At 35.6% G+C, this 144,179-nt stretch overlaps 7 protein-coding genes and 1 long non-coding RNA gene across 9 annotated transcripts in view; 2 read left to right on the top strand and 6 right to left on the bottom strand.

The window, feature by feature from the left end:
- LOC129274899 (uncharacterized) overlaps positions 1-8,725 on the bottom strand; it is a 12,014-nt gene extending 3,289 nt beyond the window's left edge. Inside the window, exon 1 of the long non-coding RNA XR_008585953.2 lies at positions 8,479-8,725. This is a non-coding gene — a long non-coding RNA (uncharacterized LOC129274899). The remainder of the gene's footprint in view (positions 1-8,478) is intronic.
- Positions 8,726-51,793: 43,068 nt separating this feature from the next.
- LOC129284237 (coiled-coil domain-containing protein 63-like) lies at positions 51,794-59,171 on the bottom strand. Its single transcript, XM_054919667.2, has 9 exons — positions 58,990-59,171; positions 57,296-57,485; positions 56,543-56,665; positions 55,718-55,899; positions 55,049-55,245; positions 54,015-54,298; positions 53,269-53,520; positions 52,412-52,548; positions 51,794-52,004 (listed from the first exon to the last, which is right to left on the bottom strand). The coding sequence occupies exons 1-9, from the start codon at positions 59,169-59,171 to the stop codon at positions 51,794-51,796; spliced, it is 1,758 nt and encodes a 585-aa protein (XP_054775642.2).
- Positions 59,172-61,336: 2,165 nt separating this feature from the next.
- LOC129274907 (transmembrane protein 17-like) lies at positions 61,337-69,706 on the bottom strand. Its single transcript, XM_054911650.2, has 4 exons — positions 69,510-69,706; positions 66,587-66,690; positions 65,709-65,822; positions 61,337-64,768 (listed from the first exon to the last, which is right to left on the bottom strand). Exons 1-4 carry the CDS (start codon positions 69,607-69,609, stop codon positions 64,466-64,468), a joined length of 621 nt encoding a protein of 206 aa, XP_054767625.2. The 5' UTR covers positions 69,610-69,706; the 3' UTR covers positions 61,337-64,465.
- Positions 69,707-71,831: 2,125 nt separating this feature from the next.
- LOC129274951 (2-Hydroxyacid oxidase 1-like) lies at positions 71,832-87,360 on the bottom strand. The gene is made up of 8 exons (XM_054911706.2): positions 86,812-87,360; positions 83,491-83,642; positions 81,880-82,159; positions 81,293-81,465; positions 77,635-77,726; positions 75,423-75,584; positions 73,686-73,755; positions 71,832-72,978 (listed from the first exon to the last, which is right to left on the bottom strand). Exons 1-8 carry the CDS (start codon positions 86,958-86,960, stop codon positions 72,920-72,922), a joined length of 1,137 nt encoding a protein of 378 aa, XP_054767681.2. The 5' UTR covers positions 86,961-87,360; the 3' UTR covers positions 71,832-72,919.
- Positions 87,361-88,342: 982 nt separating this feature from the next.
- LOC129284238 (2-Hydroxyacid oxidase 1-like) lies at positions 88,343-105,252 on the top strand. Of its 2 annotated transcripts, XR_010295983.1 has the most exons (9): positions 88,343-88,723; positions 89,573-89,724; positions 90,554-90,815; positions 91,550-91,722; positions 98,791-98,882; positions 99,444-99,605; positions 100,046-100,115; positions 100,801-101,964; positions 102,006-103,423. XR_010295983.1 is itself a non-coding variant. In XM_064110863.1 (8 exons), exons 1-8 carry the CDS (start codon positions 88,569-88,571, stop codon positions 100,857-100,859), a joined length of 1,125 nt encoding a protein of 374 aa, XP_063966933.1. In that variant the 5' UTR covers positions 88,392-88,568; the 3' UTR covers positions 100,860-105,252. The 2 variants fall into 2 exon arrangements, 1 of the variants encoding a protein (XP_063966933.1); XM_064110863.1 differs by having other exon boundaries at positions 88,392-88,723; positions 100,801-105,252.
- LOC129284241 (solute carrier family 35 member G1-like) lies at positions 94,963-96,277 on the top strand. Its single transcript, XM_054919671.2, has one exon. The coding sequence runs from the start codon at positions 94,993-94,995 to the stop codon at positions 96,193-96,195; it is 1,203 nt and encodes a 400-aa protein (XP_054775646.2). The 5' UTR covers positions 94,963-94,992; the 3' UTR covers positions 96,196-96,277.
- On the bottom strand, positions 101,486-109,931 carry LOC129284244 (protein CASP-like). The gene is made up of 8 exons (XM_054919673.2): positions 109,919-109,931; positions 108,783-108,919; positions 108,501-108,570; positions 108,124-108,227; positions 107,032-107,151; positions 106,544-106,687; positions 105,717-105,862; positions 101,486-104,113 (listed from the first exon to the last, which is right to left on the bottom strand). The coding sequence occupies exons 1-8, from the start codon at positions 109,929-109,931 to the stop codon at positions 104,032-104,034; spliced, it is 816 nt and encodes a 271-aa protein (XP_054775648.2). The 3' UTR covers positions 101,486-104,031.
- A 380-nt stretch (positions 109,932-110,311) lies between these two features.
- LOC129254720 (homeobox protein cut-like 1) lies at positions 110,312-140,520 on the bottom strand. Its single transcript, XM_054893231.2, has 15 exons — positions 140,422-140,520; positions 137,518-137,628; positions 135,444-135,570; positions 134,687-134,824; positions 128,677-128,800; positions 128,169-128,245; positions 127,484-127,550; positions 124,685-124,838; positions 124,070-124,135; positions 123,215-123,343; positions 121,425-121,653; positions 119,769-120,452; positions 118,723-119,499; positions 117,937-118,497; positions 110,312-117,674 (listed from the first exon to the last, which is right to left on the bottom strand). The coding sequence occupies exons 1-15, from the start codon at positions 140,518-140,520 to the stop codon at positions 116,902-116,904; spliced, it is 4,116 nt and encodes a 1,371-aa protein (XP_054749206.2). The 3' UTR covers positions 110,312-116,901.
- Positions 140,521-144,179: the final 3,659 nt, after the last annotated feature.

Genomic DNA, 144,179 nt, shown 5'->3' with positions numbered 1-144,179 from the left:
ACATAATTTCGCCCATTTACTGAAACGAACCAAATTAAGCCCAATTTATCTCTCTCATAACCCTTCCACTCACTCTTACTCACATTCCAATCTCTTTTCATTGGTCAATTACGAGCTTCAAATCCTTGCGATTGCGTCTTCTGATAGCTCTAAATTAGATAACGGCTGGTGTGAATCAAATCTTTCCTTAAGCGAATATTCCATCACGTGAATATTTCAGTCATTTTTTTTTTCTCGAGGTGGTATAGTTTCAGTTTCAGGGTGCAGTATGCTGTCATTTCCTTCACAAAGATTCACAAGAAGTGTAACATATAAATTCAATTAGGCCTCACTATAGGATCTATCAAAAACGATTTTGCCTCAGGTCTCTTTTATATAATTTTTCCTTTCAAATGGTAGGGCTCAGCAACTGCTCACCCCCAAAATCAGTCAGGAAATTCAAGTAATCCATAATGCAAAGGAAATTCACATAATCGATGTTATATTTTCATGAAAAAATGGACTGGTGAATGATGTCCTTATTACAAGAAATAAGGTAATTTTGAAGTTTCTATAGTAAGTACTCAAGAAAAATTCCTGAAACTTCATGACAAACAGTAACTGAGATGCTACTCTACAGCATTTAGTAATAATTGGATATGTGGATTCAAGGAATTTATCCTGCTGGGAACCTATTCACCTTTGTGCAAGTTGAAAGTTAGTTGCATCATGGAGCTATTAGCTCCATGGTTGCATTTAGGATTGTAGTCTTTAACCTACATGTAGTTCAACTCTAATTGGGATATCCTGAATCTCTACCGAAAGTTGGCAAAACTTTGATTATGATGCAAAATTATTTAATCCAACAAACAATTTCTTGTTTGCATACTTCCTTATCTATCTTCAGCTGTTCATGAAACAATGCAAAAAAATCTCAATAGACATGAATCGCTTTCTTGATCAACTTCCATGCCTTGGGCACACTTTCACAACTCACTCACGCATGCATCCATGCAATGAAGTTCTGTGACAGCAACAGCTCTGACAACACACCTCTCCAAACATCTGCTCCGAATAAACCTGAAAATTAGATTACAGTTCATATCTCAAATTTGTCTACAGAGTGTCGAGATTTTACCCCAAACTGTTGGAAATTATCAGAAACTAATCAAGCAAGCCTATAGGGACTTGTCAGCCTGAGGGTGAGATTTCATACTTTCGATTGTAGTATTATTAGAAAGATGTATGTGAGAGCATCAACCCACTCACCCTGCCACAGGGTTAATAAGTACCCGAGGCTGTGGATGTATACCAATATCATAAAATATAGAAAAGAGAAGGTATTAATAATTTTGACTATACTATTAAATACCTCAAAGACATTTGTACAGATCACTTGATTCAAAATGGTTATTTTAAAAATATCCCATGAGATGATTCGCTTGGGGAATTTCACATTATTGGGATATTCATTTGATATTAGATAGTGGATGTTAGTTGGTCATCGGAAAGTGTTCTTTCCCACTTTCCTGTAATAAAAAACAGGTAACACGCTACGCAGACACCATTGATCAGCATCATCAGCAAACTCTGGAACTACTCCATAATCCTTCGCAAGTTTGTGACATAAACCATTTAAGTAAAGATAGATGATTTTTCACTCAATTGGCATGGTACCTTACATACATGAAACTGTTTTCATTCAGATCTTTAAAAATTTTACTGCAAGAATACACAAATCACACTTCTTATCAAAGATCTGAATGAATTTTAAAATCATTTTACATTTTTACAACCTAAAAGAATGATTGCATACAACAACCTTAACAAAACATTGCAAAAGAGCTGTTAGTATATTTACAGACTCAGAAAATGTAAAATAATTGTAAAGTTATCTGTCATCAATTCTCACAAACATTATGAAATTCCAGTTTTTATCAAAACTAAAATTTCTCTAGGCTGGACTTCCTCTCTATACTGGATATTGTTCATTACCTATTTTCAGATGGCACTTGGAAATAAAATGGGTCAAAGGGATCTTTATAAATACACTTTGATATTGATCAAACAATAATATATCAATCAAAAGACTAATTATATAGGTCACAAGGATATTTGCAAATATTTTACAGTAAACATTTTATTTAAGTAGATAAAACATCATTGTGAAATGATATTTATCAATTTTCTAATTACATGTAGCTTGGCAATATACATGCTTTTATCTTTGAATACATTCTGAGTGCTTGAATGAATAAATTTAAATTCATCTAGAATGCCATTTATATTTTATTTTGACACTTTTTTTACTCTCAAATTTCTACTTAAAATCCAGATCAGCTGAGGAGAGTGACAGAGATAACTCATAATTTACATGTAGATTAAAATCCTTAATATCATTTAAAATGAATTAGAATAGAGTTGACACAATTCCCAGTAAAATATGACTCTGCAGAAATTATAAAGGAGGGAGTCGACTATCAACTTATATTCTACACATCAGTGACAATATATATCGTATTAAAAAAAAATGAGGTGGTACTCAATTGAAATTCTTTAGTCATAAGACCCTTCATTATACTTTAAGTTGTTACGGTACTTCTTTGTATACATATACATATATCAGTTTATATTTCCTTCATATACATGTAGGATTCCTTCTGGAGAAATAATTCTAACTATGAATTTAAACTGCATGCATCGATTTTTCCTTCATTTTATAAGCTCTTGGCTGTCCTTTTAAACAATAAATATCACCTAAACAGGCTTGTTTAAAATAAAATAGGCCCTATAATTTTCTACTCAAGAGGATATTTTACAGCTCAAATTCTCAGGACAAAAACTTGCAAATGAAGTTAACACATTATAGCAGAATACTATTTTTTTTCATAATCCATTTTACAATTTTCTAGCATTTAATTATCAATGCTGTATTACAGCACCAAAAACTTCTTAGATTTCCTAATGAATTATTCTACAGAAGTATACCACGTAAATCATGTGGGACAGTTGTAATCCCTAACACTGATAAAATTGGTATTTAACGAGGCCTTTTCCATTACATGAATAATTCTAATATTTGGGAGAACACTAATGAGAGTGGATTAGTAAAGCTTAACATGCCCTTCCTTCAACATGTTCTTGTTTTAATACATTAATGAGGAGCAGATTGCTAAATATGTTTCTTATTTAGAAGTCATATGTCTTTGATCTTAACCCTTATCAACTTGGAAATCCCAGGGGTACGTTGGACGAAAATCACACTTGACATTAAGATCTAGATCTCAATAAAGATAATTCTAATGAGATGAAATATGATCCATTTCACTGCTTTTCTAATTTGGTTATCTATTGAATAATGTAAGTGTAATAGACAGAAAATTTACAATCAATTAAGATTTTCAAAGGCCATCAGCATAGATATTCACCAACAATGCATATTTTTATGTATCGTAAAAAACCCCATTAATTCGCAAACTTCTGGCGACCCTTTGGAACAATCCAGCAGCATATCATTACCATACTTAGGATGTGTTAATATCATTGATATTCTTGCAAGAAAAAGTTTTTTTTTCTTAAATTATGCATTAATATCAGTACTTTAAAAACATCAATACCTAGACAATTTAATATCCTCTAACCATTAAAATCATATGATTAAGTATACATTACATACAATTCACACAATGAAATACAAGGGAGTTGTGTTTGCAAACCATGATAGTTATCAAATTTAGTTTGAAGTATAAGACAGGGAACCAACCCGCAAATTATCAAAGTAGCAAGGCCTGATTATCTGAATGCACAGAGAATACATCACTGTCAACGGCGTTACCTTCAAGCAATGGTTTCCCTGTACTGCAGGTTTGCCGCCTGCCTGGCTGACATAGGAGGCCTACAGCTAGCCATGCTCTATGCCAGACTTCTGGCTGCCAGAATAGGCTAGACAAGTGTCTACAAGCTAGAATGAAAATTAAGACATCTAGAACTATTTTTGAGTATTTATAAGTTCTTCAGATACCTATGGTTTGCTTCAAAGAACTTGTCATACAGAAAGCTTAGTGATACACAGGGGATGGTAAAAATTGGAGAGAAGTGAAACAACATTGAAAAAAGTGTCAATGCACAATTGCACTATGAATCCAGATTGGAGAACCTTATCTATCAGTTTTTTGCAAATGACATCTACTCTGACAAATAAATTTTGCAACTTCTTCCTCATAATATCGAACAAGGTGTATTTCCTTCCAATGCAACTTTTGAATGAAGTAATATACATCCAGCTATTAAAGCCATTTCAACCATAGACTTCTCTTGATGTGGACCCATAATTTGTTTAAAAACTCCTTTATTTTTACTCTAGAGAGTGCTATGCTATAAGGTGCGTGAAGGTGTTTAGGATACTGTACCGGGACAATAAACTGATTATCATCATTACAGACCTGTAGATCCACAACATAATTTCTGGTTTTTAAATGCACCATTTCTATAACTTTTATATTTCTTGAGTTGAAAATTTCCTCAGGCATGCTTGCATAGCCATAAGTTCCATTAATCCTTAAAGTAGAGTACTGTGTATGGTTTTCAATCTACATATTATTGAACAATGGCATTCTGGCATTGAACACAGTAAAATATCAGTCAACACATATTGGCATAATTACCAAAAGAAGCCAACATGTACTTCAGACTTCATGGACTAATTTCATTTCTGAGAAAATCAAGTTCAGACGATCTTCAAACTATTCTTCAATATTAGAAAATTGTCCAAGGTCCGATCCAGTTACCGACTTGGAGCAGCTGTTTCCTCATCTTGTTATGGGTTTGAGAATTCTATAAATCATCAATTTTTGACAAGTAGCCTAGAGGATTGGATGCAGACAGAAGGCACCGTGCGTGATTCATGGTGATCAGGGGTCTGCGAGTAGTTTGAAACCATCTACCAAACTGAACTATTCAGCAAGATTCTATGCTAGAGCCTCTAGAAAAGGAGGAAAGCTACCGTGGCTTGTTTTGATTATGAAACATGAAATAATTATGATCATTACAATCTTTGCAGCAAAACAGAGCAAATCAAATTGGACTCAATATATAGCAGCAGACCTCTATCTGACACAGAACTTTGTAGGCCTAGATGTAGTTGGCTGCTGGTCTCACCCTGCAAGATAAATGTACTTCATACACGAGAGTCTAGAAAGCAGGACCCTTTCACAACTACAGGCTCAAACTTTCATTAAAATGATCTTAAAATATTTGTTTTCTTCTTCATATGTCCCCATACACCTAAAAAATGTTTCCAGTTTTGGTAAATCCCCTTGAATTTGGCTGTGACAGTCACTATTCCCATCCTTTATTTGTCGTATGGTAAATTATATGAAAGTGTGTGTACTTTATACCCTCTAAAAACAGTTATGTGTAGGGTGTAGGCCCTACAGAATAAAAATAACTTTATTGGACAAAGTGGAAAAATTATTGTGAAAAATTACCTAAAATTCAATTTGGCAAATAAAATATAGGGCCTATAGGAACAGGTTTCCTTTTTAAAATAAAATCACTGCTCAAACATGGAATGGGCTGAACGTTTCAGAATATAATCTTTGTCTGTAGCTTTCAGATTTTATTTCATTTTAATAAACATGTATAAAAAATTGAATATATTCATTTTTTTTACAAATAGGGGGCTATTGGATAATTTTCCAACCATTGCTTCTTTGTGAAAATTTGAATATTACATGTAAATGATACTGCTGTAATTTACATTATTGACCCTTTACCAAATAAAAGCTTTAGAAAGGCTTTAGTACTAAGAGATATATTTTTTTGCATGATATCAACAACTTACACAATTTTTTAATGAAGCCTACAACTCTAAATTGAACGCTCCAACCTACTTCACATCCGCTAGCACGTTCATGTCCTACAACAACCAGCATGCAATGATCAACAATCGGCGTAGCCTAGTTTACAAATTCTGCAGCTCAATCGGCTGTGCAGACCTGCGCTGCGATGACAGACCGTACTACTTGGTAGTAGCTTGGGACGGACCCACTGGCACCAAAGCTAATGCCTCCTAATCTAATTTCCCTAATTCTTGTTTTAGCAGATTTTAATAGCTCATCAAGATACCCTAGACCTTCAATTATGCCGTGATATTGTGCTCCCAGAAGTCAACATGCTCCAAAAACTTCCCCTCTACTTTATTTGATTTTTTTTAATTTTGCATTTTCATGAAAATTGCCAATGAAATGTAGAAGGTGCAAGCATTCAGTGTAATTATTCAATTGTTGATATTTTCCAAATGAACATGTGTTCAATATCTGACAGATATTATTCTGTTTAAGCTTTGACTTGAGCAAGAAGGGTATACATCCCTGTTGGTGTGCCAATTTTTTAAGACAAATCTTTAAATATAACATGAAAACAATTGTCATTATTATCCCCAAAATTAATTCAGCATGCAAAGAGTTAATAAAAAGTGGATTTTCACATGAGTAAAAAAATATACTCATACCACTGTAACTTATAAGATAGCCTTTCATTTGGCATGATACACTGGCTTTTTTTTTTTTAAACCTAGAGATCTTTAGGATTTGGAAATGATAGCACCTGATAAATGAAACAAAACTCTACACAGGATAAACTATGGTATTGAGAGGAACACCAGTCAGTGTATACTGAGGACCAAATCCTCAAAAGTTAGAAATACACCAAAGACTTGTATATATTTTTAAACATAAATAACACCACATAGTGTTAAAATACCAACAGAATAATTTATAATAACACCAATAGATGATGAACAAAACAAATCAACACTGGTGGAAAATGCTTGGTGCAGTAATCTGTAAAACACCGGTGGTTTAGTTTTAACAATAATGGTTTTTCCAGTGTTAGTCATTTACAGCACAATGCTAATTTTTTGTTGATTACAAAGGAAACAAGGAGGAAAATCAATTCAATTTAAGTTCCTTAATATTCTACGAAAAACACTGACAAGCCCCCACCCCCAACACAAACACACTTTCCCATGTTGCACATATTTACTAAAAGTTATCAATTTTTTTCTAATGATTCAGAGAATATTAAAAATAACCCTGAAGGTCATCTGAATATGCTTTACAACAATAAATCTGTATGAATTATACAATACATGTAGTTAATTCTATCTAAAGTATGATTACTTAAGATTTCTTTTGATATTATTTTAACTCGAAGTAATATTAATTCTGTTTAATTATATAATTATACACAACAGATTTACTTTATTTGAATTCAATCACTTGACCTTTGCTTCAACTACACCACTCATTTTCTGCTTTTGTTCATTGTTGTTCATTTAGCCCTATTCATTTGTTTCTGTATTTTGATTTCAAACAAAATAGTAGAAAATCAATTTATTATCATTTCTATCAATTGCATTTGGCATTTTATCAATGTTAATTCAATTTATGTTTTATCTCTCACCATTGTATAATTATACTATCTCTGTTGATTATTTGCTTGTAAATTGAACTTTTTCAGCCTGCGAGCTGCCTGTTTGATATTTTTGTTCAATAAACCATACCAATCCAATTCAATTCAATTCAATTAATGTACCCATATTAAATTTAAATGAATTAAATCACATAATTAATAAAATGTGGCATCTGTGTAATTCTATGATAGTAAATATTTTAACTTTATAGGAAATTATTTTTAGGAAATGATTTTGTACTCTAAAAAACGGAATGATAAATCAACATTTAAAAGTTTGGAGTGACAACCTTTTATATATGTTGTATTTACCACTTAAAGTATTGGATTCAGTCCCATGCAAGGTTGGATATACATTAAGAAAAGGTTGTCACTTCTAAAACCTTTTGAATGTTAATTTAACATTTCAATTTTAGAGTGTGGGATGGAGAAAGAACAGTGCAATAGTGTTCATGTTTGCATGCATTTTTTCTTTCTTTACAATAACTAACGTAGAAGACCTATAGCTTCATAATAATCAATTAAAAATTTACATAACACTCTATCAATAAAGGTGCAGTTGGTTTATGAAAATTAGATAAGTAGCTGGTGCTGTGCTTATAACTACTATGTCGGAGCAAGCTTTAAAAAAATGTAATTAAAAAATATATAAAAGTACAAAACTATCTACGAACAATAATCACATAACATTCAATGTCATACAGATTAAGTTACTACTTTGAATTGAATCATGGGTGCAATAAGTATATTCTAATATACAAAAAAAAAAAACACAGAACTCTGAAGAAATTCAAAATCCCTAATATACCATCTAAATCAAGAATGTGTATGTCAATTTTCAAATGGAAAATAAAGCCCCCATATTCTTCGCCAGGACTGTCTTAAGAAAACAAAACTTAAATGTACATATACTTGGTTATAAATAAACAAAATGATTATGCTGCAATGCAAAAGAATGCTCAGGACTCTGGTAAAGTAAGTGTTAAGTGCTATGGAAGCAAATAAGTATAAAAATTTGGTACTCACCTTCGATGTTATGTCTAGTCCAGTCACAAAATTGGCACTGTTCTTGTTCTCATAACGTTTCACATGCTTCTGCTCCTTCTGTAGTTTGAAAATAGAGAGAGCAAGGATAGAATCAGATTGACACCAACAGTACGAGTCACTGAAGGACTATCAGTGTGAGCGGGATAATCCTGAGAGCCTGTCTTTGAGAGGCGTCACGTTGCCCCCTTCCCCTTGTTGATGTTATCCCCTTCCCGCATGGAGAGTCTTTTGGCTATCACCCTGTGCGTCTTGATACCCCGTAGGCTTGCTTACACTACTTATGAATATTCATGAGGTTTGCTTTATCATGCTGACAGATCCATCAATCTTTGAAATGTTGTTTTATCGTAAATCTAATTTTTCATGTCTACATTATTAATCACTTCATTACCAGTAACTTTGAAATTATGATTTTTTTTTTTTACTTTACCATAAGCTACATTTTATTTTTTGTTCCGTTGGCTATGCGTACAATTCCCACTTTGACACAAGGGTTAGCCCTACTGATCTTGCACAGGTATAATAGAACTAAAACATGTAGTTTTTGTTTTAGTTTATATTAACATTTTAGAGCATTCTGCTCATTAAAATATGGACTCATCTGATGCCTGAGAAAAATACAAAGTTTCAAACTCAATATCAATTTATCTCCTTCTTGCAATTAAAAAGTTCAGATTTGTGATCAACATAATTTAAAGAGCAAAATTGAAAATTAATATAATCAATAAAACAATAATTTTATGCCTCCCCCCCCCCAAAAAAAAAAAAAAACAATTACACAAAAATAGCATCTCTCATCTTTATTTCTGTTATTCAATATTGTACGGATCATTTTCTTTAGAGACAGACAAATATTGGAATGGGAAATAAAATACAAATTGGTTATAAGTGTAAATTGAAAAACCCAAAACAGAAGATGATTAAACCTTACAAGTTAACCAAGTTGGTAACAGGTATTTTCAACTTCTATTCTACTGAATTCTCAATAACATATTTTACTTGCTCTCGCACTCTACCTCTCTCTTTTATTTTGGACTCACTCGCCTAGGCATTCTTTTTTTTTTTATATGAGTATATATATGAGCTGCTGATTTCAATCATGTGAAAATGTTAATTTCATTACTTGTAACGTTATTGGACCTAATTTTTTTTAAATCATCCAAGATACAGATGGCACTCTAGTGTAATCTAATGCTTTCACCAATTTAATAAGTAAAGATGGTTTATCACGTTAAACCAATCAGGTGCCTATGTCAATATGTCATGAATAATCAGTAGGCATGCACTACAGCACTTTTAACCAATCAGAAGTTTCAACTCAATGCTGGTCATACAACAGTGTATTGGTTCTAACCAATCAGCTCTCTCCATGAATATTCATGAAGCAATCAGTCACTAAGCACCAATAGGAAATTAGGCTCAGTTTGTGCTTATGGATAATCATTAAGCAATACACCACTATAACCAATGAGGTTAACTTTATTCATGAATATTCACAAGATAGTAAAGCCATCACATCCCTCAGTGGGTTGGAGCATGCTAAGCTCTGCGTGTTTCCAGCTCTTCCTCTCTTGAATATTAGATCACTTCCCCCAGTAGCTGAAAGCTTGTTCCTCACACTCGTTCAACTGCTCAACGATGGACAAACGCCTGTCAACAACTTATCAATATTCATGATTAATCTGGCCTTCACATACCTCATGGATATTCATAGAATTACTGGTCTCCATATTCTTCTAGTCGGATATCTGGATTATCAGGAGTGTGAATGGAGTAATAACACTGCCATATGGATTGCATAAATGTGTCTGTTTTACATTCTGAAGTGATCATTGTCACTCACACCTCTACATGTAGCTCTCTTTTTCCTTCACTCTGTTGGGTGCTTTAAGTGACAAGCAGTGTGAAACAAACAATTCAACAAATATGTTCGACAAAACATAACAACACTACAACAGAAATGTAAACAAAACCATACTAATCCCAAATTGTAACAGGGAGAAAGTGGTGAAAAATCTATTCAAATGTGAAACATAGATTCAGAAGAGTAACTTAATATTACAAATTTCATAGAGAAAAAAAAGATAAAACTTCATATCTTATACAGATTTCAGTGTGCTATGTGGACTGGTGTGTTCATTTTTAAAAAAAATTCCTATGTCAACAAGTACAAATACAGCTGTAACTTGTGAATAATTCCTGCAACAGTCCACTTGTAATTGTCACCTACTTCATGAACATCATGTTAGTACAGTGGCAGTTATACAGCTGGCTCATACATAATCATGAAAAGTAAAAGTGAGTCATTTGTGATCATGTGTGCCAGCACGTTGAAGAGACCCTGGCTCATGCATATTCATGGTTCATGGTAATGAGTGAGTTGTCGTGCCAGCCGTAATGGGACTAGGAAGCGTGATAATAAGGTCCCAGTGCCTGTCACCTCTCATTCAGGCACTATTCACTGCTCAAGGGAAATCAATAAATAGACTCACATGTGAACATACATTAGGCCTGTCCACACTCCTGTATATGATGATTGGTCTACACCCACTTATTTACTTTCTGTTTGGTTTCATAACTAATGGTCCAATCCTACTTCGTCTACAACCAGTTCATCTACTAGCTACTTAGTCTAAATGCCATCTAGCTCATCTACCATTCTGTCTAATTTTCTGTTAGGCTCTACCCTTTTCACCTAATATCCACTTGGTCTAACACCACTTTTAAAGGCAAAAGAAGTTGACATGAGACCATAAAGATCAACTGGAAATTAGACTACATGAGAAATAGTCCAAGTGTGAGGGCAGGCTAAACAGCAATTAGAACGTATTAATAGTAGACCAAATTAGTCTAGCCTAAGTGATATATTAGACTATCTGAGAAGTTAGACCAACTGCTTGTGTACCAGCACCCCACACCCCACACTCCCTCTACATAATCCTGACGTGCATTTTTAGTGTTAAAGTCTGCATGTGAACATGCCCCATACGTTTTCTACTCACAAGGGGCTAAAGATGTGTCAGCTTAGGATACAACTGATTTCTTCCCAGTTTAAGAAAATGTTTTAAAATAAAACATCAATATCAAGATGCGCACATTGGCCATAATGTGGGGCTGCTAGGGTATGATGGACAATAGAATAAAGAGTGTTGCGAGTAACAGTTTCAAATTCGCTCACTGTCACACACTTGGGGCTTTTAAAAATGTTGCTTATTTGTTATCTTCAATAAACATTTCAAAGCCTGTTACTATTATCAGTTGGGAAGAAAATGATATCTCATTGAGAAAAGGTACAGACAGAATATGAATATATCATATATTTGTACTTTTTAGACCAGACTTCTAAAGTTAAATTTAATTTCTTAATTTAATTGACCACCGTCAAATTCTGCAGCTCTAATACAAGATGAACAGGACTCAATACCCATTCACTTGAAGGGGGGGGGGTAACTCTACCATCACTGCAAGGGGTATCAATTAATCATCTTTTAATTCATAACTTAATTCATAAAGTAATCCCTTCATTCACTCAGTGGTTAATGCAAGTTTTTGTTCATTTATTGTCTTTATTCATCTTTCTACAATTCATTTATTTACCACATTTCATTCACTTATACATGTACCAATCAATAAAATCCTTTTATTACAATTAATAAATTCAGTTATTCATTAAAACATAAATTACTTACATCAATCAATCGATTCATTTATCATATTATAATGAATTAATAATTTCATCCTACTCCATCTATTATCATACTAACGTTATACTTTTATTCCTTAATTTCATTTCAGAATTCCCAATAAATACACCTCTATTCATCAATTCATTCTTTAATTTTGTTGTCCGTTGCCATATTGGGGGTTAGAAAGGGTAGTACAAATCAGTTGTAACATAATTTTTTTTTTTTTTTTTTTTTGTATTTATCATGTGCCAATCGATTCTGAAGGGAAAAAAAAAAATCCTTCGAAAATCAAGTATAATAACTATTTCTTTTGAATGTCCTCAATATAACCTTTATGACCAGGTTACAAGTAAATTTGGCTTCATTCTGTTGTTGCTGCCCTTTTTGGACGGACATGTTTTGACATTTTGAGATGTTTCACCTCTTTTAAAGTCATCTTTAGTTCCACAAGATATTTATGACCTTGCTATAGAAGACTGATGTTTTATTTCACTTAATAGATTTTCCTCTCTTCCCTTTCCAAATGTAGGTGTTCACATTTGACACTTCATGGCTTTGAAAATTAAGTTTTGTTTCTTTATGCATCTATTTTGAACCATACTTATCAGCAGTTTATCTGATTCCTATCAAATTGCTTTTCTATATTTATTCACGCTTGATTTGAAGGATGATGTGATATCAAATATATTTTAAGTGATATTTTTGGAAGGTGGGTGCCTTATTTCAAATCTCCTACTTGAATAGTATCTCTTGGGAATTGTTTGTCTGATCAGATTTGATTTGTGTAGGATTTGGAAAGTGGATACATGAAGTCTTTATTTCTTTCATCTGAAGCTTTAGGGGTATGATGAAAGGTACCTCCAATCATATAGGCTGCAACTCCCTGCATACAATTTTGCAAGGTTCTTCTTTTCAACTGATATAGGCAGTTCTACTCTGTAAAAATTCTCAAAGTAAATGAGTCTGCTTCACTATCTGCTCACTATCAAACTTTTGAGATTTAAATAGTTTTACTATTTTCAAACAGCCATAACTTTCTTATTTCTATGTGATCTCTTTCAAACTTTGATGTTTTTCTGTTTCTTAATTTTCTCCTTTCACACAAATCATGTCATTACCAACGTAAGATTTTCCTGTGAATCAACCAAAGGGTGCATTTTGTATCCCTATGAATAAAGAAATAAATTACAAAAAATAGAAATGATCAGATGTTCTCATTACACTTCAATTAATTCCCCTTGAGAATTCCTTTTTTAAAGGAAAAAATAGATCTGTTAATATCAGTTCCCCAGAGACTGGCACCAGGATAATCAGATGAGAAGGAAGATAGGGATTTGAGCCTGTATGGAATCAATTGAAAACTGTGACCCTTCTCTTTTAGCTTGGCTATCATTCCTTCCCTTTCCTCTAAACCATCGTCTTCAATTGGCTATGTTCACACAACAGTCAGTCCAGAATAACTTTAGGCTTCACATACTTTAGACAATGGAGAATCTTATAGATTTCAATTTTGTGTTAGTCTACAGAGTTAATAATCAGTCTTTACCAGCAGCTTATTTATGTTTAGCCAAATGTCACGAAAATGTATTGATAATCACGCTGTTCCTTTATTTAATTAGCAAAAGGCATAAAAGGTAAATTCTCTGATGAACATAGCTAATATGACATCTTTCCGCCAGCTCAATCTACCCCCATACCCTAGTTTAGTGTCCCAGCAATATCCTACTTCATCTCAGGAATAGTGTGAGTTTCAAGAAATGAAGAATTACCCTTAGGTTACAGACAGATCTCATGAATAACAAGTGGGTTAACCACTTTCAAAACATATTTTGGAGGAACTGGATGAGATGTGTACAAGCAGTCTTAACAGACGACACTCGATGAAATCCTTCCCAGAAAGGTTATATGCAAAGTTTAATTACAGACGAATATTGTGGATTTAAAAAAATAAATAATGCCCATGCAATGGTATGAAAATCAGCTACCTTTTAGTTTAGTCAAGATGAGTGTTGAGCTTGCAGTAAAACCTGCAGCATGCAACAAGCTCGATCGATCGGGTATTTTTTAGGCTAGCCTACAACTTTTTTTAGGAGGGTGTAAAACTAGTATCACAGCACGTTATTGCCAAATATCAATAAAAATATATTCGAAATAGAAATATAAACATTTTATTATTATGAAAATGAAAATTGACGGTTAACATTATCGTAAATAAATATGGTTATACTAACAAAACAGCAACATATTTGTAAACGACCCGATCTCTCTTTTTGACCATGCACTTATAAGGCCCGCGCTTTGTACAAGTCATTGCGCAATATCAAGCTTTTCGGACGGACTGCATCCCGATCACATCGCATCTCCCAGGTATTAGCGGGGTGGAGTTGTTTTTCTACCCTGCTTCCACCCTCGTTGGAGCAGGTTGAAATTTGGAAAAAATCCTTCCCGACACAGTCCTGCTTTTCTCCCAGTGGGAGCGTTTTAATAGGAAGGTTTTTTTTTTTTTGCCCTGCTTTTATCAGGGTAGAGCAGTCAGAAAAGTGTCTGTTAAGACAGGGTATCACTCTAGAACTACATGTATTACATTCTTCTCCAATAATGCAGTATAATTACCCAAGCTCTAGCAGAACAACTGTCATATCGTTGGCGGTCATCTGAACCGGAACCGTTGTATCACACATACGGCGGTGCAAATCCATTTCAGAGAAAATCGACTTCAAAGTTTACTATAATTTTCACACTTAGTCAGGGCCTGACCTTTACTTTTTTCTTAGGGAGCCAGCCGGGTTCCTCAAGCACTTTTTTAGGGAGCCCGCAAGGGTTTTAAGGAGCCCAAGTTTATCACGTTTTTTTTTCGCTTAATACTGGTCATTAACTATTCAAAAATTAAAACACACCATCACAATACTTTTTTTTTAATAATCATCAGCACCAGACATGTGTATTTATTCAGGGTGAATCAGATTTTAAATGTTTAAGTGTATTTTGACACCCCAACACCCTAAGACACAGGTATACAACATCACAAACACACTGACTTTTTTTCATTTTTAATGACCCCCCCAAAAAAAAAAAATTTTTAAATGAAATAAATAAACAAAATGAATATATATAAAAATATTGGGAGAGAGTCTGATCTACCAATAATAAATTATCATAGATCTAGAACTCTAGATTATTTGTTAATTTTTTTTCACGCTTCGAATCATGGGTGTGGGTTGGTGTGTATTTGTGTGGGTGTGGCTCTGCGGTGGACTTAGATATGTATGTATTAGTTAATTATTATTAATTAATTATCTAATTTCTACTCCATAATATCCTGTTTATATCAGTACAAAACCACACAGGCCAAGGATGTCACGTGTAGGCACATGTTACACGTACGTGTACCCTAACTTTTCCTTCAGTTCTTTGAAAATGCAGATCTCCAAGAAAATTGCATTTCTCTATGGGGGAGTCTAAATTCTGTGAAAAAGTATTAATTAATAACTTAAATATACATGACAATGAAGAAATCATCCAACTTTATCCGTAGTTTTCAAAAATAAACCTGAAATGTAAACTCTATCTGAAACAGAAAATCACCATCATTGAGGCCTTTATTGACCGAATTGTCCCCAGAGCTCTTGGCAGAGAGAGAGCTCAGACTTGCACAAGTGTCAGTGCATGTGTAAGTAAAATCCGGCGGCCTCCTAAAATCAGATGGTGCCTTGGTTTGATGATTTACTGTCTGATATTTACCCCCCCCCCCCTTAAAAAATATGAAACAAATGATTTTTCAGTAATAATTCACAACCGAGGTAAGTTATTTTGGATGTTAGGCTCCGTTTTGACAAGCAGATCCAAAGTCTACATGACGATGGACTCACCAATGCGAGGTTATTATAAGACTCTGGAATTTATCTGGTGTGCGATTTGAACTCCTATATCACAGAATCGTGATATCCCTAGGGGAAATGTGTGCATTGGAAATTACACACAGCGGTAATGATAATGGACCCCTGTACATGCAACTGTTTCCAGCACCGGTGTGGCCTGCTTCTTTTTTTCCGTACCATGTGTATGGAAAAACATGGTACAGAAAGAAAGATGCAGCTACGCAACTTTAAACTGTCGCTATTTTCAAGGCCTGTTATGATTTTGAAAACATAAAACAGACTTTTAAGTCTTTTTAGATAGATTTAAGGACGTTCCACAGTTAAAGTGAAATCCATGTCATTTTCACCATACTTTGCACATAGATACTTTAGAACCTTAATATTCGAAATATGCAAAAATCAATATAGGTCCATGTGCTTGATTTTTTGCTACAGAGCTTCAAAGTTCACCCAAATTGATGTTCTTAAGAATTGCGCATTCAAAAGAATTTGGCATTTTTAGACCGCCCAAGATAACTACAATGAGTTTAAACCTCTATTACTCATTCAAAATACACGAAAAAGTCATCAAATTTCGCAAGAGAGTTAATAATTGTGTCGTTAGAATGGAGAATCTATTTATAGTGCTATTTGTTTGCAATTTCAAATTTAACAGCACTGTCAGTTCTTAAAAATGGCGTAAAAAATAACAAACTCCCAATCTAAAAAATGTGAAATTTCAGTAACAAACTAAAGTACAATAAATGCTGCACTTTATTCAAAATCCATGTCATTTTCACCAAAATTTGCAGAGTTGTAGAGGAAGGTATACCTAAGAGGTACAAACATTAAAAAATAGGGGTTCATGTGCTTGTTTTTAAACTATCAGCATTTTTATTAGAGCAAATGTGCTTTTTAAAACACCAAAAATGCGCCGAATGCTTTGCATCTATGTGAAGAAAAAATCAAAACCACTCTACCATTTATTCAAACTCGGGGTAATATTCGTGATTCTTGGCAGCACTGCAAAGTGAAGTATTTCGAAATTGTAGATAATTCTTTTTTGAATGATCCATGAAATATTTCAATTTTTTAGCTTCATAAAATAACGCATCGGATCTGCAGTTAAAGTGCAGAAGATGAGAAAAATCAGCTCATACCCGCAGCTAATTAATCACCTGTTCATCAATTGTGACGTCAGCGCGCAGAGTGTAAACTATGCGCAGATCATAATGCGCACAAACATAACTGTGGAACGTCCTTAAGCATGGATTAGTGTGCTGATACGAAATTGTATCTTTGGTGGCTGGACTAGAAAATCTTAGGGAGCCTGCCGGGCATTTTCAATAACTTTCTAAGGAGCACGCAGAGGTTTTAAGGGAGCCATTTGCCACCAGGCTCCGGCTAAAATCGAGCCCTGTTAGTTCCCCAGCCTTATATCATATTCATTGCTAGAAAAATACATGGTTGGAAAGACCAAGACAATTGCTTGACATTGGTGTCTTTATTTTTACACAAAACCAAGGATCAGAGAAAATATGGCAAAAGAGAATACATGCTTGTAATTTTGGTTTGAGCGGTTTAGATTTCCCCTCCAAAAATGCCATAGGGGATACAACAACCCTGACCGCGATTTCAATGCGCGCGGTCAGTCAAAACGTTGTATCGCCTTTTCACATGCAAAGTCAATGCAGTGCCAATACGACGGTTTGGCTGACTGCTTATTTGCATATTAAGTGCGCGTAGGTGTTGTTTGCTTTGCTACCGTACATATTTCCAATGGGATTTACTTATTTTGTAAAAAATTTGTATGGCATCGCCTTGGAAATCCACTCATATCTCAGAAACTAAAATAAATTGCTGCCTAGAAAGTCAGTTATGAACAGAATAGGACTTGTAGGCTACTTTCATTTTTGCAAAAATCTCAAAATCGACCTTTTTGACCAAAATTGACTGATACAGCGAATTGTATGAACGCCAACGCTATACTCTACATTGATACAATGCCTCGTTTGAGAGCAGGACAATATGGATTAATTTCATGCTTAAGGATTTGAACCCACAACCCTCTGATTAAAAGAAGAGAATCAGAACCATTACACCACATAGATGCAGTGCATACAATACAATGTAATTTGCAGCTTAACCCTTCTGATAACATATTACACCTCGTTCCCACTGCCACAATATCCCTTTGGTACCTGATCGCAGAAATTCTTGAACCTTTCAAAAAATTACAATCAGTATGAATGTCATGACTAATCTGATATATGATACAATCTGATACGATCATTACGATTACTCCATGATTAAGACCACTGTTTCAATCATGCCGCAAACCTTGGCAATGGGAACTAAGTATAAAAGAGTTTTAATTAATCCAAGGCCTTTATTGATTGGCCTAATGCCCCTTACACTGTATAATGGATTTTTTTTTTTAGTTTGTCCAAATCGTACTAAAGAAATATGCCCTATAGAAAAGTTATATATGGCCTGAATATTTCATTTCAAAGTTTAAACAGACTTGGCCTTTTGAATACTTATAGAATTAATAAAGTGATCACAAAGATTCTGAAGAGAACACTTGACCAAGCTTCACTAACAGCTACCCTATATACATGTAGTTGAATATGAAAACACATTTTCAGTAAATTTAAAACTTCCCATTCCTAATCCCAAGATCAATTTCCTCACAATTTCATAACTTAGCAGCTCAAAATACTGTGTCACTCTGCAACACAAAAAATTGAAATAAAATTTCTGTATGAAATACTTCCCATCTTAATACAGGATATGTTTATCAATCATATTCACAAAGGAAATGCATCTGAAATGACCTGAAAAATGATAGACTTTCTGATTGCTGACTAGGCTGGCCAAACCCTTACTAAAGGGGAAAACCCAATTTATCACAACACTTATGAGGAGACATCCCAACAACTACATGTACATTATATCCTTACTGTCTCAAAGGAAAAAAAAGATGAAATATACAGTATGTTCGATTCTAAACCTTTAATCTAACCTTTTTTCATCCTGAGAACTAACTTTAGTGTAAAACAACAGTTGGGAATGGAACCAAAAAAAAAAACCATTCCCAAAGAGGGACATTTATATCAGATTCAGATCTAGTCCAGAGTAGCTCTAATGAAGGAGTTACCAGCACCATGGTCATGAAACTTTGAACAGTTATGACACAATTCAATAAAGTGTACAGATTAGTTGGTTGTAATTCATGCATTGGAGAGAAAGGAGTTCAAATTACCGTAATTGTCTTGGATAAGATGATACAGAACAGGAATCTTTTTTCTATATCATGTGATATTAGAGATGTGCTATCAGAAAGAAGAGGCATTTCACAGATGATCTTTTCTTCATTGATTTTTCACTGATAGATTTTAAGAATAGATTAATCAAGTGCTGCTGAAGAAGCGTTTGCTCAAGTTAAAGCTGGTGTAATGACACTTGTGCTTTATAATATCCTCTGGAAAATGCTCTATAGAAATCCTAGCCGTGACCACCCCCCCCCCCCTCTTTTGAGAGGCATAGTCAATATTCTTAACGTAAATATGGTGTTTTTACACAAGTGTGCCCCCCTTTGCAGGTATTTTGGCAATGTGAAAGCAATTTACGGGAACTTTTAGCCCAGCATGTAGTTGGGCGTGGGCACCTTGGGTGGCTGCTGAGCTAGTTATTTTGAATCTCGCGCCTCGCTTGCTTATCAGACCATACTGCGCATGCTCTTAACTTCAGGAACTTATCCCGAAGGGTATGTTTCGGGGCGGTGTGAATGCAGGAATAATTAATGGGTATTTTTTAGCCTAAAAATGTTCTCGTAATTAAACAGGGATTCTTATGATCGAGGTAGTTTGAAACCACCTATATACACAAGTGAGGACCATTTTTTTTTTCTTGCCAAATTGTAGATGGACGAAATGACCTTCAATTTATATTGAAAACCCCTTTTTCATCTCATTTTTTTTGCTTGTCAAATTTGCTTGGGAAAATGTGCCCCCCCCCCTTTTTGGAAATACCAGGCTCCGCCCCTGATTATCATCATTATCTATAGTTACTGAAATCTGATTGACTGAGAGCTGAAAATCATTATTTGATGATAAACTCTCCTAAAAGTTCAAATCTCATGTAGACTATTCTGATCTAGAGAGACCTACAGGCATGTGATACAGCTTATCTTTGGCTACAAACCTTGCACTTCGTGAGTGATGATAACTTCACGGAGCTCTGAGGTCATCATAGCTCTGTACATACGTAAGGATAATATTAGCTGTTCCCCATCAGCCCAAGTTTGATCAAGCTCAAGATTCTTGCCCAATTAGCATTACTCAAGAAAAAGTTACTGTTTTCATAATCCTTTTTCAATTAGAGCAAGTGGGGTCATTCTCGCTCAAGCACAGAGCATGACCTTGGGCAAAGGAGCATTAACACTTTACTCCAAGTGTTAAACATGAAGTGGACTAATATCATGACAGATATAGCCCACAAATTGCATTCAAGCCTGTACTCTCCTGATCAGGTTTAGTTTCATACTCAGAATTAGACCCTCTTCACTTATTTTCCTAGATTTTAAAACTGATCAGTGAGCTTCAATTAAGAATAGAGCACTGAAGGAAAGAGAATAATAATAGCGCAGTTCTTGTATAGCGCATATATCACATTATGTCGTAACGTCCCTATGGGCTTCCAAAGGACTTTTGGATATTACCCTGGCTTTAGTCCCGCAGCCTTTACAGTGCGGTGGCATTTCAAGGAATCAATTCCTGCCAAGTACCCATTCATCTCACCTGGGTTGAGTGCAGCACAATGTGGATGAAAATCTTGCTGAAGGAAATTACGCCATGGCTGGGATTCGAACCCACGACCCTCTGTTTCAAAGTCAGTAGACTAATCCACTGGGCCACAACGCTTTATAGAGCGATGCTCACTTTAGAGGTAACCAAGGCTATTAAGAAAGAGCATCAATTGTAAAACATACTTTTCAATGGGACAATGCACTGGATTTCCACAGGGCACCAAGGCCTCGGTAAAAAGGACATTTACTTTGGCCTTAAGTGTACAAATATTTGGAAAGGCATCGTGCCATTCTGAGGGCATCTGAGGCAATGGCCTTGGGTGACCTTGAGCCCTGAGTGAGTACTGGTTTAGACTTTGTGAATGCTGATGTGGACTAGCCTACACTAAGTTGGTATGGCTCTGAAAAAAGGTCAGTCCAAGTCAAGTGTATTTGAATTTCGTTTGTTATTCACTACCTGCGACACAAACGATCTCACAAACTTTTAACCTTTTGCCGGTGATTGAAATAAAGATAAACTAATCATGTCTAACAGTCCCATAATCATTTTAAATATTAAACAACTGCTCTTTTCCATGACATCACCAAAGACGAGGAGCGATGGTCATAATGAGAATATGGGAAAACCCTTTCAAACCAATGATATCCCTGACCTTACTTCATCCAACTAGATCTTCTACAAAAATTACAACATGATTCCCACTGATAGGCCAAAGCTTACCAAAAACCATAAACCAAGGCTCCACACTGACATATTTTGTTGGTGGCCCGATTAGTCCATCCAAATCATCGATTTCATAATTTTGGTGGCCCGCAAAGCAAATTTAGTGGCCTGAAACATAAGAAAACATTACAATGTATCAAAATTTTGGTACCCCAACCTGGCCACCAAGTGTTGGCTTTTAAAGAATTTTGGTGGCCCAATGCTCGTTTTTGGTTGCCCTGGGCCACATATACACATGTAGACTAAACATTGTTAAAATCCTAAGCTTGTAATCTTCTTTTCTTCCAAGCAAATCTGTGAGCCAACAACCTCAGAGCCACCTATCGGATCACCACGAGCACGCGGATACTTGAAGGAGGGGACGAGGCTTAGCCTAATCTCCACTGTCTTGTTTCTTCGCACCTCTGAACAAGCCGTCAAATCACAAGCCACTATCATCAACGCACTAATCAAATCACGCAAGACCGCTATGCATCATGGGAGGAAATATCCCACTAATGGTCGTGACTTTTTTACAGCTCTCCCGGGAGAAGCCAATCTCATGGCGAAGCCAAATCTAATTTGCGGTGCCTCGCCACCATCCCTAATGAGTAGAAAGGGAGCCATACACTGGTATTCTAATTCTAAGACAAGTTATTTTTTTCATATTTGTGCTTAATTTGTGATGAAATATTCCCAAGGGAATATTTACAAGCATGTCAGATTGCATTTGACTACCAGAGTAATTCCATACCTATGTTAAACATTAACTTGCACAGTCCAATTAGTAGCATTAAACATAATAGAAAGTTTGAAATTAAATGTAATTTGATTATATGCCTATTGTCATTTCATTATGATCACAATACTTCAATATATTTCTTTGTGCAATTTATTATCACTGATTTGTAAAATCCTTAATAATGAGACACTATTTCTTTTATACCTTCTTGTAAGCCTGAAGTAACAATGTGCTAATCAACATCAGTTGCTTAAACCCTCTGACATGTATTCTGAAGCCTAATTTAAATTGCACTAAAATGGAGGGAAGACAATAAAAATCTTTTCTTTGTTTATATTGCTTTTTTATGTTTGCTGTATTTTTTTTGGAATGCTTCAATGCTGAAGAAAAATATTTTAGTATTATTTCCCGATTATTGATGATTTAAGTGCCAAATGAGCTGATAAATTAAACCTTAATCGTTAGAAATTTGTGTCACTGTCACATTTGGCAATCCATAGTGAAATTACAACTATAAACTAGAGTATTAAATAAATATATTTTCAGAATATTGGCTTCTTTGTATTGATGGTTGATATGACTACCGTAATACATTTGGGTTTCCAAACTTTCTTTCCATCATTTTTTCCCCTCATTAAATGTGTGTTAATGTATTTGAGTAATGCAATATGTCTCACACCCCCATAAAAATAAAAGTAACAAAAAAAAACAACAACTAAATAATGGTCTGATTAATAATCAAATAAAAACAGCTACATTTAGCTATTAAGTTGTAAAAACAAGCAAGAAATTACATGGTTTAATTATATTTTGTTGAATGAAAAAGAATATATTAAATATTCCATAAATACATTTCTTCAGGATAAGCTTAAAAATCCTCATTTCAGCAATATTTCCCTTCTTTATTCTTTCTTCCATTTTTGTTCCTTGCACTCCTTTCCATTCTCCAATTGCTCTATTCTACTTTCTCCCTTGATATCCTACTATTTCATCCCAATTTCATCCTTCTCTCTCTCTTCTTCCCATCTATTCTTTCTTTTCCAATATTTAGTCTCCATCTATCTCTAGCAATTCTCAGCACCTATCCTTTTCATTCTGGGTACATGTACAGAAACCCATTCAGGGATAGCCATCATTAGCTCTCAAGGGCAAGAATCAAGTTTTAAAAAATTAAACCTACCACTTTAGCATTTTCCAAAGAAGCATGTATTTCTTAAACATGCTCAGTTGAACTTGCACGTTTTTACTATCCAAAGATGAACAGTGATTTCAAAGGTTCTGGTGTTAAATCCTCGTTAGTGGCTGATCTTAATTGTTATGCGTACTTTACAAAAACATGATTACCTGTTCTTTAATTTGGCAACACATTTTTCCAGAAATCTACCGCCTCCATTGGATTTCTTTAAAACTAAGGACTTAATGACTATCATCTTTTGAGATCTCTATGTTTTCTATCTAATTGTCTGCTGTAATAAATTTTTCTTAATAAAGTTTGTATTCTTGATAAGGTGATGTATAGGAATGTGCTTTTTAAAAAACAAATCACACCAAGGTTTATATTCTGAAATGAGGGATCAACAATATTACTTGCTTTAATTCTTAGGCTGGTGAAAACACAGCTCTATGGTGAAAGCATAGGTCTCCAGAAGGTGACAAAGATCACTTTTGATTCCTAGACCTACAACAACTTTGACTTGCACGAGCCAAACATATCTTGTCTTCCCTAGATCACTATCTCCATGGTTTAATAAAATCACTCCCGCTTCAGATCAAATCTTTCCATCACTACGCCAAAGAGTAAAAGTAACCAGGGAAACTCCATCTGTAAACGATGAAATAAAATTGCAAACTTGCAAACCCTGTTTCCTATGAAGCTGGTCATGGCTTCCCACTTCAAAGTCTATGCCTACATCGATGAAATTCTGCTCAAAGTCTGCTCCTACTGCACATCCTACACAAAAAAACTTTGGACACAATTATATTCAGTCACCATTAAATAGACTAAAAATTAGTTTCCTTTACCTGACTCGAGCAGTCAGCTGATATATAGGAATACAAGATCAGATGAGATTGCTTAATACTTACAAGATACTTTAAATAATTATTTTTATTAGTACAGAAAGAGACAAGTTAACAAAACAAATGTTACTGCTTGTACCTGTCATACTATAATGCAAACCAAAGTAAAGCTGTGTTTGGGGAGGCATGCAAACATTTTTAGGGATAAAAATGTTTTGAAAAATGCAAAATGAGATATTCACAAAGTCTGCAACACTTGAGCACTGTTAGGCAGAGTCATTAACAGTCTATTTCTAGTTCAGCTAAACATTTTTATTAATCATTTTTGTGTGTGACTGCATTCTGTATCCTCCAGAAGACTCTTTCCTCATGCAACAAAATTTAGCAAAATTTGTGCACAAATTTGGAGATATCACCATATGTTCGCTTTTAATATAAAATTGTTCCTTGGAGAGGACTTTGTAACCTGCAGTGGATGCTGCTAGTACACATATTGTGTGACTTTTCCTTCTGCAAAAAAAGAAGACCATGTTCAAACAAAGAATGGAGGGTTGGGTCTACAATGACTAATGGAAGCGAGTAGCATATCTATCATCATATACCAATAATGACATCTATTTCAGGCCCATATATACAACACTCAAACTAGAACATGGATTGGAAATCTTGGCAAGAACTGGCAGGAAGTTGTACTCACTCTGAAGCTGTCACTACTCGGGATGATCCTTCGACAGGTGGTTCACCATTATACAATTCTTCCTTTCCAACCTCACGCATTGAAATTTGGTTCATTTTTATCCCTTCCCCTTTCCTGTACACAACAATATTCCCTTTCCTGAACCTGAAGTATCCAGTATTTTCAAGGGATGGGAGGAGGGGAGGGGGCAGTTAAGAATAAAGAGGGGATACTGTTCTATGTAATGATTAAAGAATTAAACTCTGTTCAATTAAAAGGAGTTGGGCAGTCCATTTGGCACGACCTGGATATATCACCCCAACTCTTTCTTCTGAGCAATCTCCATCCTAGCGATCTTCATTGAGAGTGCATCAATGAGTGGTGGATGAGGGGTACTGAAATAATCCTTTAATAAATAGGACTCAAATCAAACTAAAAATATCTCCCAATCTATCTTCCGAGCAAATACCAACCTACAACTCTTTATTGAGAGTGCACCAACGAAAAGTAGGTGAGTGAGCAACAAATCAACATCTAAACTTGACTAAAATCATACTCAAATCTCTTCCATTCTATCTTTCAAGCAATTATCAACCTAACAATCTTCATTTGAGAGTGCATCAGTGAGTGTTGGATGAGGGTATATTTTTTATGTTGACTTTGAATAGGACTGAGCAAACCAAATCAAATTAAATCAAATTGAATTAAATCAATCCAAACCAAACCAATTGAATTTGAATAACGATGAATTAAATCAAATCAACCCAAAGTAATGACCAAACACACAAGAGTAATAGTTACAATGTTGAAAACATGTGTCTTGAAGGTGATCTAATTTACACCACATACAAGCCTGGTTTAAGTTCAAAACACATCTTGCATCTATCTAAGCACTGTCGCTTCATCGCTGTATTAATCTTCACCAGAAAGAGCAGGGTTTCGTACAAAGAGTCAAGTGAGACTACCGGGTAAAAGCCATGCTCAATCTCTAACACACACATACTTGTTGCTTACAGGTAATATTTGAACCATGGAGACAAAGAAGGAAGGTGAAGTTTCAATGATGACCATGCAGTAGCAGGCCCACTTAGTACACTTAGAATTACAGAAATATCTCTGATTATCTCATCAATGTGATATATATGCAACTACTGTAGGAATATCACGTCTTTAAGTGATACAAGGACTTGAGACTTTGTGAAGCATCTCTGGTAGAGGATTTCATGAAATAAATAGTGATTTTCCCCAGGTCTGTAACAATGAAGGAAGGTAAGGTGTGAAGAAAAGATATAAAGTTTTAGATTCTAAGTACTTTCATCATTTTTCATCTATGACAAGTTGCTGCAATGTTGGGTTAATCTACACATCAACTCTTGAATGGCAGTGTGCAATTTTGCATTTTATTTCTATTGTCTGTAGTTAAGTTAAAGGGTACGTTCACCCTGACAAAAAAAATTATTGTAAAAATAGCAGAAAAAATAATTTAAAAAAAATTGGTGAAAGTTTGGGAAAAATCCATTGAAGACTAAAAAAAAGTTATTAGAATTTCAATTATTTGATTTGTGATGTCATATGCAAGCAGCTTTCCTACATATCTAATAGTAAGGAATCAATGTATAAAAGGGCATTTTCTCAGAAAATGGAAAATGTTTTTTTTAATTGTATTTTCAGTAAAATAGACAAATCATTTCACACCTGTTCCTAAAAAAAGGTCATCGTGAACTATTAAAAATTGAACTTTAAGCATTTTATATTTCACAACAAAGGGGGCAGCTGCTCGTTTATGACGTCACAAATCCAAAACCTAAAATTCTAATAACTATCTTCATCTTTAATGGATTTTCCTCAAACCTTCACTTATATCTTTTATTATTTTTCTGCTATTTTTACAACAAAATTTTGTTCAGGGTGAACTTCCCCATTAATTTTGTTTTGGAATAATTCACAGATGTGGTGCAATTATATACCCCCCCAAAAAAAACCAACTAAACCTTGAACAAATTCACTAGCTTACACTGCAATTAGCATGGAGGACCTTTTTCATCCAGCCTAATCCTTTTAATCTCCACCTTCCTCTGTTTATGCCACCAAGATCCAATACTTTTAGGGTGCATTTATTTTCTTGAATCTATGATTGCGAGAGGAATTCCTGCATAGTGTCAAGGTAAGTCTCAAATTGCGGTTGCAACAAAATAAAGCCAGCTGTCCACTCTCTACAACAAAAGCTAGGTTTAAAAAAAGTGACCAGAGTATCTGAATTCGAAGACAGTCTGAATCTTTAGAATGCCTATATCATCAAAATCTTGCATTCAAGATCGAGATAACTAGTGATCATAGCTGGATTTGCTAAATGGCTATGTGGTACGTGATTATAGTAATATGGAAACATTCAGTTGTGTCCATGACTCCACACGCTGTTAGGTTCCCTGAGAGACTGTAAAAAAAAATGTTATTACCATATTCTGCAAAATCTTCAAGAAAATAGGATGCTTTAAACCTTACCTAATTGTTTTTGGAATATAAAAATAAAGCACACAGAATCTAGAAAAATGTTATATTCTCATTTCAGACCAATTTCTTTGACTTAATGACATTTAATAAGATTGTCCCATCATTTTCAAATTTCTTTCATTGTATTGTAAATTACAAATCCAGCATCCAGCACTGTATTAAAAAGAAAAAGAAAAAATATTCTTCTAGAAGGAATGGGTTCTGAGTACTTCGCATGTCCTTATCTACATAAATATTTTCAGCTTTTGAATTTAATACAATCCTTAATACATGTACATGTAAATGAAGATCAACAAAATGAGGTACAATGTAGGAAGCAATTTTGAACTTTTAAAATTTTCTTCTTGTATAGAGACCTTTGGATCAAGATGACAGTTTGGGGGAGCATTTCTTCAGCATTTATTATCTGACAAGTTGTCAGATCTGACAACATTCCTCGAATTTGATTGACTGAGAAGCACTGTTACTATGGAGACTGTAGGATAAAACAGGATTTGTCAGATAAAACATTTGAAAAGTCCTTTCATGGAATGCTCCCCTGTTCAATCATAAAAAAATCCAACAATTTAAGTCAAAACCATAGGGACGGACTGGGCCCTTCCCTCAGAAATAACTGAAAGTCATACATGTAAGTCCTCTTTGAAACTACAAGCATTTCTTGCTTGATTAACAATTCTGGTAGCAAGCCCTGTAATTGTCAATCACATCAGTTGATATCACTTAAGTTACAATGACCCCGTGTGAACACAACCAGTACTTGGTGCCAGCGGCTCTTGGCCATTGTGGGTGCGTGTGCGTGTGACAACCCATCGTGCCAATTGCTTCCTGTCACAACCCTTGAGAATCTAACACCTTCATTTCCCCTCTAACATCCACTCAGCTTTTGTCATGATGGTTGCACCCATTCATGATCAAGAGGGTGACAAGATGCACATCATACAATCAATTACCTAAGGTCAGATCTCTTGAGGAATCATTGTTTTGTGAAAGTTGAACAGCAAACATGGATGCTAATTAAAACCATCTACATGTCCTATAACACAGTAAAGATGGTTTATCTGTATTGGTGGTTTATCTATCTAGATCATAAACATTTTTTTAAGATTTAAAAAAAAAACATGAGAAAATGAAAACATTCCAGGAGTAAAATTAACAATGAGATGTGAGAAATATGAAAGTAAGGCCATAAATGAAGTTTGGCAATCTTTTACATTGATATGCATACACTGTACAATCAGCTGCATTAAAATCAGAGAACTGATGATGTCATATGCTCATCTTTCTTAAAATTGTCTTCTGTGTGAGAAATGTCACAGTCTCATAGATAAACTTTTTCAGTTTCTCGGGACAGTCTCCCTCAAGTTACTACATGTACATGGATTGATTTAGTAATGATTTAAGAATTCTTCTCAAATATGGGTCACCGGTAAACAGCTGACTTTCCTTCAAATTATGTATATGCATGCCCTGAGGCCCTAAAGATTGTTCGTATATCCATATATTGTTAAATTGACTTTGATAACTTGTTCAGATTACTCGTTACGTCTGATTAACTCTACATTCTAATACTGATTCATTTTACATCCGCCGCACATAGCTGCGATTATATCAGTATCTCTCATTTTACCATCTCTCAACTGGAAAAAGCTCGTATTTTCACGTTTTCTGAGTGTGTACTTGGCCTCTCTTCTTCAAATACATTATTTTTGAGTCTGTATATTGTTCAACATGGCGCCATCTATTACCCGGAATACCGTGGAGCAAATATCTGATGAGGCAATTAAGCGCTTCATAAAGGGAGAGCAATTTCTTGAAACCGTTCGCCAAGCGGTACGAGATGTGGTTCAGGATGAGCTGAATAAGATCTTAAGTCGGATCGAAGTGAATGAAGGAAAAATCTTCGAATTGGAGGCCCGACTTTGTTATCAGGATAAAGAGATCGAAGGATTAAAATCAACCATCAAGAAACAACAATCAGCGATGGATAAAGTTGAGCGAGCTGCAAACGGTCAGGAACAATACTCGCGCCGAAACTGTTTGCGATTTTACGGAATTGGCGAGTCTGATGGTGAGAACACTGACGACTTAATCTGCCGTTTAGCAAATGAAAAGCTTAAAGTTGCTTTGTCAAAAGATGACATTGAAAGGTCTCATCGTCTTTCATCAAAGAAACAAGATAGCAATTCAACTGCTGGTGGAAAAGCAGCGCGAAACAGCAAGCAATCGGAAAGACCGCGAACTATAATAGTAAAGTTCCTCTCTTACCGCATGCGCAGTCTGATCCTTTCGAAGAGGCGTGTCCTCAAGGGGTCAAAGTTGGGCATTGAGGAGGATCTAACCAGGCCCAACGCACAACTTCTATACAAAGTGAAAAACTGTCAAAAGGTTCGTGCATCGTGGTCCGCTGACGGAAGGATTTTCGCGTTGCTCCCAGCCAGTGGCGGAAAAACAATAAAACGTCTCATCACGCATGAAGGAGACTTGGACAATATTTGATCAGTTTGAAAATAAACTCAGTTGTACTTTGCTATGTATGCAATATTGTACTCTTTGAACTTTGGTGCATCCTGCTATTTTAGCTCTTGCCTGTTTGAACTTTGATTTTAATTTCATTCAGTAATTTATTTATTTGTTTGTTTATCTATTTTTTTTTTCCGTTTCAATGGTCAGGGTTTTTTCTTGTGTTAGTTGTTCTAAACCTGTAAAACACAACCAAAAGGGAATACGTTGTACAATATGTCATAAATGGGTTCACATCGCATGTGTTGGAATTAGTATTGTTGATTATGATGATCCATTATGTGAATTTTTAGACTGGAAATGTCCCAAATGTTTGTTTCAATATTTGCCTAACTACATATCTGATGAAGATAATGACAAGACTTGCTCATTCGTAGCATCCACACAATCTTCGTTCATTCAGTCTCATCCTGATAAACAGGGAGATAAAAATCTGAAATTCAAAGAACTAAATCACCCAAAAGGTCTCATAGTGCTACATTTGAATGTTCGCAGTTTACTCCGCAATTTTTCAGAAATCAAGACTATATTGATAGAAAATAATGTGCATATTCTATCGTTAAATGAAACTTGGCTTGATGGCTCTGTTTTAGATAATGAAGTCCATGTAGATGGCTACCAATTAATACGGAAAGATAGAAATAGAAAAGGTGGAGGTGTAGCAATTTTTGTAAAAAACAACCTACAATTTCAGCTGTTAAATCATAGTAGCTTAGAACATATCGAAGCCATTCCATTGTTGGTGGGTACCAACCACTCGAGATCTTTTATTCTAACAACATGGTACCGTCCTCCAAATAGTTCCATCGGAATTTTTAATTATTATGAAGAATTACTCTCTTTCCTTGATTCATTTGGTAAAAACATTGTTATTGTTGGTGATTTAAATTGTGACATTAAGAAACAAAATTCAAGTAATGAGACTAAACACTTAAACCAAATTCATAATATTTATTCTTTATCCCAGATTAACACCGAAGAATATACAAGGATATCAAAAGACTCATGCAGTCTTATTGATCATATGTTGACTAATTGTTTTGATATGGTTGCATCTCATGGTATTATACACTCTGGTATTTCTGACCATTCTATTTGTTTTCTAGTTTGGAAGCACCATATTACTAATTATGCACCTCTCACCATAACGTATAGAAAAATGAAAAACTTTGATCCTAACGCATATATTGAGGAATTAAAATTACAACCCTGGCAACTTGTCTCTGATAAAGATGATATTGACGAAGCTGTGGAGGTATGGGAGAATCTCTTTTTTGAAGTTATTAACAAACACATGCCAATCCGTAAAAGACGTGTTAAAAACAATTCCTCTCCCTGGATGTGTCCTGATATTGTAAAGTTGATAAATGAGAGAGACAGATGTAAAGCAAAAGCTATGAAACTTAAATATAATTTGTTGAACGAAACAGTGGAATCTCAAAGAAAACTTTTGGAGAGGAAGTACGGTGAACTGTGGACCCGATATAAGAAATTGCGGAACTTGGTCACAAGTAGGATTAGAAAACGTAAACGATCTTTCTTTTTGAATAAAATATCGTCGACAAATACACAAAATGATGTGTGGACTATTCTTAAATCAGTGATGCCTAAAGACGTATCGAAATCCACTGATACAACCAGAAAAGATAAACCCAGAGCTAATATATTCAATAGCTATTTTGCAAACATTGGTGCTGACCTTGCTGCTAATATACCTCCAACATTTCCCCATAATTCCTCTCATTGTGATTCTACCGATTCTTTTTTTTCGCTTCATACTGTAACTGAAGACGAGGTATTCAATATCATATGTGGTTTGAAAAACAAGAAATCTGTTGGAATCGATGGTATCTCAATGAATATGCTCAAATTGTCTGCCCCCATCGTTGTCCGTTCTCTTACTTACCTTATAAACAAATCATTGTCAGATGGTGTCGTACCAATAAGATGGAAACAAGCTAAATTAATTCCCTTACATAAATCGGGTGACAAATCATCCCCTTCAAATTATCGTCCAATCGCTATACTCTCTCCTGTTTCCAAAATTATGGAGAAAGTAGTTCAAAAACAGTTAACCAAGTATTTACAAACTAATAATATACTTTCTATGGAACAGTCTGGTTTTAGGAAAAAACATTCGACCATAACGTCTCTTATTCGAGTTACGGATGATTGGCTACGCGCCACTGACTCTGGGTTATATACTGGAGCCGTTTTTATCGATATGAAAAAGGCTTTCGATACGGTCGAACATCATACTTTGTTGAAGAAACTTAAATCAATTGGAATATCTAATGATAGTCTCATATGGTTCGAAAGTTATCTGAGTAATCGTCAAATCAGTACATTCATTAGCTCTACGCTATCTGATCCTTTGCTTGTGAGTTATGGAGTACCACAGGGCTCAATATTGGGCCCTATTTTATTTACTATATATATAGATGACATAGTTAAACAAGTTGAGCACTGTCAAATCCATCTATACGCTGATGATTCTATTTTGTATTTTTCTGATAATGACGTAAATCTCATTGAAAGCAATTTAAATGCTGACCTAAAATGTATATACGAATGGATGTGTTTAAGTAAATTAAGTCTTAATATCGACAAAACTGAAAGTATGTTATTTGGGTCACGTCATATGTTGTCTGTGCACAAGTCTCTTAATGTCAGAATTTCAGGAAAATGTATTCAGTCTAAAGAATTTGTGAAATATTTGGGGGTCTTTATTGATCCAGAGTTAAAATGGAATTGCCACATTGATAAACTTTGTGCTAAAACCAGTAAATTAGTAAATTTCCTTGGTCGGCTTCGTTCATTTTTAAATGAGGATAGTCTGAAATTAATTTACCGTTCAGTAATTTTGCCATTGTTTGATTATGCTGATGTAGTCTTTGATTCATCAAATTTGAAATGTACCCAACAATTGCAAAAGATACAAAATAGAGCTTGCAGAATAATACTCAAAATTAATCCGTATAAATATATATCAAACCATACTGTTCATCAACTCTTAAACTGGGAGTCATTAAAATCAAGGCGTATAAAGCATACTCTTTTAATGGTGTATAAGAGTCTGAATGGTCTTAGTGCGCCTTACTTGAATAATATATTTCAGTTTTCTACTCATAAATATTCTCTCCGTTCTGATAAAAATATTTCTCTCCCTAAACCACGGACTGAATACTGTAGAAGAATGTTTTCATACAGGGGTACGACATATTTTAATGAATTGCCACGTGATGCTAAATGTTCTGTTTCTTATAATTCATTTAATAATGTAGTTAATAACCACATCTTAAATTGGGTCTGACTGTACATTATTCTCTGTTGCTTAATTCATATGCATTGAAATGTAGGGTGTGTTAACGTAGGGGAGGGGTGGGGGGCTAGATGTTATGACCGATTAGTTTTATTTCTTATTGTTTTGGTATGTTATTCTTATATTATGTATAATTTATATTAATATGTGTAATTTTGTTTTATGCTATATGAGGACCCCTCGGTAGACCAGCAGCACCATGATTGATGCTGCTGAGTAGGGCCATCCTCCCGTTTTTCTATTTACCAATTCATATGTATAATTTTATATGTATTGTTATCTGTTTTTTTTTAACGGAAATAAATTCAATTCAATTCAATTCAATGTTGGACCAAAAATAAATATCATCAAGGAATTAGTATCCTACAGCTTGAATTATGCTTTGGGCGATTGATAGCATAAATGTAACTTAAAAAAAAAACGAACTTCACATGAAGATATGATGGAATTTCAACACTTTCATGTTGCAGTCTTTTGTTTCAACTGAGCCATTCCCTTTTTTTTGGGGGGGGGGGTGGGATTTGGCCGTTTCTTTAGAACTTGCAATATTTCAGCAGTACAAATAATCCCTTCTTAGCATGTCCCACTAACTGCCAGCTCTTATTGAGGCATAATAGACAATTTGAGTGGTTTTAATCAAATGCAAACATCCTTTCTAATCACATTCAATAGATTCACTTCTCAGTCCCACATGTGAAAGTTTATGTCATCCTCTTTCCTTTCATTATCTGTCTCGCCCCACAAGTAATTGGATGTTGCTGACATTTCCAAGCCATTTCTATCACTAAAGTGACTCATATATCCTCAATGAAATAGGATACATTCGCCCAGGGGGTATAAAATGAACAAAAAAAAATCAAATTCACATAAAAACTGAATTTGTAGAAAGCAAACCTTAACAATGAATAACATGTTGAGAATCTTTAACTTGATTACGTGATATGCTTCATGGAAAAACTAGAGTGCATTATTTGTTAAATTGTACAAGTACATACAGTGGTTCGTGTAGGTTGGAGGTAGGGGGACTCAACCATATTTGTTTCTTTTCTTACTTGCTTTTATTTCTCAATTCAAATAATAGAACAAAATTCATGCATAGAATTTGGCTAAGATGCAATATACATGTACACAACGGAATGTAACACAACAATTCATAAAGAATATAAACAAGAATTGTAAAACAAAAATACTTGCATGTACAATTCTTTCTTTGATTGAGCAAAATTCCAAATGATTGTTTCCTATTTGTTTGTCCCAACTGTTTTTTTCTTCTTTCTTTTTGGCCAAGAGGACCGTATTTCCTCTTCATTCCCAATGATGACACACTGGCTTTGCCCTCGATTTTTGTAGTATGATGATTGCTCTACTAAAAAATAGACAGCCCCCCCCCCCTCTCTGAAAGTCATGGGTCTGATGCTGGTAAAAAGATGCAGCAACCAACTTTCAAATTATTTTTATTACAGGATATTATTCAAATGAAATAAAATAATTTATATTCACAACAATATAATTTATTCATTCACTTACTTCCTAGATTTGGCAAAATAATATATCCATAAATAAAACACAAAATGAATATTGAGAACATCACCACCGAATGGTCAGGGATAGCATATTGGCAAATTTCATAGCCACATTTAAGCAAAACTATAAATAAATTAATTATACTTCATAAGGAAGTTTTCAGTAAGCACAAGATCCAGGTATTACCACTGTCCAGACAATCTTGTTATTATTAGATTATCAATTACATTAAGAGCAATCAAACATCACCCTCAGAATCTTCTGTAAGACCTGAAACCAGCCAGCAAAAGGGGATTCCAAAGTATGTATTCTTATTCTTGGGGTAACAAACTAAAAACTAAACTCCATTGGTTACAATTCTGAGAAGAACAGCCGGTCTTACTTTATTCTGCTGCGTTACAGAAAGGATCTAATGGGATACAGCTCTCACAAATCAGTCGCTTTGAACACCGCAAGTCCCTTTAGAGAATTTACTTGTCTTTGACAATTTATTTTGATTCTTTGGCATTGCAGTTCAAACAGAAGAGGGCAGCAAAGCATCAACCTATTATCCCATTAACAAGATACTCTCCAAATCTCAATCAAAGATGATGACTATACTGGGAAGTTTTAAAGAAGATAACTGAATAACTTTCTTTCTAAAAGTGTAATGGGTTACAAGGCCTTTTTGGGTACATTACATTTGAGGACTGCTATGTGGAAAATACACTAAACATGCACTAAAGAGAATTGCAAATGACACAATGAAGTTGAAATGAAAATATCGCATAATGCCATCTCTAGTGAATTACTGATCATCTTAACTCTTTCAGCATTCATCTTTGTTTAAAATAAATGTTGGAAAAAGCCTTTATCAAAGTTGGTTCTTATTTCACTCATGCAATTTCATCAGGTTTTCAGTGGTTGACACCTTAATAATGACAATATTTAATAATAGTAAATAGTTCTTGTACAGCGCATATCACGTTATGATTATAACGCTGTATGCGCTTCCAAAGGACCTGGATATTATTACCCCGGCTTTAGCTTGGCAGCAATAATTACTTTTAATTCCTACCAATGGCCCACTTACCTCACCTGGCTCAAGTGCAGCACAATGTGGATACATTTCTTGCTGAGGGAAAATATGCCATGGCTGGGATTTTGACCCTCAGCTTCAAAGTCCAAAAACTAATCCACTGGGCCAGACCGCTCCATCCTTTTCACCTTTTGACTGACCATTTCAAACCCCTCATCTCTCATATGGCTTCATTTTATCAAACATGGAATTATCATTTTCTAATCAATCCATCTACATTTCAAAACTTCTCTGCTACTTTCACTTAAAAAACTTTAAAAAATAATAAATTTATGATTACAAAATAAAATGCATAATAAAATATTCACTAAATATGAGTAAAGGGTCAAGCCTATTGTATTACGCAGCATGGAAAGATTTTCCAGTAGGCACCAGTAGATTGTCCTGGTAAGAAACCTCTCATTTGTCCTATTTGAGATTAAAATAAATAAAAAAATTTATAGGCAGGTCTAGTAATGTCAAAGAACAGGATAAATTCCTTGTTTTTTTTTAAACATGTGTTTGATATAATGGATTTTCTGGGAAATCCATGTTTTGAATGTTCGCTATACAGCCATACACCCAGCATGTCAAGGCTCCGTGATGTAAGACAATGATAAAATATTAATAAAATATCATCACGGAGTCCTCAAGGCTAGGGGGTGGCAGCACCAATGGGAATGAGAGAGGGTCATTTATCAATTATTTTAGTGTGATCTGCTAGGATCAGTTGGGTGAAATTAGCGACCACTTTTGAGTGCAAATAATTCAGTACCCTAAAACCCAGGATTACCGAGTTCCCTTTTACGGTGTTAATTAGACTGATATTAAAAAACATTTCTTCTCTTATGGGGAATGTTGCGTGTGCAATGTTCGAGTTTGACTATATCACAAATCAGTAACTTAACAAGTGGAACGCCTCTGGCAGTCTCGCCTGCATTACACGATTCAATATAGCTACAGTGCTGACTTTGAAAACAGCTACGGAATACTTATTCACAAAAGAAAACACTCATATGAGGATAAAATACTATGTCCATTGACCCAACATGACCTTTGACCATAATCAGGTGATCTAGACATGTGCAAAACATACTTGATAACCCTTATGTCTAGTTTTGATGAACTACATGTGTAAATCCACAAACTTTCTAAGTTATGATGCCAATCAACAAATACCCCCAACACGGCAAAAGTTCATTGACCTTAAATACCTTTGATCTTGGTAATGTGACCTAAATTGCACACAGGATATTTAGGGATACACGGTTACTCTTACGTACAAGTCTCATGAACCAGATCCATCAACTTTTAAAGTTATGACAATTCCACAAATACCCCCAACATGGTCAGAGTTTGATGACCCTATGTGACCTTTGACCTTGATCATGTGACATGAAACTCAGGCAGGAAGTTCAGTAATACTTGATAACTCTTATATCTAAGTTTCATGACCTAGGTCCAAATACTTCTTAAGTTATGACAACATTTCAAAAACTTAACCTTGGTTGAGATTTCAATATTGATTCTCCAACATGGTCTAAGTTCATTGACCCTCAGACCTTTGACCTTGGTCATGTGACCTGAAACTCAGGCAGGATGTTCAGTAATACTTGATTATCCTTATGTCCAAGCTTCATAATCTAGGTCCATATACTTTCCAAGTTATGATGACATTTAAAAAACTTAACCTTGTTGACGACACCGCCTCCGACAAAAAGCGGTGCCTATAGACTGCTCTGCTATGCAGGTGAGACAAAAATAAAATTAATAGATCTTGATATCTAACTTTCTTAATCCATAAATAATACTTCACCAATATTTTTCATCATTATTTTCCTGGGGTGGTATTCTGATGTCATATTATCTTTAAAATATTTTAGTTTTTCTCTTAAAATGAAATTGGTATTCTGAGATGACATTTTATCTCTGAGATCTTTGAAACTTTATCTGCAACAAATTTAATCTTGCGTATATAAAGATGATACACGACAGAGAAGTGCCTGCATAGACATATCCATCACGTACATCTAACCATTGCATCACGGATGATGTGCTTGCGCTCATGTTTACTTTGACGAAAAATTAAAATAAACTTAAGATAGGGTGGGGATTATTGTATCTCCAGGACGTTCATTTCAGCAATATTGCTAGGTGAATAAGCTCCAAATGTTGAAAAGAAAATGAAGAAAATTTATATAGTTATTGAGAGACTGAGAATTATTCCTGTAGAAATAGGAATTATTTCATGAGCTTTTTCTTGACTAATATTGTCTTTGAAATGATGCTTTTATATGATGCAATATTGATATAGAAAAAAGATTGGAGTATTCGTATTGTCATTTGTTTAAAATAAATCTATGTTAAGATGCGCTAGCGTATAGTGCAAGCACATTTGAATTCAATTAATTGTCAATTGACGCAATCTTGCTCCTTTGCCACACCTCCTGGCAGAACTGATTTTCAATGCTTGAATGAGATGAGAGAGCTATAAAACCGCATTTCTCACTGGATATTGCTTCAAAAATAGGTGTGTCTTTAGAGATAAAATGACCCGGTATTCTTAATATCAGAATACCAATTCGGAGTCGAGATTTAACTATATAGGGTACTATATTATTTCTATTTCTAATTCTATCTCACTGATTTTATAAATATAGTCATAGATAATAGATATTATTAAAATAATTTATTTTATCTGATAAAAATGGATCTCAGAATACCACCCCTGGTATTTTTTAAAACAAACTTTTCTTCTGGGTAACTTCCCTAAGCCTAGTCATGCTAGTGTATGCCCTTCCTCTTTTTATTTTATGAAACATTATTGCGATGTGAACAAACGCAAAAAGTAACGTGTGGGGCCAGCTAAAAACAATACCCACCACAATGTCCGACAATGACAGGTCGATTCTCGAATGTGTAACAGGAATTTTCCTCTCTTCTTTCTCCGCCTGCACCAAGTCCACTGGTTTCCTTCCACTGTCTGAATCATCGTCGGAATCGCTCTCTAAGAGCAGTATTTCCTCCTTCTCATCTTCGCTCTCGACGTCGCTGTCGTCGTGCACAGAGGAAACAGCATCGTCTCGGGATTTCGTGTCGTCGTCCGCCATGTTTAGATTTTTTTTCGGAAATAAAGCTAGTCTTGTCGTCTCAACGCAATCGGCCAAACGTCAAAAATGGCTCGTGATATGATTGATAGATAAGGATTCGACGGCAAAATGCTTGGCATCCCAGCTAAAAGTCTTGCTAAATTTAAAAATACCCAAGAATAGCGTACGGCCGGATTCCAAGCGCACTTTTGCGTGAAAGTGTCATTTTAGCGTGAAATCTGAAAGTATGTCGAAAATCACGCATTTTGATATTTTGACGGAATAGGTTTAAATTTTTGATTACCTTTGATATGCGATCCTTTTTATTTGAATTTTCAAATTATAAGTCTGATAAATATACATTTCAAATTTGAATATTACACACACATATATGGCGCAGTGAAACATAAAACCTCGATTTCCTCAAAATAAAAGTTTGTGAAAACTATCAATAGTTTTACGTTTTTTACACAACTTTAATTCTTCGATTTAAATTATTTTATCCATCGAATGTATAGTAAATGTCTTAATGCCACAAATATTAAAATAATTTTCAAATAAGATGGAAGATATCTCATTTCATGTTATCCGAAAGGAGACAATGTGTATTTTACAATGTGCGCATTTTGAATGAAAACTTGAACATACCGTACATTATCTTACATACTAATAAGAGTTTTTATACTTTTGGAAGTTTGGATAGCAAAATTGTCATTTCTTGGTATCCCAGCTTAAAGTCTTGCGGAAATACTGAGGAATAACGTACGTGCGGATGCCAAGTGCACTTTTGTGTGAAAGTATCATTTTCGCGTAAAATCTGAAAGAATGTCGAAAATCACGTATTTTGATATTTTGACGGAATATGTTAGATTTTTTATTACATTTTTTTTTCATAGGCCTATGCGATCATTCTTATTTGGGGTTAATTAAAATTAAAAGTCTAATAAATATGCATTTCAAATTGGAATATTACACACACATATATGGCTATATGGTACACAAAATCGTGATTTACTCAAAATATAAAGTTTGTGAAAACTATCAATAGTATAGAATGTTTGTGTTCCGCATCTCAAATTCGTCAATTTTAACGTTCATCGAATAAACACATAATAATTGTTGTCATGTCACATATAGCGACAAAAATTGAAATAAGATGTAAGATATATCGTTTTATGTGATATGATCCGAAAGAAAACAATGTACATTTGCCGGAAGCACATGTTTTATAAAAACAAACGGCGCATAATGCATCTATATTGCACATGATTATATACTATTTATAAATACATAGATCAGTGCGATACCCGTCATGATTTGAGGGTTATTACGTTTGTAGAGCTGGTATGTTTATTGAAGAAATAATATCTTTTTGTGAAAATATGAATAAGTATAATCATAAATGTTTCTTGGTCTCTTGCATTGCAAGTTAAGATTTTTACTCAGTCCATTTTACTTGATTATAACAAATCTATGTTTACCTTCAATTTTCGCATTTGCTGTTATCATAACATATAGGTGAATAGGTCCATGCTCATATATCGTAGTCTGAGGCAGATATACTGTACGTGCACAGGTAAAATTATACATTCAATCTATATTACAATATCTGCGCTGGACTCTAGTCATTAGCCTTTAGATTTGTTTGTCATGATGGTCATACGACTGCATTTCCCAACATGACAATGCATGTGATGAAGTGAGATTTGAAGAAAAAAAAATTAAAATGTGAAGAGCCTACTCTTTGGGTATTTCAAACATCTTTCTCCACATATGAAAACTTTTAGCTCATTCAAATGGTTATAGACCGATCTATTTATTATTTCTGGTCTAATGTACTCACTCTAAAAAAAAATATTGGGTAAAAGTGCCCCATGGGGGTAATTATGTGTCCAACCAACATTGGGCATTTCTTTGGGGGCATTTTTATTTATCCAGTGCGATGAAAATTTTGTCCGTTCTAAAGTAATTGCAATATTCCCGTATTGGGTAGAATACTGCCCCAAATTGGTTGGACACATAATTATCCTCGTGGTTAAAATTTTACCCAATATTTTTTACAGTGCTGATCAATTAAAAGAGACCGTAGTTGCTTGAAACAATGCCTTCTAGATTCTAAAATCAGAAAATTGGGCTATGGATACTGACGTAGGCCTTTTGATAAATATGCATGAAAGTGAGGGGGAGGGAGGAACTTACCCCAAAAAAGTTTCAAGAAAAAGCATAGAACAACAGAAGGAAAATAATGGAGAGAGTTGGTGAGGGGGTCAGCGGATTGTCTCGCTTGTCGATTTTGCTTCTCCAGCCCTCTGTTGTTTATCTCGCTTAATGTCGACGACTCGCTTATTTTCTAAAATTTTCTATTCCCAGGACCAAAATCCAATTGAAACCAGTTGGATTTCCAACTGGTTTCAATTGGTTTCAATTGGTTTTAACTGGTTTCAATTGGTTTTAACTGGTTTCAATTGGTTTTAACTGGAATTTAACAATTTCCAGTTGAAACCAATTGAAACCAGTTGGGCAACTGGAAATCCTAACTGGAACCAGTTGGGCAACTGGAAATCATAACTGGAACCAGTTGGCCCGGTAACTGGAAATGACTTCCAACTGGAAATGATTTCTAACTGGAACCAGTTGGGCAACTGGAAATCCTAACTGGAACCAGTTGGGCAACTGGAAATCCTAACTGGAACCAGTTGGGTAACTGGAAATGACTTCCAACTGGAAATGATTTCTAACTGGAACCAGTTGGGTAACTGGAAATCCTAACTGGAACCAGTTGGGTAACTGGAAATGACTTCCAATTGGAAATGATTTCTAACTGGAACCAGTTGAGTAACTGGAAATCCTAACTGGAACCAGTTGAGTAACTGGAAATCCCAACTGGAACCAGTTGGGCAACTGGAAATCCTAACTGGAACCAGTTGGGTAACTGGAAATGACTTCCAACTGGAAATGATTTCTAACTGGAACCAGTTGGGTAACTGGAAATCCTAACTTGAACCATGCAGTTGTGTAACTGGAAATCCTAACTGGTACCAATTGGGTAACTGGAGATGACTTCTAACTGGAAAGATGGGTAATTTGAAATGAATTCTAATTGGAACCAGTTGGGTAACTGGAAATAAAACTGGAACCAGTTGGGTAACTGGAAATGATTTCCAATTGGTTTCCAATTGGAAATTTTCCAGTTACCCAACTGGATCCAATTGAAACCAGTTAATTTGCATATTATCTGCCAGTGTGCACAGATTAATGTTTTATGAGATTCATCATCATTAACAATGTATCTATTTAATTCTTTTCAATTTCAAGTGCCACACTTTTTAAAGATAAGTATTTAGAATACTTAGCAGTGAAAACCATGTTCATAAATGTTATAGATTATAATTAAAACAGATTAAAGGATAATTAGTACACCACTAACTGTTACCAAATTACATCAAATAAAAATACATACATTTGAAGATCTTCCATATAATATATACATATGAAAGTCTGTATTTTATCAATGCCCTTTACATTGGTATCAATAGACATATAATACTGCTTCTGTGTTGGCATATGAGCAATAGTTAGTGCAAATGCTAATTAATTTGTAGCTAATTAAGTTCATTCCAATTAGTTCCAATTGGATCCAGTTGGAAACCAATTGGTTTCAACTGGTTCCAGTTGAAACCAGTTGCCTCCAATTGGTTTCAACTGGAACCAATTGAAACCAGTTGCCTCCAATTGGATTCAATTGGTGTTAATAGGGAAGTTGGAACAACTGGAACCAATTGACACCGATTGCCAACTTAACTGGTTCCAGTTGCCCAATTGGTTTTAACTGGAACCAATTGGCAACTGGATTTCAATTGGAACCAGTTGGTTTTAACTGGAACCAATTGGCAACTGGTTTTCAATTGGAACCAGTTGTTCCAATTTCCCTATTGAAACCAGTTGGCCAACTGGTTTCAATTGGTTTTGCCCTAATTGGTTTTAACTGGATTTTGGTCCTGGGTTAGCCCTTTCCTTGATTACTTCTTATATCTGAATTCCAATATGAGGGTCTTGCTCATATAACATGTGTATTTTTTGTTTACAAATTTATTGATTTATTCATTTATCCAAAAAATGACCTCAATATTGAGCGTAATATTGTAATTTAAAACATTGATTTCTTATTAAACACAAATTCTGCCCTATATTAAGGCTTTTGTTTAAAAGACTTGGTCACTCAGTACGCTCACCAGCAGTGCAGCTAGGATTTTGTCAGCAGAGGAGCACGGGGGGGCTTGATATTTTGCAGGGGGTACCAAAATAGATTTATTTATCAAGTATTTATTATCAAGTACATATTAGCTTTATTCTCAAGTACATATTAGCTTTATTCTCACAAACATGATTCAGGTATCTGACAAGGCCTAATTACATGAGAGCGCGAAGAGCAAACAGATTTTTGTTGTATATGCCATAAAATTTAGAGCTTAAAATTAAACATTACGTAGGTGTAATTATGAACATGATTCGTATCTAATTATCATATTAAAAACATTCAGAAATTTGTAATATTCTGACATGAAAACGGGGTATATTTAATACATATTTTTTCAATAAGCGCAATCTGATTTTTTTTATATTCCAATCTGTAAACTGGACAATTTAATTACGTTTTGAAATAAAGAACACTATACATCTATTTTAAAAAAACAGTACAAGCGCGAGCTGCTTTTTTTTTTTTTTTTTATCAGAAAGGAAACATTCTAAGGCGCGATAGCTCAATCGGTAGAGAGGGGATTCCGGTGACCTGGCTTCGATTCCCAATTGGTGCGCTTGTGCCCTTTGGTAAGGCATTTAAATCCACATTAAAGAACACTCGAAGAGGACCTTAAGCCGTCGGTCCTCTGGTTGCTTGCTTACAAGCATTCATGCTTAAATGAGGTAAAAAAAATCACCACCAAATTCTGAACATTATCAGTATCTAATCAAACGATTGATGCGAGCCCGAACCGTGAGTTGAAAATTTCGAATTAAAAACGGAGCATTTAAACATGTCTTTCATGGCAGAAAAGGATTGTATCTCACTAAACAAAAATGCCAACGTGAAGCGCGAGCTAAAATTGGGAGAGACTGAGAGCTAAAAATTGGATATGTTAACATATCACATTAATTTTTGTTTAATAATTAACTTGATGCATATTTACCTAAACAATGCGAGCGCGAGGGGCAAGCAAAAAACTTTGCATTTTTTAACCTGACAATAGCATGTCTTTTAACAGATAGCAAGCTGTTTATCTCATTTGTAAAAGAAAAAATGCCAGAGCAAAGCTCGGGTTGAAAATTTATTCGGCATCTTTTTGTAATCCTGAGTAGGCTGCCTATCTCGCTGAACTAAAATAGAAAAAAAATCTAATATAGTACAAAATATCTTTCGAACCGATTATTTTGAAAACGGGATATTTTCAGCCCCATGTAATCCTTTCGGGCACTACACATGACCTTAGTCAGCGAAGGGGAGGGGGGCATGGTCCTGAGAAGCGGGGGTGCTGAAGCACCCCCAAGATTTGACAGGGGGTGCTGACTGCTGCGTGTATCATTCTTCATTTGCAGCACCCCTGGGATTCTAATATAAATTAATACATGTAACACAAAAGTGCCCCCCTTTCTCGGGACCAAAGTGACCTTCACTTTTTAGTAAAAGTTTTTTTTTTGCTTGTCAAATTTACATCAGCACCACTAGCGTACCTACGGGGGGCAGAGGGGGCAGACTGCCCCCCTGACGAGTCACAACCCATGCAAGGGACATATCCCTGCCCCCTGACGAGTCTTGAAGACCTTTTTTTTTTTTTTTTTTTTTTGCTTGGCAAATTTTTTGGCGGACGAGATCCTTTATTTGTGGTTGAAGACCTTTTTTTTTTTGCTTGTCAATTTTTTTGGCGGACGAATTTGCCCCCTCCCCTGTGGAAAAAAAACTGACCAGCACCCCCAGTTAAAATATCGTTCCCAGGGCCCTGCCCAACCCCCATGTATTTTTTTTTCTCTTGTTCTCTAATCCTATATAGGGACTCTGAGGGCACAATCAGCATAATAGGCACCATCAGCTCAATGAAAGATTCTGAGCTCAAGAACCAGTGACTTAATAAATATTTCTTTATTCGGATCGAATATTTTAACAGAATGTTCTCGATTGCATAATGCTAGTCCAAGGGCCTATTGCAGAAAGTGTTCGCTTTAATAACAACTAAAAATCAACCACAGGTCACTAACCGTGCATCCCATTGGTTTAAAGTCAATTTCATATTTGATTAATCACGTTTGATTAAAGATGTCATGCCAATCTTCTTAAACCTTCATTTTCCTTTTAAATTTAAGTATCGGCCCGCAAGTTGTGGGCCGAAAATCTAAAAAAAGGAAATAGATAAATAGTGAATGAAGACGTGATTGGGTGCGTACTTTATTCAACGCAATAACGAAACTTAGACTGAGAGGTTTTCTCATGAAATCTGAAAGAAGGCCCATCTCTCTTTGTTTAATGAATAATATCGCATGAAATTCAAGCCAGTTGTATGAAAAAAATGCTAATTTATGATTACATAAATTACATACAATAGGATTTAGTAATTTCACATTATACTCAGTTAAAGTGCCATTAACATGTTTGTGGGACACGCTGTATATAGTGTACTTGCTTGGTATGATCATGGAGCTACTCCATGTTATGATCATCCTCTTTAAAACCGGCGGTGTAGTTTTAACATTACTGTTTTTGAAAAAAAAAACACAAACAAATAATTCTTGTTGTGGCCGTATATATGCTCATGATTGACAACACTCAGAATCTGAAGAACAGAAAGTGGTTGTAAACAAAGTCCTAGATCATTGTGAAACCAATTCAATTAAAATCCACGTTTTATAAATATTAACAGTACAATGCACCCAAAATTCAAATGTTCATAGCGAAACATTATATCATCATTGGTGTCTGAGCTTACAATCAGAGCAAAGAGTCCTGCAATTGTTCAGTTTTCCCTAGATTGACAATTGCAATTAAATAATTGCAGTATACATATACACGGTAGAGCAAGGCATTGATATTGCAATAAGTAAAGTCCAAGAAGCAATTCGGTATAGTGTGCCTGTGACAAGAGAAATCTCTTGTCACATGCACACTGGTATCATTTTAGAGCAATATCGAGTAATGTATATTGACAATATACATGGTATTTTGTTAAAAAGTTATTTTTTCCATAAAAATGCAAAGATGGCCGTCATAATAGCAAATTCTTAATGGTCATCTGCAATGAAAACGTATAAATTAATTCGCTAGACACTTTAGGTTATATATTTTTTAATGGTTAAAATGTACTGATACACCGGAAACCGGCTATTTCTGACTATTTTGGTAACGTCTGTAAAAAAAATATGTGAAGGTGATTATAATCCACTTTGTCCGTTTATGCTTATATGAACTTCTCTCTCGCAGTGGGTTGAAAATTTTACTTACACGACTAGGCCAATTTATTTGGTGTAGCAGCTAGGTTTTGTCAACCATTGAAACAATTCCTTTTCAGGTCTAATTGTCAAAACTCATAGCTCTGCGTGCTTGCATTTTATGTATACTTTTATATTCATTCTAAAAACTACTTAAATTCTCCTTTTCATTTTAGTTTATAACAAATTTCGACTCGCGTTTCGCGCGTGCATTAACAGTTAAAAATATTCATTAACACGCGCACCCTGTTCAGGATTACAAAAGGTGCTTAAAACATGTAAAATGTCCCATTTTCACGCCTGAACATATATTTAAAGATCGCACTCTCATTAGGCCAATTAATTAATGAGATATATATCTTTTTCATGAATTCCTACGAAGAGTCCTAGGTCGGAATATCAATGATAGTTTCAGATAGCAGGCACTTCGAGCTCGCATCATTGAAAAGGTGTGATCTTTTTTCCTGTTAAATTTTTCCCTTTTCTAATCGGAATATCAAAATTTCTCAGCCCGCGCTCACATAATTTATCCTTTATCATGATTACGGAGGAAAATGTAGAGAAAGTTATTTTCCGCTACTCCCTATTGGCGATCAGTGAAAACTTTAAATAAATTCAATTTCATGTGACAGAAAAAGAGGGTAGGAACATGACATCATGAGCCCACCTATATGACGGCGTACGCATAACTGTTTTCACAATGCTGAAATTAAAAAAAAAAATAACTTTGTTATTATCAGATTATGCCACATTTTTGCGCAGTGAAATTTTATTTTTTACTCTTTTATTTACATGCGTGATTTTCGACATTCTTTCAGATTTTACGCTAAAAATGACACTTTCACGCAAAAGTGCGCTTGGCATTCGGCCGTACGCTATTTCTGGGTATTTTTGCAAGACCTTTAGCTGGGATGCCAAGCATTAACAAGTTATGCCATCCAAAGTATAAAAAATCGTTTTGGCCGGTCTACTAAATATGGTCAAAGACTTTGACCTCCATAGGTTTGTTTTTACAAAGAGCTAAAAAAGTAAAGTATAGCTAAAGCAAAGACGTTTCACAGCAATCAAAATCAGTCAAACACCATTGACCAACAGTGACATTTTTTTCCAGCGATATTTTCTACACGATCATGCTTCATTTCATTTTATTTTTCAAATAAGTATTTTCGGGCCCGGGTAATTCGGGGGTAAAGACGCAAAAAGGAGAAAACTTTCGACCAATCACAACAAGCGAGATTAGGGCTGTAGAGAAATGTGTGCTTTTTTTTTTTTTTTTTGCTTTTTAAAATTTTCTTTTCTTTTCTTTTCCTATTTAGACGATGTCCTACGGGGGGGGGGGGGGCAGGGGGGAACTAGCGTACCTAAGGGCGGGCAGGGGGGTCACAACTCATGCAGGGGACGTATCCCTGCCCCCCAGACGAGTGACAACTGATACAGGGGACGTGCCCCCCCCTTTTTTGAGGAGCCAAATTAATAATTTGTAATGTAAAATGCAAATTTGCCCCCCTTCTGGAAAATCCTAGGTACGCCAGTGACTTGGGGGCTTAAAAATCAAGCCCACCTCAGAAAAATGTTGATTTGAATAAATAGAGAAAAATCAGACGAGCATAATGCTGAAAATTTCATCAAAATCGGATGTAAAATAAGAAAGTTATGAAATTCTGAAGGTTCGCTCATTTTTTACAAAATAGTTATATGCACAATTTAGGCACGTGCAAATGAGAGAATCGATGATGTCCCTCACTCACAAAAAAAAAAAAACTCACTATTTCTTTTGTTTTTTATTGTTTGAATCATACAATATTACAATTTTTACACATTTGACAATAAGGACAAACTTGACTGTAATTCCACGTGTTCAGGGAAAAATAAAACTTTGTTTCACAGAACAAAGAGGAGAAAATTAGAATATTTCATATATTAAAATACAAGAAAAAAGGTAAGTGAGTGATGTTATCAGTTCCCTCATTTGCATACCAACCGGTATGTGCATATAACATATTGTGAAATGAAGCGAAACTTTAAAAAGTCCTAACTTTCTTATTTTAATCCTATTTTGATGAAATTTTCAGCGTTATGCTCGTTGGATTTTTCTCTTTTTATTCAAATCAATTTTTTGTTGGGGTGGACTTGTCCTTTAAGCCCTCGCCCCCCCCAAAAAAAAAAAAAAAATCGCTCAAGCCCGCCCAACAGCGTTTATAAACAATTAAATTTAAAGGTAACAACAAAGGTCCCCTTAATGATTGCCAGTTATCGTGATACGAAATACCATGCCCCGAATTCTACTGCAATTTTGATATTAGGTTGGGCTTTTTCGCTCGGTTGTTACGCTCCTACGCATTACAATTGGAAATCATTTTTAGCGGGAGGGGGGGGACACAGGCTAGTATCATAGATACCGATTCCCAGCCATAGTCTCCCAATCCCATCATGCCTATGACGGATTGTATTAAAAATTTCTCTAGCCCCCAGAAGCCCCTCCAAAATGTTCGTCTATAACCACGCCCCCTTTCTTCCTTTCCCTTTTCTCCTTTTTTGGGGGGGAGGGGAGTGATTGGTTTGACTGTTCAATTCATTGTTTCATTTGATACAATGAGCATAAAATTGATATTTAGTTTTCGTATTTTCCCTTGTTATGTACTGTACTTTGTATGAATAAGTTTTTACACGTATTATGTGTTTATTGTCTATATGTCACGGTGCACTCGTCACACGCTTTACTTACTGAGTTGCTTCCTCCATTGTATTGCAACTTTTTAGAAATGTATTAATGCTTTTACCTTTGAAAATAAATGTTGAATTGAGTATTCTTCTTAAAAGTAGACCAGAGAAAGTGTACATGTAGAACTATTGCAAGGAAAGGCTTGGTTGTTCAGGTCAAAAGACATGTCTCTCCCGCTCCCGTTTTTAGCTTCTTTGACACCAAGCAAAAGCATATGCCATTGGTTGTTGTGTATGATGTTTTAAGAAAAGAACAAAATATCAGATGAAAATCGATACACTTCTTCCATTTTGTTTCAATTACTTTTATTCATGTTCTACATACTGAGGGCAGGCCATCATAACATGAAAATGACTTCTTAACAATTATACAAATTTCAGAATCAACATGAGGCCTATTTATTTTATTTTTATTAGGCCTATTTATTATTCCATAATAATACCGAAACAATGCTTCTTTTTATTCTTTTTTTTTTTTGGGGGGGGGGGGTTGGCTTCACTCTCAAAAGGTTATGACTTAACGAAGCTGACATTTTGTGGGGACATTAATTTACACAACTATATATTTCAACTCGACATCTTATAGCAAACCATAAAGGAAAACTTAGAGACATTAGAGTTGATCGTAAAATGGAATCATCATGGCGATTGTATAATTGTTACAGGGCACAGAACTCGAACTTGGCTTTCAGAAGTGCAACATGCGTCGAAATCATGCGCGCATGGTGCGTTTCATCAATATTCCTCTGAAAGTTATTGAATCTAACAACTTTTTTTTACTTGATTTAGATTGACCGAGAACCTCTGTTCCTATGGTAACTGTCGGACAAAACGATCGACAAGACCTTTCTTGAAACGCTCCTCTTTAGTCTTCCAAATTCAAACACATATGGGCATGTTGGGTGATTTCAAGTTTTGTGCTGATATTTGTTGTTGGTGCTGGATCAATTCTGACATCAGCACCAAAAAAAAAAAAAAACATTGTATCATGCTATCAATATTATCTAATTTGAATCATTTTTTGTAAACTCGATAAGGACTGGTGCTGGAGCTATAAATGGAAAGCAGTGAAAATTGTGCTTCCAGCATCAACACCTGCACCAACACCGAACTCGAAATCACCTAATAAGTTAAACTAGAACCCCAGGATGTTTCATCAAACTTGAAATTGACGGCTTCTGCTGGCATCAGCTTCTGAGATTCTGCCATTCAATTATGGCTGAGAGCTAAAATACCCTCGTATCACCAAAAACATTATTATTCAGAAAAGTGAAGAACAAAAATACCATGGCTGACATAACAGGATAACAGTATGCGCTCGTTATAATCTGAAGGTTCCTAGTCCGAAAAGGAAAAAGGGTTCTTTAAAGGGATGGTCCGGGCTGAAAATATTTATATCTTAATACATAGAATAGAATTCACTGAGCAAAATGCCGAAAATTTCATCAAAATCGGTTAACAAATAATTAAGTTATTGAAGTTTAAAGTTTAGCAATATTTTGTGAAAACAGTCGTCATGAATATTCATTAGGTGGGCTGATGATGTCACATCTCCACTTTCCGTTTTCTTATGTTATTACATAAAATCATATTTTTTTCATTATTTCATACTTGTGTGAATAATATACCTCTCTTATAATGAAATAAGTTGCAGCAATAAATATCTAATGCACTAAATCAACTGTCAATCCATTTTTTCTAGTTCTTGGAGGAAAAATTTGAATAAACCTAATTTCATATAATAAAATACAAAAGAACAAGTGGAGATGTGACATCATCAGCCCACCTAATGAATATTCATGACGACTGTTTTCACAAAATATTGCTAAACTTTAAAATTCAATAACTTTGTTATTTGTTATCTGATTTTGATGAAATTTTCGGTATTTTGCTCAGTGAATTCTACTCTATTTGCCAAGTTAAAAATACTTTCAGCCCGGACCATCCCTTTAATCCCCCCAAAATTGTAACAGTGTCTCCAAGGTTCGTTAATCTAGAAACATGATATACTATATAGAACAAAAGGGTTAGCTATTCGGAAGGTTAAGTTCGTTATTCAGAAGTTTTGTCTTAGGATAACTATCGGAATATCAAACTTTTTAATTTTTTTTTTATTTCAGAATAACCTTTGGATAAACGAAAGTTCGGACTAATGACCAATTCGCTATAACGCATTTTTGAAATAATGTGAGGCTCTGTCCATTTTGGCATGTTATATGGACTAAAGACTGGTTGGAAAATAAAAAGGAAAAACACATTTTGACGAGGTATTGTTGGGTACTTGCTCAAAACAAGTTTTGTGAAACATGGCCTTGAATATGTACTAGTAAAATAAAGAAAAATTCCAACTTTCTTTTCCTCCTATCCTATTTTACAACCAAAAGGAAAAAAAAGAGTCCAGTTTTCGTTTTGACCACTGACCAACAACATTCCTTGTTTATTATGGTCCTATACCCCTCACTCAAGCCATTGCCATCCCATTTTTGTACCCCCCCCTCAACCGCCCTCATCCCTCCCATTCTGCACTGCATGAATAATTTAGAACCATGGCGTCTTTGACATGTTTGGTAGTTCCCCCGGTCCATTACGCTGATGCTCCATTCTGCGGCGACTCGGTTGTCGACTTCTGTGTGGGCTTTGGTTGTATTGGTTTGCCACCGCTCTTGATCCTCTGAGCTTCAAGACGCTGCAGTCTTCGAGTAACCTTCCCTTTAACCTGTTCGAGGGTCAGAGGTTGGTCACTTGTGTTTAGAACCTCGGCGGATGAGGAATACTCGCTGACATCCATTTCATCTCTGCAGAGCCAACAAAATAATATTCGCATTATATTCGAAGTTTTAAAATTAGCTAATTCATTCGACCACTCATCCACCATTGAGCATCAAGGCACCCACAAATAACTTAAGAATCAAGGCAACCTTCAAAGTCAACAAATCAGAAAAACCTCATCAAACAATCAGTATAAAGGTTTACAACCAGTCATCCAATGACCTACCAAGGAATCTCTATTTATGAATCTATCAATTTAAAATAAAAAATAAAGTAATTAGATAGTTTCAACTTTTTCACATTATAATCAACCAACCTCTATGATTATTCATCTATCTGATACCAACAGGATCAACCTACCACTCTATCCCTTCTTGATTTCTTGCAAGAATTTGTGATCGATCATTTAATGAGGAACATGTTTCATGATTACCTGATTGTTGGAGGGTTGATAGTGACCTCGACAGTCGGAACGGGTATGCGTCTTGGCATGATCACACTTCCTGCTGCCTTTGGACCTTCTTGTTGGTTGCCACCTGGTTTATCTTCAGCTTTAGGTACAATCGATCTCTGTAAAGCATGAATTTAACGTCAATAATGATACGATTAAAAGGAAAACAAAATCTGATTTAACTGGGCGTTCTGGCTTGCACCTGTAATCCAAGGTACGTGAGGGAAGTTAGAAAATAGCAGTTCGCGGTTCGAGCCCTGGGTACGTTTCTTTATAAAAGGACTTGTTGGACGTTTTGTCTGACCAACTGACCAAGGAGATATCTCCTTGATCTGACAAGTCCTGTTTTATCCGACAGTTAGGAACTGTGCTTCTCACCAATCAAAATCAAGGATCTGACAACTTCTGACAAAGATCTAACAAGGATCAAACCCGGGATCAAACGAAAAATTGTCACTCTCAAAGGTCAGTCTCATACGTACACGTACAGAATCTGATTGATATACGTCACGGGCGCACGGGAGCTGTTGAAAGGTTATGTAAAATAAATTTGTACATGAGCTGTCAAGATAATGTTTCCTTTTTGCCAAAGAAATGATAATGAAGATGCTATACATTCATTGTCGAATGAAAAAGAATGGAAGTAACTCAGTAATACAAATTTATAAAACTTTGAGATACAATTCATTTTGATAACTTGTGAGTGTTGTTCCATCTAGATAGACAAGAGAAAAATTAAAGATCAACTCTTGCGAAGGTTTTACAGGAGGCTAGATGTTTTTTCGTTCCTGATACTTTTTTTTATTTCGTAGTAAAGAGTAAGAACAAATGATGCACACCTTGTGTTCTCTGCATTTGTCGATTAGCAACAGATCATTCATGGTTTGTTCAATGAGTCCTAGGTAGGCCATGGCATCGAACTCAGTAATACCATCCCTAGCTCCTAGACGCTTCATGACTCCCGTTTGGTCGCAGCCCAGTTTTCGGACAGTGCTCGCCACTGCAGACATTAAGCGATGGAGTCGCTTTGAAACCTTCTTCACGTTTCCTTCGAAACGGTTAGCTGACTTGCTGACAGAATTAGCATTCGCCTGACCAAAAGATAATTAATACGAAAAATCACAAATTCATAATGAATTACTTATTCATGTAGTTTGAAATGATATTAATTAAACATATTATATAAACTCGTTGTAGCCTTAGATACCGACAAACTGGAGTAATCTATGTGCCCGATTTCTATAACTTTTTTTTCCCCGGCCACTCTTATTGGGTTTGGAGGGAATTGGCGGTAATGCCCGCAGAAGAATTTGCAGTGTTCATCTATCAATTATTGTCTGGTGTCGCGCCAATGAAACTTACTCCCTTGGCCTTTGTATACAATTGTTGTTACGTTACCATTATAGCAACTACCATCTCAGCAGCCAATCACAATTAAGCTTCCACAGCAGTTACCATAATGGCAATATTAAAGTCTTTATGAAACGCCGGCCGCGGACCGAGCAAAATCTATTGCGTTATCGGTCGGCTTGGAATCAGTTTTGTCGGTATGACTGCGACGTAGATATAGGGATTGATTCTTCACCTCCAATTGTTTCATTATGTTCAGCCTCTCTCCTTCCAATGCCATCCCTTGACTCTTGAAACCCTTCATATCATTCTCGATTTTCTTTATCTCTTCTTGGAGAAGTTCGATGTCATCGTTGATCTCGTTGACATAGTTGAAGAGAGCGAAATTGAGTCCTTCTCGGTAGATGAAACGGCGGACGAGTTTATCGAGGTCGGCTTCACCCGTTGCTGATCGGAGCCGAATGAAAGACAGCTCCAAGGTATGGAGGTTTGTCTCCTCTGAATCTACCTGTCCATGCTCTGGGAGAGGGAGTAAGAATGTCGTATAATCGGAGGTTTCATTTTATTCATTCATTCATTCATTCGTTTATTCGTTTGTTCGTTAAGTATATTTTGTTTGTTCATTCATTATTCAATAATTCATGCATTAATAATTTGATTAATTCATTTATTCACTAAATCAATTAGTTAATTCTTTCATTCGTCAATTCATCTTTTATCTCTTCTTTCGTTGAAATAAATCTTGCGGATTAAAGTTAAAGTGCATCAGAAATAGAAAGCAAAGCATGTGCTACATCTCGTCCAAGCCTCTAGAACAAGCCAGTTCGGCGTAGGCTGGGATGCACGTGCACCCTCCCGCTGAGGCAGAGGAGTTCCGACACTTGCAAGCAAACGAAATTTGTACCCCTTCTTCTGCTTTCAACAGCAGATTTTCCAAACTTTAGTTCCACCTCCCTAAGTTGTGCAGTGGACCCCATACCACTTTAATAGTTCCACCTCCCCATGATGTGCACCGGCCTCCCCATGCTTAAACCAGCCCACGCCTTTGCAAGACCATAGTCCAAACCTTGTGCCGTATCCACATATGTATAACATTTATAACACATAATCTCCCCTGAGTCCCCTGTCTCAAATTCAAAAGGATGCCACTCATCATTTTTTGTATGAATTTATTTATACCTAAATATTATTTTTTTCACTACGAATCATAATTATTTAATTATGATCATAATAACCCGGGAACCCGGCAATGATGATAATATATCTCACTTAGTTTTCTTCTTTGAACCTCTTCATTAGTGGCCTTGAGTTGTTCAGTCCTATCCTGAGCCTTGACATTCATGAAGGCTTTCAGCTTCTCTTCATGGTCCACGATTCGCTGAAGACCTTTGACCTCGATGTTGAACATATTCTGATCCTTTTCGAGCCTCTCACGAAGAGCTGCCATTTTGTTGTGGGCTTCATCTCTACAAAGTCAATTACAATTCCAGTGATCTAGAATAAGTACTGCAAATTGACTCAGTAAAGTTAAAAGTGTTGAATATTTTTTAGTGGTAACTTATAACTTTTTAGTGGTAACTTAAGAATTGAATTGAAAAGCCATCAAAAATATAGTTATGTTGATAAAATTAATTATGTCGTCATTATATCTCAACCTAAGCTTTAAACCAATCAGATCTTGACACGATTGGCCTGCCAACCAATCAGATTCTAACATGATGGTGCGATTTGTCATTGTTTGATGTTCGAACTCCGAAGAGGCATCCTACAAGATTTTTAATCTGAAAAGACAACCAGTCCAATACAAAACGACAGTTTACATGCCTTTCTACAGATCCATAGGTCCTAATTTCATGTTTCAAAAAAGTATTTCTGATTTTTTTTCTTCAATGCGTTTCAAAATCTTGATAGAACAATTATGCACGAAGTGATTTTCACCTTGAATCGTACGCTGATGTAGATTGTTGGATGATTTCATTCATCTCGACCTTGAGGTCATTTTGGTCAGAGCACATCTTTCGGTAGAGAGCATCGTACAATCTCCGTTCCCGTCTCAGTTCTTCGATTCTCTCTCGTAGGTCACTGTTCTTTCGGAGTGCCTTGTTGAAAGTCACTGTGGACTAATCAGACAGTTTGTAGCCTTTATTTTTATGTAAGCCAATTGATTATAATAAGCGATATATAAACTGTTATATAAATCAATTTTAAGTCAACAGTAGCCTTTTTTAACTTGATGCATTTACAAAAAATCAAAAACATATAGGTCCTCCAGTGAAAGTTATATGAATACCCCCCCTCCATTATTCGCTCTCTCTCTCTCTCTCTCCCTCTCTGTAAAAAAGGGGGTCATGTACTTTGTACATTGACCGAGTGCCACACTAGGGCACATTAAAATGTGTCACTTTGTACCTCTGTGGTCTATGTGTACCTTTGAAAGTACAAATATGCACTTTTCAGACCAGTCGGATATTTTCACTACCCGAGGATTTTAGACAATCACATGCGCTTGTGATTTGTGAGTGTTATGATGCTTACAATAATTGGAAATGATTCTGAAACCATTGAAACCATGCTGAAATAGTACGATTCGGTAGCGGATATAACATTTTTAAGTTGGGGGGGGGGGAAAATTCTTGACCCCCAAAAAGTTGAAAATAGAAAAGTTTTCGAAGGTACCAAAATGATCCATCGACCGTGTTCGTGGAATGAGGGGTGCAGGGATGCTGATTAGATACCCTTATGATCTCACTTTCCTGAACTTACTCGGTATAGTCTGTTTTCCATGACTCTGGTTCGCTTGGTGGTAATAAGTTGGTAGCGATTCATCTCCGATCGGCCTTTAGTCTCCATACGATACTTTCTCATGGCTTCTCCTATCACTCGTGTCTACAATAATTATCAAAATCAAAATAATCAAATTTGATTATGGAGGCCCACTTAAATTTTTTCTTCGCTTTTTGTTTTGTTTTATTTTAATTATTTAGTTATTTATCTATTTATTGGGGGTCGTTCTGGTTTTTTTAAATGACATAATTTTTCTTATTTAATGTCAATTCATTGCATTTTCACTTTTTGTAAGAATTATATTGTAAATTTTAACGAATGACATTTAAGTTTACCTGTTCACTTACAAAATACAGTAATATCATGCATACGCAAGTAAAGACCTTTTTTTTTGCTTGGCAAGTTTTTAATGGAACAAAATAATCTCAATTTCGTAGTTAAAACCTTTTTTCCTTGTCAAAACTTTCCTCTACAAAATATACCCCCCCCCCCGTGTTTGGAAAATTCTGGATTCGCCCTATGGCACTACAGGGGCCGCTGAAAGGGGGGGGGGGGGCTGCGGGGGATTCAGATCCGCGACCCCTGCAGTATTCCTAAACTCTTGAACTAGGTCCTTAGTAATGATGAAAGAATGAACGAATGAAGAAAACAGATCGAAAAATAAATAAAACAAAGATGTAGAAAGACATGCAGAAAGAAAGAAAGAGAAACGGTGACTTATCATATGTTTACCTGTTTATCCAATACACGGATCTCCTCCTTCTCATTGACGCAGAGTGTTTTATACTCGATGTAATTCTGCAGGAGTGTTTTCATTAGCCCTTCATCAATGACATCCTTTCCACAAACCCTGGTACTCTTAGCAAGACGCAGGTCCGTATCCATCTCCGAACGCTCATTTTTCAAGGATTCGATATGACCACTTTAGTTGGCACATAAAAAAAAGGTTAACAATATAAGTGTTTTACAGGGAATACACTCAGTGACTTAATTCTCTAGCCCCCATCCATGACACGGCGCGCTTTGGCCCTGCAGGGTGGATAATTGCATGCAGGTTTCTACAGGAGTAGGCATAATGACTTAGTAATCTATCATGGAATCAAAGCAGATGGGGTGTTGTGGTTTAGAGTCGTTTTTACAACTTCAACTTGAAGACGTTTATAAGCATTATTATTCTTTTAAAAACTGAAAATAGTCATGATGACAAATAGGTCTATGGCAGACCACACTCTATATATAGTTTTTGAACCGACATAAACGACATTAAATTATTAATTAATTGCTCTACTCTCCAATATCCACCTGCATCCCCCTTCATCAAAAATAATTAACGATTGACTTAGTCTACGTTAATTCTATTCCTCTCACCCTCCCTCTTCTCCTATAAATCACTCCAAAATTGTCTTTATATATTCTTCTTTTTCTTCTCCTCCTCCTTCTTCTGCTCCTCATCCTCATCCTCCTCCTTCTCTTCCTCTTCTTCTACTTTATTTACTGTCACTAGCTGTTATCTACTTGTAAATGAGCTGATATTGTTTTGACTGAGGACAAGGAGAATTTGAGGACCCCACTGGAAATAAGCTTTTCGAGCTTGCAGGGTATCCTGTGTTTTGTTTTTGTTTTTTAAGTAGGATGGGGGGGGGGGTCGGGTGTCCGGACACTTTATATTTTTGAAGCCTTCTTTTTTTGTATTTGGATTACACTAAAAATATGAATTCAATACTTGTAATCATCTTCTATTTTGTTCTTTACAATATTTCCTAACATGTTGTACTAAAAATTTATAAAACTTCGCTTGTAAATTTTTCCAAATGACTTTCTAAAATTGATCGTCCGGACACACAACCTGTCCGGACACACAACAACTGGGTATACAGTCCCTACAGATAAATGTTTTGGTGACTTGCCAAATAAAATCAATCAATCAGTAAAACAATGCAGCCAATCAAAAATAAAATCACATATTTTCATCTTAACTTTGACTTTGGTGGGTGGTTCTCCATCTCGACCTCTGTCAGTGTTGTTCAGTTTTATAGCTCAACCTAGGCTATCATCATCATAAAATATTCTCACCCTCACCTTCTCGCTTCAAAGGGGGGGGGGGGGGGCTTTGCAGAAAATATGGCGAATTGAAAATTTAGGGGTCTAATTTGAAATAGAAGGGATTAAATCTAATGAAAATATGTTTAAAGAAAAGTCAGTCAGGATGAATTTGGTTTCATATTTTTAGTCTGATCTAGACCTCTAAATAAACAGTGTGTGCATTACTTTTTCGCACTGTGAGTGTGACAAGCAAAATATGGGGGGCCTCACAAGGCTACGTCACGACATTAACAAAAATACATCTGCTTATAAAATCTGCAAATAGTAGACACTAAAACTGAAAGGAATGCAATTATTTGGTAGGCATAAATCAAATCACTAACTTCTGTTTACGGATGATGTTTTGCGACTCTTCAAGATAAGCCCTTCTTTGGTTCTTGAGGATGCGATATTCCCGATGGAGTTTACCCAGTTCCTGCTCTGCTAACACATAGTCCGCCTCAGCATCCCCGTTCATACTAGGGGTTTCCGATCGACGACGGTTCATTGATGCAGTTACCGCCATCTTTGTCAAATTTAATGTTGTCAATCCTAGGCCTAATAATTTGCACATTCATTTGCTAAACATGATTTTTAGTTTGTGCTCCATTTTGCGCTATAAAATAACAATGATCAATCCGAAAACGAGCGCGGTGAATTTAGGGCATTGTTTATATGCGCGCAGTCAAAACAATGAAAGACGCGCTTTGCTGTAGACTCCGCGTTAATATCCACAATAATAGCCATATAGGCCTATATTTGAATTGAAAATGTATGATTAGTGGTTTATCAAATAGTTATCGAAATAAAATTAATTGAAGACATCTCCTTAATTTAACAAAAAGTTGAGAATTTTATGTCCTCAAGGCCTAATCTTAACTTCAGATAAGGGCCAATGAGAAAACAACGTGAGAGGCATGCAGGGATCTCGTGAAATGAAAACGTGAGAGACGAGTAAGGAGAAGCATAAGAGAAAACAAAAAGAGAGAGAGAAAAGGATAAAAAAAGAAAATTAAGGATAAGAAAAAGAATAATAAATGGGAAGATAAAAAGGAGAATAAGAATAGAAAATGAAAAAAAGAAAATGAGATAAAGAACAAGATAAGGAAGAAGAAGAAAGAAGAAGGAAAAGAAAAAGAAGGAAAATACAAAGAAGAGGAGGGAGAAGAAAAAGAAGGAGAATGAAGAGTTTTCAATCTGATAGGCCTATAGATGTATTTTACAGGACAGTGGCATAATAGGGAAACAGTTCAGGGGGCCTAAGTGTGAATATGATGCAAAACTTCCAAATATTTGCTAGTCAGCTTGAAGCAAGTGATCAACAAAATAATGTAAGTATTACGTGTCATACAAAACCGGACAATACATTTATTTCAAAACCTATACAGTATTCCATAAGAGTAATATCAACATGGACGACGATCTCGGGGCATAGGAGCCACTCGAATTTAGTACAGCAAAATATCAGACGATATCACAAAGCTCAAGTGCTCAACCCTTCGCAATATTACCGAAGTTATTTGATGCCGGAATATTGAGAAAACCGACATAGAAATGTTGTTATAAGGTTGCTAAAGGGACCGGCCATCGGACTACCATCCTAAAAAATTATTTATTAAATATATTAGTATAGATATAGTGATAATAAAACAAATCCGAAAGTTAATGCTTTTTGCCAATTAAATTCTCAATTTTCGACGTTCCCTACCTCTTCATCAGGAGTAAATGACAATGATTTATATATAAATATATATCAATTCCTATGCATATGTGCTTTGTGGCATTCGGACGCCACTTTTCATAGTTTATTGTGAACTATGGTTCAAGCATTTTTAAGTGCATTTGGTATGATGATTGCTTCTACTCTTTTTGGTCTATTTAACCTCGCTCTTCTTTCACATAAAGTCCGTCTCACACTATGCGATTCGTTGCGATCCGAATTTCAAATTAATTGTGAAAACATTTGATATGGATATTTTAACTAATAAAATATTACGGATCAGAGTTCAGAATAGTGGTAGGACTACTGAAATCGAAATTCAGTCCATTTAGAGCCTCCCTGAATGAATAAAAACAAATTAAATTCCAAATCGTAATGACGTTTTAGCCGTTTTGGACTTCACTCCGACCATAGCGGCTTGCCGCAAAGTAAAAATATGATTTTAGTTTTCCTTACAATATGCCAAACTTTAAATTAAATAATTTACTTCTTGGAACTTTCATATTTAATGCAAAATGCAATTTCTGGAAAAATCGCGTCGCCTTGGATCGCATAGTGTGAGACGGGCTTAAGATTGAGTAAATCACGGTTACTTTGCTATCAATTGTAGTTCACATGGGTAAATACCACGGTGTAGTAGTGATTTAATAACCAGCATAAGAAATTTTCAATTTTTCTACTGATCCAAAGTTACCATGATGTCTGAAATATGCATTTTAATTGACACGTCACGATTTATTTTTCCAATGCCCACCCACTTTTAATACACCCCCTCTCTCTCTCACCCCACCGGGTATACACACACACACACAATAATTCTCTCCCAGTCTTCCCCTTTCTGATTCATTACAATTTGATGAATCATTTATATTTTTCAGGGGGTACAATACTAGTTTTTATCAAAATATAATTCATTTCAGTGAAAAAGTATACCAGGTATTGGGTAAAAGAAACAACAAAAATCTCATTTTGAATTTTAAAGTCATCATTGTGATATAAGACATTTATTCAAAACACTAATTCCTCATTTCAAATTTTACAAAATGGGGGATCAAATATATGTTATAAATTACACATATTTACACAAATATATTTACAATGATTAGTGAAAATCGACTGGAATGTATGAATCCAAGGCATAAATAAATAATTTCATGAAACCCCAGATAAAACTAGGAAATATCAGTCATATTACATCATTTCAATGTATAATGAGAACATTCATTGATATAATTTAAGATAAGATAAAATAAGGTGATAATAGCATGTTATTCCTATTGTTCAAATACTGCAAATGGTCCATATTCAGAATACTATATAATTTCTCAAAGCCTGGTGAATTTGTATATTATACACTTGGCAAAAAAAGTTCTTGGACACTTAGAAAACTTAAAATATTTCATATAGATATTTGATTAAAGGAAAATTATTGTATGTCAACATGACCAGACAATATTCCTCTTCCAGTATGACATGACATTTTCATGTTAACAGTCATGCATGGGCGGTTAAATGCTTTAAACAATAGAAATGTCAGTAAAAGAAAATTGCAAGAAATGGACCATTCAAAATGATCATGGCCATCCTGTAGGCATACAATCAACAATTTCAACAGGGGGTTGTCCCCATCGAGCGAACATTGTCCAAAGATTTCTGGATGACCACAATGTTCAGCGCTTGGATCCATGGCCCGCTTGTTCACCAGACATGAACCCGATTGAACACTTGTGGGATTAGCTAGGAAAATCGGTCAATCAAAGAATTCAACCAGGAGACACTCTTCAAGATGTCCGGCGTTATCTCCTGGAAGAATGGGACAACATCACCCCAGAGCGAATTCGCCGACTTGTGACAAGCATGTGACGTCGATGTGCTGCACTCATTCAGAGCCAGGGTGGACAAACGAGATATTTAATTTTCTTTTGCTTATGCCAAGATACTGAAATTTGACATTTTTTTGACTAACTTTGACTTAAAATTCCAGTGGAATAGTGATGCATCCAAGGTGAATAACTTTCTCTTCTCTTTTAGAGTGGTATTTGACTTTAAGTTTGCTTTTATCATTTAATGGATATTTATGCCACATAAACTTTCACAACTGAAAGAATGACTGATCGTTTTATTGCAATTTTCTTTTACTGACATTGCTATTGTTTAATGCCTGTAAATAGCCATGCACTGACTGATCCATTTCTTGCAATTTTCTTTTACTGACATTGCTATTGTTTAAAGCATTTAACCGCCCATGCATGACTTTTAACATGAAAATGTCTGGTCATGTTGACATACCATAATTTGCCTTTAATCAAATATCTATATGAAATATTTTAAGTTTTTTAAGTGTCCAAGAACTTTTTTGCCGAGTGTATAATATTCTTATTCTTGGTCAAAACTATATCCTGTGATACGGTGTACTTCTGTTTATCATCATCTCAGGGTTTTGACTTGCTTCACCCCAAACCCTGTGATAGAACACATAACCTTTGAAGACTAGGCCAAGAGTTGTGTTATGTGCGCGTGCACTAGCTGGCTGCTGCTTCTCGGTCATATGCAAACATTGGTTGCATTGACCAGCAGCAGGGCAGTTTGTTTAAATTACAAAGTGCTTTAGTGAATTGTCCTAAAGTAGATACCAGTTCGCCCCTGGGTCTAGAGTTATGAGATGAGGTATATCAAACAAATATGGACTGTAAGAATATGGACAATGACAAATACAAAACAAATATGGACTACTTTGTATTCGGCTGACACTGGAAATCATCACTTTCTCTCTCTGTGCTTTTCATACCTGCCCTTCTATCACCCCGAGGCCTTGGGGTGATAGAAGGGTCAGCATGAAAGCACCTAGAGAATAATAATTTACAGAGTCATCCTCATAATGATTGCCAGAAGGTAATGTGACCATCTCTGCCATTGCCTTGAATGTATGCATGCAAAATTTTTAGCAACTCTCACGACAGAGTAAAGACCATCAATATCACACACATGCTCATGTGCAAAGTGACCTTAAGACTACTGCTGTAAAATAAGGTAAATTTAATCAAAATTGAAACAAATCATTTCTCTGGATGGTTATAAAATTACCTCAATTGTTATTGTGAGATTCAATTTTCTGACAATGCAGTCATTTTGTGATGTATATGGACTTCTTGAACCAAGGCTGTCATGAACTAATTGCCTTATTACACCAAGGGCAGGTCACCAAAGAGGTTTTTAAAGGAGGGGTTGCTATGTTGGGCAATACCACTTATCTCAATGGAATACCTTACATCACCTTTATATTGACAAACTTTCATCTTTGACCTAACTTCAAATTCACCTCATTAAATCTAGGTCACATCAACTTTTAGTGGTTTGTATCTCTATGTTGTTATGTTGGGCAAATTCCATAGCCTACGTAGAGTAACTTCCACCAACCCATTATCATTAAAATCTCATCTTTGAATTTGAGACTTTAGTTCGCTTCAGTCCGCCCGGGTCAAGTAACCTTAGAGGTTGGTATCTTTGTGTCATTATCTTGAGAGAGTTCATTAACCTTCCTGGGAGTATCTGAAATCAGCTGGATGTCATCAACTCCAAGGCTGTCATGAACTAACCACTAATTGCTTTACTACACCAAGGTCAGGTCACCAAAGAGGTTTTTAAAAGGGGGTTGATATATTGGGCAATACCACTTATCTCAATGGAATACCTTACATCACCTTTATATTGACAAACTTTCATCTTTGACCTAACTTCAAATTCACTTCATCAAATCTAGGTCACATCAATTTTTAGTGGTTTGTATCTCTATGTTGTTATGTTGGGCAAATTCCATAGCCTCCCTAGAGTATCTTCCACCATCCCAATATCATTTAAATCTCACCTTTGAATTTGAGACTTTAGTTCTCTTCAGTCCGCCCAGGTCAAGTAACCTTAGAGGTTGGTATCTTTGTGTCGTTATCTTGAGAGTTCATTAACCTTCCTGGGAGTATCTGAAATCAGCTGGATGTCATCAAATCTCATCTTTTACTTCTTAAGATGGTCGAGTCACCTCAGAGAACTCTCATTGACATCTTGACCCCTAATATTTCAGTTTATTACATCGCTCCTACTTCATGTCACCTAAGAGGTTTGTATCTTTGGGTTGTTATGTTGGGTGAGTTCATAAACCTTCCTGGAGTATCTTCCATCAATTCGATATCATCAAACTGCTGCAGATGGAACTTCATTACCTGATGCTGGGTCATGCGCTTCAGAGCAAAGAAACCCGCAATGATATCGAATGCAAGGAAGAGTATGAAGATGACGTGGACAGCTCGCTCAATGGGGAATGGCATTGCTCTTGAGTCGACGAGCAGGTAGAGGACAAGCGGGAACTGGAGAATAAGAGTCAAAAGCCAAAAGCCTGCAAGCTCTGGTACCTGTGGCAAGAAAGAATACAAGTCTGGTGTGATTATTGATTTTTAGTGAGGAATTTATCTTGCACGTTAAACTCCGGTGAGCTAAGTAGTGTCTGATAAGGATGTCTTAGTAAATCTGATTATACAATAAAAGAGTGTGATAAACATTTTGGACTATTTTCATGTTCATGATTGAAGATATCACTCTGTATGAACTTGATCCAATCTTTAAGAGCTGTGAATTCTCCTCAACTAAAAGTTTGACTTACAAAATAATATATATACATGTTGGCAAACAGGCAAGTTTTTCTGACACCTGATACATGTACAAACATTTACACATTCCTTTCACTGATTTAATATTCTGAAAACCTGAGTAATGTGAGATTGTGTGCTGAAAAATGTCAATCTCAGTTTGGTCATGTGTGTTATACCAGATATTGAAGCAGCACACTCTTCTGTATGGCCAGAGAAATCCAGAAACCTCATCAGCCCAGGAAGCTGGAAGTCTCCCTTGAACCTTTCCAATTTGCTCACAAACAAAATCAGACACAAACGCCACAACACCTTGAAAGGCACCATTGATTCAAATTGTTGAAGTCATATACACTGCCATGCAAATTACAACCCAAATTTCCTACTAGGTCGATCAGTGGCATCTTTAGCTACATACATGTACATATTAGGTGGTCAATCTTCATAATGAAAATAGGCAATATCACACCTGTAATTTGACTGGCAAGAAGTTCAATATTGTAATCAGGTTCTCCAGATACAGTAACTTTAATACTTCATTCATTACCTCGATGTAATTTTTAAGCCGAGAATATTGTAAAGCAATGATCATTGTACATATTCCTTAATACATAAATCCTGGTTTACATCCAGGTATCTTTGTAAAATGCGTCAGTCTCTAAGGGGTTAAAAGCAAATATGCTGGACTGACCAATCACCATCTTACCCTTTCCTGTAAGTTACCAAGGTAGCCAAGGTAAAGCCTGATGATCTCTACACCGGTCAGTACTACATACATGGTGATGCTGATAAACTGATAGATCTGATTCAGATGGGCAAACTGAAATAGAGAGATAGGGAAATTAGTGAGGCAGGCAGAGACAGAGAGTGGAAAAATGATACATGAGTACATTTTTCTTTTGAAGTTTATATGATATCTGAAATATTTCACTTTATCTTAGATGTGCTCATAGGATATCTAAATGGCAATTATTGAAAAATGGAGCTACAGACGTTACACAATGTATATTCTACGGTAAAGCCAGGTTTTATTTTATTTTTTATTTTTCTAAATGAAAGATATTTTCAATACACTATGACAAACAACAAAATAAAATGTGGGTTTGTGACATCATCATGCCCCCCAGTAGGACTTGGCTTTATTCACTTAAGAATTAAACAACAATGAAAATACTGTTATATTCATTTGATTTTTAGAAATCATTTATTCAGTTTAACCAAATCAATTATTGTTTGAAGCAAATATGACCCCTAAAGTATGTTTCCTATCAATAAGTGTTTGGAAAGAGTTTATGAAGCCCTACAGATATTTAGAAAATACTAGTAATATTACTGCATGTATAGTACATGTGGTCACATACCCCCCCCCCCCCTCCCTTACTCTTGAAATCTGAAACAATCCTGAACTTCTCATTAGTTAAGTTCAGGATTAATTTTGAGCAAATAGCTATATCCCCACCCCCCATAACAATGGAAATGATTCTAAATTTCTCATATTTATTTTCAAGTAGGTTTATGTAAATAGATGTGGTATTGGTAAGAGGGGTTAATGATTAATTAATGATGAATTGAATTGATGGATACCTTTAATTGCAGCATAATCACACAGGTTACAACCCAGATTGGGAAGAAGAAGGCATTGAAGTAGAGAGAAACCTGAAGCGGTAAGCTGGAAACTAGCTCATTGCCTGCAAGAAACACAGAAATTATCGATATTTAGGGCAAAAATTATAAATTACTTTTTAAATCTATCTCTAAGCATGCCCACAATTTCATTTCATTTATTTATGTGTCCATAAACATGTACAGGGGCAGATCTATCTTTTTCCAAGGATGGTTTTACTGAGAAACTTGACAAGAATACAAGCCCCCCAAAAAGGGTTTCACTACAACTTACTACAAAATGAAAGTCATTTTGATCCCAAAAAATTTGAAAAGCACAAAAAAGTAGTTGGCTTAAAAAGTAGGTCATTCCTTTTTTTTTATTTGCAGCCTGCCTATGGGGGGGGGGGCATTTAACCCCCCATACCCTGTAGATTCGCCACTGCATGTCACAAAGATTAGCAAATTATTTTTACTCTCCAGAAGCACACAGAATTACAGTTATCGCCGTATGCTATTCTTTCAGTCTTAATACAGGAATAATCACTTTTCTTACTCTTAAAAATTATTTTAATATTTCAGACATTTTTTCTACCATCCAAGAGCAAATGAACATATGTAGAACCTAGTTCAGCAAAACAACTTTTGATGTAGTCTTGTAGATCTACAGAAACTCTACTAAGCACAAGAGGTTATCAGTTATCACAATTCTGTGATAGACATTCCGCATTCAAATTACACAGATGCTAGCTCGGTAATGGTACAGGGCCTAGCGCATTTGATGTATGATTATGAGGATGATCTCGTAGCATGTGCATGCACCATGAACCTACAACATGACTGGGCGAAATTTTAGTAGATTTGAAACTGAAATTTGACTTGAGTCGGACTTCTGTCGAACGTTAGAGTAGAGACTAGAGTGTTAGTTCATGACAGTGACAGTGTCTCCTGGATCAGGGGCGGATCCAGCCTTTGCCAATGGGGGGGGGCAGATTTTTTTTCAGCCACATTTTCCCCGATCGGCTGCTCAAAATTATGTATTTTGTACTAAAATTTATACATTCTGGGCAATGTTTGTGATCCTAAATGAGATGTGTATCTAACTAAATTACTGCGAGCACAAAGCGCGAGCAGAATTTTTTAATATCCTTTTTGATCTGATAAAATATCATGTTTTTAATAACAGCTGCTTGCAGTTACCCATGAAGATGTTACATATTTCAACAATTAAATAATGTGAGCTGAAAATAAGCGTGAGCTGGAAATTTTGACATTTCTACCTGAAGAATGGAAATTCTAAGCACACTTTTTGTAATCGTGAAAAGGATAAGTATATAATTAAATAATTGATGCGAGCTTGAAGCACGAGCGGAAAAATTCGAGATTTACACCTAAAAATGGGACACTCTATTCAAGTTTTTTAAATTATGAAAAGGATGAGTAATTGGAAATCTTCCTATAATGCGAGCGTAAAGCGCGAGCAGAAAATTTTTGATATTGTGATCTGAAACTGGATAATGATTCAAATAGAGAAGAAGATTTTGGCCTAAAATCTGGGCATTCTAAATACCCTTTTTTGTCATGAAAATCAATAAGGCGATATTCCAATCTGAAAAAGAGTCAATTTAAGCTCTGTATTTCAAGCACTTTATAGGAAAATTGTGAGGTGGATATGGATCACAGTTAAAAAAGAGCTGATAAGTTTCATTATTATCACTTTGAGTTTTGATATAGGACATTCTAAGGACATTATGTCATATGAAAATGATCACTATCTTCCTATTTCTTTTCCTAAGCACAAGATGAAACTTGTCGATATTCCATTCTGAAAAAAAGGGACAATTTGATTACTCAATCAATATCTTATTCATTAATCTAATAAGCCTAATGAGAGTGAGAAATCTGTTGATATTATGGCCTGAAAACTGGACATTTAATGCACTTTTGTAATTATGAATAAGATGCATGAGTTAATATATTTCAACAATCAATGCGAGCGCAAATCACGAGCCAAAATTTTTGATAAACTGTCATGAAATGGGAATTATATGTTATAGAATTAATATTGAGAAATACATAACTCACCAATCAAAATGTGAGCGTGCAGCGCTAGCTGATACGTTATGGCTATCTGACCTGAATAGGGATAGTTTGAGAACTTTATGGAATACAGGAAAATAATAGGTACACCTGACGAATTTGCAAGCACGCAACGCGAGCAGAAAATTTTAATATTCAGACCATAAAACATACATTTTTACAGAGCACTTTATAAAAATCAATTTGTAAATCAAATAAAAACAATGAAAGTTCATTTTCCAAGCTGAAATGTGATTTGTATATTGACTTCAAAATTTGATATTTTAAGCTCCATATTAAGCAAGATATGTCAATCACCTAAAAAACAATGCGAGCACGAGCACGAAGCGCCAGCAAAAAATTTAGGCCTATAATAGGAAAACATGAAATATTTTTAAAAATTATTTTTCAAGTCTTCACCTCATCTTATTTTATTTACTCGTCTTCCTCCTCTTATGTTTCCCCTTCTTTATTCTCCTCTCTTCCCTTTTTTTTCTTTCTTTCCCCCTTTTTTTGCTCCGCCAATAGGGGGGGGGGCCCGGGCCCCCTGGATCCCCCTAAAAAAATTGCGCAGATACACGTATGCACAGACTGGGGGGACCAAACCTTATGTTAGCATAGACAAGACAGATATATAGCCTAGATTATTGATATACACTAAAAGTAAAATGTGATGCGAGGTTCGTTACATACAGACGAACTGATCATTGTTCATGATATTGATAAATTAATAAACCGTCCGCAGATCTATCACTAGACCTACAGCAAATCGAATGTATGGGGCTACATAAACGAATTCGCTCTAAAAATTATTTCTTGTGCTCACCAGGTTTTAGCATATGATGCTGGCGCTTTACAGCATTTCGAGTTGGAAATACAGCTTCTGTAAACGACGTCAATTTCTGCCTCATATAATCACCAGCCATGTTTATTATGGGAATTTTAATTTTTCTTCGAATTCGCGACGCTAACCCGACCGGACACCTTTTCGTTGTTGTTGGTATTTTGTTTCGTTTTTAAAGCGTAAGGTGTCTCTTAATTGAATAAATACCGAATCGCAAATTGTTTCGGTTTCTCCATTTTTACTTATTTTTATTTGGCCTATATATACAATCAGTTAATTTAATCGTTATCTTTAGCTAAATGCTAGCGCTGGCAACTTCTATTTAAATTAATATCGAAAAAATACAGGAAAAATAGACCAGTTTAGAGAATATTAAGGCAGGAATGAGGACCACAGAAAAGTCAATAATTTAAACTTTTGAAAGTAGGCCTATATCCTATAAGATACTGAGAGAAAAGCTGCAACGAAAATAATTCATTTTATCTCTTCTATTTTTTCGTCTTTCGCCTTTTATTTTCATTTTTTTTCTTTTCCTCTATATTTTCATCTGTTACTTCGATTCTGCCACCTTTCTCCATTTCATCAACTCTTTTTCTTTTTTCTTTGTTGGCAGCATTTTAGAAAAAAAATGTGTCACACACCCCACTCGTATACCGACGCCACTTAGGCCTACTGTGTATAAATGATTCACATTGAGACGCTTGTTGGATTTTCAAAACTGACCGTTTTTATGCATGTTTACAGAATTCATCACAAAAAAAGATATATCAGAAATCGCAAAAATTGATTATTGTAGCGCAGCAACAGATTAAAAATATGTTTAAAAAAAATATAGGACCGTATTACGTTATGTACATTAATAGAGGCAATTCGTTTTTTAAAAGACTGAAATTCTGCTCTATTTGGCAAGTAATGTTGTTTTCACCTATTTATTTCAAGAAGGAAAGAGTACTTATAATTTTGAAGTATTCAAATACCTTTTTCTTCAAGTTTCCTTTATTTCATTTCGACTCAACAAATTACACAAATATGAAATAATATCCATACAAATCAATACAAGGGAATACTATGTATAAGCAATATATCAATACAAGGGAAATAGATAAATGTTTTCGGTAAGCCATAAACAATAATCATAATATGATATATACCATGATGGTAAAACGAAATGTAGAACAATCTCGATTTAACATCTGCAAGGCTATTTTAATATAACTTTTTAATAGAATAAAAGTTGAGGAATTGGAGGTATCAACTGAAAAGCAGGGCTTGTTAAATGTGGATCCCTTAAAGAATTGGATAAAAGATCAGTACGAGTATCATACGAGAAGGAGGGGTGGGAATAAATAAAGTTGATGTGATGATTGGTAAATGGAATATGGAGTTGATGGAAGGAGAATGAAAGAAAGAAAAGAAACCGAAAGGATAGGGTGGTGCTTAGGTTGTCGGTAAAAGAGGAAGAGGGGAAAGGGAGAAAAAGGGAGAGAGAAAGAGAGAGAAAAAAAAGAGGGGAGGAAGGAAGACAAAGCTGGCTACCGATCGCTTTTTCTTTTTTTAGCTTCATTTAAAACAATTCAAACTAGCGGCATTTATAATGTCATTGCTGAGAGAATTCCGGTATTTAGGACCGTAAAAAGTCATTAGAAACAATTTGCAGATTAGAACTATAAAAGCACTTCAGTACTCAGATTAGCCAACATTAAAAAATTGATAAATAGAGCATAGGCCTACATATTGATTAAAAGTGTACAGGATTGCAGGCCAAATAATTTTGATTCACTCTTACAAACCAATTTCTATTAAACACATATACAATACAATGCAGTTATATAAATGATGCATTATCATATAAACATTTATATATATATATATATAAATGTATATATATATGTGTATATAACTATATATATGTATAACTATATATATATATAAAACTATAACTATAACTATATATATATATATATATACAAACATATATATATATATATATATATATATATATATATATATATATATATATGCAAACATATATATATGTACAGTATGATCAAACTTGTTACATCACATGAAGGGGTATAATATTATTAACAGAAAACAGTCATTCAAAAAATTCATTGCTTTTCCGTCTACCTTTACATTTATATATTTACCTTTATATATATACATATATATATATATATATATATATATATATATATATATATATATATATATATATATATATATATCAGTATCATTAAAAAATAATCCAAATCTAAGGGTATATTCTTATTCCTTTGCCAAATGAAGCGGCGCGATGGCGGACACTGTAGTGTCAGAGTGCACTCTACTTTTTATTGACTTTTTACTCGACTTCAAACGATAGGTGGAGGTGTGTGTTTGAGCGTTTCCTTTCAGCCTGTATAATCGTCACGGCTGTATATCACATTTTAAAGGTTGATCAATCAATCAGTCAATTTTTACCACAGTCAATAATCTAGGCCCACTTACTTAGCCGAATCACACTTAAATAAAGAGAATATCTTCTCAGAAACATAGACCGACAAACTGTATTAAGTTACCGTCATTTTCGCTTTTATTCATTTTGAATTTGACATTAATTTGTATACTATTTCGTTTCTTTAACTTTTCAATTTTGTTTACTTCAATTTTTCTATTGTTAATATTATTTTTGCATTATTTTTTTTCTTTGATCAATTTTGTAAAGTCAATTTCATTTTTGTTTTATTTGCATTCAGTTGTTCACGGCCTTGTTGAAAAAGCAGCTTTTAGCTGGAAGCAGGCTTTTTAACCGTGATTAAATGAATAAAATACAAATTTAAATAATTTGTGTGTGTGTGTGTGTGTGCGGTGTGTATATGAGTGTGTGCGTTTTTGTGTGGGTGAGTGTTGGCGAGACGATGATGTTGGAATGTGGGTGTATTTGCCTGAGAATGTGCCTATATTGTGTGAGGAGTAAGGATATATATTGCAAATAATCTTGACTAAATGATTCCGATTCTGCGGATGGGTAATTAAAGGGCTTTGTATCATTCATTCTTCCAGGATATTCTTGATGGTGGTCGGGATCTTAAGCCGTGGAAGGCCGAGTTCGGCAGACATTCAGAGGCACTAGCGTACCTAAGGGGGGGGGGGGCAGGGGGAGACTGCCCCCTGACGAGTCACAACTCATGCAGGGGACGTATCCCTGCCCCCCTGACGAGTCACAACTGATACAGGTTGTGGTTGAAGACTTTTTTTTTTTTTTTGCTTGTCAAATTTTTTTTCTGGTAAGAAATCCTTTATTTTTGGTTGAAGACCTTTTTTTTTTGCTTGTCAAATTTTTTCGCAGACAAAATATCCTCCAGAAAATTTGCCCCTCCCCTTCTGGAAAATCCTAGGTACGCCAGTGTTCAGAGGTAAGATTTTCGAGCTATCAATGATGACGGAATGTCTTGGACATTGGTGCAACCTGTGAAATATAAAATAAATACAATATGTGAAACACAGACATCTGATTAGTACCGCACAAGCTTTGGTTTTAAACCCACACAACTTGAGGACCTCACTAAGCATTTTACATCAATGGTTAATATGGTGTTAGTTTGACACCCACTATGATACTGTAATTACCGGTTGTCATTTAAAAAACTGTTTTTAGCTCAAACTTCGTATTTGAAAATCTTGTACCTCTTATACATCGTACAGCTTTTACAGTGTAGGCCCGGAGTGTAGGCTGACCAGCCGAGCTGCAACTCTGTGATTTCGGAATGGCATGCATACTAGACCTACTCTGAAATCGTATCAATACTGCACTTTTTTTTTTTTTTTTTTTTTTGGGGGGGGGGTAAGGGGGCTGCGCCCACTGTTCTCAGTGTGTGCAAAAATTCTCATCACCTCCACACATACACACACTACACACACACACACACACATACCGATTCACTTGGATCGATTTCCATTTGGACCTCATGGAAGATAATAGAGTGGTGGGCCTTCCAACCAAATCTGTTTTCCTTTTACCTTTTTTCCTGAAACATTTTTGTATATTTTTATATACAAAAATATAATTGTATATATTCTTTAATGACACAAATTAATGAATAAATATATAAAAACAATACCCCCATGAACCTGCATCATACTAAATGACTTAACAATGCGAAATGTAAAACTGACCTGAAATGCCCAGAGCAGAGTCCAATTCAAACCGTAAGATCGATAATACCTTATTGACTCCATCTGCACCCTGCGTATAAAGTAACGAATTGCAAAATTATATGAATGGAATTATACCAAGTCGTAATAATTATGTTATAGATTTAACATGAAATTAGAGCAGTATTTCATGACTTCTACATGTGTAGTAACTTTAATCAGATGTTCCTCTGTATATCTCAGTTTAAGGTATAAAGCAGGGGCGGATCCAGGATTATCCAAAAGGGGGGCACATTTTCCCGAGAAAAAATTGAAGAGCAACATAATAATAAAAAAATATATAAAAATAAATGTCTTCACTTCGGTCCGTATGAACGGCGTATTTCCATTAAAGATATACCTTTCAAAGGGGGGGGGGGCACACTTGTGTAAGAACATTTACTTTAAAAATGTTGATTATGGCTCTCAATGGGCCATGGCCCTGGGAAGCGGGGGTGCCGCGAAGCGGGGGTCTCGGGACCAATTTGACTTCCATTTAGTAGTGATTTTTTTTTTTTTGCTTTTCAAATTCACATCAGCACCCTTAACAACCCCCACTAAAATAATCGTTCCCAGGGCCCTGCCAATGGGGGGGGGGGGCACACCCGGATCCGCCACTGGAATAAAGTACTTATCGTCGGAATAGAATACAGTACCTAGCGAGTCCAAGTATAAGTGGCTACATCTAGCAACACGTATGGTATGAATGATTCGAGAGATTTGATTCGTAATAATGCTGCGTTACTCTTTGGACATAAACTACACGAGAACGAATGAGATTTTAGACGTTCTCTGTTTATAAGTGACTAAGTGACATGTATGTGATCGATAAATGAATAATACTATAGACTATAGACAGAATAACAGAAATGAATAGACAGAAATGAATAATACTATAGACAGAATAACTGTTGTCAATATTCTAAACAGGATGACATGTAGGCATCCATAGACTTTGTCGGTAGTATCAAAATCAAACATTTTAACCTCATATCAATTCACACGCCAATTTGCAAATTAATATACGGACGAAAATACTAAAGATTAATCGACAGACATTTTCGTGATGACATTTGCAATCGTTAAGTTTGCGCTTCAATTAAAATAATCAGCTGCCTTGGCTGGGTCCAGCTCAAGGTCAAGTCTGTAATTATGTTTAAAACTGATCTGTATTATTTTGTTGTACCCATCCCCATAGGCAGAAATCCCAGGGGGGACATACATCAGGGGCGGATCCAGCTTTTTATAAAGGGGGGGTTGGGGTGGTATGCGAGGGAGCGTAGCGACCGAGTCCAAGCGAGCGGAGCGAGCGAGGGGGGAGGGTGTGGGAGGGGGGTGTCCCCCCTCCCACCCCCTCCCACAGTAGGGAAATTTTTTGAAAATCTGTGTGTGAAAATGGAATAAATACATGAAAATAGAATAAAATAAAATTACAAGTTTAAAAAAAAAGATAAGATTTAAAAAAATGGTCCCCGGATTTTTTTTTTTGGGGGGTTGCAACCCCCCCAACCCCCCCTCTAGATCCGCTTCTGTACATCATTAAAAAATGACAAATGACCTTACATTTTTTGTGATAACCTTTTTTTTTGGCTTGTCAATTTTTTTTAACGAAATGACGTTACATTTTGGGTGATAAACTTTTTTGTGCTTGTCAAATCCGCCCCTGGTTCCCCCCTATATTTTGGGAGAGATTTCCGCCCATGCCCATCCCCCACTTACATCACAAGCTAGTCCCCAGAGTGCTGGTCTACCGATCAGTACAGCCCTTGCTCCCAATCCTAGAGCTTTGAGGACATCGGTTCCTGATCGAATCCCTCCATCCATGTAAACCTCAACATCACGACCTTTGACAGCTGATACAACTTCTGGTAAGACGTCTAACTGCAAAGATATAATTATATTAGAAATGTACGTTTAATTTTAAACCAATTAAGAGACGGTTTCTGGAAAATCGTTGCAGAGAATTTAATGAAATATATGTGTATTTCATTATTGTTATATCCTTCCATCTGCCATGTCTGCTGGCCAAACGCCTTTTCAAGTGTTACAGTATCACATGAGTGAAGAAAATTATATTCACCCTAGAGAGGCTACTTAACCTTTCATCATCGTGGTATATAAATAGTTGTTTGAAGTAAATACACGACTTATATGTGTAATTCCTATGAATATCAACAGCGTACAAGTTGAATAAAAATGGAGAGAAGATAACATCTGTCTTAGCATTCTCTTTTTTTTTCGTGTACGGCTTTTTGTGATGGCAGTTGTCTGCCCCCAGTTAGAGACGGGATCTTTTATACCATCAATATTGATATTTCATGACAGAATCATGAGTTTTCCAAGTGGAAATCAATTATTCGAACTTTGTATGAACAATAATGAAAAATAAAAGATAGAATAAATCTTACAACATATTTTATTTTTACTGAGATGGAGTTTGTCTTTCGCTCACCCGATAAAACAGCCCAAGAGGTTTTAAACTTAAAGGTCGAGTCCACCCGCAAAAAATGTTGATTTGAATCAATAGAGTAAAATCAAACAAGCATAATGCTGAAAAGTTCATCAAAATCGGCGGCGGAGCGAAGTTGAAAGTGGGGGGAGGGGGCAGAAGGAAAAAAAAGTACTATCTTAAAACAAACAAAGATTACTTATCTACAGTGGCGTAAATGGGCGCAAAATTTTCAGGGGGCTAGATATGTCGCATCACGTAAAATTTATAAGAATGCGAGCGAGCAAATATTTTGACACTTTTGTAATGAAAATCCAATTTTGTGATAGATTAGGATTACTCTTACAATTTTTTCATTCATAAGCAGTAACATAAAGAAATGGGAATATTATTTTCTTGTTTCAAGGGGCACTCATTAACACATAAACGGGCCCTTCTCAGGTAAAAGAGGCACAGAGCACGTTTGTGAGGGGTAATTTTCTCAGGTATAAGGGGCAATGAATTTAGAAAGTTCACTTACTAGAAGGCAAGGGGCACTTGCTCACACATAAAACGAGTCCTTCTCAGGTGAAAAGGCACTGAACACGTTCGTGGGGGGGGGGGGGCATTTTTGTAAAAAATGGCCATGATATACGAAAAATGGCACTTGTTATCACATAAAGCAGGCCCTCATGTGAAAGGGGCACATAATACTTTCGAGAGGGGGCATTTTTTGGGTAAAATATTGGCACTTATCCGAGAAAGGGCACTTGGTAACACCTAAAACGGGTCCTCCTCAGGTGAAAGGAGCACATTTTTCTTGCATAAAAAGGGCACCTTTTCAGGGCTTCAAAAAGTGGAGGGGGCATTGTGCCCCCGGCTCCCCAGGATCGCCGCCCCTGAGTTATATGCACAACTCAGTCGTATGCAAATGAAAGACTTGATGTTATCCCTCACTCACTATTTCTTTTGTTTTTTATTGTTTGAATTTCACAATATTTTAATTTTTACAGAATTGACAATAGGGACCATTGTAACTGATCCATAAAATGTTAAAACAATGGGGATTCCACATTTTCAATAAAATAAAACTTTGTTTACAGGAATGTGGAGAAAATTAAGAATATTTCATATTTCATGAAAATATAAAAGCAATAGTGAGTGTGTGATATTGTCAGTCCCCTCACTGCCTATCAAGGGATGTGCAAAAAAATTAGAATGTCAAAACATTCTTATTTTACATCCAATTTTGATGAATTTTTCAGTGTTATGCTTGTTGGATTTTTCTTGTTTTATTAAAATCACCTTTTCGTTGGGGTTGACTGAAAGATAGAGACGGTGAGCAAGAAGATGGAATAAAATAACCATTTTGTTTTAGGAATGGAAAATCGAGTGTTCTCATTGATTTACAGAACCAACCAAATCATAACGGGCGATATAAACTCGATGATGAAAATTTCTTTGTAAAGGTGGTCAGATGGGGGGGGGGGGGCGCTAACATACCGGAGCAGGGACCCCATCCATATGCCTTCCACCATGAGCTGATACGATGATTCCAGAAACACCAGCATCAGCTGCTTCTCTAGCAGCATCACCTGTAACAATAATCAATGTGGGAGGGCAATCAAGATACGAATGGATAATTCGTTTTTCCGTTCCAATCATCGAAAAGCAAAAACGGAATTCAGCCCAGTAGTTCGGTTTTTGAAAAGCTACACTATACTTCGTCACAAGATAAATCAGGAGCGGAATCGTATACCGTATGTCAGTTAGAACATGACTGACACAGCAGCCGTAAGTTTTTTTTTCTCCTAAAGGGTCTTATTAAATGTTTGTCTCTGTTAAACTAGCCTTGGTTAGGTGATGATATGACACTGTTGTTTAAGTTTTAAATGCAATGGCTTTAAATGTGAAATTAAATGTTGTCTTCCAGTGGCGTAGCTAGGATTTTTTTCCTGGGGGGCACTGGGGGGTCCTTATTTTCTGGTGTGTGTGAATGTGTCACAAGGGCGGATCCGACTTTCGCCAATAGGGGACGGGGCCCGGAATTATCTTCACCTTTATTTTCCCTAATCAGTCACTTCTTATAGTTTTATTCTTATAAAACAACATAAACATGAAATAATCTCATAAGCCATGTATTTTGTCCTGAAAATTTAATATTCTGTGCAATGTAATGTGTGATCCTGAACAAGATGTGTATGTAACTAGATGATTACTGCGAACAGAATATTTTAATAACTGTTCTAGCATTATCGAACAGGGACCTGTTAAAGACTGCTTACAGTTACCAACGAAGACGGTATATATTTCAATAATGGGAGCGCGAAGCGCGAGCAAATTTTTTTGACATTCCGACCTAAAAATTGTCATTCTAAGCACTTTTTGTATTAATAAATGGGATAGGTATGTAACTAAACGATTGATGCGAGTGTGAAGCGCGAGAGGAAGAAAATTGATATTTTAAACCTAAAAGCGGGACACTCTATTCATATTTTGTAAATCATGAATAGGATATAGTTAATTGGGTATCGTTAATAATGCGATCGTGAACGTGAGCAAACAATTATTGATATTCTGATCTGAAACTGGATAATTTAAGTACATTTTAAATAAAGAACATGCAGGCTATCGCGCATGTTTTAGACTTAGACCTAGAATCTGGGCATTCTGAATACATTTGTTTAATGTAACTTTATGAAATACACGAAGACAATAGGAACTTGGCAAATCAAACAATGTGACCACGCAGCGTGAGCTTAAAATGTTGATATGTAGACCATAAAACGGACATTTTACAAAGCACTTAAATTTGTAAATGAAAAAATAATAATGAAAGCTCGATGTCCGAGCTAAAATATGTTTTGTATATTGACTTCAAAACTTGCTCCATATCAGCCTATTGAGCAAGATATGAATCTCATTGAACAGGCAATTCTGGCGCGAAGCGCAAGCAAAAATTTTATATATACACAACAAAAAAAGTAAGTCCCCCCTTAATCGAATTGCTGTAACTTTTGAACGGAATTATTTTGAGATATGATATTTCGTAAGTGGTTTTCTACACTCATTAAGCAACTCCTTGGGAAAAATGAAATTGATCGGTTTAGTCATGCATGAGTAATTAAAGATTGAATTAAAAATGACAATTTTTGAAAGTCACAAGAGTCGTTTTTCAGACTGTGTAAATACAAAGTTGGGCAAAAATTGTTTTTAGGTGAATTTTATGGTGTTAATGCTGTTTAACTATCCATCATTTAGCCACTCCACACACAATAATTGTGATATCGTATGTTTATGGTTGAGTGAACACAATGTATTGTGACGATAGGGGTTTATGGTAGTATCCTCTACAACTTGTAAAACATGTTAAAATTTGACAATGTTGGTGGCTCCCCCGATTATAGGCCCCTCCCCCATTCTAAAATTCTGGATCCACCACTGATTTGTCCATAAATTCAACTGATCCCGATAAATTGTTCGGAAAATAATACATTTATGCAGTATAAAGAGTCTTCATTCCCAAGTTTTCGAATGTGCTCGCTCAACCATGAAAATGTCAAAATTTCGGAAAGTGTGTGGTGATAGAAATGATGGATGATAAAAACAACAGCGATTAAGTCACATTTGAAACCGAATTTGCCCCCAATATTTACTTTATTACCCTTTAAAATGAGTCTGTGACATTGAAAATACCCCTTTTCCCACTTTGATGCGTGCTCACTCATCCATAAATAAACATATCGATTTCATTTTTGCACATGATTCTGCCCATAGGTTGATAAACATTACTGCCAAATGACATCGCTAAAGACAGCCTTTAAAAAAAAAGTTCCACCATATTGAATAAGGGGTTCCTTATTCTTAAACATATGCACCCATAATGTACACAATGTCTATGAGAGAGGAAGTCAAAATTTTAACAAAAATTAATGTGATATGAGGGTTTGTTTCATGGACGGTTTTTGTTACTTCTGCCTACAGTTATTTCATAAAACTTCGCACATGGCTTCAGAGTAACACTATCCAAAAGGCGCGCACACAAAAATAACCATTCGATACGGCACAGAGTGGGGCCAAGGCCTTGAACTTTCTTCTCATTTGCATAATTTTCGAATATTGTGTGCTTACTTATGCATTAGACATCGGGAATTTCATAAAAATCAAATCAAATGAACTATGCAAGGAGGTTTGTGACAGATATCCATAGTTAGCTATTGCATTTTTTTCCAATAACGTAAAAAAGAGCTAATCACATTCCACATGTTCATGCAAGCATGAATATTTAATTAAACGCGTTTGAATCATTGAAGCATGTTAACTGGTCATGAACATCACGAAAAAGTTTTTAAAAAAATCATTTTCAGTTACCAAAATTAAACAATACTTGCCTATGATATTTGAAAATCGTATTTTTGTTTTCAATAAATGTTCATTGAACAGTGAAATGATGAATATTGTTGAAGATACTCTTCCCAAAAATAATTGTCATCATATTCGATCATTTTTATCGATAGAAATGTGTAAAAAATCCATTTATAGCAAATTTGGACTTGTGTTTTATTCAACCGTGAAATTTAGCCAAATAAGTTGTAGCGTCTTTTAGAAAGTACCTTTTACAAGCCTTCTGACTATTTTTCATGATGAGAATTTGGAATTCGTTCCAAAGAAGTGGAATCAAAGTCATGATATTTGGCTTGTGACTTTTGAAAAGTGACATTTTTGCCTTCTGGCGGTGCTCACTGAAGCATGACGTAAAATACGTCCATAACATTTACTCAGAGGGTAGCTTATAAAATTACCTACACGCTCATGTAAAAATATATTAAAAACTTGCATTGGCTCGATAATTATTGATGTTTGTTTAAGGGGGGACTTACTTTTTTTGTTGTGTATAGTTACATGAAAGATTTGTTTTTGTTTATTTTTTGCAAGTCTTCCCCTCACATTATTTCATTCACTCGTCTTCCTCCTCTTATTTTCCTCTTCTTTTTTCTTCTGTCTTTCTCCTTCTTTTCCTTTTTTCTTTTCTTCTTTCTCTCTCTCTCTCTCTCTCTCTCTCTCTTTTTGCTCTGCCAATTTTTTCAGGGGGACACCTGGGGGGGGGGGCACGTGCCCCCCGCCCCCCCCCCCCCCCCGTAGCTACGCCACTGTTGCCTACCTGTCAGGATACCCTTAAGTACAATCGGGAGTGATGTGATTGTCTTGAGCCACTTGATGTCATCCCATGTTTTAGGTGATTCGTAATTTGTAGCCATGTAACGACGTAAGTTGACATCACCTGAACGGATAGCTTCACGCAATTCTGGTATATCCAAACGTAAATTTGCTGGTCTACATGAAATAATGAGAGAGTTGAATAAAACCAATGCCTGCTGTTTTAATTTGGGGGACAAGTCTCATCAACAGTAAAGCCCGGTGCATAGCTTATTTTCCTTCTCTTTCTTCTATCATTGTTTTCCTGCATTTCTGAATTAAATGAGCCTATTAGCTAGAACTGCATGAGCTGCCGGATGGATTGATGATAAGTATGAATTTGTGCCTATGTAGCACGTCTCCAATACATCTAAACTATAAAAAAAAGAAACAAAAAACAAACCTCTCCCTGATAGACAACAATAAAGAGTGTCAAACTTCCCCCTTCCCCGATCGAAACCAATGTGAATCTTTTGTTTTGATATTGATTCGTAATGTTATGCACATGCAGTTTTATACATGAATACTTTTCAAATTTCAATATCATCATACCTCAGACTTGGATCTCCATAGTATCTCGATGTTGAAGAAGATGTTGCATGCGAAGATTTATAGAATGAATAGTCTCCCCAAAGAGGTAAATCAACTGTGAGAACGATAGCTTTGAATCCTTGTTTCTCAGCCTCCTTGACCATGTGTTCAGAGATCTGAAGATCCTTGAAGAGATATAACTGCAACCATCGTAACCCATTCGGTGCTGCCTGTGAAACCTCAGCGATGGATGCATTAGATAGACATGATAAAATGTACATGGTGTCAGCTTCGGCCGCTCCTGGTATACGATTGACAAGTTAAAATATGAGCTTATCAAAACATTGGTAATTTAATAGTGTGAATCAAATTTGACACTTTATGGTAGAGATTAGCAAGCCAACTTCATAACAAGAAATTTCCCTGAAAATCCCTGTTTTCCTTACGCGGCCAACTTGGGACTAATGCATGAACAATGAAACATACACATTTGTATTCGGGGCATTATATTCTAATGTGCAGTCTTAGATTTATTTTAAATCCTTGCAAGTTAGAGTGTGTAGGATCACGATTTTGAGTGATTATAACTGAAGGAAAATCCCGCACTGGTAAGCAGTGAAAATGCATGAAACTTTCATTGTATTGTCATTCTCCACATCTTTCCAATAATGTATAGTTATTTTGGCTTCCAGTATGGTCTTCAATTATTTTTCAAGTGTCAGTCTACTTCCTACATGGTAATCATCTCTTATAGTATGTGTAAATAACATTTTCATGTGACATACATTATATTTTGACGAAGAATAAAGGAAAAATGACTCCTTAGGGGGATAAACGAGATTTTACAGTATAATTACGCCTTGGTTCACAAAAGCCTGTAAATTAATTAAAAAGATCACCATTTTAGTTAACTTATTTATATATTTATACAAACAAAAAATCAGAATGACATATTAAATGAAAGCAGTTGCCCAGAACATTTTTTTAAGGGACTTCTTAAATGACTCAATTGTTGGGGATTGTCTTTATTGTGAGAGGGAGTTTGTTCCATTCCATTGAGGATACAACGGTAAATGTTCTATCTCCGGTCTGTTTTCTTTTAGTTAGATATGTTAATTTAAGTGGGTCTTCAGAGGATCTATTTCTTCTACCTGGTGGGTGTTTCATAAAGCTGTTCGTAGGTTAAGAGCGACTTTAAGAACGACTGGTGATCCTTTCTTGTGGTAAATGGTATATTCATTGGCGATGGTTTAGCGCGTAAGAAAGGTTCACCAGTCGTTCTTAAAGTCGCTCTTATCTTACGAACAGCTTTATGAAGCGGCCCCTGGGACATATAGATTTCTAAACAATCAGAAAAGTTTTTTAGGGCTAGGTTATAGAGTGATTTGTATAAAAAAAGAAGTAACTTAAAAACTTGGTTTAAACCAACTGGTCAACCCCCTAGCAAAAAGCTATATCCGCCACGGACATGAGGACAGGGTGTGTGAGTGTGCGTGAATGGTTGTGGGGATGTGACATCGTGTAAGTGTGTGTGCGTGAGCTTGTGCAAAGGGATGTGACTTGGATGTTGCGTGTATGTGTGGGTGTGGTGTGTGTGGGTGGAGATGTCTGTCCCAAATGATTTCAACCAACCTTTTGCAGATTCTGCTTCGGCAGATGGATGGGCGAACCGTTGGGCTTCTGCCGGTGCTACACATATAGGCATGCTGATTGGTTGACCCAATACTGTGGTGGACAATGAACGTTGCGTGACGTCACGAAGGATACGAGGACGAATCACGTAACTAAAATAAAAAATAATATATTTTGATCCATTCAGATTATACGATCCATCTAAAAATTAGATATCCTTATACACTCCATAAAGGCCAAGAATCCCCAAAATTAATTTTTGTGTATCAAAAATATAATCAATCAATTTTGAATGTAAAAAGTTATGACAATTCAAGGTTTGGCTTAATGTCACTAAATAGATGTCATTGTCGGTATGCAAATAAGGGAACCAATGACATCGCTCGATCGTTATTTACTTTGTATTTTAATAAACAAACATTAAATATTAATTTTTCCTCATAATGTGAAACAATGTGTAATTCCTCCCTGAACTATTGAATTCCCATTCTTGCAGCATATTGCGGTTGAATGAAAAGCTTCCTCAAGGTTGAATCTGCAAAAATTTGAATGTTTATTATATTTAATAGGATGAAATACAAATAAAATATTGAAATATCACAAATCTGTGATTTATAAGATTTTTCTTTAGATTTTCAGCGTTACACTCTTAAAATAGTTGGGGCAAAAAATGCCCAACATTAAACTAACCCTGGACAACATACTGTCCACAGTCCACACAACTATTGGTTAAAATCTGCCCGAATTGGGTAATAAAAACTAATAATTGGGTAATAATTTGCTCAATTGGATAATAATTGCGGAGAATATATATATATATATATATTGTTTTTTTAACTTACAAACATTACCCAACACAGTGGACGGTATGTTGCCCAACATTTTAAGTGTGTATGGTTCTTTCATATTTCTCTATTCATTCAAATCAACTTTAAGGTGGAGTGGACTTGACCTTTTTATAAAAATATTTTATTCATTTATTTTATTTATTCATTTATGTATTTGTTTCTGCATGTCATGACAATATACACAGTGTAACCATCACAAAGGGAAATGTATAAATTTTACAAGAGGCAGCCATGTAGCGGTATGACAATATAAGCAAATGCTTGAGACGATGTTGCACCTTTGAAAATATAAAATCCACATAAGAAAATACTAAGTCAGTCAAACAAGCTGACTTATGATTACAAACAGAAAAAAAATCATGTTCCACAATTATAAATACAAATATTTACAAAATAAGCGTGCTCTAGGCCGATATTTTAAGTGTGCATAGTTGCAGTGAAAACACCTTACGGATTTCACACGAATTACTTTCGCGAAGAATTCCTGCATGTGCATTCCAGGGGCCGCGGAACGGTTTTCAAAGTGGGGGGGGGGGGGGGCTGAGCCAAAAGTGGGGGGCTGACCATGCAAAAAATCACAATCATAATGGTAATTTTTACGTTTTTGTACACGGTTTTGGAAAAAAAGTGGGCCCCACGGTTCCGCGGCCCGTGTATTCAGGAGTTGTTGCTAGAAGAAAATGTTCTATTAACTTTGTTCATCTTTTTTTTGTTGCAGTCCTAGATTTACGAAAGTTTGATTGTTGAGAACACCAATGCAGTTCAATAGTCCATGCACTCACACCAACCATACCCACACGAATCAGCCTGCATATACTCAGAATTTTTCGATAGCATATAGGCCAACAGTTCAGCTACAAACATGACAAATGGGTGAATAGATTAAAGTTTTTACTCCGAAAGGGGTCAAATAAAGTTCATACCTAGAAAGGGTCAGATAGAATGAAGTCAAAATCAATGTCATGGAGGAAGCAGTGAGATCAAACAAGAAACAAACAAAACAAAAAAGAAAAAAAGAAATCGCGCGTCCGGCCGCCGTGACCAACGTCATGTGGCTGTGGATGTGTGTTGCTCGGGTCAAGGTTAAGTAGGTGATTAATGTTCCAGAGCTATCAGAGTCGTTTGTTGTGCTGTGTGACAAATAGAGGTGTGTCACAAAAGGCTTACCTGCGTATATTGGCGACACCATGATATTTTGACAGTGGGGCAAGATTACCTCAGTCACATTTGCTCTACGGCGGACGTAAGGCGAGTCGAAAACAGTCGTTTACACATTTTTTTTTGTAAGAATGAATAAAACGGATGTTTTCGACTCGCCGTACGGTTACATGAGACAGAAATAAAGAAGATCATGGGTATAAATGTTTTCCAAACAGTCTCCATGCTTATATATATGGGGGTGCAAAGATACCCCCCTTCCGACGACGACGACATCATGGCATTTGCTGATAATGGAATTACGAACTTTGGAAGAGGCAATGTTTGTTTTTTATTGACACTGTTTTTCAGTTCTAAGTGTACTAAAAGAATCGCCATTTATATGTCACTAAACTAATATTGTAAATGGTGATCTACCGTGTGAGTAAAACAAAAATTGACACCCCACGAATCCCCAATTTAGAGGGAGGGGGTATGCCAAGAAGACATTATACATGGTCTGAAAGAGCATCTTCTCCCAGATAACGCTCCACTGCGATAATCAGAAGGTATTTTTCCCTATTAATAATGTAAAATTCGATTTGCGCCAAAGTAATGACAGCAATGAATTAATCCAAATGTCAATGATGTCCTACATGAGTTAATAAAGATATTTACAAATTCCTTTTCAATTAAATTAACTTAAGAAAAGTGTTTATTAAACAATTCTAATGTTAAGTACTGAAAAGGTGTTTTGCAATGGATTGTAATGCAACTCTCGTAGGATGTTGACATCATTGACGTCTGGATTCAGTATTTGCAGTCATGCCTTACTTTGGAGCAAATCAAACTTTACATCACTGCAAAGAATACATACACTAATTATCCAAGCGTGAATCATACCACATAAGTGGTATCAAATTATTTGGGAGAAGATATTTTTTCCGGCCATATAATGATTATCGTATTCATGACATATTTTCCCCATAAATTGGGATTTGTGAGGTGTCAATGTTTACCCACTCGGTATAGCTAGAGATCTACATGTATATAGCCATACATTGTAAGGGATTGTTAGTTGGGCAAAATTTTCTTTAGAACAAGATAATTTAGGGGATTAAGTGGTGTATGATTGTTTATTAACTGGTGAAATGAGTAGACCAAAATCACTTACTGTATTTTGTTTGTTTAACAAGGACAATGGGCTGATAAAAACGGCAACAGAGTATTGAATTATAAATATTTTTTACAAGCCTCTGGCAAACAATAAGCTATAAGAACAGAAAAGTATGCTGAAAATGTTATTTGATTATACACGTTGTATATGAATACATACCGATCAAAGGCAGATATGCTATCATTGTACGTCGTCCTCCGTCCCGACGCATCGTCATAAAACGACCAACCTTCCGGTGATAACAGCTCCTTAGCTCGACATCGAAACTCTTCGATGGTAGTCAATGATGTCCCTGATGATGTGGTCATGATGGGTTTATCTTAACTGCTCAAAGGGAACTAAATTCACTGGGATTTTCTTTTCCATCCGCTCAGTGGGCATCGCTGTCAAAGGTCTGTTGGGTATTGAGGTCACAGAGGTAAAGAGTGCTGACAGGAAACATACCGGGGCACATAAAAGTTGAATATAGAAGAAACATTGCAGGTCTGCTGATTTTCAATACACAGGGATGAACAAAAAATTACAGGAAAGTTGATTGTAAAACTACTGTACATCAGCTAAAATGCTTATTTGTATACAATTTTTGAATGATGATCGAGAACTTGGTACAAGTCAATTCAGTCGTAAAAGGTGTCGTATGACGGCTGAGTCAGCATATCTACTACACAAAGGTGACTGAAATCTATTTACATTCTTATTATGTCCCCCCCCCCCCGATCTCGGTAGAGGGTTGCGCGATCGCGACGAAAATTTGCACACGATGATAGAAAATGACATCTACTACGCGATTGCATATATAAATATTATTTTGGTAATAAACAGCATCAAAGCAAAATAATGACTGGTATCACTTAAATGATAAATAATCACTCATATATGAATTATTAGTCATATTAAATGTGGCGTAGTATTGACAATGTACATGAAATCACCTTTTTTGGTGCAATGAATTCTGGGTCTGACATACACTTACATAACTTTGCGTTATTTAACCGCGAACCCGGGCATCGCAAATCTGGTCTCCAAAGTTGCTCGAGACATGAAAAAAAAATATTCAGGAGACGACACGGTGCGCCCCTAAAGGTTTTTACAAATTATTTGCCCCCCCCCCCCCTTCGGAATATTGGGGTGAAGAATGATATGCATGTGTTTGTCACTATATAGGCATATTTGGATATTTAAATAAACATATATATGCAGTGACGTTACCCCACTGGGGGCATTACGCACATGCCCCCTTCCCAAATCGTAGAAGGAAAGGAGTAGAAAGGGAAAAAAGGGAAAATCTATTAAGGGAATGCTAGTGAAATAAATGAATTTACATTTCACGTATTTAATCTGGGGTATTTTTTTCCACTCGTATTACAGCAACAGCTATTTGTTTTTAACTCCAAGGGTTTTGTTAAGGAAAAAATACATTTTCATTACATAATTATTGATGTAAGAAAAACAGAGTCGGATCAAAATTAAAGATCTTGATGATCTTAATAGTTGCTTCGCTCCCTTACTTCCGGTTTTGAGAAGGGGAAAACTTTAGTACCCGCTTTGTCCACCCCCACCTCCAAAATTCGTAAGTAGGGCCTACAGATACGCCTTTATATTTTAATATCACTAAATCAAAACTATTTTTTCACATCCTTGTGTGGGGCTATGATAATTCACATCTTTTCCGTTCTTTTTACAGAGGTTCACACGTGATTAAATCACGCTTGTGTCTATACATGCAGATTGACGTAAGAAGCTTGCAATTGATAAATAATTTTCCAACAGCTGCAGCAATGCCTGAGTCCTTTAATCATTATCAAGATCTTCAATGCATGTATAATTACGCGGACACATAGTCTGTACATATAAATGTTAAGACGGTCAGTTAACCGGACACATACCAGGGCTGTAATTGACTTTGAGCTCGAAACATGATCACCTCATCGGGGAAAGGGACTTCATTGACCACCATTGAGGAGTTTCGACGTCGGGCTAAAGAGTTGCTTACAGAAGAAGGCTGGTTGTTTTATAATGCTGCAGCGGGACAAAGGTCTACATTTCAAGAGAGTGTGGCTGCATTTGATCGGTTGGTTTTGATTTATTTTAAACAAACACATTGTGTTAGTGAGCGTTTGTAACTAACACCCGGCCGTACATAGTATCAATTTGCCTAAAATAACGTCAGGCTATAGCTAGCGGGGGGTGGGGGGTACCTATTATTTCAGAATCGATATATTAGGAGAAAAGAATCGATTAATTATAAAGAGAATAAACGGGAAAAGGTGAAGACCGGGGCCGTTTCATAAAACTTTTCGTAAGTTAAGAGAGACTTTAAGAGCGATTAGTGGGACTGGTGATCCTTTCTTGTGGTATTAAATGGTATATATACCAAATGTTCATTGGCGATGGTTTACCGGTCGTTCTTTAAGTCGCTTAACTTACGAACAGTTTTATGAAACACCCCAGTCATGATTTTCAAATTGAATAGTCTATGTGCGAAAAAGATTGTCTTACGATGAAAATGAAACCATCAAGTAGCATAAAAACTTACTGCATATGAACATTTGGCATATTAGTTCAGAAATTGAATCTACATTACTTTGAATGTATTTTGTAGTATAACCTATATGGTTTATAACGAAAATGTATCCAAAAAGCATTTCAGTTGGAACACTAGAGAAATTGTAGAATAATTTGGTTAGATCTGTTCCTAGAGTTACTGCAATCATGTGGTCTGTATACTAAGTAGGATAGTCCGTAAAGATAATAATAAACTCGCAAATCTAATACTGATAGAGGCAAGTGAAATTTAAAGACCTATATATGAAGGAAATTGTGACAATTTAATATCTACACCTGATTAGAAAAAATGCACTCTCCCACTCCTGCTCCGACGCAATACACTCTCTTTCCCTCACTTTCCGACACTTTCCAGTTACGTGATTCGTCCTCGTATTCTTCGTGACGTCACACATCGTTCATTGTCTACCACTGTGTTAGGTCAACCAATCAGCATGCCTATCTGCGTAGCTCCATCGGCAGCGCAACGCTTCGCCCATCCTGATGCGGAAGCAGCATCGGCCAAAGGTATATTATGTCCACAGAATTACCCACGTCATAAGAGAGCATTACTGGATTTTGTGTATAAAGGGATACTCAAGGCTAAAAAAACAATATGATTGAACAAAATTAAGAAAAATCAGACAAACAAAACACTGAAAATTTGATCAATAACAAAGTTATGGCATTTTTAAAGATTTGCATTATTCCGGTGAAACACTTCTAGGCATGTCTTCATGAATATTCAATGAGCAAACTGATGATGTCGTATCCTCACTTGTTCTTTTGTATTTTATTATATGAAATTAGGTTTATATCCATTTTTTTTCTTCAAGAACCAACAAGTTTTGGAATAACAACTGATTAAGTGCATTAGATATTCATTGCTGCAACTTATTTCATTACAAAGGAGACATATCATTCACACATGTATGAAAATATGAAACAATTTATTATTTCATGTAATAACTTAAGAAAAGGTAATGTGTGGTCCATGCGACATCATCGGTCCATCTAATAAATATTCGTGACAGCGTGCAGATAACTGTTTTCACAATATATTTCAAATAAAACTTTATAATTCAATAACTTGGCTATTTGTTTCGCACGATTGCAAACATTATTCGAGGCATCATGTATACCAAGCAACAGGCCACTAATGCAAGTTTCCCCTTGGTTATAAAAACATTTTAAAAAGCCCACAACACAGTCATATCGTGCTTTCTTTAAAATCATATTCTCAGACTTTGTTTTACTTAAATCTCTCTCCTTTAAGATTTCTTTCTTACGTGATTTGATATTGTAAACCTATTATTTTGATTCATCATGATCATTGCTTAATAAATCGCCCATATAGGAACCGCAGATGCAGACACTCTGTATATCATGTCGTCCTTTGCTAGTTCATCTATCGCAGAGGTTTCTCAGATAGCCCCTGGTGGATTGAGGTGGATGCAGCTGTATCTCTTCAGAGATCGGCGTTTTGCAGAAAACGTGGTGAGGGAGGCTGAGAAAGAAGGATTTAAAGCGATCGTGCTTACGGTCGATCTACCTCTGTGGCCAGACTTTTCATCAAATGAATCTTCAACATCGAGATATCATTACGATCCAAACCTAAGGTATTAATATACAACTTTGGGATGTCTTGAATCCATGACTCTGTAACACCAAGGTATGCAATTTAAAAAATGGCCAATCAGAAACAACTTAGAATTGTGCTGTCATGTTTGTATTTCCGATCCACTGCAGACCTTTGTGTTGCGAGTCCCGTGATAGAAACCGTGTATTCTACTTACAGTGTATTATTAAAAAAATGTCCAGTATTAATGAAATAAATTATTCAAGATAAGATAGACATATCAACAATATGCATCAAGCATTGAGCCTACAGTCACCACAGTGGAAGCAAAGTTCTTATCTCTTTTAGACCTATGACAAACGACGAATGCTTCCATGGAAAATTTACTTCTTATTTTAATAATGAATGTTTAAAAATAAATCGATCCGAAAACCTCTCACACTTTTTATGTATTTGTACAGGTTAGTTTGAAAATGTAGCCGTATATCTCCTCGGCTGTCATTCACGGTAGTCATGGCAGTATTCGCATTGCAATGGTTTCATATTACGGACTTTCCAAAATCACTACGCAGACGTTTTCTGGAACGTAGATAATCTATTGTCAATTTAAATGGTGTATGACATATAGGCCTACGAAGCACCCCCATAAAAAGCACTCCATCATCCCCGCGTCCCGGGCCATGATACATGGCAGGAACGGATGTTCGCCATCAAGATCTAGTCATTGCCCCCTTCTTTTTTTCCTTACAATTTCGAAAAAAATCCACTGTGTAGGCCAACAAATTTAGCTCTGGATATACCAGAGGTAAATGAAGCTATCCGTTCAGGTGACGTCAACTTACGTCATTACTTTGCTGAGCAGTACAAATCACCTAAGACATGGGATGACATCACTTGGCTCAAGTCAATCACATCACTTCCAATCGTGCTGAAGGGTATCTTAACGGGTAAGGAGTACTTGATTTTCACTGAATGTCAAATATAAATGCTAGATATGTCGTACTTCATTTTAACATAAAAGAAGCACATCATTATTACCCCGGATTATTACCTCCCTGTCAGTTTCATCAAGGCAAAGAGTGGCATAATCTCCAACCATGTAAGTTTTTAATTTGATTATTCAGTATTTATTAATTTGTTTATTTATTCATTCATTTCATTTCATTTATTTATTTCACCACGGTTAAAAGCCCATTCAGCATAGCTGTTTTTCAAAGGGGCTGTGATACAATATACAATATTCAATACACAAAAATGATCATAGTTTAATGATCATCATTTATTATTGATTTATTTTTCATTAATCTTTTTATTTTTTTATCTATTGCAATATTCTTTCATTGATCTATAAATATTTTGTGCATTTAGTCATTTATGGAATGGTGTGGTCCAGCAGATTTTCTGTATATCAAGAAACAGGTTCGAATCCCAGCCATGTTGGCGTATTTTCCTTTAGCAAGAAAATTATCCAAATTGTGCTGCACTCGACCCATGTAGGTGAGATGAATAGGTACCCGGTAGGATTTAAATCTAAATAGTGCCTATAAGGCAATTAATGCAATTAAGTATGAAGTGCAGGATATTGCATAATTATAGTAACCGTGCTATGTAAATTGACATATCATTGATCCATTCATTTATTAATTTTCTTTTATTTCATTTTTGTAATTGTTTGTCTTATATCTATTTATCTATATCTTTAGAGGGTTAAATGAAACAATTGGGGGGAAAAAACTTAAGACCCGGTTTTATGATTTGTTACTGCTAACGAGGACATTAATTCCAGTGAATTCCTCGTCCGTTTCTATCGGAATATCAGTTTTACTGCGACTGGGTTGAGAACGATTCCGATTCTACCCCATAATAAAAATGAAGCAGATGAAATTAAAAAAAGAAGAATCGTCAATATTAGAAAAATGCCGTAAATATCAAATTTAACCAAAAAGCTATTTCTGACCCCTCAGTTATCTCATTTTAAATTTCACTTCATGAATTTCTCACGACTAGAGTAATAACTCGAGAGCTTCAAAACAGTTCATATGACTATGACATATGAACAAGAAAACAGAAACAATTCGTATCAGTGATGTCTGATTTTTGATGGCTGGACGTAAAACTTAATGGAATCGTCCAATGGTCACAACGCATATCACATGAAAGAAGAAATTATTAATCTTTTACATTGCATTCCTGAAAGAGCCAGTAGAGTCAGCACCCCATCCCCCAGAAAAAAAATGACCGTAATGAAACAATATGTCTATATTAATCATTATTTTATTCATGTGAAGTGCTGTGAGATTCTAGTATTATAATTCGCTAATTATCTCACTCGGTCACTTTTATACACGATTCCTCGTAAATTGATTTACAAATTTAAAATACATTAATGGTCTATCAAATTGTGAGTATACTAAGCCAAATTTCAATGGACGAGCAATACTGTAACAGAAGACTGTCGTGCACAAATCATCTTGGACTTGGTTATAATTGATGATTTGCAATATTTTATGAAAGATTAAAAAAAATTCAAGTAGGGCTTATCCTTCCCCTCAACCGCACCCGAAAATCAAAATAAAAATGTATAAAAAAGAGGCATAAACCATGAATTTGTTTGTATGAAAATCACCATGAATCTTTGTCGTGCTTGAGTAGCTGTCCTGTTGTTAAATAAAAAAAATTATCACGACTAGTCGCTTTATTTTCTTACCTGTATTAATATTATATTGTAATAAAAATATATATTTGAGTGATTTCAACAATATTTTCTTCTATATACCTTTTTGTGTAGGCTTGTGTGGAATGAAGGGTGGAGATCCCGGGGTCATTGGTGTCTTTCAAACTGATGAGTACCCATTCAGGAATTTGAAAATATTAGGCCGACATTTTAGTTCCATCAATGATCATAACAAACTGCTACAAATGCTAAGTTTATGGTATGTAAATAATGTGATTGTGTTTTGATTGTAAAACTAATAACACTTTATGTTATTTTATAAGGGAGGTCGGTTGGGATTGATATTAGAAACCCCATTCCCAACAATTTCCTGTTTGCTCTATAACATGTTGATTACAAGCTCTCTAAAATGTTATGCTTCACTCTTAAAAATAAGAAATTTCTAGCTCGTTTACGATCGAGGCTCTCGTTTGCATGCCTCTCTTCCGTGAATCGAAATTGCAGGCGCTGGTGGTTATATACAGTATAAACTTCTAAAATAACATTTTAAACAATTTGGTATGTGAATATATTTGTTTGGTCACCGTCACTCCCCAAAATAATCATCGCTAAGCCGGTGGGGGTGGGGCTTATATATTAGACACAAATTTTCATCTTCCGAGTAGTCTCCCGTCTTATGCTCATACTTTTGTATTGCTTGTAATAACCCACGTCATACATGTTAGTAAATCCCTCATTACCCCCTACCCCCCAATTCTACAACCGCTCCTGACTTCCAATGAAGGGACCCTATATATTCCGACTATATCCACAGGTAATAATTCACATTTTACGAAGCGATGTACATCAAATTTATAGGGAATATAAATCAACCATTGAGATTTAAAGGGCGTATACAAGACACAGATACAAGAGCGGTCAAGACGGAAAGGGTAGGCTACTAAGTAAAGTGACAATTAAAATACGATATGACTCTATACAACTTTACAAGTCAACGGTAGGCAAGTGTATGAGGACACTGAAGACATTAATTGACGAGATAGAGAGAAGACTGATAGTATCTGGATAATATTACAGTTGAACAAACAACCCTTTGAGCTTTTTGCAACTGTGACATTTATATTGTGGAAACTTCGAAAATATCATCCTCAGTACAAAGCTATAGCACAGCCGATCTGAGTCTAAACAAATGTACACCTGAGAGTCAACTACGGAAGTCCAAAGGCAGCCTACCGCTAGTCTGCCGTGCAAACCCTTCACTCGAGTTAAGGGTCTTAATGTGCAGCCTACTCACGCCTTGTGTACTGAAGGCCCTCTCGAATTGAAACAGCAAGTTTTGTATGTGCTAGTCTTTATGTGGAGACACACTTGTTGATCAAAGTTTCAATCAGGGCCTGTGCCTGCAGACTAGCCTACCGCCGGCCACATGACATCTAGACTCATTTGACCTTTGCAATATGGCTATGAACGTGTAGCTAATATAATTCTATAGTACAACATACTGGAAAACAAGATCGGTCTGCTCTATTTATCATGTAGCTGCATGGTGACTGAGCAGTTTTTTTTTCTTGGTAAAGGATCTAAACGTTTTGTATGCAAAATGGAACTGCGTGAAAGAGTAATTTTTGATGAAGCCAGTAGTTTGTCCAACAGTAGATGCCTGACAGATACTACAATGACAAAAGAAGAGAGAGATCCCACTGGGGATGACGAGCAGAAAAACGTTGATAACGATTCTCTTCACACTGAAAGTGAAGCACTATCTGAGGGTTACAATGATAATATACAGACAGAGAAACGTATTTGGACTAGAATCTTTGAGGTGATGATCCAACGAAGAGGGATCTTCTGGGCGCTGTCATACGCAATCCTAACTTCATTTGCCGCCCTGACAATCAAACTTTTATCTGGCAAAGTATCTCCTAATCAGATTATGCTCTACCGATCATTGACTATCGTGCTCTTCACGGCGCCAAATCTCCAACGCCAGCGAGTGTCGTTTTCCCTGCCCCTTAAAGCTTGGAGTCTTGTAATTTTCAGGGGAATAGCCGGCATGGCAATGGCCATCAGCTATTACTACGCTATCCAACATCTTGATATCTCAACCGCCAAATGTATCAGACAAGGTTCAACCTTCATTACATGTATCTTGGCATGCGTCTGTTTAAAGGAAAATTGCTCCATCGCAATTTCTTTATCGTGTTGCATTAGCGTTGTCGGCGTGTTTCTTGTCGTTCAGCCAGCGCCTATCTTTGAGGGTCTTCTTGAAAGCACCAGTGACAATTCGCCACTTGGCTTACTCGCAGCATTTTCTGCTGCACTTTTTATGTCTCTCATATACATCTCTCTGCGCTTTCTCGCTCCCTTCAAGGTAAATGCACAACTCATTAATCTTGCTTACGGTTGCATCGGATTTTTGGGATCAGCATTACTGGAAACCGCCCTAAACGAATGGTCCATCCCTCGTTGTGGTTATGATCGTCAGATACTCCTAGCTACCTGTATCATCGGCTACTTTCAGGTCATAACCATCACTATAGCACTCCAGACGGAAAATGCTGCAGTTGTTGCTGTTATTTCGACCACAGCCGTTTTTGGCACCTTTGTCCTAGACTATGCCTTCTATGACGTTACCCCAAATGCTTTTAAGATCATTGGAGGTCTTTGTGTAACAGGTAGCTCAGTGGGTGCAACAATGTCTTCTTACTATGCTGCTAAGAGAAGACTTTCTGAAAATAGGAGTTGATCTCGTGATTCGTTGAAATCATATTACATAGTTACTGAATACTGTTTTGAACATTTTACAGTGAGTTTGCCGATCGGTACGACCCCATATTTACCTTCAATGTCGACTGTAGACCGCGCTCTTCAAGCATGCACAAACTCTGTTCTCCCCCTTTGCCATGTTTGCTTGTGATATTACTGCATGTGATCTGAGTTGTTACATTAAACGATGGCAGAGCGGGATATGAAGGGAGTTAACATCACGAACGGATGCCACACAAGGGTAATTAATTAACAATCAGGGTAACCCCTCCTCTATCTATCTTTCTTACTGCAGGTAAAATAAAGTTACTTGATTTTTTTAAACTGAAGTTTGCTATGGTTTTTTTTATGAGTTACGAGTAAAATTTTCTAAAATTTCAAGGCTACGATATAATGATATTCTTTTTTGCACAAAAACACATTTTCTGAAGAAAGTATACTACAGCGTGAGGCATGTACAGCTCTACGCGCGAGGGAGGGGGATTTGGGACCCAAAAAAAGTGACCACAAAAGACACAATACATACATAATTACTTCGATTCCATCTTATCTGAATGAATTCCAGATTTTCGACATGATCTGTAACAATAATTGGAATAATATTCAACATTTAATCTTTCAATAAGTTAAACACCTAATGGAAACAAAAATGTCATTTTCAAAGTTCGTAGATAAATATTGTTATATTTTGTGCACTAAATAATCTTATCAACATTTTGTTCGCTATGTGTACATTAGTAATTAACACGCTCCAATGATTTCATGGGGATGAATAAATATTAAACGTTCATGCTTTAATGAACACGAGGAATGTAAAAAGTTCCTTTTTCGTTTTGACGATAATTAAATTGTTTTCTATAGATAGCTGTCACAGATATTCTTGTATCGTTCATTTGATTTGATTTTTATGAAAATCCCGATGTCTCGTACTTCAGTGAGCACACAATATTCCAAAATCATGTAAATGAGAAGAAAGTTTAAGACTTTGGCCGTCGTATTTTGGCGTTGTTTTTGTTAGTGTCGCCCTGAAGCCATGTGCAGTGGCGTACCGTGGGTCACGGCTTTGGGGGGCACCAACAAATATTTTGTGTCACTTAGTTCGCGCGCTCAGTTGCCAGGTACAGGCCTACTGACCTAATAGAGACATTTTAAGGACAGTGCTATTAAATGGCTATGTATCTCACTGATTAAATAATGCGAGCGCGAAGCGCGAGCTGAAATTTTTTATATTCAGATCAGAAAAGGGGACATTTTAAGGACTGATTTTAGGAATTCATGATGAGCAGACATATCTCACCAATCCACTAATGCGAACGTAAGCACAGAACGGAAATGTTTTATATTAAGACCTTAAAATGGGGCAATCGCTTTAAGTAGTGATGAAAAAGAAGCCCGAAGCACATGTCACTACATAAAACAATAACTCGAAGTGCGAGGAAATATATTTGGTGTATATTAACTTGAAAACGGGAGATTTTGTACAACAGGATCATATATCTCGTTAAACAGACTATGCGAGCACCAGGAACAATTAAGACATATAGGCCCTGAGCAAATTATGTTTCATAAAGTTATGAAAAAGATGTTTCTAATGTAATATAATATTACATAATTATAATGTGACATTATAATGAACAAATAATTTCTTCTTTCCCACTACGTTTCTCTTCCTTTCTCCCTCTTTTTCTCCTTTTCCCCGTTTTTTTTTTTTTTGGCCAGCCGATGGGGGGGGGGGCAGTGCCCCCCCCCCCCCCCGTAGTTACGCCACTGGCCATGTGCCAAGTTTCATAAAACAAAATCACTGCAAAAATAACAATGTTGTCCATGAAAAGAAGCCACAATTAACTTTTGTTTTCTTTCTCATTTACATTGTGTAAACCCTTATTGAATATGTTTTTTTTTCAAATATGTCTTGAGCAATATAATTTGAGGGTAATGTTTATCAACCTATGATTAGAATTCTGAACGAAAAATAAAATTGATCCGTTTATTTATGGATGATGGATGAGTGAGCACACCTAAAAGGAAAAATAAGAAAATTTTTCAAATTCACCTGAATCATATTGAGGAGTTCTAAAAAGAAAATTGGGGGCGAATTCCATTTGAAATTTTTCGTCAGCCTCGAACTTAGGACAAACTGCTGTTCCGATTCACTAGATTTCGACAAAGATCTTCCAGCTGTTTTCTTTTATCATGATTTGACAGGCATTTTCAATACATTTATTGTGTTTTGAATCCGTCTCTGTTGCAGTTGCGAAGACTCACACGTGGGCCGCGGAACGGTTTTGAAATGGAGGGTGGTGGTGGGGGGGGGGATGCTGACCATACATTCTCAGCTCATTCTTTTTGTACACATTTATTTAAAATAAAGTGGTTCCATTGCCCCTGATTTAGAATGGAACGATGGGGATAAAGCGCCCTATTTCTCAGAAAATGTGTGCCATACTGGACCCCTCAGAAGAACAGCATGTGGCTGAAGAGGGCCATCCAGCCCACGAGTGGAGAAGAAATAAATGAAATAAATTATGTTGTTTAGAACACCTCTCCCATCATGCCTTCCTGATTCTTGTTACAGGTGAGGCTGCTCAAGAAGCGGCCGATGCAGGTGTCTCTGGAATTATTGTATCGGCTCATGGTGGAAGATACATGGATGGCATTCCTGCTCCGGTAAATGCATTCATATTTTATGTCTCTGGATACCTCATCTCAATCAGATGCAGAACAATATATTTAACAAGAGATCCTGATGAGACGTTGTAGGCCTTATTCACGTTAAATGATAAAAAAAAATTATACTCGATGTTTTTTCTCCATCTCATAATGGAAAGGACTAAATCACCCCCTTATAAAGGGCCGAGAAGGGACAGCACTTTTTAAAAGGTCGGGAAACGCCGTCGGTCGTTTTCCACCGTTTTTAGAGTGGGGAAGTTTAAAAAAAACATTTATAACAAACCCAGACTTCCTCTCTGATTATTGTACTTATGATTCCAACACCATATAACTCACAAATTCACCTCATTTATATTCTAGGCTTTTCTTTAATCATGCTTTCCTTTTACATCTTTCGAAATTCTATTGCCATCAAAAAGTGCATTGTGATATCAGGAATTTCATTTCACCATAGTCATGAAAGCAAATTATATTCTTTTATTATCATGTAGGTATGACTGACTTGACATTATCCGCAGAGTTTAAGCGATTAAAAACAGTCTGATTACTTTGCTACAGTTAGACGTCCTATCAGAAGTTGTATCAGCTGTCAAAGGTCGTGATGTTGAGGTTTACATGGATGGAGGGATTCGATCTGGAACCGATGTCCTCAAAGCTCTAGGATTGGGAGCAAGGGCTGTACTGATCGGTAGACCAGCACTCTGGGGACTAGCTTGTGATGTAAGTCAAAGTTAGTTACTCTTGACAGAGTGTATGTGTGGTTGTGATGGGGTGGAGGACGTGTGGATGGTGTGTTATTTCCAAGAAAAACAAAGATATTTATTGCTTTTGCTGCCCTCAACCCCTCAACCAAGGTGTAAAAATACGAAGTGTTGCATATCATATCATCATATATGCTCTTAGCTTTGTAATACCTATCACGCTTTAAAACTCATGTCATCCAAATCAATGTTCAAGACCTACATAACTCTATAAAATATCAAATTTCTGCCCCTTTTTGTTTTCAATATGCTTCATAATAACCTAGTGAGTATATGGGATATTGGTTTATATGAAATAAAAGGGGAACATACACAAAGGAATTGTACCTTTCAGACTTTGTTTTTGACAGAGTGATCTTGCATGGTTAGCATATTATCAAAATTCCACTTTTTTCACAGGGACCTGCTGGAGTTAACAAGGTATTATCAATATTACGGAACGAACTGGACTTGGCCCTGGGTATTTCAGGTTAGTCTAATGTGCCTCCCTACTGGAAACAACAGTGATGATGTTAACAGTCACTATTAAGTGAAAATGCTCCAATTTATTTGTATTCACTATTTGGATTTTTTTTTTACCTAGCAACTATGTGTTGATATTATGTCACACCGTTTACTTTCCAGTAGGGTTATATCACAGTCCCATTTTAATCTGCATAGTCTAGTTATGAATATTTCTGTTATTATAATGATTATTTAAATAAAAGGAAGTATCTCTCCCCTTTTTCATGATCCTCCCCTTTTACCTCTCCATGTAATTTTGTAATATTAATGCATTCCCAAATTGTTCATTACTTTAAAAAAAAAAAAATTCGTTAGGTTTTGCCAATATAGGCCATATGGGCTAAAATATATATTTCTATCTATATCTTTATCTCTTTTTGGTTTTTATATCAATTTAACTTTCGATTAATATACTTTTATCTCTAATTTGTGTAACCATTTGAATTTATCTGTCTATTTATCTAACCCTCATGAATGCCTGTAATTTATATAGTTGGATCCTAGGTTTAATCTAAATACTACAGCATAAGAAAAGCAAAATATACCCTGTCAAACGATCACATTCCATGTAAATATACATGATCTTGTGATAATAAACCACTCTCTAGCTATACCTGACAGAATTATTCTGTTAATGTTGTATTTGACAGGTTGCACCAATGTCCAGGACATTCCATCTTCATTGATAGCTCGGAAATCTTACCTCTGAATTCAACACCATCAATCAAACACCACTCAGCTTAATGAAGAATGTTCCTTTCTCTGTGTTGGAGTAACAAGGAGGCACAAGATTGCCACGCCCATTTTACCGATTCAGGACAAAGCGCCATGTTGGTTAGCCAAATAACTTTTTATGCAGAGCCCTTGACATCATGCAAATACACCAAAAGAGAGAAACACCCCATTCATTTAGTAGAATAATCCTTAAAATCCTCAGATTGGCAGTGCCTCTGATACTTCAAAATAGCCCCTTTTCAATGCAAAGTTACAACTACTAAAGATGTTCTATGTAAATCTTTATTTATTTTGGATACATAAGCTTAATTATCCTTGTTGCCAATTTGAAGAAGACAGGATACAAACAATTAATTGTCCCAAAATGTAAATTTTCTTTGGAATCATTATGGTTGTAGAAGGGAGAGATATATTTCAAACATTTGGACAGGATTATTGAAGTGTCAACTAATTTTTTTCTTTTTTTATTATCACATTAAACCTTAAATTGAAAATTTCCACCTAGTATTCTGCACTTTAATTTTTGCGATGTTAACAATGTTTGTGAATGTGTAGTTCAGTAAATATCATTTACAACATATTGTACAAAATACAACCAAATTCTTTGTAAATAGTTTATTTTATATACAAATCTAGATTAATCATTACAGCTACAAAGTACAATTCATAAAGACTTACTTTATATTAATAATGTTGGGTTTTTTTAAGACTACAACACAGCTTAAGTTTATGATGTGTACTCACACATGTATGCTGTGTGAATCTTGAAATTCAAAAAAAATATTAATCACAAGTTGAAATAACAATAGAAATGGCACAGGACATCTCACTAACAAACTAGAAAGTAGATCGATTAACAGCATATTAAACATATCTGGAACTATATAAATCTTTTATAATTAAAGCACACTAATAATAACAAAAGACAAAATGGTGAAAAATAAAAATGAAATGAAAAGTATTCAATTTATACACCATGTAAAAATGAAATCAAAGTATTCCATGTTTGTACATAAGATATATAATAGCAAGAAAGTTGTTAATCTTAGCATGGTATCAGGCATTAGCATGTTTCGCCGGTGATACTCTTAAAAAAAGACCCCTAATTATAGTGACTCAGTAAAAATGAACAAGGGTACACTAATGTTAAGTTAATATATTTCACTATATTCTGGTCAGAAATAACAGTCTTCTTGTCAAATACTAGAAAACAGTAAGCATATGTGACAAAAACAATTGTTTCACCAGGCTTACTCCTTCATCTTGTAATATTGATTTTTAATTTCAAAGAGTGTAAAGAAAATGCCTTGAATACCCATGACTAACATATTTTACTTCACGACCAAATTATTCTGAGTGAAATAATTATTCTTTTGCAAGAAAAGTAAGGTGATTATCAATACTCTGTTCTTATTTCAGAGGAATATGGCAAATCAAAAAAACAAAAACAAAAACAAATAACAATTAATGTTTAAAAATAAATCAATGCTTGGATAACATGACTTTGGTGTGATTCTAAATATAAGGAAATAATCATATGAAAAGCGTGAATAAATTCAGCCGAGGATTTAACATTCAAGATATCCTTTTATTTCATTTCAGTAAAAGGGAAAATAAATTTGTATTTATGTGGAAATGTTTTTATTACTTTTTTTTATTTCTACAGAGATGACATCACACCAATTCCAGTTAGAAAAAAAGTGAATGTTCCAAAATGAACATTACAAACTTAACAAACTAGCAATCAAAGTAGGCTCATACATTACACACAAACTTAATTTGGAAAATACAAGCATCTATACAAGCATTGATCAGTATACAATGCCATCATAATATTCCAATGACCAAATGTATCTAACAATGGAATTTATGACAGACACCTTTGTCACAATAATTTATGTGATACTAGCCCTACAAGTCATAAAGAATGTTTGTAGAAGGAGAGAAGGCTGAAAGCATTATCTATCATAGTATCATTACAATTTTTGCAGATGAAACATAGGAATCATTTTAACATTCTATGAAATTTCCCTCTGTAGCACAAGAGCAATTTTAAGAAAATCATTTGAAAAAACCCCACCAATTTTATCTCAAACAAAACACAGGGATTATTAAGAACAAATCAAAAAGGAAGTAAAATATCCAAGAAGAATGAGCATGATATTCATAATGATTATCATCATCACAATGCTCACTTTAAATAACACAATTCATAATGCAGTTCAAGGGATTTGTTTTGTATTGTATCACATAATGCTCTCTGGTTCCAATTTCACATAATTCAGGAGAATAATGATTCTCAAATATAATTAGCTTCTTATATCAGCAGGTAAAAGTATATAGCACTGAAAATGTACATTGCTATGGAGATGGTCAGACCAGCAAACACTCACCTTATTGCTAAACAGAGAAAGAAATACAATCAAATGCAACTATAAAAATAAACTCCTTAAAAATAAATCAGAATCTCATTTTCAACAAATTAGAACCAAATAATCATTAATTGTGTTTGATTTTGTTTTAAATTCATGTTCTAATGGCGCTGGTGCCATGAGCATCTATGGACGGTGTGTGCACTCAATAAGACATCTCATTATTATTGTTATTAATATTAATCCAACTCTTTCAACAATGGATCCATATTTGAATTCTAGAGACTTATTTTACTCTAAACATACAGCTGTCACAAAATTGGCACCAAATACTTCACATAAATCCCATAGAGTTGCAATTCATTAGACATGTAAAGAATTAATATGGACAAAGAAATCATTGCAGTAGAATTATCAAAGATTAACAAACAAAAATTAAGGCAATGGAATAGTAAATATTTTTCTGCTTTTATACTAGTATTGTGCTTATACATTTGAACAATGTCTCTAAGCAGCCAACAGATATTTGAATGTATACATGCTGCGCACCATTTGGTTCTCAAAATATTATTTTGACCTGAATATCAGGTCATGGTATCTGTGTTTATCATTCATAATATAAAGCTCCAATCGAAAAAAAAAAGCCCAACAATCTGTTCAGCATGTATACAAAAAAAGCATAATTATTACCAAATAAATTCTCCTCATCGTCAGTTGCTTGGAATATATTCTTGAAAGTGTCCAATTTGAGATGATGCAAACTGGACGAAAGTGTCAGCCGCCTACGTTTTGACCGTGAACAGCGCCCCCTTCGGCACCACCATCAGGGTGGAAGATATGCATATGATCAGCAAACCTGTATTTACGAAATAAATTAAGCATTAAAAATTGGATGGCAAATTTATGCTGTTTTATCTATAATTTAAAAAAATAATGATTCCCCAAGTCTAATTGTCTCAGTGTAAGTATACTTTGTTGCTGAAGAGCCTACCTGCTCAAATGATAGATGGATATTGCTAACATACAGAAATTAATATGAAGGGTATAATAAAAGAATTAATGTCAAGGATACTATGAAATAAATATACCGGTACTGATAATAGTAATAACAATGTCAGACATGATACTCATATCAAACATTTTAACTGCACATGGCATGGTGCTTGGTTTCATTAATACCTATAATAGTATACTGGTTACTTCATTGCTCAGAATTACTCCAACTAATCATAGGTAGTCTTATTTTGTACATTATATTGTTAACCAGAAATTATCGCCATTTACCATTCATTCTTACAATATCTGTGTTATTACATGGAGATGTACATGTATACAAATATAACTACAAACATGCTTTTCATTGCTAATATGTAGTAAATGTGGAATTAAAAAGTACATATTTTTCCCTGTGTATTTGAGTTTTGTCAGACGTGTATCAATCAGATACGATTATTTACGTCTGGGACCGACCTTTAACGTCACCATCCGAAAGACGTGACCGGGGCTCGAACCTCGAACCTCTGCATCAATTTGTAACTTCCCCACATGGCTTGGATTACAGGCGCACGCCACAACGCCCACAACATATTTTTCCCTATACTACTATAATAATAATAATAATAATCCGCTTTTTTATATAGCGCTTAATACATCGGAACGACGTGTCTAAGCGCTTTACAGATATATTATTACCCCGGTCGTCGGATTCAATCAGTCATTCCCGCACACAATGTGTGCACATCCTCCACTCCCTGGGGAGTATTCCAGTCAGTCGCCGGTGAGGCGCACACAGTACTGGACAAGCTACAATGACTTTCACATCCTACTATATGTAATCAAGTTAATATTGTTTGTAGAATATGATAGCTTCAATTGGAGAAAGTGCCATCTACTATTCATTTTCCATAGAATTGTATTGTCTATATATGAATAATATACATGGAAGTGTATTATATGTGGAAATAAAAGTCATAAGTACAAGGTAAAAATACAAAATTTCATTTGTAAAATGCATTTGTAATTCATATTGAAACCTGTGTTTAAAGATAATTAATTGGAGACAAGAAGAGAGGCCTTTTGTATGCAGGTGATGTGTAATGGATAGTAAACAAAATATATGTAGTGGCCAGGTTGGAACCATGATTCCCAAGTGATGCAAATGCGACTGTTTTCCTGAGGGGTGCAGCTCTGATGGAAAAGAGTAACATTTGCATCACTGAGGGGATCATAGTTTCACTATAGCTCTAAAGGCCATACATATATGGTTTATATCCATCATTGGTATCAAAAGCAACATATAGGAAATGAGATAGAATGAATAAATAAAATGGGTGTTTATTAAACAAAATCTGATAAAGTTGATCGATGATCACACCCATGTGCACCGCTTCATAAACAAACCCCATGTCATGTCGCTGCATCACGCACATAAAGATGGTTGGAAAATGGATTATACTTACTTCTGAACACATTCTGAAGCTAGATCTCTCTTGCAGGACTCGGTATGGGCCATCTTGTAGAGGACAAGGAAGACTAGAAGATGTAGTACGATGGTATAAGTGAGGGTGATCATACGGGCTATCTTATTGGACAGGATTAAGCGACCCTGAAAAACAAACAGATTGGCGAGAGCATTAAACAACACAAGCATGGCAGTATAGTCTCAGATTATATGAATGGTTAGGTAATTCATAGATAATGTCCAATCAGTGAATTATTAAAGTAACAATATTAAATGGTTGGGATTAATTTTAAAATACTGTTAATGTTAATGAATTTGAAGCATTTGATTTTGACAGCAAACGTGTCATAGGTATTTAACATTATGGGCACTGATGTGGCTGAAAACTACGTATACATTCATACTTCAACTGGGGAAGATAAGATTGGGGTAAACTAAAAAGCTATATGGAATAAGTGAGCCTTAATAGCTGGTCCTGATAGAAAATTGCTGGGCTTGATGAAAGAACGAAAAAAAGAAGATTAACAAAAATCATTATGGTGTAACTGTAAATGAGAACATCTGGGCATTAGACTTAAAATGAGTATTGGACCTAATGCTCATTGTACCAAATGGTAATTAGATTACATTGATATAAGAACAGTTGGATATAATAACCATTATGGTGTTAGATTATCTCAGAACTAGACCATCTGCTCTTAGACAAGGTGGATAGAAACCAGTTATTTATAAGTGTTGACTTACTCTCATTCCTTGAACTTGTCTCTCCACATAACATACATTACAGCTAGACAACTCATCCCTAGCTCTGCTACACATGCTTACCATATTGAGAGTAGCCTTATCAAATGGACTGAGTCCCATGTATTTCCTCTGCCTCTCTTTCCTACTAAATGAGTTGAATGGATCAAGTCTTTCTTCATACTGGCTCTGGTATCGACTCTCTGTATCGTCAAGTCTGTTGGTGCCCTGCAGAGAAATATCAAGAAATTGAGTTCAGTTGAACAAATTGATATTCAGTTCATCAAGACAAATTCATATATATGATTGATTAAATGTGGCTGTTTCAAATGCACACAGATACACACCATGTTCAGATTATCCCCGATTACCGGCACATTCCTTAGGGGATCTGTGTGTGGCTGTGTGATTGTTCCAGTCAAAATTTTGTTATTAACTTCCTGTAGCTTCTTTGTGATTGAGCCAATCACTTGAACATGCCCATAAAGAACATGTGTAATGTTTGATCAGTTTGAACCCAGTTTATATAGTCATTGCTGTCAATGTTTAAGGGAATGGTAACAAGGACCTACCCTTGATGACGGATAGCTCTGTAAGAATCTGATTTTCTCATATAGCTTCACATTGTCCTGTCTCAGTTTATCTACTTCATTCTGGAGGACTATATTCTGCTGCTGGTGCTGACGACTTTCCTGGAAGAAAAACAAATATTTTTCACAATCATCAGGACTACATGTGAATGTTTGGTATTACCAAGTGAAAATGAAACTGAAAATGTTACCTCTTAAAAAGTGAATTCTAAAAACAGCATGCAAACAAACTCTACAGCAAGTTGTGATTGAAATATTGTTAATTTCAGGACAAAAAATACTACAAGTACCCCAGACAGTATTTTGCAGGTCCTCTGTACAACATTAGATATCAAAATAAGGATAGACCATTTTTAACTTCCCATATCAGTAAGTACCAGACAAAGTTCTGTTAAAGAATCATTTAGGGTAGCAAGGCCTTGTATCTCATTTTTTCTATGGGGGGGATCATTTTTGTTTCCTAGATGTCCTGTCCACAACACAATTATGTATCTTGAAAACTAAAGCCACTATGTCGAATGGAAAACTATCTTACTGGACAGTGTTATGGTAGCCATGTATTTTCATTTCCCTGAATATCTAGATTATTTTGTTTATATGAAGTTTTGTCACCTAGTAACATTGTATTATTGAAAACTGAATTAATGTAAAAATATTTCATCTTGAATAAATCCCATTCTTTATTTTCATTTTTTTTTATTTCTGGCTTTTCAAATCACTGACAGACTCTCAGCAACAGAGATACATTTCCTCCACACCATTTAGACATTAGAAAAAAAAAAGAAGAAGCCTCATCATTCAGATATATTGCAACAACCACAAGTCATCATTTCAAGACATCTTACTCATTTCATCATGACCTTGTCAATGTCATATTATCGGACATCATAATGATTTCATGATAAGGTCAGTCCCCACATTGGTTTGCAGTTTGTTGGTAGAAAAGTGATAAAAAAAGACTCCTGCCAATGTGAAAGTTTTTTTATTTTGTCTCATATCCAATTGACATTTTATATTAAATGTTGCTGAAGTTTGATGCTGAGCTCTATCATGTTATCCCGTAGGGTTACTAACCACTTCTAGTTCTTGATTCCTAAGTCGAAATCTTTCCCTCTGACTGGAAACAATAGGAAGCAACGACTCAGCAGCTCCTCCCTTAGAAGATGTTTCCTTGGCAACTAGCAATGATAAACAGAAAAAAGGTATAATTTTAATGGATTGAGTAACTTTGCTGAAAATTGTCAAATGAAATGAAGGTATACTTTGAGTTTATTCATACTTATATTTTAACTAAAGCAAATCGTTGTCTCAAGGAAATAAACTGCGTTGCATTGTGATCAGAAATGCAGAAATAACATCAAACAAGTATTCATCCATTAAGAGAAAGGAAAACATATATTTTATGTATTATGAACTTGTTTTATTACCAAAAGGTATAAAGGGTTACTTACGAGTCATGTTTTGTTCTCCTACAGCCTTTGCTACCAGTTCTGCTTCTGTGTTTGAAGGAGTGGCTTGACCCTGTATCGTATCAGCAAGAAAACAGAAAATAAAATACTAATGAAATCTCAAAATCTAACGAAATAACAGAAATTTGATTAAATAACATCCCAATGTTAGATATGTGGCTAAAAACATGATCACAATTCTTTACATGCTATTTGAGAGGTTTAGACTTATACCCCTGCCATTGTGTGAACACAAATCAGTTACTGTTCACACTAACAGCTTACCTCTCCTTCTCCCCTGTACTTTGTAGAGAGTGCATTCACACTAAGAAGGTCCTTCTCAAGTTGACCAATGAGATCCTTCTGTTCCGTCACCGTTTGGTTGAGATGAGCGTACTGAGTCTGTAGCTCCAAGCATCGTCCTGGAGAATGAGAACATTGAGAAATACATGTACAGTATATCAACTAGGAATGGATGCCTTTAGGATGCAACATTTACAGTACTGTACTTGAAAAGCTCTGTCCACAATACCCGCTATACAGGAATCAGAAGACATTGCCCAGCATTGACCGTGGTACTCAGGACAACGTAATATCCGCTTCAGCTTTCATGTAATTAATATTTGTAGAATGAACTGCCAGTCTTCTGTCTGAGAGAGATCCTTCATGAATGGGTATTGTACAGATAACCCACCCTATTAAAGATTACAGGGCAGACTCTCAAATTCATGATCATCCCATTTCCGCTTAAGAGTAATTTGATAAGAGTAATTTGATCAGATGGTGAACTCCAGCCTGATCAACCCAGTCCACTTGGTGACTGTGATGGTTTTGCTCATGCAGCATATACAGAAGACATTGTTAAGATTTTGAAATCTGACAAGTCTAATTGTGTAATATTGAAAGTATCAATTTTATTGGGTATGAAAGATACCACATCCACATTAGATAATTGATTTATTGATGTCAAATAAAATTCAGTTAGGTCTTTGAATAAAAAGTATAACTTCAAATTTGAATGCTACTTCATATCACTTTTCTGCAAACATCTGTATACATAAATATTTAAAAAAATGAGTTTTCTCTCATGCAACAAAGATGGTTCTGAATAAGATCTTCAATTATTCTAGGAGCTGAACTTGGCAGGCTCTGATGAAATAAATACACAACTTTTACTTCTGTAGTCAATATAAGTACTGCAACAACTTATACTGTTGGCACCCGAGAAAGGCCCTATTGTTATGGTTACTGTGCCATCCAACCGTAACTTTCAAGGAATCCTTGATTTTTTGCAGTTTAACATTGTTGGATTGCAAAGTTACCATTATTTCAATTTTAATGCAACAGTTCCATGGTTTTCAACTTAAAGATCCAAAGTACTGTGACCAAATATCAGAGATCATGGTCTCAACTCTCTTTACCTTCCACCATCATCGTTATTGAATTGAAAATGCAGCGAAAGATGAATACTTCATCATCATTCTTCAAGCCTTCCCCCCTCAATCTCTTTCACCCCCTCCTTCAGCTCTGTCTCCCCTCCCTCCCTTCTACACGTGTCTCTCTAGTCTGCCTCACTTTCTTTCCAATCATTTCCATGTTTGCCATGGTCCAATCCTTTCACAAAAATCCACCCCACCCACCCTCTCTCTCTATCTCCCTCAACCCCACCTAAAAGAACCCCACTCGATCATTTCCCTAAAAAAGCAAGCAAATAAATTTCCAGACAAAATGACTGCTCTGACTCTTAACAGCACACACACACACTCCACCACAAACCATAAAAAACACAATGAATACCAGTGAGACCTCACTAATTAGAAATAATTAAAGACAATGTCTTTTATTCATGTATTTCTTAATGGAAAAATTATCCTTTTTTTACCAAGGATTTCATTCTAGACACCACTGAAATCCTCCAGTTCAATTAAAATTCTCCCTAATTTTACAATCTGTAGAAAAGAGAAAACGGACATGATTCTTTTGCTCAATATTTGTGACGTTTGGAAGTCAATTGTGTATCACCCTAGAGAGCAAGAAAGACGTTACCTCTCAGTGCAAAAGGGGAGTTGGCAAACGTCCTTGTCCTCGGGGGCGATAGTGGAATGGCCCATATTGATGAAGACTAGAAAATGCTTGCTAGTAAAAACACTTTCATCACTCATCAACCAAAAAAAATTGAATTCATATAAAACAAAATGATTGAAAGAATTTACCCCAAAACCAAAGTAAGTGCTGAAATATTTCACTTTGTAAATGATTGTAGGGCACAATAGAAGCTTGTTGCTTTAGATACAAATACATGTATTACAATTGTTGCTTCCTTTATGAAGTATGGTACGCAAACAAGTATTTCTTTGCTAGACATGAAAAAGGGGTTTACTTGATGTTAAGAATGGGTTTTAGAGAAAAAGCTTGGGAAAAGCTCACAGAGTTGAGGTCACACCAGCCTTAGTCTAGGCCGTGGACTAGTGACATTATGTCTATGGGAGAAACTGTTATCAAACTGCCTCATGGGCAACTCAAGATCTTACTCCATTCCTGAAATAGCATTTACTAGTTTTCGTCAACATGGGTCATTACTTAGTAAGTAGCAACTTTACCTGCGTATCATAGAACATGAATTGTATACAAAGTAATAACATAGTAATAATGGCAAGATAAATAGTAAACGTACATACGATGCAGCACAAAACACATACTACTACAGACTATGCTGGTTCTAGGCTGGATAATGCAAAATGGTCAGAAGGTAAAATGCTCCAAAAAAAAAAAAAATTGACACATTGTAATTTGTTAAAGTCATCAATTTATGGTATGGATGCCATGATTGTGATTGGCTGTTTAGAACTGTTAAAATGGTAAATACCATAGCAAAGTTACCATAATCATACATGTAGATATTTCTGTTCAATGTTTCAATTTATTTGAAAAGGCAAGTTATTATTTTCATATTGAACAATACTTTAAATAACAAACTCCTGGAGAGCCATGTCATCAATATTTCTCATCTGACAGTGTCTGACTGCTACTATGGTTATTGTTGGCGAAAACATCCGACAAATCCTTCCATGAAAAGCTCCCATTTTCTCCCAATTTCCCAATTCTCACATCTGATTTCATTTTGGCAGCAATATGCGAGATGTATTTAAATAGAATAATATTGTAATCAAAATATAATTGATACTTTTGGGAATTTCATTTATTTTTGTTTTTCCTTACCATTACCGGCAAATTTCAATACAATATTTTTTCATGTATTTATGAGAAACTTAAATTAATTTCATCCTCTGCATATTTCTGGGATAAATACATGTAAGGTTTCAGAAATATAAATCCGAACAAGTACACCATCGTAATGATGATCAATAATATTCTTCGGTTTGAAATTCTATTTAAGAAAATAAAAAGATGGCGTTTTTTTTATCTGCTACATTTTGCTCCACAGAGCCTGCTCTAGTACAAAGCAAATGAAACATCTATTACAACATGATGAATACACATACCTTCAGCCGTTTGTTTGAATAAATATGGATTTGCCTCTACGCCCAAAATGATTGAAATATAATACAATGAAATAAGTACACATCGGATTGCTTAATGCACTGGATGAATGATAATGACTTTGGCTGTGTTAGGTCTGACCAAGAACACTTCATGGTCTGACACGACAATGGGTTTTATACAAAAGAGAGATTATCATAAGAAAATTCAGTCACAGTTAAAACTTAAATATACTGAAGACCTTTTCAAGCTAATAGATACCCACTAGACGAGGCTTATGTTATACATAAGACTTGATAAGTGCCATTGACCAAGAAAAAACTACAGCTATGATTGTTTGTTTGTATGGAGAGAGTGAAAAATGACTTATACTACATTGAAAGGGGGATGGTCAGAACAGCTAGAATAAGTCATAATGCCCAAACAAATCAAATTCATGTAAGAAACTATCATAGCACTATCATAAATGCAAACGTGTAGAAATGTGTGGACTTCATTTCATTCAGACTACTGATTTTATTTTCTTTAGTTTCAATTAGGAGAAGTCTTTTTTTACCTGCGTGACAAAAACAATCATTGATGGCTGGCTGGTTCAATCCCGAACAAAATATTATTTTGTTAGCAGCACTTCGTTGAATTTCATACAGTATTGGACAACCATTATTAATATGAGAATTTTGAAATGCAACTGACAGATACTTCAAAGTGTAACCCTTTTTTGCAGTTACAAATACAAACATATTTAGAAAGAACATGAGCACCAATTCCCTTGAAATTTTCAGTATTGAATAACAATCTGCCTTCCATAACAATAGGCAGTCCTACATAATGAAGTAAATAGATGCTCGTCTGCTGACTGAATACTGATATCTGGGTCTTACAAAGAGTTACGATTGATCCAATCAATCACAACTATGGAAAGCCAGCAACGTCAACATCTAATATACATGTTTCTTCAAAAATATTTATCTAGATATTATGTATATTCATACATTCATTGTTTTCTTGACAATTTAGTATGCTTCTCTGCAAATTTCCTAAAGAAAACATTATGACATTGATGGATTTCAGTATACTTGAGGTTGATCCGATCAATCATAACTCTTTGTAAGACAGGGCCCAGGAGTGCAAGAAGACTCGATAAATAAGTCTACTAAAGCACTGCTCTGTTGAAAATCATGTTTAGATATGCAAAATGATAATCTATCACAGATAAAATGTTGCATTTTATCTGGGAGATATATGATCTTAGAATACAAATTCGATTTTAAAGATACAATGAAATATTTTCACAGATAAAATGGCTTTAGAATACTACCCCAGATAACTTAGCCGTCTTCAAAATTAGTTCAAACATTTTTTTGGGGTCAAATTATATACATGTCAAAACCTCTTTATTTATTTCCCTTTAAGTGAACAATAAATATGTTGCTGGCTTGCATCTGGTAAGAATATAATTGTTCATGAATACATTATTCTATATGGCATCGTTTAATATGGCACAAATAATTTTCCTTCGTCTTGACAAGGCAAATACTGGTCTTTATCTTTCTCATCCTTCCCCCCCTTTCACACTCTCTCTCCCTCTCTCTCTCTTCTTCTTCTTCTTCCAGAGTAAGTGCTGAGCACTTCAAGAAGATGAGGATAAATGCACTGGTTGTGTGTGTGTGTATGAGTGGAACTTTTCACATACTATTATTTCATATAAAAGGCTCTTTTGTCCTCTATTTCTCTAATAATTTATTGTACCATGTTGTTCTGAATAACGTAAGAAAAACATTACGTATGAAAATCGTATGAAAATCATTACGTCTTTAGTAAAAAAAAACGTGTTCCACCATTTTCCATTACTCCCCCAATGCCCCCTTCTTCCCCTTAAGCTCTTAAAAAAATTTAACTCCTGATTTTCAATGTTTTGCTTCAAAATAACACATAACATGTACATCATAGATGCAGAATGTAATGGTTAATCTGAATAATGAAGCAGTGTTATGACAAAAATGTAAAATTAATGCATTCTCTATGAAAGCAAAGGAAGGCGTTTGACAATTGAATTTCCTGATGGTTTGTGCTCAAATCTTTGGTGGTATACCTTCACTTTTCATATCCCTGCAAACATTTCTCACACATCATAAACTAACATCAACTTTTCAAATCTGGAGAGTATTTTCCCCATTCCTCTTTAAATCAAGATCTACTATTCTGTTTATCGAAGTCAGATCTCTTTAAACACCTAAAATAGCTTGTAACGAAACCCAACTATTTACCCATACAGAAATAAACAAATCTATGAATTATCTCCAAGGTTTAAAGAACTGTATGGCTGGCTAGCGCTAGTTACTGTTTGTTTCATGACAGTTACATGTACACTCATGGCCGTACGCAGTGGGGGGACCCAGAAATTTCGAAAACTTACATTTTATTACGCTCCCTCACTTTTTTCGAAAAAGTTTATGCATTCTGCCCCCCCCCCCCGGATAAAATTTCTGCGTACGGCCTTTTCTACACGTGTGCCTCTAATCCTTTTCAGGATACCATCATTAAGTTTTAATTCAATACATGCATATCTCATCTTTTACTCACGTTTTGATCACATATCATCATGTGCCAGCATACCTAAATATCAAGTCAGTGCACATGTCCTTGTCGATGCTACTTTCAAAGAGTTGGCTCATAATTGCGTATTTGTTCCTGTATCTCATGTGGTAACATAATCTAAATTTTGTGAACAGTATAAAAAAAAAGTTGTCATAAAGCTGTTTGGAAGTCACCCCCCCCCCCCATTATGACTGCCATAAATGACAGTTACAGTGCTCTGCAGTCAAATCTATCTATAACAAGAAGGTCATCTTCCATTCCATTATCCTTTGAAATCATTCTGAACAAGCTCCCGTAAGTTCTAACACTAAAATACTATCGCCAAATATGCATGGAAAATTCTGATATGAATTTGAAAGTTTACAGATGAGTTTGCAAAGCAATTAATGAGACAATTACTAGTTCATGTGAGCTTTGCTTTGCTCAAATGTACTCCATCTTGAAGCAAAGAAGTTAAACCCTTTTGTAAAACTAAATACAATATGAATGCATAATTATGACTGAATACTCCCCTAGCATATTTCATGATCCTTTTTCTTTTTCTCACTAATACATGTCATGATACAATGAGTGTGTATATATCGCCAAGCTAACAAATAAATATTGAAGACATGGTAATGAATAAATGAATAATATCGAGAATGAATACCTAAGTACTTTGAATGGAGAACAGAATACAGCAAGATAAAATAAATAGAACACATAAGGCAAGTACGACTGACTACATTTGCTATCTTCTACACACTTTGTGTACTGTGCTAACACTGAAACAAGAAAATAGATTACAAGATTAAGTAAAAAGAAAATTATGTACAAATTTACACAAAAGAGAACGAAGAATACTTATTTGAACCCATGTTAGAATAAGATTTTTTTCAAAAGAATATACTTTCCATATCAATGAAATTAAGATTTCAATAAGTGTTTGATACCAAAGCTCTTGATCATAGAGGATCCACATTTAACATTGGAAAGAATTAACGTACATGGCACATAAAATATGAATATATTTATAATATTGTTTGAGTTTGGTAAATAGCCAAGAACGAGCACCAATTAAAGCAGTTTTTTGTTTCAATTTCAAATTAATCAACTAAACATGTTTACATAAAGTACTTTGTAGTTCATTTTCATATAATGTTAGCTTTGAGAGATAACAGATTAAAATAGAATAACATCAATGGAAGTACATATAGTTGTTTGTTTACCCAGGTCCAATCCCACACATACCCCCATTTTGCCTCCTTCCACTCTAAGAGTAGGCAAGAAGGGAGGGCGTCGGTGTCAAAAGGACGACAATTAATTAAAGTTGGACATGTTTTTTTAGATTCAAATGTTTGAAGAAATTTTCCAATAAATCAGATGCATGCAGTCAATACATGAAAGTAAACTATGTATTTATCACCATTTTCATACGCTTACCAGCAATTGTGATTCATAAAAATAGAAAATTTACGGTAGTTTTACACATGATTCATTGAAATAAATAGCTTATTACTAAGATAGTAATAACTGGCAAGTAGGAAAATAAAGTTAATATTTTCTGTTTCCATATCATCATTCCATTTAATATCAAAATTCAAGTTGGGATTCACAGTGATTTCATACGAAAATTGGTTCACTTTGGTATCTACCATTTATGCTCACAAGTAGTGTAAAAGTGCAACATAATTCACTTTGAAGATTCTGCTCCCAAGTTGCTTTAATCTTGTGATATCGAGAATTTAAACGTCATCAGGCAAGCACCACAAATTATATCCTTTTTTCACTTCACTGCCTTCTTTCCAATAATAATTTAGGATGATGCCTATGAAAAACAGGGTGTACTAAAATGAAATTGTGCTTGTATGCACTGTTTGCAACAGTATGCTTTTGGGAATGTTATCAAATTAAATTAAAAAAAAAGAGGGTTCATTAGAAAATAAACGGAGACGTGGAATGATACAATGGACAAATCAATTGGTTTACATTTTAATCAATTTTGATAAATGACTATTATCAAATTCATCAATCAACACCGACATCTTTAACTCTTTATTTGATCATCGTTAAATAGGAAAGCTCATTTTGTTCAATAAATACCACAAAAATAGAAAAATCACTTTAAAATTTAATGAAGACATGGTCTAGACTGCCATTGGAAGAAGCCACCTGGCTGCATGTCTATTACAGGCAGTGAATACATGTGAATCACAGTGAAAAATACGAGGCCCCAGACTTTATAATCCCTGCCAAACAGTTGTTTATTGCATTCACAGGACAATCTAGAAATGTAAGTGGATGGGGGATTTGTCTCCAAAAAGTCTTAAAAATCCCATTCCCCTTTCTCCTCCTTTACGCCATTCTGCAACCTTTGGACAGTGTCGTCTGCACCATGCTTGGGCCTCTTACTTCCATTCTCTATTTTGTCCACAGCACGCACATTTTGCTCTTCTTCCATGGCATTGTCATGAATGGCATCTTTAATATCCTCCTCCTCTTCCTCCTCTACCTCCTCCTCATCATCATATTCCACATCCTCCATCTCCTCCTGGCCTTCCATCCAATCCTCTGGCTGTCTCACTTGGTACCTTGCTCTTTCCTGGTTTGGAACATCCTCCTCTCTGCTCGCATTCTCCAGCGCAACGATGGCCTGCTTCAAATCGTTCACCCTCTCTTCATCCATCCGTTCACGTGGCGAATCTTCCCGAACATCCCCATTTTCCCTTTCCTGTCGCAACCTCTCGTCCAGCACAGCCCTGCGGGACACCTCCTCTTGCATCAAGGCATGCCTGGCGGACATATCACTCTCTGTGTGGGTGTGGAACACCAAACGGTTCTCCGGATCCACGTTGGCTGCTCCACGCTTGAGTCTCGAGCGGTGGTTATGGAACCAGTTAATGACAGTGGATGTTGGTAGATTCAGCTGTTCAGCTAAGGCATCTATGGTGGCCTGTGTGGGATAAGGTTCCTTGTCATAAGAAGCTTTTAGACAATCTTTTTCTTCAGGTGTGAGCAAGACACGGGCACGCTTTGAAGGAGGACTTCCAACACCTTGAGAATTACCAGGAGGCATGTTCACCATTACATATCTTCTTGCTGAAACAACAAAAAGAAAAGAAAGATGCATAACTATTTTAAGTAATCATACAATCACTTTTCCTCAAACAATGCTAGGCAATATTAAAGTATTATCCTATTCTATCTGAGGTAGGGACTATGAGGCATAAAACATAACTCTATATTTTCATGACAGGATTGTTTGGATTACTTCCCAAATATCTATTTAAATCCCTATCTTTAGATCAAACCATCATTACTGATAAATGTTACACCAACTCTAGTAAAAGACATCACTAACCTTTTCTCTTTGGCTTGTAATTCTTGACTTTGGCAATGCCTTCCAGGTCCTGTAACCAGAGGTACATTCTGACATAAGGCTCTCTTCCTTTCATGCTCAATTTGAGCCACATCTTTGGCTTTGATAGAAGGTCACTAACTGACCCCTGAGTCAGTCCAAGAACTGCTTCACCAAAGGCCTTCTGACCTAGGCCATGCTGCTGAAGAAGGTTCTTAACCTGCTGCGTTACAGCAAAGGTGTCTAGGTACTCTATCATTGCTGCCTGCTCATGGACAGGAGGAAGCTCAGGCATGGCGTTTGGAGAGGAAGGACTCTGAAGGTATGCTCTTGGTGACGGCGTGGGACGAGGGGACGATGGGGGCTGAGACAATGGGGCAGGAGAGGTTGTTTTGGGAGTTGGGGTGGAGTTGGAAGAGTGAGGGGAAGAAGTAGAACTTTGGTGGTGTGAGGATTTTGTGATATGCGTAGCTGGAAGCAATGGAAGCGGTTGATCTTCTACACTCGGACAAGGACTTGAACAATTGGAGTTCGGTGTTGTAGTGTCAGCTTGGAAAGAATTCGCTGTATAAAATACAAAACGAGTAAGTATTAATCTTAATATACTGTGAAATAATTGAACTGAACATCATAAATCAGACATTTATTGAAAACTAATGAAAAACAACCTTAATAGTCAACATAAGTACCTAAAACATTAAGAATGTACTAGGACGTAATAATTTTGAAAGAGCTTACAAACTGAACATGGCAATGATGAACTTATAATGCAGAATTGATTGTACTTACACATATCAGTGAAGGAATAGTTTCCTCTGCGTACTAGCTCCTTGAGTTTGTCCATCCTTCCTCCACGATCAAGCCAGATTTTCATTCTAATAAAAGGCTCTTTCCCTTTGATAGTAAGCTTGTCCCATGTTTTTGGCTTGGACAGGATATCACTGACACTCCCCTGGGACATGCCGATGATGTGCTCTCCAAAGACCCTTTGGGGTATGTTTCCCTTGACGAGCAGTTCTCGCACCTGCCTTGCAATATCAACTGTATCAAGTTCTTTACTGTTTTCATACTGATCACAGGACAGAGGTGGCAAGATCCTCTTGGGAGCTCTTCCAGGACCATAACCTGCTGTCATGGCACTATTGTCATGCATCATAGCATGAGTTTTGTTGATATTTTCTAGAGTTTCTTCAACCTTTCTGGCAATGTCTCCATTTAGGTTCGGTGTTGGAGGCTCTCTCCCATCGCCCGATATAGATCCGAGAGACCGCCGCCGAAGGTCACGTAGATGTCTCATATCAGAGCCCATAGACATATCTAAGGCTTCACTCTCATTTCTTAGAGGAGTCTTTGGGGAAAACGAGTGTGTACTGTCAGGACTTGAGCGCAGAGAGTGTCTGTCATACTCCTCTCTTTCATGGGCTATACGCCTAGCATGTTCATGAGCCATGGCTTTCTGGGCTTCCATTTCTTGTTTGGCAAGAGCTAAGATGTTGTTGATGGCTTCATCTGAGGAAGCCTTGACAGGAGACGCTATGGCAGTGGGTCCTGGAGGAGATTCTTTACCTAAAACATGAAAAGATAATATAGTTGAACATGATATCTATAATTTTGTTTTTCTGTTGTCAAACAGGATTAAGTATTTTGTTACTAAAGATATTTCACATTTTAAATTCCAAGACTGCATTCTAGATTAAATATCAATAAAGCTATAACAAAGAATGTTCTACCAATCTACCGTAAAGTATTTTGAGCGTTAATAATTCCACTACAGAATACATTTCATCAATGAGATATTAATTATTTAACAGCTAAAGCAAGCTTGAATTATTTACCTTTTTTCTGAAGATTAAAAATCTTGAGCCTCTCGAGATGGTGATGACTGGATAAGAACTGAAGCATCTTGATGAATGGTTCTCTTCCTTTGGCTGTCATCTTGTCCCATGGTTTAGGTCTTGAGAGCAAGTCACTCACTGAGCCTTGGCTCATGTTCAAAACCACCTCCCCAAACAGTCTCTGACCTATGTTATTATCAGCAAGAATGTCTTTGATTCTCCTTGCAACCTGTACTGTATCCACCCACTGGTGTGACATGGCCAGTTCCCTGAGGGCTGCTTGCTGCAGGGCAGCCTCTCTGGCTGCCAGTTCTCTGGCCGCTGCTTCCCGCACAGCAGCAATTGTGTTGGGTGGTGTCTTCGAAGGCTGAGGTGGCTCTGGCGTATGGGAGTGGCTGGTGCTTGGAACAGGAGACTGGGACATTGGTGTAGGCGGTTGATGAAGGTGCGACGGGGCCATGGGGTGGATGAAACCCATGTGAGGGGCAGAGGCCGCAGCAGCAGCAGCATGGGGGTTCAATGTCGGTGGCATCACAATAATAGGTTGGATGATCGGGGAACCCGGGACTTGGGTGTTCATGGCTGTTCGTTGGTGGTAAGCCGCTGCAACTTCCTGGCCAATGAGTGATGCAAAGGCTTGAGCTTGGGCCAGCCCTCCAGGTCCTACCCTACTCCCTCCTCCTCCTGCAAGAGAGATGAGGCAAAATGCACTAAGAGACCTAAGACTGTCAAGACTGAGTGGAATGGTCACGCTCACAATAGGAAGTACAGCAGTCTGTCTGCACATATCCTTTTTCAGTTTATACGAGAGCTCTTTTCGGTTTTAACTCGTTTCAAAAAGTAAGAACTGCTCTTGGTGAGAATATCTCTTTGTAAAATCTTTCTATTTGAAAATTTAATAAAAATAACTCTAGACATTTATCTCAAGATAAGAGAAATATCTTATCTTTGGTTTTTTTTTTTCAGTCTTGAAATTCGTAATCAAGACAGTTTTGGTGGCAATGCCTCTACAAGTATTCTTGATAGAGGCAACAATAAATAAAAGAGAAAAAGAAATGAAAGAAAGAGGACAATGAGAAAGAAAATGCATTTTGCCTCTAGTTATTTGCTAGGAGTTGGTTAGGATTTGGAGAGCTGTTCCATGCTGCACCTCTATTGCTAACAGCACCATTCCAGTATCACTGTCTCAAGCAATCTGTGAACCATTTGAATGCTGTACAAGCATTACAGCATCTTGGTTTCTCATTTCATTTCTTCCACAAGGATTCTTCCCCCTCTCTTTTCCACCTTCATCTCCATAAAACTAACCAAACTACATTCATACAATCATGCATAACCTCAAAAGTGTTAAGTAAGTGTGTGCATAACAAAATAGTACATGTAATTGGTTAAAAACAGCTCCATTACAAAAGTTAAATAAAATGAAGACAATAATATGAATTAAAAAGTTACAATTATGGTAACTTGCATGGAATCCTTGAGTTTCATTGGCTGTTGAGTGTTGTTACCATGGTAGTTACCATTGGATACCAAAGTTGCCATAATGGTAACTTTTATACAACAGGGGCCAGAAAGTTTTATGCAAAAGGCCTCAGTTTGCAAGCACTGAACCTCTGTACTGAATAAAGATGTGCATAAGATCAAATGAAGACTTACCATTGAGATCAGTATTGTTGACTTTGAGTGTGGTATTCTCCGTCTGAAGAGCCCTGTTCTTCTCTAGCAACAGCATCTCTAGGGACTTGGGAGGTAGGGCATTGCTTCCCTCGCCTTCATCCCTCTCACTGACTGATCCTCCGTCAGAACTGCTGAACTCAATTGACTTGAGGACACTCAACTCTCGTTTGATCTCCTCATAGTCACTCTGTCCCTTCAGTCTCTCCTCCTGTCAGGGAAAATGAAAATGATATAGATTTCAAATCATTTATATTCACTTTTTTCAGTCTTTTCCAAGTCAAGTGGTGCTTTGAAAAGGCAAGAGTTATTCTTCAAAGGCGATTTTCAATTAAATTTTGTTTATACAGATTTTAATGAGAAATGATATACATCAAAGACAGCAAATCTTGTGTTTTACCAAAAGGCAGTCTTTCTATTCAAATGAGCTCTAAAAAAGTTTTTTCAGTCTTTTCCAAGTCAAGTGGTGCTTTGAAAAGGCAAGAGTTATTCTTCAAAGGCGATTTTCAATTAAATTTTGTTTATACAGATTTTAATGAGAAATGATATACATCAAAGACAGCAAATCTTGTGTTTTACCAAAAGGCAGTCTTTCTATTCAAATGAGCTCTAAAAAAGTTTGACTCTACAAAGCTGTAACAGTGAGTATACCAGATGTAAACTAAGTCACCAAGCAACACTTAACAATTTGTCAATATACTGAAGCTTTAATATGTGCACTCATCATAGGATGACTAATAGAGATGACCAAAAGCTGGACTTAGAAAAACAGGGTGTTTCACACAGAGCGAAGTCTGACTACAAGTCATGTTAAAATGCCAACATGCACACAATATTGAAGGCACAAATGTGGTGATGCATTATATACATGTACCTAATGCAACTGGGAATTTCATGAGAACTTTTATTAGTCAGGATTAAATCTTTTTGGAGCACCCCAAGAAGTAGCTACAGGTCAAGGAATTTCACTTTCTCTCTCAGGATTTCAATCTTGCAATACATGTATGCCTCAAACTAATATCACCAAGATGCCAGATGAAGAAGGGAATGATATCAAGTTATTTGGGGGAGCTAGGTTCCCACTGCTTTTGAACTGAACAACAATATATCATTTGCTTTGGAGGACTGTAAAAATGCTGCTGATCAGGAACATGAACAAATCCAAAGATTGAAATAGCATAAATTCAAGATAGGAGGGTGGGAAAACTCAATGACAAATGAACATTCTCTTTCTTTATATCCTTAACGAATGACAGGAAATGGTGGATTTCAACGAAGCATGTGACACTCGGGGTACAATTCCCTTTCATGTTCAGTTTCGACTCTGTAATGAAATTTACTTTTTGTGTGAAAATGACATTACTACAGTTTTTTCACTGTCAATTCAACTTTTCTTTGGTAGATTCAGGTTTCAAAGCAGATCTTTTTTTAAGCTTACATTGAAATGAATTAACATGCATACAATCATGGTTGGTCCATCTTTGTTCAATTGGAAGATATTTAACTTCCTTAGGTGAAAGAGTAATGCTTGTAAATTACAAACCATGTTAACATCTTCAGCAAAAGGTAACAAAAGTCATGGTCAGGAGCACAGCTTCACAGCAAGCAAGATTTGACAGCAGCTTCTCCGATCCCCTATTATTTTATTCATGCAGAAATTGCAGGATAAGCCTATTATTTTATTCATGCAAAAATTGCAGGATAAGAAGGCAGTGTGACTCTGACTTTTCAAGTATCTAAAATTGTATTTTTGTATGCTTGAACTATCGTACCAGTTTCTTTAAAGCAGCATTTCTTGCCGTCAGCTCCTCTTCAAGTTTCTGGATTCGTGCTGCCGTGGTCTCTCTGAGTTTGTTGCTTGAAGCTTGGAGACGTTGAACATCGTCAACCAGTTGGGAGATCTACATGGACAAATTGGGACAGGGTCTTGTTTCATAAATTTATATGCTACCATTACAAACAATTATTGAAGTCTTGCAATTTGAGTGGCAAAGAAGAAAGTAACCATAGGTTCTTGGCATTTGTAATTGATTGAAAAATCCACAATCCATGCGGCCATTTCCATGAAATAATCAACCTTATAGTATGTCTGACTCCAGTTTTCTTCACCTTTTCTTTACTTCTAAGCTGCTCCAGCCAAAATAATTTCTGGGCAATGAAGCTTCTCATGTGAACTAGAAAACAAAGAAAATAATTTCAGAAAATCTCATATTTAGGGGAGTGTGAGTACTAACTTCACAGAATTGCCCACATAATCATCAAATTTCCTTATTTTTATTTATTTTCATTCCTGCTGTGGTCCTTAATTCCCGACGACCGAGTCACAAAGAGGGTTTAACAGCCATGGGGTGTGAAATACAAAAATAAAATCAATATCCATTTCCTTGTATTTATAGTTACAAGCACAGGTCGTACCAGCACCATGTCACTTTTAAATGAACAGAAACAAGTAAAATAATCAATAGAATGAAACTTGCATCAAACCAGATATAAAGCACAAAAGTTGCACCATTTTACATTTCTAGATAAGGTCTCTGTAATATGATGGTTAGTAATTGATCAATAGTAAAAAAATCCTATAATCTCATGTTATGGGAACCTGTAAAGTCTTTAATACTGTTTCTTACCTCTTTCTCTTTAGCTGTAAGTTCAACTTCCAGACTAGACCTTGTTAGTATATCGATAGCCTGTTCCTACGACAACAAATAAAAAAAAGATTGAGTGAAGGTAAGAGTACAATAAAGAACTTCAGGTCTATGTACCATCTGCTGTACCAGATGTGAATTACAGTATTGCCAGAAAGAGGAGCTAAATATCACCAAGAACAGGCAAATCTATAGCCCAAAATACAAACTAAATGATGGGAATTGATTTGGTAATCAATTTTTCATGTCCAAGTTTCATGTCAGTGCTGATTTGAGTATGTCTAGAAAATGTTATTATTTATTGCAACACAGTTATACTATGCATCGTCTCCTGAATCACTGTTTCTTCTTAACCACCACTCCCCCCCCTACTTCCCCTGACTATCATTCAAGTAACTTCAAGTAATGGCAGACTGCACATCAATTTTAATAAATTGCTGCATATCCTGAAAATAACTGTTAGGGACGAGATTTAGCAACACTTCCCTAAATTACTGAATTCTTCCATCTACTGGAAATTACCATTTTAAATACAAAAACCTTGACAAAAGTAATTGCTCTATGTATAAGTTCTACCACTAGCGTTTTCCTACTTACAACATTGGGGGCGCTCTGCATCTGTTCAGCCTGATGTAGACTCTGGTTAGCAGACTGTAACTGGCCTTTCATGCCCTCAATGAGCTTCTCACTGGCTGCTACTCTCTGATTGGATCGCTCTAGGTCAGTCATCAGTAGTTCCATCTCATCCGACCTGAAAAGAAATAAGTCATTTTCATCTAATCAAGTAGAGTACAATTTTTTGTTTTTACAGAAGGGGAAGGTGGGGTAAGTTGAGCATAGGGGCAAGTTGTGCCACCACCCCCAGGCCAATAATGAATGAGTCAGACATTGTGGTGGTGTCATGCATTGATGACCCATTACCTAACCCTTAACCCCACCACATTGTTTTCAACTTTGAAACAAAAAGTACTTTTTTGTAGAGAGAAAAATACACATTTCAGCCAAAAAAGTAAACAAGTGGAACGCCTCTGGCAGTCTCGCCTGCATTACGCGATTTAATATAGCAGCAGTGCTAACTTTGAAAACTACTATAAAATAATCATTCACAAAAACACCATTCATATAATGACATAATACCACGTTCATTGACCATGAATGACATTTGAACGGTGACTTAAGACTTGTCAACTACACCCATGTCCACATTTCATTCACTCTATCCATAAACTTTCAAAGTTATGACGGCAATTCAACAATTACCCCAACATGGCCTAAGTTTATTTACCTTAACTGACCTTTGACCTTGGTTTTGTGACCTGAAACTCACAGGGGATGTTCAGTGATACTTGATTACTCTTATATCCCAAGTTTTATGAACTAGATCCATAAACTTTCAGAGTTAGGATGGTAATTCAACAAATACCCCTAACACGGCCAAAGTTCATTGACCTTTAATGACCTTTGACCATGGTCATGTGACCTGAAACTCGTACAGGATGCTCAGTAATACTTGATTACTCTTATGTCCAAGTTTTATGAACTAGATCCATAAATTTTCAAAGTTATGATAGTAATTCAACAAATACCCCCAACTTGACCAAAGTTCATTGACCCTAAATGACCTTTGACCTTGGTCACGTGACCTGAAACTCGAGCAGGATGTTCACTAATACTTGATTAACCTTATGCCCAAGTTTCATGATCTAGGTCCATATACTTTCTAAGTTATGATGTCATTTCAAAAACTTAACCTTCGGTTAATATTTGGAAAATAATTCTCCTAACATGGTCTAAGTTCACTGACCCTGAATGACCTTTGACCTTGGTCATGTGACCTGAAACTCAGGCAGGATATTAAGTAATACTTGATTAATCTTATGTTCAAGTTTCATGAACTAGGTCCGTATACTTTCTAAGTTATGATGTAATTTCAAAAACTTAACCTTAGGTTAAGATTTGATGTTGACGCCGCCGCCGTCGGAAAAGCGGCGCCTATAGTCTCGCTCTGCTATGCAGGCGAGACAAAAAAGGGTGTGAAATAGATCAGTGCTTTTTATCCACACACATCTTTAAAAATAATAAAGAAATAAGAACAATATTGTTAGTCCAGGTATGGATGCTCATTCTTATCATCTTTTACATGATGGATGCATAAGAAATGTGTGGATGTGAAAATATTGCATTAAGTTCGGACTAGGGTAATTTGTGCCAGCCAACATAGGGCAAGTTGAGCAATGGTAATTCTTATGGTAATGTATAATAAAAAAATAAAAAAACCTTGAAAAGCCATTGATATGCAGCCAGAACGGAGCAAATTCACATGACAGTTCTTTTACTCTTAGAGGATGTATTTATAGAGAATTAGCAAGTGAAAAGACTTTAAAGTTTAAATTAAAAATTGACATGCCGGTACTTCCCGTATACACTTTGTACATAGTTTTTGTGGCTCAACTTACCCCAGAAGGTGGCACAACTTACCCCTCAGATGGGGCAAGTTGAGCCATTTGACATCGTTTTTTTCAAAGGTCACAATGACTTTCAGTGTGGGAGTACAAAATTATATAAAGGTGAAAAATATTTCCCAAGAATCAAATTTAAAGGCAAGGTACTTAATACTACAATATTATTAGTCATATCAATTCTAACATGCAAAATGCAAAAAGTGTCACAACTTACCCCGCCTTCCCCTACTTATTCATAAGCAACAGTCAGTTAAAGAGAAATGTCAAGTGTGTTAACCATTTCAAAATGAGTTTGTACAGAATTCTATAAAATGACCACCCACGTATCTGACTGTATACATTTTTATAAAAATGTGACGAAGGAGTCAGGAAGAAATTGTGACATTGCTGAGAAATGTAATAGCAAAACAAGTATGAAATTGTCCAGTCTTTTTCCAGGCAATAATAATATAATGTCCCACATGTGCTTATCTGTGGTGATGATCCTTTGAATATGATATGATAATTTTCTTTTTTTCAGCTTAGATTTCAAGATTTCAGTTAATGCAACTGTTCAAGGTCTAGATTTACACTCATACAGTGACAAATAACCTTGGTTTTACCAACTTACCAATATGAAATCAGTGTTCAATGCGACTACTTTCATTCATTTTTAAGACATTTGATAGTTTGAGAAAAAGACATATATTCAATGACGGTATGTTATGATTTGATTTATTTCTGGCTCCAAAAGTTATAAATCATGCCATCAGAAATTAAGAATGTTTAAATTCTGTTGCCGGGGAATGTTTCATGAAGTGATTTGTGAGTTATTTTCACTGACAAATTTACTCTGAACCAATCAGATGCACAAATTTCAGTACCTTGTAATTGTCAGTGAAAAATCAGTGTTTCATGAAATACTCCCCATATTTAGATATAAAATTTGTCTTACTTTGCAGCTCCCTGCTCATCATATTTGGCCTTGATATCAAACAGCTCTGACTGTGTGTTATCCAATGCTGTTTAGAAAGAAGATTATATATATGCATTTTATAATCAACATACACACTACTATAAACATAAACAGCAGCAACTAAATCAATTGTTTTAATATTATCCTTATTATCCTTAGATTTTCCTTACCAAACCCCTACACTTATATACGTACGTATTCTTGAGTACTGAAAAGTACCCAACTCCGAATTTTACTCAATCATTTGACAATGAGTGAATCATCAAAATAGATTAAAAAGTCGGCAACAGATAAGACCTTTCTAATTTCTAATGGAGAGCACAGTCTATCTAAATTATTTTGTGCGCAGAAGCTTCAAATGCAGTATTTCTTGTGTTCTTTGAAATTATTTGCACTAGGATGATTAGAGAATTATAAATGATGTCAAAGAAATTCTGAACACCATTTAACAAATATGTTTTGGCCAATCAATATAATGATCTACAGTCTAGGAAAAGGAGAAAAAAGAGTCAACCCTAAATGTATAAAACAAGTCTTTCTAATTTGCAATGGAGTCCCCAAAATTGATATTTGTTTCAATAAAATACAAAGTGGAAATGTGCTTAAATAGAATTATGAATGAATACTTTCTCCTTATACGGAACAGAAGTAAATAAAGACATACTATTCTGAAGCGTTGTAATCTTCAGTTCAGCTTCCCCAAGCTTCTTGGCAACTGACATCTGCTTCTCTTGCAGTTGCCTAAACATTGAAAAAGACAAAAATAAGAATAATTGTAGTTCCTTTTAATCCTCTGACTTTAAAAAAGGTTTTAGATAAAATTTGTTTTATTTTAATGAAAACAAAGACTTGGAGTCTGGGACAATTCTTGAAAATAAACACAGGTAGATCTAAAAAATTATATAAATGTAGTAGCTATAAAAAAAAAAGAACAAGATCTATACAAGTATATAAGTGACATAAGAAGTGACAATTTTATTCAAATTTGTTTAATTCCAATCACATCGCTTTAAAATCCTCCTCAACTTCTTTAGTTATAAGTTTGCTTTTTTTTATTCCATCTTAATGTAAATAAACAATTTTATTTTTTAGTACAAGGAGGAGCTATGAGAGACCAAATCAATGTATTACAGGCAAAATATGCATGCAGTTTTATGTCCAGATTGGCTTACTTTTCTTTTTCAGCAAAATCTCTGTGAAGCTCTTTCTCCTTCTCATCGGCTCGAGCCTGAGCCACTGACTCTGATCTCTCCTCATACTCTTTTAATTTTGTCTGCAAATTCTTTATTGTTACCTCTGCAACATGGAGATAAAAAGGGCAATAAAAATAATAATCAACACAAATACACATGATGAGAACAAAAGGAGAATATTCAAAAAATAATCTGGGGATTGAAATAGAGTTACAATTTATCTCTATAGATGATAACTGACTTAAATCCCTCAATTTGTGGCCAATAGTGAAATTGTCACCAGGTTTCTATCACTTGATATCAATAAAAAGTTTTAAGAAACCATATCCTAGGACTAACATTACAAAGCCACTGAAGCAATGGCTCCTTACTAATATCTTTCAAACTAAAATGGTCATAAATTGTAATTCAAATTTTATGTAACAGGGATCTGATGTAATATGGCTAAGGCCAGGGCTTGATACAGTAGATGGATTATCAGCAATTAATGGGACTTTCGAGAAGTCAAACTTCTTGCTATTTTAAAGGGGGGGGGGGGAGGGTTCTTCAGGAATCAAAATTGATTTATCGATTTAATTACTGAAAGGTTTATGTACATTTTAATATCCATATTGATTATCCTTTCTTATTGTAAATTTTCCCTCTGATACAAACCAGGGTCTAGCTACATATATTCTTTAGAAAATAAGTTTAATCCCTGAAGTATGTGGCACTGAAATGTTCATGCACTTTGAAATGTTCAGCCACTTTAGTCATTAAAAAGAGTTTATTGATTTATTGATTAAAAAGATTAATTAATTTATTGATTTATTGATTACAAAGAAAGAGCATTTATTGATTGAAAAGTTACCGTATAGTATACATCTTTTTAGTTTTATTATTGATATTTTCAGACAATTGTTGGCCTGCGCACAGACAGGTACAGAAGGGGAGATAGACAGTTCCACAGTAGGAAAATGTTCAGAGATGAGAAACAGGTTAGGCAGAAAAGAAGTTAACATTTAACATAATCTAATTTATTTCCTGTACTAACTCATATTAGAAAATTCATAGAAAACAATCAAAAGTATGTTTTTTTCATCTTAGAACAAGAGGAATATCACTTTAACAAAAAATAGAGCCTTTGATTCCAGAGCCATGCAAACAATACGACACATAGGCACCAATAGTAGGTCAACTCTCCTGCTTATTGCATTGATCAGAATATCTGATGTAAAAGTGAAAACCATGAGCATCGATCCGAGGACCGCACAGCTGTCGCCACAAGCCATTCACAGGCCAGTATTCCATCAATTTAATGATTATGCAGCAACAAGAGCCCAAACCCAATACACTGGTTATTGATCAGACTCTATTCCATCGTGCACAAGCAAGCGGAGAGAGAAATCAATACTTGGAAATCAATGAAAGAATCCATACGAGAATCGAAGCTGGAATCCATAATGGCTCAAATCAATAATTTTGATTAGCAATGCAGGACCTCATGATGAAATAGCCTGTACAATCACTCAGCATATGAACAATACAGCGTCTAATGAATAGACGTTTAATCAATACACCATGATCAATGAAGACCAAATTTCTTAAGAAACCAAAAAGGCTATTAAAGGAGAAATTCTGTGAAAAGCATGACAGAAATAGTAAGGTTCAGGGTTGATAATTTTTACCCTGTTTCGAAGTCAATACTTTCTCTTATCTTTATACATACGAATAAATATTGATTTACAGCTTGCAGGAATAGAAAGTAATTTCCTGCACTTGAAATTGTAAATTGTCAGAATACACAAACCCTTAATGTAATAAAAAAACGATTTTAATCTTTTTCATTTCAATGCTAAAGCCAGGGTAATGTGCATCACATAGAAATAAAGTGCTAATGTACTATTATTATCATTATCAATTAGGACAAAAGAAATCAAAAGTACAAATCAAATCTGAAGTTTCAATAGCTGAAATAAAATAATTAAAAATTGGAATGAATACAAACTGCCAGCCATTTAATTAAAATTGCATTTTTTTTCAACTGGGGGGTTCTTGGAATTTCAGACTAAATATACACAGAGCACTTCTCTTTTACTTATCATACAGGAAAAATGCAAATATTGGGTAAATGCTTCAGAATCAATTAAATATTTTAAAAGAGATTAATAGTGATTAAAAATCAAACTGATCAAGAAAGGCATTTCTTTTTCTTTTTTTCCTCAGTAAAATGAATTTTCCTATCTCTCCCAAAGATTATCAGCCAATAATAAGACTACATGTTTATCTATATCCGTTAAAAAGAAAAAGTATCTATTGCATTTGTGGCAAGGAATGGATCAGGTACATGTACATGTAAATGTAATAGCTAAAAAAAAATCAATACAATGGATTGGGAGTGATACATGTGGGTCTGATCATTTCAATACAAACCAGATGGAACATCAAACAAATAGCAAAATATTGCGCCAAATTCCAATGAAACAAATAAACCATCTTATCTGCAAAGTTCTTTAAAGTCTTCTTAGATCTCAAACTAAATGTAGCCCTGTTTTGCTTTGAAGAAAAGACAAACACCAAAGTAAATATTAAATATCCATTGCACTGACGATTTCAATCAAATGAGATTAATTATAGCTGAAAATCGAGGTTGATGAAAAGAGATTCATATAATAACGCTTTCTGTAAAATTTTCCAAAAATAGAATATAATTTCCTATCTCTTTCTAAAGTAAGATCATCACCTGATACAAAGCCTATATTTAAAAAAACCCACATGTATTGCATTCTTGGCAAAGACTGGATAATAGCTAAAATCAATATAATGGATCGGGAGAAGATAGGCCTAATCAATACAAACTTAATGCCACAACAAACAGCTGAATATTGTGCCAAAATTCCCATCATTTTAAACTCCTTGTTGCCCTTGATAAAAACAGGAATGTTACTGTGAACTGTATGATATAATATAGGCAAATGCATATTTACTTTCAAATGCTAAATCATCTATCATGTGTGGTATATGTTGTCAAAAACTTGCATATTTAAGAAAATACTGGAACATAAACTACAGTATTCAAATTACACAAGTTTAAAGAGTATGTATATAAACCCGGTAAAATAGGTAATATTTTAACTAATTACATGTAGTTGTGGACAATTTAGGTTTTATAGAAGAACCTAAAAATTATGATGCTTATTCCTAAGTTACTCATAATAAGGGTACACATTTATTTTTATAGTATGTTATGTTTAATGGTTTATCTATCAGTTCAATTTATTTATTAATTACTTTACATGTGCATTAAAAACAATATTCAAATGTTACAGAGACAATACATCTACTACTACAAAATATAAAAAATCATAATATAAAAGCAAGCAAAAAAAAAATAGAAGAGCTAGAAAATAACATAATTCATTACCACAAGAAATTAACTGAATTTCCAAAATAGCTGTGCTACCAAGCATGAAGGCAGAATAACCAAGAATATATAGTATTCAGCCTATTTTTGGCAAATCCATTGTCCTGTATAAAGATTCAACTGTAGTTGAACCAATGATTGCAATAAGCAGGTCTGATTGAAAACTGGAAAAAACTCTTTCCATGTTTTCATATTTTGAGATACAGGTACATGTACATTCAGACCGTTTTGAGTTCTATGGTTTCAGTCTTTAATACCACATAATGGCAATTTCCAATATCTACAAGTCCATCATACGATAAACTGACTATAAATGATGAAATAAAAAAATAGTTCAGTCACTTGTAACTTGCGATTCTAGGTGTTCATCTACTGGAATCATCTGATAATGGCCTAAAATCAATCCTTTCGCATTAATACTTGTGATTAGTCTTCAAGCCAATATAAACATCTCTTTCTTATGTTATGCAAAATATTATACATCAAGCCAGGTTAACATTGATCTAAAAGACAGGTCGATATTGAGATGAAAACATTTAGTTGATTTAATTGATTCAGAGATCACTCAATAGATGAAGGTTTACAAAACCAAACCTGAAGATATTCTAAGATATTAAGAGCCATAGAACGTTATCTTAAGTTTCCATCTCTAAAGGCAACGTTTGTGGGAACGACATACATTTTTATCCAGGTTTCAGGCAAAAAATCTATTTTTAAGATAAATTCTTCCTGCTGAATACCCAAATTCAAATACATGTATTGCAAGTTAAATGGAATGGAAGAAATATTACTCCAAGTCATTAGCGTGGGTTATCATGCCTACAGGGAAGGGGAGGACAAATACAAGAGAAGTCATCTTTTCTTTTCAGAAATCTAAGTGACTATTCTGACAGACAGCAATATTTAGTTAACCCATTGACTAATGTAACCAGTTTGTCCTGTGCAAAGTCTATGGGAATAACAGAACTTGTCAAATGACTAAAAGAAAATATAAAACTAAAAGCTCTCCATTAATCAAGAAATTGAAACACTTTTTAACAAGAAAAAGAAACACTTTTTAACATTGAAACATGACAATCAATATACTGTGGATCTATTGAGAGCAAATATTACGTCTAGGTTTTTATCTGTATTGTTTTTTAAATAGAGACTATCAACTGATTCAAATCACAAAAATTTCATTGATTCCAAATTACTGATATTAATCCTATACTTTTGGTTAAAAACTATGAGAATCAATTTGAATTCATAGACCTTGGAATGAAGAACGTTGAGAGATTCAAAAGCAGAATGAGAGGAAATCTCTGCCACACAAAGTCTTAGAGAAAACAAAGTACATTCCTGAAATGTTATACAAACAAAACGAGAGCATTTATCTACTCGAGCATCTTCCACTTGAGTGTGCGTCGCAGCAGCCAGGATAGTTGCGCTATCACATGTTGCAAGCACACTCAAGAAAGAACAAGAACCCCGAAAAGAAAACTGGTTTTCGGTCGAGCAGACGAGACGACCGGGCCCTTATACCTGACTGGGCTTCATCCCTCCAGGTGGTTAGGGGATGATGTGAGGTAAATGATGCAGCATTGCCTAGCAACGTAGCTCAGTATGAGCATCTCAAATGTCACAAATAGTACAGGGGATGATGTACAGAGAGTACATAGTGGAGTACATTGACCCAGCATACCTGTTAATACCTGTCCGTCAAATGAAAGTGTTTTTTTCTTAACTCATGATGATTGGCTACAACTTTTCTTTAAATATTCATATCTTTGGATTTTGGATGGAGAATGGGAAATTTGTGGTTCTCATTTCCTTCATCACATACATTTAGAGCGAACAATATTAACAGGCTCTCACTTCACATACAATGATCTAAGTATTTCTAGTTAAACAATGTTGTATGACTTCCCATCAATAACCACAGAAGCCATCCTCCCTGACAGAGTTAGTTATATTCACATTGATATGCATTGCCTAGTGGATCTATAATCTTTGATTAAAATTAATGATTCAATGATCCATGGTTGGGACCTGTCAATAACACATAATTCTCTCCATGCAGAGAAACATACAAATTGGTTAATAGCATTTAGACAGGAGACTTTGGAGTTCTAAAGACCGAGTGCTGCTATTCATGACATGATTGATTGGATGTGTGGTATTGATACATTGATGGATGGGGAGTGTGATTGATTGGGGAAAAAATGAATGGATGGCAAAAACTAACAAAAGTTTACTAAAATTGCCTTTTAACTCTAATCAATCCTGTGTTGTAACTTTGTCCACCTCTCTATATGAAGACCAACTGCCTTAAGAGATCAATCATAAATAAGACAAAAAGACACCGTTTTCAGAGAGGCCACATTAACATCCATGTACTTGCAAAGCCTTGGAATCTTCAAACAAAAAAAACAAATATGCAAAATTCAATTTCTTTCCACCCCTCCCCCAAAAGGAACTGTATTGCACCAATTTCTTGTAAAGTGGGTCAAACCTTTATCCTTTAATGTTCTTTGTTTGGTTTTTTTGTCAATAAATGTGGAAATAAATTTGAAAACCATATTAGTCAACATTCAGCATCCATACCTTGATTTTTAACTTCAGCAAACTCCTTGTTATATTCTTCTAATGTTTCTCTCAGCTTCTGATTTTCAATCTCAAGATCCTGTGCTTTTTGAGCCCTCTTCTGCAGATTGACGCAATATTCTAATACTGATGTGGGATCTTTGGGGAAAATGTACACAAAAAGAATAAACATATCATGAGTGAGCAAGACAGTGTTGTCTAATATCAGCCCTCATTAAGAAGGTGCTTGCATTGTGAGAGTAGGTGAATGAATAATTGTATCATATTATTTGGAGCCAGAGGCACCGATACATGTGAAAGGAAATAATACAATTTGGCTCTATCAATGTGTCAGAGAGCTTTAACAGGTGAATGACATTGATCTGCATTCATCCATTAAAAGATTTAAACTCAAAACAGAACATCCAAAACTCTCAACTGGTGCAAAATGGCACAAGCCTTCATACTTTGACTAAAGATAAATATGTGGGCATGCTATGTATTAGAAGGATCTTTGAAAATGAAATTTTGCTGCATTTAACTTGAACATGAGTAGGACCAAACCGCCCCCTTTATATGCACAAAACTAATCTATCATTTGTTGATGACCCAACAACAAAAATATACCATAAATTTCACTGACTTCTGGATTTATATTGACTTATCAACAACTATACTAAGTAATCTCATTTTACTGCTATATCCCATTACATATTGATAATAAAAAGTGTATAGAACTAAGAATAAATTAAACATACTAAAAGGAATGTATCAATACCTGGTGTGTCAATGAGTTTCTTGTAGATTGATAAGAATGCTCCTTCTGCCGCTTTGCTCCTTTTTGACAAAGAATCAACTTCAGCTTGAAAACTCTTTAATAATGGAGCAACCTGTTTACGTACATCCTGGAGGTGAAGGGCGGGAGGGGGGGGGCGGAGAAAATCATTTTACATTTAATCTGCCCATGCTACACAATGATTTGGCCCATCCTCAGGGCAAATTCAACGGCCCGTATTCTGAACTCTGGTTTAACTTATACATATTCACTATGGTCTAAAGTTGTGTTTAACTATGGGAAGCTATATATACATGTAGCATCAATCTCTAGGTGATCATCAATTTGGCATTCAAAAATAATCATTAAAAAACTTCAAAATGATAAATACAACAGTTTTCTTCCTCATTAAACCATGGGAGGAATCCAAGTAAAAACAAGAAGCATTCGTACTGTACCATATTTATTTTTGACACTGATAGCTTCCCATAGTTTTAGCCAAGACTTTATAGACCACAGCCTAAGTTATACTGGACTTAAAAATATGGGCCAATAGGTTTAAAGGGGTAAATCCCTCTTATAAAGTTGCCTACATTTTTTCAACCAAGCCCCCCTCCCCTAACAGACGAACTACACATATACACTGTATATGCACAAGTATTGTGATATCATTCTAATAACAGAAATTATTTCAAAATAGTATCTTGATAAACAAAATATAGATATTGATCAAATGCAACATTAAAGTTCAAGTTCTGAAAGAATGTTCAGATAAACCCCAAACCTCTCAAACATTCAAATCAATCAATTTTTTATAGTATTAATGTTATTGGACAATAGAGAAATCATTCAATCAACAAAGAATTTCTATCTGTCAAACTATCGTTCAATCTGTCAACTTAAGTAAATTTGATAGGAAAAGACAGCTAATCAATCAAGAAATTAAACAAACATTTGAAACCAAGGTAACTCCAAAGCACATTATCACCTACTTGATCAAAGATCCAATTACATATAGAGTAACATTGATTATCGTCTTTTTTCTTTTTTTGGACTATTGAGCTGACAAAGATAAACAGAATATAAGTAATATACATTCTTTAGAATTAAAAGAATACAAAATTGGGTTGAATATCAGGGCAATATCTAGTCTACAAACAGAAAAATCCTTTGTATTTTTTCAAAGTCACTCTAATTAGAAGCTCACTGCATCAACTTCAACTACAGAAATTGCACAACTGATGATGCATCAATGCATGAATAATGAGCAGTAAAGCTAGCTACACTGTTATTTCTACAAGATGAATGCAATAAACTAGATTAACTCATCTATCAGTCAGAATTACACCCACAAATATAAACAATACATGATCCAAATTCTTGTTCAAATGGTGAAACACGCTATTTATTTATGGTCAGACTGTAAAATGGCTTTCATTGTTCAAGGCAAATTGGTTAAAGAGCTTCAAATCAATTTCTTCAATTATTGCCTATTCATCAAAAGAAAAAGGGTCATGTACGGACAATTCAAGTTTGATCGCTTGCAAAGCAAGATTGGAATTACGATCATAAAGTATCATAAAAAAGAATAAAATTGTGAAATGTGAATATGAATTGAGTGGAGCTCAAACTTTAAACCACAATCTTTGTCAATATACATGTACAATAATGGAGAAATTTTCCAATGGAAATGTCAAACAAAGCTATGCTTATTATTTTTTTTATACTTTTCTTTGAGTAAATGTTCTATTCTTACGAAATATGAGAAAAAATACATAACTTGACTCCCAGGAATTTGATTTAGCATAAAACATCCTCATCTGTAAACGTTTTCATTTTTTTTTAATCAAAGGAATCACCGACTCATTTTTTTTTTTTGGGGGGGGGGGTGGAACAGATCATGACCATAGGTTACTAATTGGAGCATAGCCCTAAATATTCTAATAAAAACATCAAACATAACCTATGGTAATTATTGATGCACATAACAAAATGTACAAAGGCAAATTAAAATCAAAAGATGGAACTCTGAACAATTTATGCAAAAAATGGAACAGATATGTAATTAGAGACATACCTCTGGTGTGTTTTTCTTGAATTCCCTACTTTGTTCAACCAGCCTCTTTCTTGATGTGTCACTTTCATCTTGTCTGTTGGCCAAGTCTGTCGCTGTGTCGTCTAATTCTCTCTACATGATAGGAAACAAAAAGAGTGAATGTTGTAATATGTATAAGATGTCAAGTCAGGGCCTGCAATTTACTGGGTTTAAGTTCTTTATTCGTATTCAATGTGGTAAAAATGCATCAGATGTGTGCTTAAAGGTTCAGAAGCTTTGCAAATATTTTGTGAGAATCACTTGAAGTCTTTTAATAAAAAGCAACTCTAAGCACATACTGTGAATGACTTGCAAGGCTTCCAAATATTTAATGCACGCTTAATGCTTTACATTTCACACTTTATATTTGCAAAAACTTTTGCCACACCTTTGCATGAAATAACAACGTAGGACTTAACAATCTTAATAGTTGAGTTATGCGCATCGTCATGAATATTCATTTGGTGGGCTGATGATTTTTTTTTTTTTTTTTGAATAATGTTTTTATTCTGATTTCATGAACAAAAAAAAAATACATGATGATGTCACATCCCCACTTTCCTCTTTCTTATGTTATTACATGAAATCATGTTTCATTTTTTCATTTTCGGAAGGCATTCGATAGCGTTCCCCATCAAAGGCTCTTACTCAAGCTAAAGGCACATGGTATAGAAGGTAAACTCCTGAACTGGATTAGAGCATTTTTGATCGGAAGAGTACAAAGAGTCTTTGTTAATGGAGAATCATCCGACTGGTCACCTGTTACAAGCGGAATTCCGCAAGGAAGTGTCCTCGGACCAGTCCTCTTCTTGATCTACATAAATGACCTCCCATCTGACGTAATAAATAGCAGAGTGGTATTATTTGCTGATGACACGAAACTCTATAGTACTGGAAATACACCTTCACAGACGAGTGGTCTTCAAGACGACCTGAATAACCTTATTGAGTGGTCTGAGAGATGGCAATTACCCTTCAATGATGACAAATGTAAAGTGTTGCACATCGGCAGGAGAAACCTTGGAAAAAGCTACCATATGCATGGGAAAGACTTGCAAGTAGTGGAAGCCGAAAAGGATCTCGGTGTAATAGTGGACTGTCAGCTGAAATTTCACCAGCATGTGTCATCAGCAGTTAGCAAAGGATACCAACTCCTCGCCATAATGAAAAGGACATTCACTCAACTCACAAGGACAACTCTGCCTCTGCTCTTCAAAACCCTAATAAGACCCCACCTTGAATATGGGAGTATCCTCTGGCATAGCAGATTCAAAGAAGATGCAAGGAGGATCGAAAGGGTCCAAAGAAGGGCAACCAAGCTGGTCAGAGAGCTGAAGAACGTCCCATATCAAGACAGACTCAAAAAATTGAACTTGTACTCCCTGCTGTACAGGAGGAGAAGAGGAGACATGATCTTCGTGCACCAGCTAATGCATGGACTTATCAATCTCCCTCTAGATCACTTCTTCACAATATCAGTAGGCAGATCAACAAGGGGACACTGCCTGAAGCTTCAGAAAGAGCACTGTAGACTGGACATTCGCAGCAAGTCTTTTAGCAGAAGAGTGATAGATGATTGGAATAGCCTCCCGGAAAGTATAGTCGTCTTGCCAACAACAGAATCATTTAAAAGGCATGTAGATAAACATTGGTGGGATCATCGCTTTGATCTACCATGACTCCCACTCCTCAGCATGCGTACAGTAATAAACTCACCAGACTAAAACCATAGATGGAGTGACCGGGAATTACAGGCCACCGCCTTCTTCCTGTACTAGATGATGATGATGATACATGTGAAAATGATGTGTCTCTATTACGATGAAATAAGTTGCAGCAATAAATAACTAATGTCAATCCAATTGTTTTAGTTCTTGGTAGAAAATTTTTGAATAAACCTAATTTCATATAATAAAATACAAAAGAACAAGTGGGGATATGACATTATCAGCCCACCTAATGAATATTCATAAAGACGTGCCTAGAACTGTTTCGCCGGAATAATGCAAATCTTTATAATTCAATATTTTTGTTATTTGTTATCCGATTTCGATCAAATTTACAGCATTTTGCTCTGTGAATTTTACTCTGTTTATTGAGATATAAATATTTCCAGCCTGGACCATCCCTTTAATGGATGCTTGCTAAATATCAAGCAATTAATGGCCTTCTTTCACGCAGCTACATGTACATTTAATACTAGTGGCATTTCCAGAAACCAATCTGTTAATGAAGAATACATTTGCATGAATATACATGTTGTTGGAAGCAATAACAGGAAGAAATCAATCATGCCAACCAATTTAAAACATTAAAATCAAGACAAGTCTACCACATGATCCACATTCCACAACTATGTACCGTGAGTACTCTTCTTCTATTACATGGAGAACGAAATAGGGGAAAATCCCTGAAAGTAAATAGGTCGAATTCTTGAAGACTGATGAAAAGACAACCTCAATTAATTGCTCTTAATTCCATTGAATAAAATCAAAAAAAAAGTTTTCTCATACATGTAAATATAATTCATTTTTTTGCACTCACACTCACTCCTCCAAATTACAATTCAATTTATTTACCTTACATTCACTTTATTATATGTGAAATCGATGTTCTACAACTCACTCCTAGAACCTAGGGGATTTTCCTTTTTCAGGGGGGGGGGGTGGGTGGGTGGAATAAGTGATGTACAAACAGGACTACAGACTGACAGGAACCAACTTACATTTAGATGACATGGGCCCTTTAAATAAAAAATATATAATTTCCATAAAGAGGTTCAGAAAATGGTAGGATTCCCCTTGATCAAACACCCCAATTCCCCCCCCCCCCAAAAAAAAGCCAAGGGACTCAATTTTAAGTATATTGTACTATGAACACCTATACGTTATTGGATTGGTTTGAGATGTGAGCGCTGTAATTGGAGTAAGATTGATGGTGTGAAAAGTGCTGGAGGGGGCTCAGCTGTTCCGAGGCAGTAGCCATTTTTAATCTCAACTATACGTATACAGCAACTCGACTTATTGGGAATAGTACTCTATAGAAACCTGAAATTGTGAAACATGAGTGTTCAGAGAGTTCCACATACATGAATCTAGGTTTCTGTAATCCTGTATCATAACCTTCCAACTTTGAAACTCTTGACAATACGTTTGTTGTCGCAATGCAATCAATCAATGCTAAATTTTTATTCAGTCTCCTACTACTAGCTCAGTTTATAGGGAGAAATTTCTTCTGAAACTTGTTATAATCCCTTGTAGAATCTTCACTTAATGCTATCCTGAAATTTGGCAAGGCATTAGGTGTATGCACTAATACAGTATACATTTACTCATTATCAATGTACAATGTGTAATATATTGTATGCACGCACAATCGCTTCAGGTAATCGATTCAGATATATGTAGTACAACGCAACATCCAGGTAAAAAAAAAGGGAGAGGCTGTTACCTGTATAATCATTCACAAATTTGGAGTATTTGATTGATTATAACATTCCAAAGTTCACTAAACCTCTAACACATGTCACAATCAACATGACTCAAATAATGATTAAAAAATCCATTATTTTATCGACCTACATGTATTACTGTCAACTACATGTACATGTACCATGGTAATCATACTCTACAGCCAATCAAAATCAAGGATTTCATGGAAGTTACCACTGCTTGGCAAAAAGGAGCTTTCGATTGTCTGCGACTGCAACATAGTCCTAGTTCACCGGAAGTGGTGACACCGCTCGTTCAGTATCACGTTCGTACATTGATGAAAACAGTTTTGATTTAATTCGACGTACCCATACCAGGCCACAGCATATACCAGCGTGATAGCGTGCGGGCCGTGGGCCAATGCTTGGCCGGAGAATCAGGCGTAGCATCAGGCTACGAACCAGTGGGGCGACTGAGGGTGCAACATTTGCACTCTTGCGCAAAAAGCCAAAAAAAACAGTTGTTTGGAAATAGAACATCAATTACCTATCGGATATGTAGTGTCTGAAAACAGGACACACTAAAAAATAAAATGTAATGGAAAAGCTGGTAACAAGCAGTAATTTGCAGTTTACCAGCCCTGCAGAATCAACGAAACTCGAATGTTGATGCGGCTTCATTCATTTTTGCTAAGCTTGGATGACGTCATCATGTACGAACTAGCGCTCGTTCGAGCACTATGACACCGAACGTCAAAACCCTCAAATACGAGTCACAGATTTGGGCAGTGAACGAGAAGGCTCGTCACAGATTACTTCGCGCATGCGCAGCGCTCTTAAAATTCCTTAATATCGTACGTCCACATGGCTCGTCACAGAAAGCGAAAGGTCTCAAAAATTGCATGCACCATGACATTGATTTTAATACATTATCAAAGCATTAATAGGCAGAAAATGACATCTACAGTAGATCTTAAAACAGTTTTGGGAACATTATACTCAATTTCATAACACAAACAAAATAATGCACCAATATCTTTATGCCGTTTTGGCTTTATCTCTGTCAATTTCTACAAATTTACAAGACCTTTAAAATGAGCTTTGCACTGTACCGTAGACAGTTCTCCCTTCGCACCACAAATATGTTAAAATGTCAAGGGCAACTTTCAATGCGATTAGATAGCAAAGGAAATTCTGGTTCAAGTATGTAAAGGGTCAAATATGAAAAATTCAAAAAAAAAATTAAGTTTTCATAAATTTCAAGCAAATAAAATACACATATAAAACTTAGATGTTACCTTATCAGACAGATGTGAGCCAAATTTATCATACCTGTTGAGGATTTTTTACAATGCTTAAACTGGTTGATGAAGGAAGGAACTTTGCTGCATTTGTATGTGCTGACCTGCACAGTGGGCAGGATACAATACATGTACAAATGTATGTCACCCTCTAAATATTTTTAAAACTCATATTTGTGAAAGGGAGAATGAGACAGAGAATGGTGTGCGAAAGAGCCGTTTGTTTGATTATAATATTCAATCACACATTGATTGAACAGCTAACACCACAATCAATACTGCAAACCACATACACTACACTATTACATGTACATGTATATAGTACTTCAGATAACAAAATTACCATCCAAGTGTCATTTTGTAAAAATTATTTGCCTTCATACATGTACATGTATGTATGAATGATTCTAGTAAGTCAGATACATGTACATGTAACTTTTATTACCGGTATAGCATTTATTTCAAACCTTACAGTTGACTGGGTAAAATATGCATTTGTTAGATGGAAAAACTTCTTGTTTATGGAAATTGTACAAACCTGCCAAGTTTTCAGATCTCACTGAACAGCCATACATTTAAATCTACAATACCAATTGAATTTAGGTAAGTTGGGGGGGGGAATCATTATTTACCCACTACAATGATTATTAACATATTTACTGTCACTAAAACATATCCTTGAAATAATAGTATCGGATTGCACAATAAAAACTGCTTTATCAGACCGTCATTATAAAATATGAATATATAACAACTGGGTTTCAGATTCCCGTTAATAAACACATACTAAATGCAGATAAACCAGCTTCATTTTTATTCACACCTAGCAATCTCAATGTGGTTGTATCTTTGTGCATTATCCCCAGCCCTTCAGGTCATGAATGCAATCTGCTCATCAATTCATCCTCTATTCCATGCCCCATTCATACCATGACATTTGTGTTTATCACTGCACACTCCATGATAATAATATTTCCACTACCATGTGCATGTAGATCTTTTCTATGACTGTTTATCAATCCATTTCTCAATCTCCAATTTCTATCTCATTCAAAAATATCTATAAGAATATGAAATTATGACCCCATTATTCACACAATTACAATTTCCATTATATCATGCTTTATTGACACTACCATTCAATTCCAATGATACAGTATCATATTCATATTTATAATTCATAGTGCATCTTGCGGCTTCTTGCCCCACAACAATTTCAATCCACCAAATTAAACAAGAATGATGAAAACTTGAAAAGACACCACATCTGAAAATTTCACTGAAGACTGAAATAGCCGAGGTGGTCAAAATTTGTTTGTTTTTTGTGTGTTAAAGTTCCCTTTCAATGTGATATAATGTACATGTACTATTCATATATATAACACCTATAACTCAGTAAAAAATACAATTTTTAATTTTATCAAAAGATCTCCACCATATTTTATATCTTCCTCAACATTTTTTTCTGATTCTACAAGACACGAAAGGTTTTTTTCCCTCTCACAAGAGTGATGACAATTTACTCTCTGCTGCTTTTATGGACTCTCTCTCTCCCGCATCTACCCCTAGGCTGTTCCCACTTCTTTACTTACCTCCCATCTCGGTGCGCTTTAATTGCGCCTTCTCGACATCACCGTACCCAACCAACCATTTCACCCCTCTGATATCACTCGTAAATTAACCGACAGAGAGCGAGGGAAGAAATTAGCGAAGGATAATAATTTGGGAATCACTCCTCTTTCTGTGCTGTGATCAATAATATAGTGATACAGCTTAGTGGGATGATAATAGGCTTCACTGCCTTCTTTCCCTTCCTGCCTGCCAGGCTCAAACACCCATCTGTGCATCCAATTGCAAGCATGGAGCTCTTCTTAGCAATCTAACGCTTTATTACCAAACGACATAAATAAAAC

The sequence above is a fragment of the Lytechinus pictus genome, chromosome 2 (genome assembly GCF_037042905.1).
Source record: "Lytechinus pictus isolate F3 Inbred chromosome 2, Lp3.0, whole genome shotgun sequence".
In the NCBI taxonomy this organism is placed as follows: Eukaryota; Metazoa; Echinodermata; class Echinoidea; order Temnopleuroida; family Toxopneustidae; genus Lytechinus; species Lytechinus pictus.
Note: the sequence above shows the minus strand (reverse complement) of the source record. Positions and strands in the feature narration are given on the sequence as shown.

What these genes read in the sequence shown, in the direction of transcription:
- LOC129284237 (XM_054919667.2), bottom strand. Translation starts at nt 59,171, where the DNA reads ATGGCGGTAACTGCATCAATGAACCGTCGTCGATCGGAAACCCCTAGT. An exon ending in AACATCATCCGTAAACAGAA is followed by an intron (nt 57,486 to 58,989) that starts GTTAGTGATTTG and finishes TGCCAACTAAAG; the next exon opens with TGGTCATATCGAATCCTTGA. An exon ending in ACATCAGCGTACGATTCAAG is followed by an intron (nt 55,246 to 55,717) that starts GTGAAAATCACT and finishes TTGACTTTGTAG; the next exon opens with AGATGAAGCCCACAACAAAA.
- LOC129284238 (XM_064110863.1), top strand. Translation starts at nt 88,569, where the DNA reads ATGATCACCTCATCGGGGAAAGGGACTTCATTGACCACCATTGAGGAG. An exon ending in GCTGAAGGGTATCTTAACGG is followed by an intron (nt 91,723 to 98,790) that starts GTAAGGAGTACT and finishes TTCTTGTTACAG; the next exon opens with GTGAGGCTGCTCAAGAAGCG. An exon ending in TCTGGGGACTAGCTTGTGAT is followed by an intron (nt 99,606 to 100,045) that starts GTAAGTCAAAGT and finishes CTTTTTTCACAG; the next exon opens with GGACCTGCTGGAGTTAACAA.
- LOC129254720 (XM_054893231.2), bottom strand. Translation starts at nt 140,520, where the DNA reads ATGGCTACTGCCTCGGAACAGCTGAGCCCCCTCCAGCACTTTTCACAC. An exon ending in TGCAGAGCGCCCCCAATGTT is followed by an intron (nt 124,136 to 124,684) that starts GTAAGTAGGAAA and finishes TTGTTGTCGTAG; the next exon opens with GAACAGGCTATCGATATACT. An exon ending in CTATTCCTTCACTGATATGT is followed by an intron (nt 118,498 to 118,722) that starts GTAAGTACAATC and finishes TATTTTATACAG; the next exon opens with CGAATTCTTTCCAAGCTGAC.
- LOC129284244 (XM_054919673.2), bottom strand. An exon ending in GGAATCAAGAACTAGAAGTG is followed by an intron (nt 107,152 to 108,123) that starts GTTAGTAACCCT and finishes TTTTTCTTCCAG; the next exon opens with GAAAGTCGTCAGCACCAGCA. An exon ending in ATAAGGCTACTCTCAATATG is followed by an intron (nt 105,863 to 106,543) that starts GTAAGCATGTGT and finishes TTTGTTTTTCAG; the next exon opens with GGTCGCTTAATCCTGTCCAA.
- LOC129284241 (XM_054919671.2), top strand. Translation starts at nt 94,993, where the DNA reads ATGGTGACTGAGCAGTTTTTTTTTCTTGGTAAAGGATCTAAACGTTTT.
- LOC129274951 (XM_054911706.2), bottom strand. Translation starts at nt 86,960, where the DNA reads ATGACCACATCATCAGGGACATCATTGACTACCATCGAAGAGTTTCGA. An exon ending in TATGGAGATCCAAGTCTGAG is followed by an intron (nt 81,466 to 81,879) that starts GTATGATGATAT and finishes TATTTCATGTAG; the next exon opens with ACCAGCAAATTTACGTTTGG. An exon ending in ACTTAAGGGTATCCTGACAG is followed by an intron (nt 77,727 to 81,292) that starts GTAGGCAACAGT and finishes TTATTGTTACAG; the next exon opens with GTGATGCTGCTAGAGAAGCA.
- LOC129274907 (XM_054911650.2), bottom strand. Translation starts at nt 69,609, where the DNA reads ATGGCTGGTGATTATATGAGGCAGAAATTGACGTCGTTTACAGAAGCT. An exon ending in GCATCATATGCTAAAACCTG is followed by an intron (nt 66,691 to 69,509) that starts GTGAGCACAAGA and finishes TGTTTCTTGCAG; the next exon opens with GCAATGAGCTAGTTTCCAGC. An exon ending in TGATTATGCTGCAATTAAAG is followed by an intron (nt 65,823 to 66,586) that starts GTATCCATCAAT and finishes TCTCTATTTCAG; the next exon opens with TTTGCCCATCTGAATCAGAT.